This window comes from Neodiprion fabricii, chromosome 4 (genome assembly GCF_021155785.1).
Source record: "Neodiprion fabricii isolate iyNeoFabr1 chromosome 4, iyNeoFabr1.1, whole genome shotgun sequence".
NCBI lineage: Eukaryota > Metazoa > Arthropoda > Insecta > Hymenoptera > Diprionidae > Neodiprion > Neodiprion fabricii.
The window spans coordinates 7530041-7674219 of record NC_060242.1 but is presented as its reverse complement, the minus strand read 5'-3'; the positions used below and the strand labels follow the sequence as shown (position 1 = coordinate 7674219).

The following is a 144179-nucleotide window of genomic DNA, read 5'->3' as shown; positions in this document are numbered from 1 at the left end:
TACGCGATCGACTGACTGTTATTCTTTTCACAAACGTAAAATGCGATTTATGAATATATAGGGTATAAAAAAAAAAAAAAATAAATGTCGTTAATCGAGTGCAATGCTATTGAGAATAGATCCAGCGTAAAACTGAAAGAAAAAACGGACTCAATACAGGTTAAGCTGAATGGTGTTCTTGCAGAGGATGAAACAAGAGCGGCTAATCACCCGTACGAATATTTTGCTGGCATTGGGGAGAAAATGCGAAACAACGTACAGACAACGAATGAAGATAACAGAGAAGAACAGCAAGACAGTAATTCAGGCTCAATTTTTTTCAACTCCAATAGATTGGATAAAAATTAAAATACACCTCGCGCTCGTGATAGTGCAAACCTCACCAAGACCAGACGGCATTATAGCGGACGCAGTTGTACTAATGGCACAATATATCGCAGAAGCTGTGAAATTCATATTCGATCTTATCATCAGCCTGAAAACGGGAACACTCTCAAAGCTAATCAAACTTAGTATCGTCATTCCAATTCACTAAAGAGGAGAACAGACAGAGGTCAAAAACTAGGTATCGACCAATCTCGATATGCGAGAATATGTAACTGAAATACTTGGGAGATGGTTAAAAAAAAAGGCTACCAAACTTCCTGGATGATTAAAATATGATGTCTGATAATCAACATGAAGTTCGGAAGGGTAGGACTACACAAGATGCAAGGTATAAACTGATTGACCAAATAACGATTCAACTAGACAACGAAAATAAACCAATAACTGTACCGCACCAAAGGCTAGCTTAACAAGGTAGAGAAAACTGCTATCAGAGGGACGACATAAAAGTGGATTGAAAGTTACCTTACCGGAAGAGAGCAACAAGTAAGACTAGTCGACCACATCCGCGGAAGAAAAGAAACGAGGATAGGTGTACCATAAGGATCGGTCCTGTCAGCGCTCCTTTTCAAAGTTTGTGCAAATGACTTGTACAATATTAACATCAACTCCAAAATTTATGCATATCGAGACGACATCGCGATAGTAGCCGCAAAGGAACACTGGAAAGAGATCTGCAAAACAGCAAGTGCGGAACTAGGTAGAATAAGAAAATGGTTGGACAAAAATAAGCTGACATCGAACACGATAGAAAGAAAATACCTACATCCGATACAGGGACAACATGACAAGGGAAATAGAAGAAGCGATGTTCTTGAAACTGCGAATGCATACGGGTTCAAAGACGACAGACGAATCCCAGTGCAAAGAAGTATAAGACACGTAACACGTGAAATACTTTGGATTGGTCTTTGATGCAAGGATGAAATGGACACAAGAAATGAAAACACAACATAGAAGATGAGGAGGATGGTCACAGCGTTCGTGAATACAAATCCGATGACTGGAACGAATGCACTTCGTAATTGAACAATCAACGATCGAATACGGAATAACAGTATGGAGAAGTACGTATGAGAAAGCTGTGAATTCGATCCAAACGGTGTGGAACATCATCCTTGGGTTAGGAATGTGCAAGCCACGAGGCTATCCAAACGACCAGAAATATCGGACAGCAAACATGTCGGACAAACGTTGTGATACGAGTCAAAAAGAATACCTGAGAAGTTGCAGAAAGAACAACAAAGCATGGCATGAGTATGGAACACGAGCGAGAGAACGTGGAAACCTTGAACACCTGAAAGGCAACATAACTAGAGAGCATGGACGAGAAAGAAAAGTAGCGTCAAAAATTTCTAGTCAAATACCGAACAGTGTAGGTAACAAATCCATAAAATCACTTAAAAAACGTTAAGGGATGGATAATTCAACACGGAAGAAAAAAACTATTACTAAACAATTGCGAATAATTAGAGGTGACAAAGATGAAAAATGAAAATTAGCCACACAGCAAAGAGTGAGAAATGAAAGAGGAGGAGGCAAATATGACCACACCATACGAAAAAAGCAATAGTAACAAAAAATACCGGAAATTTAAAAGATACTAAACGAACACTATTTGTTAATGCCCTCACGTGGATTTAATGAACTACATCTATAAGACAACATGCATCGGTTATCTCTCTCTCTCTCTATCTAATAAAAAAGTTCTGAACAAATAAATAAGTAAAAAAGATTATCTCTCTATCTAATAAAAAAGTTTCAAACAAATGAACAGGTAGAAAAAGATTATAATAACAATAGTAAAAAAAAGACTATAATAAGGGCCTTCCCAATTTCTTTGTAGTTTCGGACACCGTCCTTTCTGTCTTCGAGGTTGAAAGAGCCAGACAGAATCTTCGGGATTAAATTTGATATACCTGGCTCGAATATCATAACGAGTTTTTAATTTGTCCGAAGCCATAGAAATTCTACTTATAGCAAAGCTATGAATTTCTTCTACTATGGGGAAAATAATAACTATAGCAAAATAAGTCGCCAAATGCAATTGGGGATGCATGGCATCGGGGGTTTTGTACATGTGAGTGGATTCGTTTACGAAAACAATCTGAGCAGACCTGCATAGGGAGCCAATAGCAATGTCGGGTTGATCGGAAACAACCGATCAACAGTTGCGGACCTGTCATCAAATCAGTACAAATAAATTCACCCGTCTAACAGACACTGTATAAGGAAATAGTGCGTAGCGCCGAGGTGGGGTTGGCGCGCGAAGCGCGCAGGGGCGAAGCCCCTAGTGAATCTAAAAGGTAAGACAATGATAATAACAAGGACGAACAAAGAAACAAAACACACGCACCAGACATACGAAACACCAAACAAATATGTCAACGAAAAAGATGTAACAACAAACTAAGCTAAACTAAACTAAACTAAACTAAACTAATAACTGCGTTTGGATAATTGGCTCTTACATAGGTTTGAGTTCAAACCTGCACTATATATCGCAAAGTCGTTGCTGCAAACCAGCGTGTCAAGTTCCATTCGGACAGTGCAGTGTAATTGCATCAACGAGTTATTCTACTTTTCGAAAGGTGGAGTGACCAACAATTAGGTATAACTGCGATTGATGAGCACTCCAATTCCCTTCGGATGTATGTGACAGTTGGCGCCAACTTTGAAGCCACACTGGAGCACATCGTCAGCCCGAAACGCCGAATGAGGATGAAGTTGGTAACGTTACTGTAACGATGGATTAAGAAAAATCACTACTTCGCATCTTTAGCAATATCCGAGATTTATTAAACCATTATAAACAAAGTATATCTTGATTTTGAAAAGCCAACTATTTGAAAGTCAGTTTTAAACTGTTCAATAATGTTGATTTTTTAGCATGAGGTTTCGTTACGTTAACGTTACCAACTGATAACACAGAAGGAATGGCTCGTTTCTTGTGGAAGCATACGGACGCCGTTGGCGAACAACAATGAAAATTTCACCCTGCAAAATAGCCGTAAAGTTGTCGAATCAGCCGGCACAAGGTCCGAGTACAATGAAGACAAAGACGCGGGGAGCAGATCCAGTAACGCCAAAGCTTACAGAGCGGAAAGCGACGCAACGCGAGGAGTGATATAATGCATGTCATCCGCTTCATGCACCAACAACTGATGCTGTTTAATATCAATTGTCTTTCCGCAAAATAAAAGAATTACGATAAAATTATGGTAGGAAATTAACGGTGAATTGAGTAGAACCGGGTAAATCGTAAGAGAAAAAAGGAATCATCCGAGTGTTCGTGAGATACGTAAAAACCTTTGGTGTATATTCCAATTATGTTTCAATATTCATCACAGAGAATTAGTGAAAGATGTCGTTCAGTCACGACAAAATCCAATCAGTTCATACAGACTCATTTTAAAACGTTAGATGTTTTGGTGACGTTTTGGTGAGCCAAGCGATGCACTTGAAACGAGAAATTCGGTTGGTGCAGATGTAGCTTGATAAATCTTATTGGTGCCGTATTTTTCTAAGCAGCTCGGATGTCCTATTAAGGACATTAATTTCACAACTCGGGGACGTTTTACGATCTTCCATTATAATTTTGTCACCCTAAGTACAAAGCGCGATACCATGAGGATATCGACTGGGTGGTATGTGAATTTAGGCAAATAAATAACCCTGCCGTGTTGCTGCGGAGTGAAAGTTATACGCGCATGATCCGTGTGTTGGTATCCACTGCAGCAGACGATAAAGAACGTGGCAGGGAAATTTATAATACGTCCTCCTCCGTGTGCGCCAATCTCTACATCTTCTGACATCTGTACAAATGATGACACGCAGCCTTTTAAAATCACAAAGAGGAAGGTGCGCGAGGCCTCTTATCCTGCGGTTGCGTATTCAAGGCTTTGCTACTCCGGAGGTCGGTAAGGAGTTACCTCTTTAGGTCCGTTTTGCAGCTACTTGAATTATGCGCATATTGATTGTATTAAACGGATGTGAATGCGGTTACATGATCAGTTGGAAAGGTCAGGAGGAAATTGATAACTTGAGGTAAGTGTAATAGTTATTGACCCTGTCCCAATTATTGACCTTTTTTGGTTGTTTCTGTTTGACCCTAGGTTCTAAATTTACCAAAAAATAAATTTGCAGTGTTTAACCCTCTAGCAATTGGTTTTAGAGGTCGAAAAATTCACAATTTGTGCCGTCAATTTATAATTTTGGACAATAAAAGGGTCAATGACTGGTACACTTACCTTACTACGAAAGTTCCTGATCTTTGTTTCTGTCTTCCTCTTTGTCCCGGATCTGTTCAAATAGGATGGTCACTTTGTAGCCGAAAACTGAATCGACTTTACTTTGTATTATTAACAGCTTCAAGTAAAGTGCTTTCAGCTTTTAAAGTGTGACATGAAAGCATCGATGCTGAAGATGCAGAAGAGGAAGCTCCACGTCGAAGAGCTTCGCCACTGCAGATGGCGGGTCGATGATAGGAAAGAAACGAGATAATAGAGTCAAAATGGCCGATAAAATACTGTTTGCGATTCGTCAGCAAGAAAGTAATCCCTTTATAATTACCTGCTTGAATAATTCAACCCCCAACAGTGTTCACTGACCACTGTCTGAGTAGAGTGAACAATACAGCATTATACCCAGAGAACTTGTGGAAATATCTGATTGGTAATTCAACCTAGGGTAAATCAGCCTAAATTTACATAATTCATGGTACATTTTACCAATCGATATTTCTTCATATTTCACAATCCGCCGAATTTCCCACTTTCGCCAATCTAACAATAAGAGGGGGAAACGTTAGAATGTCGATTTTTAAGCTTTTTGGGGATTTTTTTTAAGGTGGAAAGAATAATTAGAATTTATTTAAACTTTGAGGTCATTTTATCTATGTTTTCAACTACATCTCAGATTTTTTTCAAATCATTTTTGAAACAAATGTCGAGTTTATAAGCTGCCCCACATCGAAGGTCATCAGTAGAGTGTCATTTACGTGCAATGTCGAGGTCACAATTTTGAGATCAAAGCAAAACAAAGATTTTCATACATTATCAACATATTTTCTAACCAATTGAATCTACTTTCAGTTGAAAATATTGAAAATCGAATGTTTGACAGGAGTTTATAGAAAAAATCTCGTTCTTCATCATTTTTTGCCAGTTCTTCTTAAAACTTGCATATCCTCTTATCATGCTTCTCGAGCTTCCTTGGTCTCCAGAGCACTGCGTCCATTCTCTCATTTCACGCGTAGTTTGTCCATTTGTTCGATCAGAACTTGCAATTTTGTTTTCAAATTTTGGAAGCATAATCATGCAGAGTTTTACTAACGATTTATGCAAGAAAAGAAAAGATCGTTGTTTTGAACCTCCCAATGTGGCTTCTCTCCAACCACCTATCAAATGTCAATCGGCAATATGTACTGTGGGTTGCATAAATGTAGACGGATTCAACCCAAGTTGAATTTCCCGTCAGACATTTCCACAAATTTTCCTGACGAAGGTGGATCTATCCGTCAGACAATAATTATGTCCTACGGTACCGCATTTCTTCGTGACTAAATATTTTCCATTCGATCAACGAGGCCAACTCGTTACGTCGTTCCTAGAGTATCACGACACATGAGAAGTCTTCCACTAACAATAAGAACAAAGTTTGTGGTTTAACATCGTTGACTTGTAACGATCTACTGCAATTACAATTGGGAAGCATGGGAACGTAAGCTGATATGACGCGTTACTTGTTAAGCGGTGAACTCGTCACTTCGAACGTTATGGGAACGTAGTGCATTTGGAATTGAGCAGTGTCTAAATCTATTCACATGAAGTCAAGTTATACAGAGTCATTTAAAATCGGCCAAAGTCATGTAAGAACTCTATGCAGACTTCTCAAACTCTTTTAAAGCCATTCTAAAAGTGTGCTTCGATTCACATGAAATCACGTGATTTCACTCTCAACTTGCAGTTGAAACTACGTTTAAACACACTATATGAAACAAAAAAAAATCAGTTTACTTTTTCCACTCCTAAAAACTGCATAAGCATGATTTGTGGCTGATGGTGAAAGTATGTGTTGAACAAAATCTCAACGATACCGTGATAAAGCTGAATTTATACGTGAAGAAAAAATATCGTGAGACACAGAGGCGTGAGCCAGACGAATCGTACGTGCATTATTTAAAACGCCAGAACAATAAAGGCTTTACACATTGCAACGGCGTATACTTTTACGCTTTATCTCGGCGTGAACGCACGGCGATGCTCATAGTAGCGTAAATACATGACGTGCAGCTAATATAGATGCATCCCGGGACAATCAGGAAGCCAAGCGGCGACGCACGGCTCGCAGCTCCGACCTTCAAAGATTGCACTCGCGGCTAGGGAACGTTAATTATTATCATTGTGCAATGATTATGATCGCGAGATAATTGCTATTAGGTATACTATTTCCACGATTGTCGACGTATTTTTTCACCTGGCAATTCCGATGTAATCACCCAGACGCACTCGGTAAGCCATTTGAATGTTTTATTCATTTTCCTTCACCTTACCGTACTGCCGCCAATTGTAAATGCTTTGCTCGGACTGTAATTCATCTGAAAGCAATCAAAGCCTTCGATTTAAATCGACGAATCGATCACTTCCACGGCGCCAGATATCGAAAGATAAAACTCACGTCTATCCTGAAGTCAAGTCCAAGCTCGACTTAAGGCTTCAAGAATTCGCGTGACTTGATGTAGTCCAAAGACCTCAAGGGAATTAAGATTACTTTAATTCACTTCAAGTTGATCGATTAGGATTCGAATGACTGCAACTATGGCTTCGGGTATACCTTTTAACTTGAAGAGTGGTCAGCCCTTCGACCATGACGAATTGACAAGGTGTCGTCTGCGTTTTGGTATAATCAAACTAATCTCAAATCTTGGGTCGCATCGCGGCATGGTAGAGAAGGCATGTTAACAAACTCGTACAGTTATACGGACTGTGGAACTACTACATGGTACAAGAGAAAGATGATTCGGCGTTGGGAATGCACCCAAGCATTAACACCGTGGCGCTCGACTCACGATGCTACTTGCCTGTAGTTGTGCATGTAGTAGATACAGGTATAGAGCTTTCGACGTTACGATGGATAGGATTGTCTTACGATCCGTTGCGTCGTTTCCCGTGTATCCGTTATCGGAACGAGCAGATCTCAAGTTATCCTAATCAAATTAACTTGGAACGAATTTTTTCACAATTCAATCCTCTTGAATCGGACTCATCACTTTTATCGCATAACCGACCTTCTGGGCTTCTTTTTAGCGAGTATTATTCTAATAGTATCTTTAACCTTGAAACTTCCTGCGTGCAAAATTTCTTCATTGAATAGGTGTACAGTTAACACATTTGAACCAGAGTTCTTCCAAAGGATCTGAATATCGGTGGAAGACCTCCTAAGACTGCAGCGTCATTGCACCACTAAGGAAGTTTCAAGCTCACTGGATTCTCGTGGGCATTAATGACGTGTAGACAAATTCTTCTCACTATCCTATCGCAGGCACGTGTTTCGGACTGATTGGATGCCTGTAATTGAGGGTAAGTGGGATAGGAGACGATCGGAATGATCCTAGATCGAGATAAGAGCGTCGAGATAACTGATTGACAGCCGGTTTAGGGACTGTTCGGTTAACGGCGGTGAGCCCAGCCTCATTTGGGGCTCTTTATACTTCGTTGAAAGGTTCTGGATAGCCGGACAAAAGGATACACTGCTCAAGACAAGTCGGCCTTGGACTGATCAATCGATATTTCCGTAGAACCTCGATTCGTCTTGGAGGAAATATAAATTAATTCCAAGTAGAGAAGTACACGGATTGTTAACAGAACGCATCATCGTGTTGCGTCAGTATGGATCTATTCACTTCTCAATTTCAATACTCCGTCACTTACAAAGAGCTGCCGATTCCGACTACAAGCTACGTGAAAGTCGTCGATAACATGACTATTGATAGTACTACAAGCTTAGGCACGTCGATAAGATGTGCCACAAAAGGTAATACAACCATGGATGGAAACTTGACAGAGCGTTTTCTCTGCTGTCAACAGTTCTGACTGAGACAAAGATTTTTCTTCTGCATGTTTTCTGGATGAAAATGCGGATAGTCGCTGTATAAATTGAGCTAATCATCGTACTCAGCGATCATGAATGTGAAAAGAAAAAAATTAATTTACCGACTATGGTCTCAAGTCAAGGAACTGATATTTAGATGAGATAAGTTAAGTAGAAACCATAAACACTTCTATTGCAGATGGAATGAGTGCATTACATGTATGAAGAGTAGCAAAAAGAGTGAACCACAAATGTCGCTAACCAGATTCACGCCCTCGTTTATTTAGCTGCCTAAAAACAGGCGAAATCGAATCTAGCATACAGAATCCAGACTAGTTACTGATATAATATACTGAATGACGATACAACTGTTTTGCACATTGGTAAGTTGTTGGTGATCTTACTGTTTATATTTTCCGACGACTTAATTCGGCTATATGATTTTTGAAACTATGTGACAAATTGCTGAATGAGTTTTCAGTCTACATGGTCGTTCCGATAATTAACTTGTTTTAGCAACACTTATTGCCAAATTCATTTGTCTTTCGATGACAGAAACGCTGATTCTCTTAAAAGAAAAGAACAATGAAGATGAAATTAACATTAACATTAACAGAAGAATGAAATGAAAATTTTCAAGGATTCCGGTCTTGTTCAGAACACCTAAATTATTGTTAATGAAATACGATGCGAGAACTCTGAAAGTGAGGTTTGTACGACAGTGTATATATATTACACTGCACACCACTGCATATTATATGAGTATGGGTACCTTATATATCAATCTGCATCAACTACTTGGTGCAGATTGAGATGGAATTAAAGAAAATTCACCAATAATTACGTCCATTCGAACCCAAAAGGACTCTGTAGAAGCTTAGCCAGAACCCACAGTTGTATCAGATTAATCTGATATTCGTGATGAGTAATAATTGAAATAATATTCGGTGGCAGTCCAACTGGCTGAAAAATTCTACCAATTATGAGTACAAGTTATTGACCTGAAGAAAGAATTTCACCGTAACTCGGAGAGTCCGTTGTCCGTGACGAGTTGCACAGAGCGTTCCAATTACGAAAGTTTTCAACTCTGGCTTAAAAGGTATATTAAATGTTCCACACTAACTTAACAGATTCTAGAGTGCGTGACGCGTTGTACGTTTGATTTCTTATATACTGACCAATCTGATCTGAATTCTTACAGAATTGCAATGAATTATATACTTTATAAGGCGGCATTTTTTTTTTTTTTTCTTGGCAATAACTGTTTTCAAAATGTTCTGATGTAAAAAAGATGTGGCATTGGTGAAAGCGAAATATTTTGCCTACAGTAGAAACATCGATTTGAAAATTTGGACTGCGAAAAACCTCTGTCTCATTTTCGAAGTTTTTTATGCAAATTTGGATTGGTCTGAAAATGTTCAGCGTCAGAAATTTTTTAAAGATTTTCATAACAATTGCAGTAAACCATTTATGACCACGTAATAGCAGTAAACCAACACCTCAAACTTTCGACCCTTCCTACTTCTAAAAATAACTTCAAAACTTCGTATATATTTGAGTTTCAATTTTTGTAAAAAAAAAGGGCGGCCCATAGATTCGCCGACTTTTGGAAGATTTCCAAAATTGCTTCAGGTAATTGTTTTCGTCCACACATACCATTCGAATGAAACTCTCAAATATTAACCAACCGTCACGCTTAATCGCATAGCGTGAGCAACATCAGTGATTTCACTTCCTGCAGAATAAAATTTAATAAAACAGTGCGCCTTACCTCAGTATAGAGACACGTGTGAATGCTGAAAAAATTTAGTCATTGTCAAATACGAATTTCGGGATCAAAACCGATTTCGACGGCATCGGAAAAAATTGCGAACGAAGCATCTTTTACGCGATGCAATGGTGCCAAGAAACTTTTCAAATATAAACCACTTACGACTGCGGAATGCAAAGCATCTAAACTTGACCGTTGTTCATCCTTGCGATGATTCTTATGAATTCTTGCAGAGTTTCGTTACTGGTTATCAGTTTACGACTTTTCGGATTACATTACAAATTTATGAAACGACAGAACTCGTACCCATGAAATGACCGACTCTAAGACATTGTTTGGTAAGTAAGCGTTGCCGGACTGTAAGACACGACTCGATGGTTCTCGGGAGCTTAGGTTAGGGCACATTTGTTGAAAATCATCCGAAATAACTTGGCGGTATTGATCGGTCGAGAAAAAGAAGGAAAGCTTCGTTGGCAGGCTATGTACCGTGGGGGGCGGAAGGGTGGGTGGGCGGTAGATGGTGCAGGCAGGCCGGCAGGGAGCCGTGGCGTGTGGATGCAGCTCACGCTACGTCCAACCGGCAGGCGCACCGAGTGTTCACCAATATTCCACCCCCTATAACTTTTATTTTCTTTATCAGACGTAACATGCGATTCCTCCTATATAGAAGCTGCCCGCAACGTTGCCCGTCCCTGACGTATAATTTACTATGAACTATGAGAATACAAGCCCGGAGCGCCAGCCGCCTGCAACGCCGATGCCGCGAACCCGCCTCGAGGCTTTTCAGGAAGAGGAGAAGAGAACAAAAAAAAAAAGAACGGTATCATCGATTCAGGGCACATAAATCCGTCCGAGGCGTAACTCCTGTAACGTCTCAATATCGTGGATTGGCACCTTGACAGGAGATGCTTCGCGAGAATCGAACTCAAAATCGTCTATTAGTAAAGCTCTTCGCTCGGTCCGATTAAAAACCAACTTCAGTAGTGCCAATATCTGGGAATACTAGCTGGAAGGTTTTTACTCTATACTCTTGCATCTTGCCCTGCAGAAGTCGGAAATTTCGCGTTGATGAAAGTGGCTTGGAACAGCTTAGTAGGAGACAAATTGACGCGGTGTACTATTTTAGTGTAGTTTGAAACAATTGAATTAATAAAGCACCACGTGCATAACGTGTGAATATCGTGAATTGGCACCCTGACATGAGATGATTCGCGAGAATCAAACTCAAAATCGTCTATTAGTAAAGCTCTTCGCTCGGTCCGATTAAAAACGAACTTCAGAAGTGCCAATACCTGGGAATACTAGCTGGAAGTTTGTTAATCTACACTCCTGCCTCTTGCCCTGGAGAAGTCGGAAGTTCCGCATCGATGAAAATGGCTGAGAATAGGTGAGCAGGAGACAAATTGATGCGGTGTACTGTTTCAGTGTAGTTTAGGAAACTTGAATTGATAAAGCACCGCATGCGTAACTTATAGATATCGTGGATTGGTACCTTGACAAGAGTTGCTTAGGGAGAATATAACTTAAAATCACCAATTAGTGAAGCCCCTCGCTCGGTCCGATTAAAAACCAACTTCAGAAGTGCCAATACTTGGAAATACTAGCTGGAAGTTTGTTATTCTACACTCTTGCCTCTTGCCCTGGAGAAGTCGGAAGTTCCGCATCGATGAAAATGGCCGAGAATAGGTGAGTAGGAGACAAATTGATGCGGTGTACTGTTTCAGTGTAGTTTAGGAAACTTGAATTGATAAAGCACCGCATGCGTAACTTATAGATATCGTGGATTGGTACCTTGACAAGAGTTGCTTAGCGAGAATGTAACTTAAAATCATCAATTAGTGATGCTCCTCGCTCGGCCCGATTAAAAACCAACTTCAGAAGTGCCAATACTTGGAAATACTAGCTGGAAGTTTGTTATTCTACACTCTTGCCTCTTGCCCTGGAGAAGTCGGAAGTTCCGCATCGATGAAAATAGCCGAGAATAGGTGAGCAGGAGACAAATTGATGCGGTGTACTGTTTCAGTGTAGTTTAGGAAACTTGAATTGATAAAGCACCGCATGCGTAACTTATAGATATCGTGGATTGGTACCTTGACAAGAGTTGCTTAGCGAGAATGTAACCTAAAATCATCAATTAGTGAAGCTCCTCGCTCGGCCCGATTAAAAACCAACTTCAGAAGTGCCAATACCTGGGAATACTAGCTGGAAGTTTGTTAATCTACACTCCTGCCTCTTGCCCTGGAGAAGTCGGAAGTTCCGCATCGATGAAAATAGCCGAGAATAGGTGAGCAGGAGACAAATTGATGCGGTGTACTGTTTCAGCGCAGTATGAAGAACTTGAATTAATAAAGCACCGCGTGCATAGAGCCGTAATTATAGCTATAAAATCCATCGCGAAGGGCGTCGGAACGTGTCGAGACGTCGCTAGTGGGGCGAAGCGGTGGCGGCGTCGTTCAGCTTGAGGGAAACGCAACGGGGGCGGTGGGCGGGTCGATAATAAAATGGTGACCGAATTCCGCAGGACTCGACCTACCCCAACGGCAGTCCCCTTCCTCGATTCGTATCCACCCACCTCTTCCTCTCCAGGCCATTGTAACCTTGTCCGTCCCTCGACAGGTGCAGTTTGATAAATGAGGGGAAAAAAATTAAACAGATTATCCTTCGTTGGTACGTTTTTTGTACAGGTAAAAAATCAGCAACGCAATCGATCTCGATTATATTTTATCGTTGGAAAAATTAAAGCGATTCGATGCAAACATTCGACGCAGACTCCTTCAATCAGGATCTTTAACCTTTGTTTCAATGCACAAGATTCATTTTTCACCATGAACTCAAACTTCTTCGATTACTGTGAGAGATGATTTAGGAATTATCGATCTCCAGTGTAACTCGCGATTTGGTTTAGTTCAATGCAGTTGTCTGTTCTTTTCGCCAGTGGTTTTGTGCTTTGAGTATCCCCACAAGCCAGTATCTGACCTACATGATGACTTGAGCAAATCTTATAACGTACGGTTCGTTGACGTTGGCAGTGAATAGTATCGAGTATCGCGCCGGCATGAATAACGAGACGAAATCAGTATCACTTTCAACGTATGATGAAACATGGAGTATTACAGACTATTATAAAATGGGCAAACGGTCTATCGCCGAGATATATGAATTCTCTGATATCCTCCCTGTAATACATCGCATCGTTGAGCATTTCCCAAGTCCCGCGAGGATGCGGCTTGACTGTAAGGTGGGAGGATTGAAAATTAACGGCATCGGGAATATGAGTAGATAGATAAAAGACGAATGAACGACCCTCCGCAGGAGTCCGCTGATTTATTTATCAGCGTATGAAGAGAAGAAGACTAACAAAAAGGGTGGGTGGAAAAAAAAATATATGGAAACTGGCTCGCATCCGTAGCCATGCATCGTTTACACACCCTGGACAACCACCACGTGCGTCCGTGGGTAGAGAGACGTACATGTGAAGTTGCATATGAACGATCGGTGTATGAGCAGCACCGTGCGGTTTGTACGTTGATACATTAGAAAAGGGACCGACGGTGTGTGTTCGACATGTTGAACGGCTTGTAAGATCGCCCTGTTATCCACTCCCAGTCGTTCACAACATCGCGGAATTAATGTAACTCGCACAGATGCGCGAGCCACGATTCTCCTGCGTCGAGACTCGCATTACCTCGTACCTTTTTTCCTGAACACACCACAGACACACACCCATACACAGACGCATTTACATACATACAGGCAGGTGGAAAACCAGCGAATATCGACGGTTTTGCGTTATTAAGGAGTCCATCTCTGACTAGCATCGGCGCACTTGCCGCAAGCCGGCACTCCTCAAAGGATTCATGCTAAACTGAGGAGATCGGGAATTTCAAGATGAGCAGTACCTTGTCTTCAACAGCGAATGGTCTACGCTCTCCCCGTTGCAGCTAGTTATCGGTGCTGCGTCGTCGATGGGAATCGCTGCCCGCTTGGGGTCCTCTTTTTCTCATTTGCAGAAATTTTTTCACACCCATTTCACGGTCGAACAGATCATACCTTCGCTACTCCGGTGTGTGGATTTATGTAACAATCCGAATAAGAGACGGGAGACCAAAGTCCGACGCCTGCGTGTAAACATCTCGCGTTGTGGTAATAAGCCTCTTTCTCTCTGTCTCTATTTTTATTTATTTATTTGTTTATTTCGTTTCTTTTGCTTTTTTTTTCTTTTCTTTTTTTCTCTCTCTCTTTCTTTAATTATTTTTTTTTTTTGTCCCCCCCTCCCCCCCCCCCCCCCAACTTTTCTCTTTTCTTTGTCTACTGCGGCGAAACTGCGGGTGAACCGCGCGGACACGCAACCATGGACTGGCCAGCAACGCTGCAGCGTCGAGTTTTTGATGCAGCAATTAGCCTTCGAGAGCCAGCTTTTACGAGCCATTAAACCGACGGTTTATTCGTCGATACTTTACACGGATTTTTCCACGTTTTTTTTTTTTTTTTCTTTTCCAAACCGTCGATAAATCGATCCGTGCGTATCTAACGAAATTGTCCGATCTCTCCGAAGTATTATCGCCAATGATCGTTGTCTTTTCACTGCGTATTTACGTGCCTCGGATGTGTCTGTAACGCATGGAATTTTTCTTTACCGTAGATATAGTGAAGATGAAATATACACTTCGTCGGTATAAACGGTCAAATTTGTTTATTCAAATTAGCGGACAAAGCAAAAGTTCGGATCCTCCTCAGAAACAGCGAGAAATTTTTTTTTATCTTGTATACTTGCGATATTTTCTTATAATTTAAGGGGAACTTAATATTAATTATAACAGCAGTAAATCACAATGTTTTTTATTTTTAACCTGTTTCTCGATTAATATCGGTCAATTCAAGGTTAAACAATCATATTCTTGAGAAATTCAAATTCGTGAGATGGAACGAAGAAGAATTAGAGGTTATATATCACATAACGTAGTATAAAATTATATACACACAAGGAAAGTTGGATTAACGGAAAGAAAGGTGTTTAGACACAATCGTTGAGCGAAGTGACTGTTGGATTTGTCGTAGCGAAAAACTTCTCTTCAGAAATCACGTTTTGAGTGGAGATGATCCACGAAACTTTTGCTTTCCGTTACCGAATCGCCGAAGATTACAACTTTTCAATAAATATTTCGCGTGCCGTAAATCACAGAGGAATAGATCCAACAATTTGGACGCAATTTTAGTGATCACGAAACTTTTCATACTTCCATTACTTTCAGTCGCGTAATATCCGAAAAATCAAACAAACAGTTGAGTTTATTTTTTTTTTATATTGATCAGAAAATTAACTATTCGATGTCTCCAACACGATTTCATTTTTTTTTTCAATACCTCTGGACCAACTTGAAAAAGATTCCTAAATCTTCACACGTTTGTATCTATTTAAAAAAAAAATCAACATTTTTTTATCATCCGGCTAATCTATTCAATAATTTGTTCTGGGTATAAAAACAGCCGAACCATAGACGAACTTTTGAATGCAGATAAAGCTTAGAACACGATACAAGTTTGTAAAAATTATTTCCAAAATATTGTTGTGTTTGATCAACGTCTCGAAAAATATTTCATAACAATTTTGTTTTCTTTTGCGTTTATATCTTTTTCAGGCAAGGCATCTTCCTCGGTTAAAAGTTCATCGGGTCAAGATTTATTTTCACTTTGTACACTGGCACCGACTAACATGCGTACATGCATACTATATACTATACGTACGTTACATTTATATATATATATATATATATATATGTAACTGGTGAGCAACAATTACAAGTGGGTGTTTATCTAGAAGATCAACATTCGTGACTTATGGTTTCCCTCGATTACTTAGCGCGCATTTTACGTACACGTACTGCCTGAAAGGTGAACGCATGCCATGCCGATCCGAAAGCTGTAAGTCTACACGTACGTATGTTTTATGTGCTAGCGGTGTGTATACGTGTAAACCTTACGCCTTGAACCTTCGCGCGTAGGCTTTAGAAAAAATCAATTCACTTTAAGATTCGCCGCTGATATATACGAGCTGTCTCAACGTTCGCGTTCCCTCAGCTCCAGATTCAGATCCATACATTATTACCAGATTGCTGGGGGTTTTTTTAAAACTGTAAACGGCAAAGCAGTATCTACATGTTTCAAGTACGATTACCTTGTTTTCTGTATTACTTCTCATACGCCGTTTCGATAGCGACATTATTTATGAATCGATACTTTTTCGTTCGTTTTGTCGTCAGGTTACGTTAGCAAATTAACGTATCAGTAAGTTACGATGATTTTCCTAACAATGAGAGAGAGAGAGAGAGAGAGAGAGAGAGAGAGAGAAACAAGGAGATAATTATATATCATATTCGATCGATTTCACATCGCGATTACTCATCTCAACAATGGTAAAACACCATTTTCAGTCATGTTGGTGACATATAATGTTGAATTTTTCATTAAAATCGCACTAACGTTGGCTTTACAACATTATTTGTATAAAAATTTAATAAACACTGAACGCGAGACAATCTTGTAATAAAATTGACCGCTCAGAAAGTTCTTCCGAAACATTAAAACGCGTAGATTTTCACCTAATTTTCCCAAGTACAAATTTCTCGTATCCGTAAGACATTGGAAAGAAGTCAGGAACTCTCAACCGAGTGGAAAAATAACGAGATAGGTACAAGATTTACCGTTTCCGGGCTTCGACAGCGCTTCTTTTTTCCTGAAATCAACGGCCAGGGGTTAGTTCAAGTACATAAGGATGCGGAGATGCGAAGTGCAGGAGTGCGTCGAGTGGCCGAGGCAACGGAGAAAGGCTTAAACGAGGTAAATAATGTAATTACCGGGTGCCGAGACTCCGCCATGCGGCTTCGGTTAACGCAGCCTCAGATTTCAAACAGCGGCGGCAGCATCGTTCAAGAGGAATCACCTGGAATTGTATACGCGGAGCTTCTATTTCTCGGAATGAATCGCGTACCGGTTAATCTTTCGAAGTGCAGAACGGATGAGAGCCTCGGGAATATGATGACTTACTTAGACGCAAGAATTGCAACGCGGAAAGCGTAGCACCTTTGCCATATACCTACATGCTATCTGTTATATCACTCGGAGAAAAGATATTTCAATACTCTAAGTCGATGTACACTTTCAAGAACAAAGAATCGTGATTATGTCTCGGTAAACGTGATACGATATTATTCCCGACTCAACGATAATGTTGATCTTTTTTTTACCCGAAAAACGTGGCGGGACCAAAGTAACATATTATTTGTCGGGGGAAGGGGGATAGTGTTGAAAATTCAAAAACTTGGCAAGACCGACTATATGTATTTTTATAAACTTTCAATAATATTCTAGCTTTCAAACTGATAAAATGATCACACTTACGCATGAATGAAAGAATTATAAAGATTTATTATCCAAAATTTTCAAGACACTCAACAGACTTGTAACATTTTCACGAATAAGGTTAAAATCTGTGAAATCTTCTGAAATATTTTTTAGTCTGTCAAATCTCTTGAAATCTTATGAAATATTTTGTAATCTATGAAATCTCACGATGCCTTCTGAAGTCTCTTAAAATCCTCTGAAATATTTTGTAGTTTATGAAATCCCTTGAAATCTCCTGAAATATTTTGTAGTCCATGAAATCTCATGTAGCCTTCTGAAATCTCTTAGAATCTACTAAAATCCTCTGAAATCTTTCGAAATCACTGAAATCTTTTGAAATCCTTTGCGATCTTTTGTAACCTTTGAATTTTTTTGAAATCTCCTATAATCATTAAATATCTCTTGAAATCACTCGTAATTTTTTGCGATCCGTAAATATTTCGTGAAATCGTTTGAAATCGTTTGTAATCTTTTGAAATCTTTAAATTTTCGAAATATTTTCAAATCATCCAAGGTCGCTTGTAATTTCTTTAAATCGTTCCGCGCACATCTTTCTAAAACATGAAATAATTTGTAATGTTTCGAAATCTTTTGAAAGCTTCGTAACCTTGACATCAGTTGTACATTAAATCCATGAATGATTAACCCCTCGATTTTAAAAATAACAAAAGAATGTCGAACTATCGGTACGGAAATAAGAAAATCTTTTCTCGAACCGGTGTAATACCAGAGCGCCAACCGTCGATCTTTCTTCTTCTTTTCATTGCCGTTGGTAATGCCATTGCGATGTACCGGAGCCGCGAGTTCTTGCCCCGTGAGTCGGCCGTGATTTCCGATCGCTTGAAGGAGATTAGGGATCGTTGAAAACCCTCTGATCGGAGTAAAGTTATCGTAGCTAATGCTAGTCCTTTTTGAGAGGTGCCGGCATGAGAATTTTTACAACTTACCAAGCGCACGCAACGCGTTCCGCATCCGCGTATCAGCTGTGCACAAGTTTTACGGCCGTGCAAGGATATATGCGAAAATATATATCCGCCGCGCATGGTTTGGTAAAAGGTAGGTATGAAAAAGGCGGGTGTAAAGCTTCCTCGCGATTAAATACTACAGATGTATCCTTGGCAATTTTTATCTACAGAGGTGAACGCCGGTTTCTGCTTCTGCTGATCGCGTGACTCTAATCGTAATACTTACTGAATTATAAAATCCCCGAGGATGTATAATAGAAGAGTGGGTCGCTGCTTATATGAGCCAGTGTCGATTTGCGAACGCAGTCTGCTCATTCTCGTTTAGATATAATATGCAATAAATAGCATTCTTAGATAATTGTATACCGAGTATGTAAGATATATGTACATGAGACGAAGCGTGCGTGTTGGGTTCTTATGGATAATTTTCTAACCAGTCGGGTTTTAACTACCGGGAAGAAAAAATGAAACGGAAAAATTTAGGATTAATGGACGGAAAGAGTATCACCCTTGACCTCCACTTCTTACTACTTTTCGCGAGTTTAAATCGTATCCAATTTCGTTGCGGGTAAGGAGATGGAAATAAAATTCAACGTAATTGTAGCCTGAGGAATCAACGCTGCTGAAGAACTACGAAAATGAAGCGTAACGCAGTGTATGCTTGTTGATAATAACAATTGCATAATTATTTTATGCTCAATGTTATTTGTTAATTAGACGGTACATATTATAAGATTAGAAAGCGATAATAATGTTAACATTCAGTCAATTCTTTTGTTCTTCACATTGTCAATCTTACAGTAAACATAAAGAGAAGAAAAAATGACGATCACCAACTCACGCGTGTATTTCAAGGTTTTTTAAATAATAAATAGCTGTTTATCTCCGCGTCGGAATTTCTGGTTTTAAACAAGTTGAAATCGTTAATCGAACAAGTTAAAAATCACGCAGCGGGTCCCGTGAGATTATCAAAGATAAATTTCTAAACAGCCAAGGATTAATATTATTCTAATTGCGCATAAGAATAATAGATGTAGAATGCCAAACAACCAATAACGAGGAACGAGTAACAATGGCATATCAGACGAACTCGACGTTCGTGATAATGGCTGGCGACATTTGCGACGACGTGGAGGTGGGTGCAGAGCGTGACGTGAAATAAACTTGAAATATACATGTGCATATGGGGCATTCCATCCCAAGTCGATTAATTTTCAACCCTGACCGTCGCGGATTTGGTTCTACTTATGTATTGCTTTTCATGATGTTCTAACCCGAATGCAAAGTAGTTAGACTAAGGTCCGATTATAACAAGTTAGATACACACGTGTATGAAACGTCCTCTCTGAGTAACAAACCTTCTATGGCCGACGCCAAGTGGCGTCAGTTCGTAATGAGACGCTCAGTGTAACGAAATGCAAAAGTCTACCATTCGTTAATAAACATTATTAGTTATAATACGAACTTATGTGGGACTTTATTTAGACCAGACGGGCGAGTAACCTCTTAAATGATACCGCAATTTTATCATTATCCCAGTTCTAAAACAAACACACATTTATTGGTGAAATGGTTTATTTGGAATCGTCACTCTATGTGATTATACACATCTTAAGTTGAAAAGTTAACCCTGATTTGATTAAAACAGTCTGTTGAAAATTCCCTGCTAAATGAAGCTAATTATCTCCAGCCATTTTGGGTAGTGGAAATGACTTTTTTTATCCGTTTTTTGTGTTGAAAAGTAATTTTGAATAGCTTACTTTGTATCAATGATTTTCACCACCATTTCGATGAGTCCGAACGTGAGAATAAATACTATTTCCGGAAGAAATTGACTTGCGAAATCTAATCGTTACTCGAAGCATCCGTTCGAAGATTTTGACTTTGACTCACGTGTAACAGAAAAAATCACTGTCTTTGGTAAAATGACTTTTCAGCAAATTAGCTTGACGTTTGAAAATAAATTTTCAAATTGTCAACATTACATAGGTACGATGTTCTAAACTTTAACCAGACTTGGGTTTCTAAAAAATCTATATGAAGTGAAATTTTCTAATCTTCATATATCACGAACAAGAGGGAAAGATCGTACAATATGCGATATCCTGATTTTGGATAAAGAAAAAATGGTTCAAACTTGAAATGGCCGATGGAATTTCCCATACGAACTGTATACATCGCACCTTCATGTACAACCGGTGCGTGATCTTGCGTGCTTCTGCGTATCGGTGCGTGTCACTGGATAACGTTAAGAAAATTACGTTCCGTACCGAAGTGATTCTTTGTGTTTTCTGCTTGGTACCAGAAGCTTTATATTTCCAACCAACTAATGTGCTCGATTGTAATTTGGTAACAATTTTCCGCACAACGTACGGATAAGCCACCAAAAAATTATAAGGAATACAAACAAAATATTAATGGTTGCATGTCTCGCGTTAATTCTTCAAGCTCTGCCCACCAAACTGTGCGGGGAATTTCCTACACGGAATGATACATATTGCATAATCGCATGGCATCGCCTCCTAGATAACAAGAAAGAATATTTCAAATTACACGTCGAGAAAACAACCGAAAGATGTCTCAATTTCCGAAACGATACTTTCACTTTTTTCAACTCTTCTATAAGCAATTGCAGGTATTCTCGACTTGGCAAATGTTTGTGAAACGAAAATCAATGATAATCTGAAAAGAGTTATTTGTAGAATTTTTAGAGAAACGATATTATCGAATGGTTCTTTCAGCACCTTGAAAGCTTGACGTTCGTTTAATTTTCACTAACAATAATTAACTTCTTTCGTAAATCATATATCGAAACCAATTTTTGACAATGTACAATTTTTCTCCGCACAGATCCCGAAACCGACATCTTATCAACATTTCAGCCACTTCACAGCTCGGACACAAACCCGTTTCTTTCGGGTGAGGAGTTATCCCCACTTTCGTTCACTTTATCGAACATCGGTAATTGACAGCTCAGAAACAAACCCCTTTTATCGATCTTCGGTAAGGTCAACCAGAGTGGTGATAACTCCCCACCCGATAAAAAGGGTTTGTGTCTGAGCTGTGAAGCGGCTAAAATGTGGATAAAGTGTCGGTTTCGGGATCTGCACGCAGAAACAGCCACATATCACTGCTAACAGTAGATAAAAAATTCGACAAGCTGTGAATTCATTGGCAGTAAACTAGTAAAAATTAGCGAGTAACTAAAAAAAAAAATTATTATCACGATTTTTATGACAAATGCATCTGGTTTTATCAAACGACAGTGGCAATTGATTTCAATAGTGTCGTCTGGATTATTGTCGAAAGAAAAAGAAGCCCGAGAAATCGTCGAGGCATGGGCAACAAGAGTAAAGCGACACGATTAACTTCGGGATGCGTGCTAAACCGTGCGTGAGCAACTCGGCTGTCACGCACGTTTCTCGAAGAGATCCCTATCTCTCCTCGGAGTGGCCTCGCCATTATCGTTCCCGAGGTTGAAAAGTCGCAAGTGTTGAACCAGCAGAATGCAGAGAAACGCTGCAACGCATAACAACAACAATTCTGCTGTTAGTAATCATTATACGCCGAACAGAAATGGCTTTAATGAATTTTGCTCAAGTCATGTAAATCACAGAATCAGTCGGTCGACAAATTTCAAATTGTACATGTTCACGGAATACGAAGCTTAAAGTTACAGGAAAAGGCGCAACGGAAACATGTACAACGTTTTTAATTCATGCGATTCAATAGCTGATAGATAAATTGTGATTCCAAAATCGTGCAGAAAAAAATCATTCACACCGATTAAACGCAGACGACAATTCTAATAAATCATCGCAGTATTTTTGAAATAATTGAAGAAAAATTCTATACAATATAACCAATTTTCTTTAAATTAAGTTTCAAAAATTAAACGTGACAAGTTTTTTCTGTGAATTGTTATTGTTTCGCAATCAGATGAAAAGATTTTTTTTTTTTGCAAATTTGACAATTTCAAAATAGACCTCCTGCGATATTCGTTACACCTAGGACAGAAGGTTTCAAATAAAAGTATGATGCAGACCATAGAGTGAAATAAAATTGCCGGATTATGCAGTGCAGGATGTTATATATTCGTACCCTCGAGCAGTTCAACGACAAAAGCGTGAACCTCAAGTGATATTATTCAAAATTGCAAGCTGCGGGTAAAGTCGATGAATAATTTTGTCCCACTTAGTTATTTCAAGTTAAGGACTGACATAATTTGATTCGTGAAATGCGCGTGCATGGCGGGATATTTATTATTCTTTGCAGACACGGGCTGATCAATCACTGGCAATACCTACGCGTCTGCAGACTATGCATAGAGAACACGAAACAAACTCGTCTTACGACTTCGATTCACCTGGCAGCCGGTAGAAATCATCCGTAGACCGATCATTATATATCTAACAAGTTCGATCGGTCCCAGTCGCGTTTAGGCATTTACCTCGTGATATTCCTCTATATTAACTATGTACGACTTTGCAGCGTTCTTCTGTCAGCCGATCTCGTGCGGTATGAGATTTCAGACTATAAGGTATTGTTCTGATAATATTTATCAGATTTTCATATTCGAAGATTTTCCTATCGATATAAAGGACAAGCGGCTTTTTTCCATCATACTGGATAGCTATTTTGGATTTCATAATCCGACTTCAGATTCGTGACCAGCCGCGCAACAAACCGAAGAGTAACAATTTTCATCAAAATCCATTCATCTATTCTCAAGATATCATTTTTATTTGATTATTTGGAATTTTGTTATTTAAACAATTGAAAAAGCGCTGTACCGATCAAACCCAAAATCTATTTAGTTCTAAGTTTGGAAAATCCACGTTGAATGAGACCAAAATCATTGAAATCCGGTAAGTCGTTCTCGAGATATCATCGGACAAAAAAATTCATCACGTACATAAATACACACACTCAGACGTCCATCTGAAAATGATTGGAGGTGATTCTCTGATCTTCAAAACGGGGAGATTTGGTGAAAATAGGTATTCATTTTCAAGGTTATTACAATAACTTTCTATTTTCTCTGAAAACACAGAAACGTGAAGATAAATAAGGACACTAGAATCATCAACAAAAGCTCAGACTTTCATTTTTTAGGTCAAATGTCGTTTCGAAGTCGTTAATAATCAGGCATATGCGATTGATTATATCAGAACAACTGTATTATCGAACATCGCGATAGAATACTTGATGTTTTTTTTTTATCTCCTTGGTATCGTGAAATTTCACGGTCTCACTGATATTCGTTTCCGATCAACAAGTAACAATGTTCAATTAACTATCGTGAACGAAGAAAAAACTCTGTCTTTCGGCAAATTTATATTAAATAGTTTTCTCCTTAAATTAAGCAATCAATCGAAATCATCTACCAGATTTTTTGACATTGTAATATGATTTGAAATAAAAAATTGAGGCCTAAGTATTAGTTCGTGATTTTAGTATTCAGTTCTTGCAAATATTATCTCTCAGAAATGAATACATTAATTTGATAAATATCCAATGAGTGACTATTTCCTAATAGAATATACGCAAAAATAAAAAAAATAAAAAAAATAGATTTCCGGCCGCCCAACCTCCATGAGATTCCGTTTTTGCAAGGTTCACCGGTTTCTCAATGCATCAAAGCAACCCCATAAACAACCATCCGTGGTGAATGCGCCTTAATTTCAAAATTACAATATGCCTACGCGTGATATAATTTATCGGTCAGTTTCGATATAACATTTGTAAGCCTAGTGAAAAATTTACCTCGAGAAAAAACGGAAGAAATTAAGTAGGTGTACAAGCGAACGAACGAATGATTACAAAGATGTTGAAAAAAATAACCGTGCGTTGATTATTATCAAATTACAAAACGAGAATAAATAATCTCGTTCCGCCTGTATCGATGATCCCGTGATTTATTTCCATCCCATATAATACATATTTACTCCATAGCCCAATTTCGTGCGTCGTATATAAAGTCGGCTACTTTCTCAACTTGTTGGTTAAAATTACACGGCTGAAGAGCAATTAAATTCAGAGTATCCGTTAATTCCCCAATATATGTGTACGTACGTGACGTCTGATGTACGGCGGGTGATGTTTTTCTATTATTTTGTTTTATTTTGTAACGTATTAGCAGCAGGTAGGTATTAATACATCTTGAAACGTAAAAATACGAACTATAAACGGGTCGATATAGGATCAACGTTATATTAAATGGAAAAAAAAATGAGTTACGACTGGTTTTTGGAGTTGTGGTGTTTTTACTTTTTTTTATTATACTTGTAGAATTACGCGCGTGTACGGCCGCGGGCCGAAATGGCATCCGTCTGACTTTCCTAATACAGCTCAACTACAAATAATTACAAGGCACGAGATGTTATTAAATTGAAAATATCCATTTATTATTGGTCGTATACTCGGTCGCTCCGAAGTCGTTCTAAGAGAAATTAATAGCGCCCGCATCTGCACCGCAAAATAGCGGCTACCGGCTGCTTCCGGTTATGCCGATAAGATCGTAATCTGTCGGGAAATCTAGTAATTAGTTATCACGCATGTATTCCGTAACCGTAATTTTGCGCAACGTCACTTCCTAACAGTGAATTACGTATCGTAACCGTTCCCCGCTCCCCGTATCCTCAACGTCTCACAATCAAACGCGTTGCACTGCGGCTATCAAACATAGATTTCGTCTCGTCCGCATGAAAATACCCAATACAGGATTTATTACTTTGTACAATTTTCATCTTCCCTACACTGAGAGAAATTTTTAGTTCCGGTTACCACTCGGTCCTTAAATATTTTCATTTTTTACCACAATCGAAATATATGGTTCCAGGTAGAAAATGAAAATTACTTTTCTAGCTGTGAAATCTTTGGGCGACAAATTTCGAATACCTGATAACTTCAGGCTTTTGTTGAGTTTTTCATGTTAAAGTACAAGATTGAGATTGGTATTAACTGTCGTGACATGATGAAAACTTTGAAAAATCAATATTTTGCAATTTCAAAATGAATATAGGAAGTTCGAATTCTAAAATGAATGAAAAAAAACGCTTTTACCAGTTTGATAGATCTGGTTCTTTGACAAATTTTACCTGAGTTTCCAAATAATCTGCAGAACTTGTGAAAAACTGAAAAACGAAGTTTTGAGACTTCTAGAACAAATGTTGAGAGAAATGTGAGAGGTATAAAATTTGAGTGAAAAAAAATTGATTGCCCAAATATGCGTGCCTGTCAAAATCTGTTGCGAAAAAGGCTTGAAAGTTAGACAAGTACAAAATTGTCAAAAATTTGTTTCGATTTCGACCAAGTACTTTTACAATAAAGCAGTCATTCTACGATGGTAGAGAAGTCAACTTTTTCTGTAACTGTATATAACTTCTGTCCGGCAGCGTTTTGTAAAAAAAATAGAGGCATGCATCTGCAAAAATTTTGGGATCGAGGATACGAAAAAATTTCACAGCATGCAGTTTCTTCGTTGATTCAATAATCTGGTGAATTATAAGGAATACCAAAAATCATAATTATGAAATCTTGAGCCGATTTAACATAAAAATTATCGGTGACAATTACAGTATTCTTTATTTTTATTTTTTCATTTTCTTTATTTTTTTTCAAATATAAGCGGACGCATCTAAAATTAGGTAAAAAGAGAACCTAAGACCCAAAACCTGAAAGAATTTGTTAGATTGCAAACCTAAAACTGTTCTGGTGCTGATATACGTGCAAGATTGTTGAATATCCGTGATTTGATAAAATCTTTCGTATATGAAGAGAGGCCTTAATTAACAAGACGAATTAAATTAATCAGGAAACTTGATAATATTCTCTTCAACGTGAGGACGATCGGTGCGCGTTGTTTGTAAAATACAAAGAGTAAAATTTCGCGAAAGTGAGGGAGTAAGCGGAAATGAATTCCAGCGGCAAAAAAGCAACGACAATAACGAAATAGGCACGCGGCATATTGTGCTCTGCAGGTATAATTATATTAGGCATAGCTCTGTAGGTGTATCGTGCTCGAGTGTAACACCTTTATTATCCTCGATCATTGCGGAGAGGCTTTGCGCATGGCAAACAAGCAAGAACAGTAAAAGAGCGCACACTTTGACGTTTCCTGTAATGAGTGATCGAAATTCTTGCGGAGTCACGAAAAACGATAAGATCGCGATGAGATTAAATCGTTCTTCACGATTCTGGAGTTTTCGCGTAACACTGCAAAATACAAAAATCTTCCTAATCGTGACGTTGCTCAGCAAACGAAGTTTGAATACGGTAACCAATCATGGCCAGAAACACTTGCATACGATCGATTAATTGCGATTGCTAAAGACAAATGCGGAAAGCGTATAAAACAGTGAAAACAAATTTTCTCGATAAAAATTAATTTTTTATAATTACCAGTGCAAAAATCGTCCTACGTAAAATTGTCGATTGCTGCAGTACGTAGATTTTATCTACGCTGGTCTGACGTGTCTATTTTTCTCACTATAAATATGGATTGTTGCAATATTTACCCATTTTTCAATATTTTTTTTTTTCGATCTTCGATAATCGATACAACCTGCTGGGGATTGTTTGAAAACGATCAAATTATTTTCCTCTCAACTTTAGATATTTTTCAGTTGGATAATTTGAAGAACTTTATTGAAAAATCGGGGAGGACAGTTTTTTTTTTTGGAAAATCTCTAAAATTGACATAAAAACCTATATGAGATTTATTTTGTGAAACACGAAGGATGCTTTGTGCCGAAAAATGATTTTTAATTATTTGAACGAAAAGATTTTCATATTTTGATAACGAAGAAAAATTTGGAATGCTTAGGATTCACTTTAGACAAAGGATTAAGGATTTTCTTAGAAATCTAGGGACTTTTGATAAACTTAACAGCCTGTGAGTGACCGACTACACATACAGTGCAAAATAATTAGAATCTATTGGATATGTTGGCAGCAATATAACATTAAGCTAAATCTAATTTAGTATTCTTTATGTTCATGAGTTGGTACTGCTGTAGTTCAATAATGATAATAATAATAATAAAACAGTGACAAAAAGACTGTCGTCGAAAAGAGGTAGAAATTTAAGACGTGTGATTCAATTCGGTAACCAGAATATCCAGATCTCTACTACAAAAGGCTAAATGCACACCAAACAATAAGAATTTTAAAATAGAGCTTTGAAGTGGCCAGCCTGCCACTGAGAAAAAAAAAGTCATCGAACCAAAGAACTAATTTTCCTGATATCCAGTTTATTTGGTTCGAATAATTTTTCAGTCGAAACAACCACTTTTTAATGGAAACAAAAATATCGATGCATCGATTTGAATGCCATATGCTTTCGAGTTTAATGTATTTCAAACAAGTACGTATTTATTTCATAGTATTAAACTGGATATTTCGGAACGAAAGCTTCGCTTGAATCAACAAACCTCATTTAATTCGTGAAAGAATAGTACTTTAACCGCTGAACAGATCGGTTCAAAAGTACGGAGAGATTGGAAATAATAATCCCACGCTTGCTGAAATATTAACATTATTGCCAGATAGTATGTTTGGCTCGATGTGATGTTTGTCCGACATAATCAATGTTAACTCTGAACACAGAAATGTGTAATATGTTGAAGAAAGAATTTTTTTCACAAGACAGGTTTTGATATTCATTTAAAAAAATTATTTTGTTCGTCAGATTATATAAGCTACTTCGAACAAAAAAATAAAAAAATCCATGCAAATAAATGAGGATTTGTTTGAGCGGAACCAAAAAATAGTTGTCGAGCTGCTACATGTACCACATTTATTTCAAGTTATTGACTAATACAATGAAATATAACTTTCCTCACTTTTAAACAATCACGTGTAGTTGAGAATAGCAAACACACACTTTAAATTGATTTCAAGAACTCTCGATACCATTTCACACGCGCTTGCAATAAACGAATCATTGTTTTTACTGAAATGAAATTTTTGTTGATCCGATAATCTTCTGATTTTTTGACGTGCATGTTTCAAGGTTTTCCACCGAAATGACTATTCATCCGAAGTAGTACCAATTTCGGTCACTAGAGGGCAAGCTTTCCCATTTGAAAAGTAGTTTCAAAGATGTTTATATACTCGAATCGTTCGCATTTCTGTCAATCTGCCAACTACATGTGATGCGATATGTGGCGTTACGGTTTTGATCCATAAGTGTTTTTCAAAAATTGTGTTTGGAAGTGATGCTACTGCACTTGTTTGGTGGAAGTCAATAACAGTAGCATATCGTAGTGAACAAAATTGAAAAAAAAAAAAAAATTTATATGTAAACGAGTAATATTTACGCTACATTTATATATCCATAATGCTCAAATACCAAAGGAATCATTTAATTGTTTAAATACGTTTTTGATCCAAATACGGGTATAGTTGTTGTGTCATCAGTTTTTTCTGTACAATTCCGTATCTTCTTTGATCGGAACAATATCCCATTGGTCGTTGTGAACATTATTTGAGTGAAGGGACAATTTGTTTGACATGATGCAGGCAACGTTTGGATAAAATTATTAAGCCAGAAGAGCAGCTCGGTGAGTAATGTCGCTCAATATCTATTTAATTAATTTAAATTATTTTTCATCGGACCTTAATACGGATTTTTTAAATTGGAAACTACGTAAATTGTCGCTTCGAATAAGTGTACCGAGATCCACAAGGCTTTCGGTACACGACCTAGAAAAGTTACTTCCCATAATCGAGAATCTTCTGTTAAACAATGAAGTGAGGAAATTGAAATTGCTGTACCGAGAAAAACTTCATTTGTTAAGGTAACTAGAAAAATTCAGTAAAACAGGTATCGTTAGAAAAAATGTTTGAATATTGTTTTTCTCTCAGTGTGAGCATATATGGCGAAATTCAATTATTAAACCAACCGTACGTTCTTCGAAAACTTGAGCGTCCGTCAGTATATGAATAACTGAAATTTTCTAATTACACACAAAATCGAAACACATCGAATCAAATTTTCGTGCGGCTGCAGGCAGCGGATTCGGTCTTATTAGGAACGAGTTGCCGCCTGAGAATTCGGCTTATGGTTGATCCTGACTTAACAAACGGGCTCGTCCTTCGGCCACGCAGGACTCAAGGATCACGCGTAGTCCGGGGTTATACACCCGATATTCTGCACGTCGTGGAGCGAGACACGCGATGGCTTTTGCCGTCTAGGGCTCGAAGTCCTCTTTCTGACACGAGTCGTCTCCCCGCGACCGTTCTTTCGCTTTATTCCAGATACCCAAAACCCTCTTATCGTTGGCACGATTCCCACACAGGTGCAAGTTTCTCAGGAAGTATCGTGCCTAAATTGACGTTGAAAAGAAATCGGCCGCTTGGTTGCCTCTGCGGGAAATGAAAATGTGACCGAAGACTGCTTGAACGAAAATTTCTACCACACAGTTTCCATTTTATATTACTATCTTTTTTTTTCAATACGTCGTGTCATTTTTTTTTTTTTTTGCTTTTTTTTTCTATTTTTATTCACAATTTGCGCCTCAATTCTTTTTTACAAATTTCGAATTACGTTTTTGTTTACTCCTTTCAAATTAACAATAAAGGGAAAGCTTCCTCGCGATTTTTTTACCAACGAAAATTTCTCACAGCTTGCAATAATCTCCGCGTGGATTGAAAATTTTTGCCAGATTGAGAGAAATTACATTCGTACAGGTGATAGAAAATTCTAGTCGAATGAGAACCGTTACGAAAACGACAATGCCGTTGGCGTTACATGAAAATGTGGCACGAGTAACTATTTGTTGTAGTCACAGTTGTCGATACTAACTTGCATTTTGTTACTCGAATTTAAATCCTCCGGTTACAGTAAAAAAAAAATAAAAATGAGTATAAGGTTAATGATTGTACGGTAACCGCAATTAGGAACTACAAATTTATGTCAGTGCAATTATTTACGGTAAACAGGATAATCGAAAGAAAACCACATCACGAAAAAAAATTCTTGATCTTCCATCAGGTAGGTATGCACGCAAAATTTCGATGCTGAGATATTCGCGGGCAAAAAAAAAAAAAACAGCGAACAAATTTCATAAATGTTTTCACTCCTACATTATACACTGAGATAAATTTTTAGTTCCGGTTACCTTTCAGTCCTTGACTATTTTCATTTTTTACCACAATCGAAATATATAGTTCTGGGGAAAAAATGAAAATTAGTTTTGTAGCTGTTACCAGAAAGTCTGGTATCCGTTACTATTCTTTCTCGTTACGATCGCTGTTACCATATTTTCTTGCAACTTTTGCGAAAATTTAATGCTCGTGCAAGAATAAATTGACGTTAAAGCCTTGTTTAACTAAAAAAGTAGAGCGAACCTCACAAACTGATTTCGCGTTGCAGTAACCAAAAAAGGATCGACGATAGCGCAAAATTATTACGCGTACCTCGTTTTTCGTAATCCCAACAGTGTTTTTTTTTAACGACACCTGATTTACCCAATTTTTCTCAGTGTAAATATACAGAGAACGAAATTTTACCGAGTCAAGATTCCACGGTCTCCCGAGACTAAGAAGAATACACAGAGTAGGTTTTTCGCGTGTGCACCGGCATATGTGTAATATGCATGCATATGTGCGAAACGCGTTCTGCGTTCGTTCTTCGGACGGTGCGTGCGTGTTTCCGAGGTGGAAAGGGGCGAGGGGGCGGGGAGGGAAAGGTAAGCCAGGCGAACAGGTAGGTAGGTAGGCAAAATCTCTCCTCCTCCAGACGTCAGGCAAGTTTTTGCCAATTTTAGATCGCGAAAATAACATTACGTTGACCTGCACGCAGGATCGGGCTCGAGTCGCGGGCTTTTTGTCTGCGGGTAATAATTATAATCGTCTAGGCACAGCGGAGCCAGAATGATGTGGTGATGTGCAGCATTCGCACACCACGCGGTGCAGCGGACTCTCGTACGTTACACCGTTACACGCGTAAAAGCTTGTATACCTGTACACTACGTAAAACGCAGCCTGAACTCACACCAAAGTTACCGCAGCTCCTGCCGCACTTCAGACTTTGCCTTTGGCCTTTGACGCTGCTGCTTTTGCTGCCAAACGACAAAGCCCTCCAGCCCTCCGCCCTCTTCCTTGAACGTGACCAAATTTTTTTTACCTCCTTCCCGCCCGTTTTCTCGTTATGCATTGTTGAATTAAACCCCCCCCCCCCCCAGGACCGAGTGCTGCATCTTTAGATCTCATGCGCTGAATGAAAATTACGTACCGGTCTATGAATGTATCAGGGGATGTGTTGGTACACCTATACTTGTACAGTGCACGTACGATGTGTGAGCGACGTGAACCTACTTGCAGTTTGGGATGCATGTCGGATCGAGGGAAGGGTCAAAGAAATCTGTAAAGAAAAACTTTATTAATCAAAGGTTTGATAAATAATGTTCTTTCAGTCACAATGGGATGCTCAGCGTCTCATGTTTACAATTTCCATGTATTTTATTAACAGTTTTTTCGATTTCACATCCGCCATATCGGGTCCACACAGATTGGATTCAGAAATTATCTTATTTCGACTTCAGATTCGTGATCAGCGACCCCAAAAACCCCCGAGTAACAAGTTTCGGCCAGAATCATCGAATCTTGATAGTTTTTTCGATTTTACATTCGCCGTATTGGATCCAGAAATTATCAAATTCGGACTTCAGATTCGTGATCAGTGACTAAAAACCTCCGTGTAACAAAATTCGGACCAAAATGTTGAGCTGAAAAATGTGCGACTGGAAGGGTTAAAATGATTGGTTGGACAAAACTCGATACTTTTGGTTTTGTCATTGTATCGCGAGATAGTCTTGCATCGAGTATACGTAAAATTATTTTATTCGTAAGCTACGAAGATATCCTAGAAAAGACTGTAATTGTAAACAAAAATTTGAGTATTCATTACTCGTATCAAAATGGTTGAAAATTAATCATGATAATATTATGGAACGCACTTGAGTGATACTGCAAGGACTGATGGGACCGAATTAGTTTTGGGAATACAATCGAACCATTCGTCATGTATTTCAATGCGCATATAGCCGTAAATATTTATTACTCCAAGAAGCAATTAAGAGTGGGATGATCAGTAGGATCAATAATACAACTAGAGTTTTTTTTTCTGTCTATTTCCGCTGCCAACAGAGAATTTCGTACTTTCGAATGACCGAAGAAAATTCAAAAATTTTTTCAGATTTTTCGCGTCATTCAGCAACGAGTCGCGACGAATTAAACTTGACCTACGGTGACGGACTGTGAAAAACAAGTTTTTCAATCTATAGGTGAAGACAGAAGGCGTCAATATTTTATTTTCCGTAACGAACAATGAATCCTTGAAGGTAAAAGACTTAGCTTTCAAGCAATTTTTTTTAAATTTTGTGCTACTTTTTTTTCGACTAAGATAACGAGCTTCAAAGCCACGCAGCTAAGCCTTCCGCTGAAACGGACATTAGATTCGTTGGATTTCATGCTACAACGGCTCGTTTTATTCGGAAGACCATTTTTTAACAATTTACCGGCTCGGACAATTTTTAAAGAAACCGTTTGCAAAAAAAAAAAAAAAAAAACTAGCTATTTATCATTTTATGGATTTTTTGACCAATCAGATGCTGTTGCATAATTACAGCGTATTTAAAGACAAAATACAATGTTTTTCAACATTTGTTTTTGCATATTCATGTAGGTATTTTTTGAAAATACGCAAAACAAATTTTAAGCTGCGTAAAAATCACGAATTCATGCTTTAACATTGAAAAATTTTGCAATCGTAAACCATAATGTTTTGTTTTCTATTTTCTTTAACCTCTGAGAAGATTTCTTTATCTATAGATTTCCTCAAAATATTTCTGGCTGAATGTATAATTTTAAACGTCATGAAATCAGCATAATATTTGGCAGTTTTTCATTTATCATGGATTAGATTATATTACACTGCGAACACTGGTTACACAATAAAACTTACAAATCAAACGTACGATGATGTGGCAAATGTTTTTCAATTTGAGAATTGATCGACAAATATTAAAAAAAAAATCAAAAGCAGAATACAACCATAAGCTTGTCGTTTTTATAGCAAGAATTTTCACAAAATTTTGCAGACATGTCGAAATTAATTAGATTTAAAAAAACTGAATTCTTCCATCTCGCATCAAAATTTCTTGGTCACGAGATCGTTGAGGAAATTTTTGAAAGTTTTTTTTTTCATTTCTTCAAAATTCATGTATCAAGTGGGAGAGAATTTAGAATTTTCAGAGTTGAATATTCAATTTGACAATATCATGGATCTTATTACCGACAAAATGTGAATCATTATTGCATGCAGAGGTGGTCGACGTGTCGGTAATATCGCGTTGTAACTGACCTAGCTCATTTATGTAATTGCGTCACCGCCGAAAACCGGCATGAGCGCTTCCCAGTAATGACGTAATCTGTAATCAGGATTTAACCTGCGGGCTAATCAACGAATCGGATGTAAGTTTGCGCGGTGTTCGAATTAAATGAGACGTAGCCTGAACGAAAAAAAAAAAAACGAACCCTGACCGAATAATTAAGTGTACATGTATGTATGTTTAGCCGACGAATAGGATATAATCTGTGAGTTTTTGCTTCAGTTTTGTTCTCGCTTCGACTTATTACCTACGTTTTTTTAATTTCTCACACCATGGCATGCGGTTGAATTTGTAAGTCTGAAGCATTTTTGTTTTTTGTTCTTTTCTTTTTTTTTTTGAATATTATTCGAATTCCTACATTTTTTAATCATCCAGTTTCTTATTTGGGAAAATATTTCTCCTATCGCACTTGAGCATTCGCCTTAAGCTTACTAATGTAATTTTTTTCGAACATTCGAGGAAATCTTTACTGAAGAAGGAAACAAATTTATACCATTTTGTACATAAATCTGACAGTAAGCTTGTTTACCGTCAAATGTCTTTTCGTTCCAGTGGAAGGAAATCGTACTTAATTTACTAATTATCACATGGATAGTAAATTAAAATATCGTGTGACACGATAAATTTTCCAACACCTTCAAAATTCGGTGTAAAGTGAGTTGTTTTTTTTTTTTTTTCTTTTTTTTCTTTTTATTAACAGGTTGAAAATTGGAAATTTACATATTACGTTTGACTGTCTTCGTTGTTCAGAAAACTTCTGTTAAAACAATTACAGAAGACATGTTTTTTTAGAATCCTAAAATATTCGTTATCTTCTTTTTTTATATTGAATTCCCTTTTTTCTCTTCTTTCTCCATGATACAAAAATAATCGCAAGTCATTTCGGTGCCGTTTCCGGTTGGGTTGGAAAACTCAGCGGCAATAATACAGTTTTGAAACCTTGAAGGTTACCCCGAAGATACTAACAGTCCCTGCATCACGCGAGCTGCAGACAGCGTGACGATGGTCCGCCATTTCTTTGGCACTTATCTCTAGGATTGAGGCGATTAGCCAAAAAAGAGAAGATAAGCCGTAGGAAGAACAAGAATGACCACTTCTCCTCGTCTCCTTCTCTCGACACATCCTCATCCTGTTTCCGTTGCCATGCGAACGCGTTACACAGGAACGTATAAAAAGGATCCGCTGTGCCAACTATGCAGAATATATTTTTAATACCGAGAGCTAAATACGTTGATGAATTGCGTGGTGAAATTCAGTATGGAATGGCATCTTGATACGGTCGGATGATCGCGAAAAAATACAGCTTGATTGAAAAATAACGACAATCGCACAGTCGTTGTTTAGGTTTTGAAAAGCCTGGATTATCATTACTGTTTTTATTATTATATTGTTTATTTTTATACGTGATTATAAAAAAGGCCGTGATATACTGCAACTTTTTGATGATTCATTTTCTTTTTTTTTTTTTTTTTACCGTCTTATGATTTGTTGCGTGCAATCTTTGAGAGGTAAGAAAAGAGGGAATTATACTGAAAATTTTCAACTTTCGCGTTGAAAAATATTCTTGCTTGGGTATAATTCTTAATCTTGCCGTTTTTGAACAACGCTCGGTAATTCAGAATGTTGTTTCATCGGCAATGTTTAAAAAAAACGTCGAAAAATTCATTCGAAGGTTCTTCAATTCCAAATTTGTATAAAATCCACGAAATCTCTGATTCGGAATCACGATGGATTGCACCCTGTCAAATTGTTGATGAATTTATCTCATTGTCAGTACGGAATTCGAGAGCTTTGATGCATCAATTCCGAATAAGAAAAAGCTGCGGTAAGATGCGATCGATGGGCCGAGCTTTTAGTCGCGCTGCAAAGCCGATTTTGCCGGGTGAATTCGAAGAGGAACCAGAAATACGATTCCGATAATGAAAACGGAATAATAAATTTGACAAAAAATAAAAACAAACAAACAACCCTGAATTTTTATGTCTCATTCACGTACCCTGAGATGCATGCTTTATGCGCTATGTATATGTATAAATATATATATGATCTGGTCGGTGCGTTGCGTGCGAGGCGTAATTAATAGTTAATATTAAACTGTGATTAACGACTGGGAACGCCATGATGTCACTTGCGTGGATGAATATTCTCTCGCTTATTCGACGATCTCTGAAGGCATTACTTTCTGCGTACACATTTCTGTACGCCGAGATGGCCTGGAGCATGTCTCGCTAATATCTTACGCTTCTATTCGGTCAAAAGTTTAACGCAGGTGTCGGTACACGCACGACCAGGATGCGATGCGATTCGACCAGCGAAATAGACTTAAAGAGGTGGAAGAACAATAAAAAAAAAATAAATAAATAAAAAGACACGGAATGGAAGAATCCCAGGCTTCAGTGATCGCGGAAGGATCGGGCTTCAGGCAATATACATATAACTTGTTCCTCAGTTTTTGATTATTCGAATTATTTGATAATTGCATACTTTTTCCAATTAATCAATCATTTTCAACCTAAAATCCCCTCCGTTAGATTCTTTACACAATTTCAATATTTTTGGGCACGCCGTTTTTCGTTTGTAAAAAAAAATCTATTCATCTAAAGTGTCACGGTTTTTTTTTTTCTGTTATCGATACGAGATTGGAATGATGTGAGACGATACGATTTTGTTTTGAATGAAAAAATTTATTCGAAAATCCGACCGTCTTGAAATCCTTAAAAATGAAGGGTGAATTTTCATGATTCTATTTTTTTTTTTTTTTAGCTACGCAAACATCAATCTCATTCAAGTTCAATTCGAATAAGGAAATCTGTATTGAATTTTTTGCAGTTCGCAATTTATACTAATTGATATTCGTTGAAACATTTTTATTTGGTTGCTTTTTTATTCAGACTGTACGGCCCAAGCATTTTTAATGAGGCGTCGCGACGAGCTCCGGTAAACGACGCCGGTTCCGTATCAATTCCTGCAAAATATATTATTATATGCCTCGTGATAATAGGTGAAACGAAGTTTGCTCGCGATGCACTTTGCCGATAATGGATCAGATGCCTCTCTCCCTCGCCACCTTTTGGAGCTTGCCGGAAATGTCTCTCGCATCCTCAATGCCTGTGTTGAATATGATTTAACGGTCATGAAGTACGAACGCGAAACCTGGAACTCAAAGAACAGTGACAAGGAACGTTAAATCAAATGGCTGGAAACACTTTCTTTTAAATAGTTAGACTAAAATCAGATTTCACGGTAGTCAAACCTGTCAAAGAAAAGTTATTAAAAGTTAAGTTTAATTAATAAGTTCGATTGAATATAATCGGAGATATTATGACGAAACATCTGTAATTATTAGTCTGGTCATGAAATCCAATATGAGTATTCTTATCGCTAGACGAAGGTGAACAAGAACGATGAAATAATTACTAGTATCGACAAGACCCGATCAATTATATTTCTAAACTGCAATGTCTAACAATAAGATAATATCGGTCAATATTTATTACATCCTGTGCAGATATTAGAAATGTACATCGTGTTTGACGATCGCAAGCTGATCCAAAAACTACAGTCGACTCTTCCAATGAGCAATTTTTATCTCCACGAATTTTAGACGACCTGTCCTAATAAACCTGCACTCGACAGCTGCACTGAGAAGGCAGACAATAGCAGTGTCCTAAAGGTTAAGGGCTCGCAGCTTTATCGGGTTTAAGTACGGTTTTACTGCCTGCGTATACCGGAGGTAAATACATGTACTGCATACCCAGCCGCATGTAAAGAGATCCAGGTAGAGACGGTGCAGGGTATGGGTTGAAGACGAGTGAACGTGTATGAGCCGCCGGTTGATACACAACACGACCCTGAAAGCTCGCCAAGTTCAAGGTCGATGACGAGCAGAGTAGCGGAAGCCAGCATTGGATGCATTCGTCTGGTGATACGGAGACCAGAAATGATGCGATGTGGTTTTAGATCGTAGGAACGTTGCTTCTTTCATCTAATTGTGAAATTGACCAAAGTTTAATTTACTTTCAACATTAAAGATTTCTGGTCTAGTATCACGAGTTGGAGAGAGTAAACGAACCGTAAGAAAAAGGCAGGGATTATCCTTACCAAATGGTGAAGGAAGGACGGTAGTGGATGAACATGTGCCGCCGAAGTCGAAGAGTCCTCGGAAATGGTCATCCACTGGTTCCTTACCACCGTTATTTCAAAAACAGCCACTCTGTGCTACGCGTACTGAACCTCAAATTTGCGGCAAAAGGACAGCTAGATCAACGGTCACTTGAATCGAAGATAGACATGCTTCGCTTTTGAATCCTACGATTCAGGAATAGGCACTCACAACTGTGGTGAGTAGTGCTTCATTTCTTCGAGTTCCTTTTCAAACTTCTTACCTGCTAGAACGTGAAATGTAAGAGCCAGTCCCGATCCACGAAAATTGACAGCTCAAGTTCTTGCAGGTATGAAGAGTTCTGGGATCGATGGCTTAACTGCTAGAAGAGCTTTAGAGGAATGGTTCGGAGGTATGAACAAGTTTTGCAGGACGTGGGATGAACACAGCCAGTTGAGCATTAGATCAGAGTAAAACGTGAGTCGTTTTTATACTTGTAATACGTCGGAAATACGGGTATGCAGATTTCTTTTCGATTTAGTAAACAATCAAGAAAACTGCAGCTCTATTGTTCCTAGCCGTCAATTCAATTGTTTTACTCTATATCCTCATAATGTCGTCGTATAAAGTGCACACTTCTCCGTGTTAAGCTAACGTTGTGCTCAAGAGTTACCATACTTCAAACTCATAACGATTTGGGTTAGAAAATCTTGTTCGTTTATTTTTGAACGATTACAATATCTCACTGGTTTGAGCTATATGGGGATGCAAGATTTTTTGCTGTCAATTGACGCTATGAGAAAATTTGTCGAAAGTGCAATGGTTCATTGATGTAACCGAGTGTGGTTAATCCGTTCAGAAGGATTTCATCTCTGGTTCCTTGGTAATTATTCAAATTGGCGGAATGAATTTCTCGGAGAATTCTGCCTGAAAAGACTATAAAGAATCGATTGGATAGATTGACGTGTAGTTTGGGATATCTAAATACTTCGCGAACTATCCCAGAAATTGTGATATTCGATTAAAGTGGATAAGAATCAATTCAAAAGGTCACCGTGTGTAAGGTTACGGTACGAAACACGAGATGGCCTCGCACCTTCATTCGCGTCACACAATTAGGCTTGCTAGACGTGCTGTAAAAAGCTGCAGGAAGCGTTTCGCCATCACCGTTGAGATGAAAGAAGAGAGATGCGTCCGAGGACGTCTCAGGTCGGTCAGTTCCGGACTGGTTCGGGTCGTCGAGACTTTGGGAGTCTGACAAGAATTATTAGTGGGTGAAGGTAGCCAGTAGCTGAGCCAGAGGATCAATACCAAGCAGACGTCCGTGCACTGTGGCGGAGTGCACTTCTCCTTACAGCACGTAGATAGGTATATACATGTATACATATATATATGTATGTATGTATATATATACCTGTACATAAGACAGAGCTCTAGGCTAGGCTAGGTTGGGTCTAGGAAAGGCTGGCTAACCCGGGCGAGGAAAGTCTAGATCAGGCGAGAGGAGAAGAAGACGACGACCCCTTCTGAAGACTCTGAGTCCTTAGCTGAACTCGACGGCTCTGTGAACGCTGAGCTACTGCTCAACGCTTGTCTATAACCCGGGAATTCTTTATTACACACTGGGTGAAGAATTCCCATTTTCACTCGCACTTTAATGCCAGAAAACTGGGGCAATTCCGCACCGTTTGGATCAGAGTTATCGAATCACAACGCCCGGAGTATTTTGGGGTCACTGCAGTGTCGGATGGATAGTGGAATTCAAAACAGCGGATCCAATATCGGTTACGTAAAAATACATTGAAGAAACAATCCAGTAAAACCATTTGCGGGGAAACGATCCCGCTGCGTGTGGTTCCAAATATAATCCGTACGTTTCACCAGCCACTATCCACATATGTGAAACTTTGTCTTGATCTGTTCACTTGCGTACTGACGTACGGAACTCTTTTACAGGAGTCAAGAGAACAAGTTTCTACCACGGAGGGAAAAAAATATCACGCACGCATTCACGTAAAGTTGCATCTGAGTACGTCAGCAAGGATGAAATTCAGTCTGTGAAGCCTTGCGTCACAAAATATAGAGAGACATGTAAGGTTAAAAATGATTTTGAGCCTCACTTGCAATGCGACGTGTGGAGTAACCGTCGATGTCATTGGATCATCATCATCCGTGCTGACATACTTTAAATGTTTCAATATGACAGTATCGATTTCACTGCTTTTCCCCCGTTTTCGGATTGAACAACCAAATCAATCAAATCGTGAAATTCGAGGATAGACTATACAATTTTACAAAGGCAAGCGGTGATTACGCAAGATCGTAACGATAATGGGTTTGAATTTCGTTTAAATTGTTTTCTATGATATTCATTGCCTGGTTTGTCATAAAATTTTTGTACAATATACGTGAGAAAACTTGGGTATGGAAAATCGTTGGTTGGTATTTTGAACACGTTGAATACTTTCATCTCAGCTCGTTCTTTCTATGAATCAATTTGTGGAAACTGAACATATCGATGTATAATGGGGTAAGATTCACAGGAAATTGACGTGTCAGGATAATTTCCAATGAAGTCGGGAATTAATTAATAAACTGCAAAAGACGAAACGGTTAGGTATAATGGTTTAATATAATCGGTCATTGTACATAAAAAAAAAAAAAAAAAAAAAAAAAATTGAGGAACCTTCTCTGATTATAAAACTACGAGGAAATACCTGCAGTAATCTAACGATAAGTTGAATTGAACTTTATACATACGTATGAAGATATTGTAGACTGATGAAAAGTGAACGGAGTCGGAAAAATTGACTCTGACTGGAAAAGGATTTATTAACCAGATGACTTGATGTAATTTCAAGTCATCAGTCTTCAAATTAATTCAAATGACTTCACATGACTTACACTGACTTGAAGGGATTTGTCATGATTTCAAATTACATCAATTGACTTCATTATGACTTTACATGACATCAAGTGTCTTCATGTATTTACGGTAAACTGTCCTCAAGTGAATGCTAATGGATTTATAACAGTTAGAGAGACTCGACATGATTATCAATAACATAAAATGACTCCGATTGATCCCAATAGGAATTCACGCGACTCGAAGCGATTTGATGTACCTACTTTTAACTGTCTTCAAGCAAGTACCAATGACCTTGTGAGAGTTAGAGAGACTCGACTTGATTCCCAATCACTCCGGTTGATTTCACTATGAGTTCACGTGACTTCAAGCGATTTGATGTACCTAGTTTCAACTGTCTTCAAGCAAGTGCCAATGACTTTATGAGAGTTGGAACAGCACGACATGAGTCCCAATGACTTGAAACGATTCCAGTTGATTTCACTACGAATTCACGCGACTTCAGCTGCCTTCAAGCGAATGCCAATGACTTCAGACGACTTCGAGTGACTCACCATGATTCTCAACGACGTCAAAATGCTTCAGTCCATTACAATCTGCTAGAAATTCATAAGAAAAGACGACACGTCTCACCAATCCAGGTATAGCTACCCCCTCGAATGATCCGGATGTCGATGATCCCACTGACCCAGTCGTCCGTGGATGCACGGCGAATACAGGGGTGGCTGTACTTGAAAGGCTCTCGAATCAAAGGGTAGGCAGTCAGAAACGAAGAGTCAGCGTCTGTCGCAGCTCATCGCATGGTGAATGCGTGCGTCTGGGCGTGCGTGTCGGGGCGAGAGAGTGCAACGGATGGACCCCGGCTTCGGTGCAGCTAAAACGACGTCGGTGCAGGGGCGTCGGAGGACGAGGGACGCGAAAGGCTACCGATTGATCCGTGGTTGCTCTCCGCTCCTCTTCCCCGACGCCACCTATTCCATCCTCGTCCTCCCCCCTCCGGCCCTGGCAACCCTCCGTTTCTCATTCCTTTTACCTTCTCACTCTTACGACCCTCACGAATCCAGCGTAAGACCTACACGCGTATTATGGATAAATAACTGCAGGTACCCGTTCGATGTGTTTCTCGCTTCATACACTCCTACTTCCATTACGCTCGTGCATCTGGTCATCTATTATTAGCCTCGTTCCTGATTATATCATCCGACCAACTACCATCCGCAATCCAATTTAAATTCGGCATTGCTGTGCGTCACCCTCGAATTTTCACCCCGCGGATATGGATTTTTCAACATTCAAATATCGTCGGCGTGTGTAGCGATACACGTATCGTACTCAACGAGATGAGTTTACCGATTTGTTACGGTTCCTCGGTTCCTTCGAGTCTCGTGAATTCTCATTCTCATTCTCGATTTGACAGACGATTGATCGCTTGCGTCGATGCGACGAAATGAAGAAACTGGCAGGATCGGTGGATTTACAATTAGTGGGCAATTTACTGGGCAAAATTTCATTTGTTACAGTAACTAGAAAGAATAAAACAGGTATCGTTAAAAAAACTGTTTGAATATTGTTGGGATTACGAAAAACGAGGTTCACGTAACCATTTTGCGCTATTGTCGATCCTTTTTTGGTAATTTCAACGCAAAATCAGTTTCTTCGGTTTACTCTACTTTTTTTAGTTAAATAAGACTTTAACGTCAATTTATTCTTGCAAAAGCATTAAATTTTCGCAACAGTTGCAAGAAATTATAGTAACAGTGATCGTAATGAGAATGAATAGTAACGGATACTAGACTTTTTGGCAACAGCTAGAAAACTAACTTTCATTTTTTACCTAGAACTATATTTTTCAGTTGTGGTAAAAAATGAAAATAATTAAGGACTGCGCGGTAACCGGAACTAAAAATTTCTCTCAGTGTAGATGCCAGCAAACGCTGTACAAATCGTGCATACCAGTCTAATTCTACCAATGTTGGATCCTTACTGTTTTTAATTTTGTTGAAAAATTTCCTCCGAATTTTTCAAGTAAATCTGTATTACTTATAATTTTTTCGAACCAACATCTCTCATGTCGTAAATTAATTAGCTTAGAGAAAACTGAAAAACCTCTCAAAAATCCGGTGTTACATACGATAATGAGCAATTTGAGCAATCACTTACAGTAAACTGACTCTTCCTTGTATTTTTTTTCAACTTGTTTTTGCCTAAAAAGCTCAAAATAGAGTAGAGCAAGTAGATTTCTGAGATTTTTTTCAGATTCTTAAATTACGACATAAGAAATGTTGGTTTTAAAAAATTACAAGCCTTGGACGCTAACATAACTTGGAATATGACGTTAAAAAATTCAAGACGGTGGCCGCAAAGTAGATAATTCCAACAAGGATTAAAATTGCTTGAATTTTCGTCCAGACGTTTTCGTTTAGCATTATAAGCTGTGCAATTTGGAAGTAAATAAATAATTCTCGAAAGGATCTTTCGATTCTTTATATATGGGTAAACCTTCGCAAATTTGTTTGTTTTACTTTTGTTTTTACGTGCAACTTGAAGTCACAACTATTTCTACTTGTTTGTCGATCCAACTGTTTCCCAAAGATTCTTGGCCAAATTGTCAGCTCTACAGACATTTGCGTTACAAAAGTTTTGGAATTAAAGTTTAAGCTTATATTTAGACTTGTGTAATTCGAAACGAATATTGAATATTTGCTTGGACGAATATCCGCAATTGAAGCCTGAACAAATGCAAGCGTCTTTGTACGCGGTATACAACAATAACTGAAAATAATTCTGTCATCATAATTCGAATCATGGTACAAGCGCCGAGTGTTTTTAAAGGGTTCGTCTAGTCTGAAGGCTGTTTTTGGGTATTTTTTTAAGACCAACCAATGAAACAAAATTTCTCATCATTTACACATTACATTTATTGACGGTTACACAAAGTTTGCGAATTTTTTCGAGACCAAATATTGAATATAACCTAATTTATACTGCCCGATAAGAACGTATGTAAAAAAAAAAAAAAAATGCACACACGATACCTTCTCCTGTTTTGTACTTCCTTTTTTTTCAGATTTGAAACGAATGTTCCCCTTTAATTGCGGCATTTGCCTTTATTTATTCTCACCCGTATACACAAAAAATCGTTTGTTTAGAATGTTTTGTAAAAAATCGATGCACAAGCAAGTTTTCGTAACTCCATTTCTTTTTCAGGTGTTTTGAACTGATTTTTCTTCCGATTTGAACAAAAAAGCTACATCACGGAACCGCTGTTTTCGAATCTAAGAAACGATAAATCGTATATAAAACGAAGGTATTTCGAATGAAATAAAAAGGCAAATGAATTTTCTCACCAATTGAGTGCCGGTAAATGGCGAGCGAAAAATGTGAAATAAACAAAAATCAACCAAAGTAACAATTAAAAAGCCGTTCGAATGTGACCGGACACGGGAACTTGAAGTATAAAATTGTATAATTGGACAGGTACCTAAAGAAGGTTGCTGGGTCTGCCAATCGAGCTGTGCGTAAAAGGTGCACGTATAGAACTCGACTAGTGTCAATTTGCGAATCCATGTGAGTGTGTAATCCAAGAGGATCGACGTGTCCCAAAGCCGAGTAAAGAATCGTGTGCGTATTCTGCCAAAATGCCGCTACGCTGTAGTAATTTTAGCGTTGTGAGTCATCGTAATTTTGCTTCTTTTTATTTATTTACAGGCACTAAATACGCCAAATATATAAATACGCGAAAGTAAAACGAGTGAATAAGTAAAATTGAAATCGACAAAAAATTAAATTACGGGAAAAAATCTGTAGATATTCAAGCAGAAATGTAATCGGTAAGACATTGCGTATCGACACATTTGCAGATTCACGATCGTTGAGGCATTTGGCTTATAATCGAATATTGATCCGTTTCGTTAAATTTATTACAAACAAGTAATTGTACTTTGTGAAATTCACGATATAGTTCGGTAAAAACAGCGTCAAACCTAAAACATTGGAAACAAAATGGGATTTGCAACATACTGAAAATGTTATCCAATGAATTTTATGCACCGAAATCAAAAAAGTCCGCGTTATAAAAAATATTCGCCCAATCGAGTTTGTTGCACGGCGTACAAAGAATGACCCAAATTCTGCATCGACGGCCAAAAATCGTTACCGTCTTTCTCAGTTTAAGTATTATACACGATACGTCTACATACGTATACTCAAGGTAAAAACGTACTTCTTTTTGCACAACTCAACACACAATTAAAAAATACAGCTGTAAGAAGAAAAATAAATGTACGTGCTTTCCATTGATCACCGCAAACTCTCTCACACACACACACACAACGGTTCGTATCATGAATACCCAGAGCAGCAGCTCGCTGCACAACCTTCCACAAATATATAATGTATATATATATATATATATATATATATATATATATACACACGTGCTAAAATTGATTATTATAATATTAATAACGAAGCAAATAAAAAAGAAAAAAAAAAACAAAAATGGAAAATACCCGTGTAACGAAGTAAAGATCGGGCTTCGATCGCGACTGGGTCGAGGCTTCGATCACTTTAACGAATAAGTCACGCACCAGTTTTCTACCGTATTATATTTATTTCATCCGCGTCGGTGTGTATTCGCGTGTGTATATGTATACGTGCAAATATATTTGCGTACAACGATATCGCGGTCAGATTTGCTAAAATCTCAATTGTCAGCGTCGCTTGCAAACGCGCTATAACGAGACACCGAGTTTCGCGTGGCAATGCCGTGGTGACGGGGGGAAAAGAGGAGGGGAGGGGTTACGTAATCGCCAAAATCCGATCCATTTACGCACGCTCCTCCGCACCTCTGTGTGCCTACCTGCCTGTGGTGTACGGACATTATTGCTGTAAACTAGTTACCGACACATTTGAACAAAAAACACGTCACTGAGGAAAAATTGATTTTCTACAGTGACTGGGAAAATTTCTGGCGAATTGGGTATTGTTTAAGATAACTGTTCGAATATTGGTGGAATTATCGGAAAATTTTGCACAAGTAAGTCACTGCATTTGGGGTAATTGTTGCGTATATCTTCTGGTTAATCGTATAGAAACTTGGAACAAAAATATTTTACAGACTGAGAAAGATTTCATTTGTTACCGACTTTCCGGTAAGAGCTAGAAAACTAATTTTCATTTTGTACCTAGAACTGTGTTTTTCTATTGTGGTGAAAAATAAAAATAGTTAAGGACCGAGCGGTAACCGGAACTAAAAATTTCTCTAGGTGTAGATCTGTTAGTTTGGTTTAATGATTTTTTTATGTAAATCAAGCTTCGGCGTCACTTTAAGTGCTTATTGTCAGTCAAGATCAAATTATCGTTGGAGTTATTTGAGGACGATGAGTATGAGCGTGACTTTGTTCAAAGGGAACAGTGAAAGATACATGATTTTCCGGTTGCAGCTACAAAATTCATTTATATTTCATATCCGGAACTATTTTATCGAGCTTGGTGAAAAATAAAGCAAATATTCAAGGATTGGATAGTAACAGAAATGAGAAAATTTTATTGGCACAGGAATACTGATGGAAACTATCTCTGTAGTTACATGTAGGGAACTTCTACGAAAATCAGGATTGCTAATATTTTGACGTTTGAAAGAAATTTTCCTACTTTCATACGTGTTTTTTCACGAAAAGACCGTTTTGTTTTTTTTTTTTTTTTTTTTTTTTCCACCAATACTATTTTCCTACTTTTTCGATACTCGAAGTAGGGAGGGAGTTTATAATTATGGGGAGAAAATGTGATGTAATCAATGAAGAAATTTATTGTTTCAGCGTCCGTTTTTCTTCTAGCCATTGGAGTTTGCTTGATTTGTTTACGCTGTTGGTGTTTTGTTTTTGTCTCGCTGTTCGTCAAATATGAGACGATATTTTCAAGACTATCTGTAAATGAAAATTCACACGGATTAGGTTTGTTGAAGTTGGGTGAAGTTGGTTACGTTAATCAAGTGTACGTAATAACTATCAAATACGAAGTTATTTTTCTCGTTATCAACTAATTCTGACTATCCACCAAGAATATACCATCGTTTTTTCACTAGTTGATCCCGTTTTGACTCTGTATTTCAGAAATCGCGTGATGAAATTCTCAATCCAGAATTGAAACGAAATAACGGAGCATGTGGTCATTCAAATGCTTGCTCTCTGCAATGGATGTAACATAAAAATCTGATGACTTTCTTCACATTTTACACACGTGTCTTTAACAATTTGAAAAAAGAAAAAAAAAAAATTTACGCAACTTCAACAGGTTAAAAAAATGCAGGGAGGGGACGTCCAGTACATCCAGTGTTGGAAGTTTGTCTGAAATGTGCGTTATCAATGACAGTGTCATTAAATTGCACCTGAACATACGTTTTGCAATGGAGAAGAAAAGACATAATCCACAATTGTCATTGAATTGTTCAACCTTACGCGCATTGCGAGGAGCAGGAATTTGCTTCCAACGGAACTTAATCATTCCGCGTGCGGATATCGTGTACGCGACTAACACGATGACTGATAACATCGCGTGAAAAAGGGGAAAACTACGCAGACGCGTCGTTCCAGAGCGGCAAAAATAAATACCAAGCATATTTCTTTCCTATTCTTTTTTTGGTTTTGTCACTCGCTATCATTTTTCGAAAGATAAAGCTCCGCGGATAGCCGCTTGTTATACAATCGTTTCGTATGCATACGCGTGGGGTTGACGAGAGATGCGTTAATCGCGGAGCTCCGATAACGTGTTCGAAAAATTAACAATATCGCGCGTGTGCGCCAAGACATGCGTGTTCGCGGGTTTATACGTGTTAGGTGGGTGTACAATCAGGCATGTAAACGCTCGCAATGCGCTCGGTCGTCTCTATGCGCGCGTGTTGTACGTGAGTATTTTACAACGCACGTGTGTGCGTGCCAGGATAGGTGGACGTAGATTACATCTAAACGTGCACGACGCAAACATCGACGTATTATTGCGTGTCTACACACACCTAGACACACACTTACCGCGGTTGGATGCGTTACCTAACAATAAAGAAAGAATCGCACGGGTCTCGCGCCAGCTTATACACACATGTATCGGGCATTCCGGTTCGAATTTACGCTAACCATGCCCGCTGAGTTGAAAAATAATCGATCCATCGATTAATCCAGTCGTAAAAAATAATCGAACGCACTGAGAGAAATTTTTAGTTCCGGTCACCGCTCGGTCCTTAAATATTTTCATTTTTTACCACAATCGAAATGTATGGTTCCAGGTAGAAAATGAAAATTACTTTTCTAGTATCCGTTACTATTCTTTCTCATCACGATCACTGCTACCATATTTTTTTGCAACTGTTGCGAAAATTTAATGCTCGTGCAACGATAAATTGACGTTAAAGCCTTGTTTAACTAAAAGGGTAAAAATTATTTACAATTACTAAAAAAGGATCGACGATAGCGCAAAATCGTTGGGTGTACCTCGTTTTTCGTAATTCCAACAATATTTAAACAGTTTTCTTAACGATACCTGTTTTACTGAATTTTTCTAGGTACTGTAACAAATGAAATTTTTCTCAGTGCACGACTCGATTGAATCGGTAAAAATCAATCGGTTGATCGATTATTTTTTATTTTTTTCAAACGGTGCATATGAAACGAAAAAGCTGGAAGCTTTTTTGGTAATCTATAGTTTCGTTCAAAATGTTTTTCTACAATTTCAGGTGAAAATATTCATTCACCCTTCACTCGTTATTTCAAATAGGTACTTAGTAAGTGATACAACGATAATAATTGATACTGTAATCACATAAATTGATGTTGTATTGTATCGTCCAGGGTAGTAAAAAACATAAACCGATAGTGAGGAAAACTAGTCGAGTCTGTCGATTGATCGAGTTTGAAAAATAATCGATAATTTTTGGTTATTCTTAATTGATGCAACCCAAAATGTCTCAAGCAGACAGGACCGGGTACTTTTTACATTTTTCATTGATATCGTTTTGATTTTTCTTGAAGTTTAATTACTGCGCACAATCTTGAAGTGTACAAAAGTGTGTATAATATTCTATAACCATCCCGAAAATTTGAATATGGTCACATTTATCTCTCGTTTCCAAGAGACAGAGCATTCAATAGAATTGAGAGAAGCATTCGGAGAATCGAAGAATCAGATAACCCAATGAGACTTGTGGTGGAAACGTTTTTTTTTTATTTTTTTTTTCATCTTTTTTATTGCGTAAACACAATACTAGCGATATTCCTTTCCTTGTGGTAGCCATGCCAGAACCGTAAAAAACAAAAAAAAAAAAAAAACAAACGGAAATAACAAAAACGGAAACTTGTCGGAGGGTACAAATTGCGAAATATTTGTACTGACGGCCTCTCAAGTGATTTAGGAAATTCCAAAGGATGAAAATCGTCTTGAAAAGTATGCTGAAAATCTTTATAGTACTGATTGTTCTAAAATGAATTTCATGTTTCTTTCAGCTACTGGGAAATTGCAATAAAACACTTGAACACAGTCGGAATTATAAGAAAAATGTTACCGTCACTTTCCAGCTTAATTATACCGGCCAACGCTGTATTTTCTGATAAATCGTAGCTCCGAGCCGTTTCTTTAGTTTGGAATTCTTTTTTCATTTCAATACAGCCCGAGAGTCCCTTTATTATCTTGCGGGAAGTTAAAATCATCCTAACAGTGAGAGCAAAATATATATGTATAGTGAAATCAAACAGAACATTGACTGGTTATGCAGTTAATTTCCAAAATATACGAAGGAGAATGTTTTTTTTTCATTTTTTGACTATGGTGAAAAACGAAAACAGCTATCACAACTGGATATTATTTGAATTTTTTTTTTTTCCAAAATTTCAGACGCAGCCACGGATTCAGAGTTCGGCTTTGTTGCAAGTGGTCGCGGAATGGCTCATACAGACGATAGTATTAGCAACGCAGAGCGCGTGCACCCACACGAAAATATGTGTACAACACACGTCGGGAGGTTCGCGAACACGCGCGTGACGGAGGTTTGGCACATCGCGGATACACGCGCACGAACGCACGCATAGATACACGGATAAACACAGACGCAAAAACGCGCGGCGTCGTTCGTTCGGCATTACGCGCCACCTGGCCAACCACGTCTAGGCTTTTTCTACGCCGGAATAGTAGCGATCGACTAACGGCCGCAAGATATACCCCGGCGGTTGTTAGTTCGATCCCAATATACATCCATATCCAACCCGACTTACATCATCGGCCTAGTCGCGGGCTGCGTCAGCCTAATCTATAACACGTATGCCGGGTTAGAGATCGATTTGTCCAGGATGCGCTGGAACGATCCTATTTATTTGTTTGTTTATTTATGAATTCGTTTATACATTTATTTGTAGTGAAAAAAAACCCGAGAGACGAACCGAAGGGAGAGCGCATGCAGCGGACACTGTAAATAAAACTGTTCACTGAATTAAAAAAAAAAGAAAAGGAAAGAAAAAAATCAGGATATCGACGTGGGTGAGGCGTTTGTTTAAATTAGTTGAAAGGTAGGGCGGGGGAGAAACGTATATAAATATCGGAAAATATGAAAAAATATTTTAAATATAAAGGCCAATATTGCAATCATAAAAATAGTTAAAATAAATAGTTATGCTTGGGTTGTTTTCCAAAAAATGACTTCTATAAAAGTAATTTAAAATAACCCAATTTATTCTACATCGGAATAACCGTTTTTCAGGCATTCTATACAAAGAAAAAAAAAAAAACTGTAAAATTCTTTATCGCGAGGGCGGCAATCAAATCCTTCAAATTCCCCGATTCAAGATCGCGGATGACCATTGCGCGCCAACACAGCGCAGGTCGCTCGTTCGGAGATCGCGAGTATGCGAACACACACGTAACATACATATATGTAAATATATATATATACATGTATACGTGTGCATGCGGCGATTATCACGCGCCGCGGTGTATACACAACAGAGATAGGTTTAATACAGCGGAACGTTTTATGCAACTTTTTGCTACCGTGCGTACGTACGCACACGTAAGCGTACGAGTCCGCATGTGGAGGTAACTCAGAGTAGATAGATAGATAGATATACAAGTAGACGCAGGCTGCGCATGGTAAACACACCGAGCTCGAGGCGGGCTGCGCAGAGATATAGTTGCCGGTAAATCCGTACGGCGTGTCGGTGTGTTGGTGGGGAGCGTTTCACACCTGACTACTACGCGAGTCAAGCGAGACACGGAAATCGCGTTTTCGGTGTTATTTAGGAACGCGGCCGGCCAAAGTTGGGACGAAAAATCGAGGATCGTTCGTCGACGATTTTTCGCGGGCCTTTTAACTCGCCTATGTCCCGGCACCCTGTCGACCATCTTCGAAAGCGCAAAGTCTAGGGCGCACGGTTCGTAACTTGACTCTCGGGCCGAGCGAGCGCCGAGCTGACAGTAGGCCGGCGACGTCACAGTGGGCCGGTTGAGCCTTCCTTCGTTCGATTCAGGGCAGGCTCCATTCATTTTACATGTAGCAAGGTAAATATTTATAATGCAGTGGCTATTTCCGAGATCGTGCGGCTAAAGTGCGTGCAAATCTTTACACATCTGTACGTGCGTATACGTATACCACGGTATACGTGGATATTATTATGCGTATTGTACGCACCATCCGTTACACAACGCGACACGCGCATTTACGATAAAACGTATCCAACCGTAAAGAAGCGTGTATAATAATACAACGTATTTAAAAAATAAAAAATAAAATAAGGAAAGAAAGATTAAAGTTAAAAAACAAACAAAAAAAAACAAAAAAAGACAAACGTATTACAAGAACAGTACGCGTCTAATAACACATCTAACGCACCGAGTTGATTTATATACGTATAATTGAAAATCGTTTTTCTTTTTTTGTTTTTTGTTTTTTTTTTTTAACCTATCCGTCGTTGAGAATCTGTGAGTTTTTAAAAAGATATCATGTGAAACGAAGAAGAATATTATCCACGCCTTACGGAGGAACGGAAGAGAGGAGGAAAAGGAAAAATTTTAATAAAAAGTTTTAACCGTATTCTTACGCGCTAAATATGGCGCTTATAATATGATTGTTAATTGTTGTTCCACGAGGTTCGTTTCGCGATCGATTAGTTTGTTGTTTTCGCAAATCGTCGTTGCTTCAACACGGTTTCGTTTCCAATATTGTTCTTCTCCGGTGTTGCTGGCTGCACGCCTCGTGGGAGGAGAAGTTTTCTCAACGTCGTCATCGTCCTCCTCCTCCTCCTCCTTCTCATCCTCCTCTTTCTCCGCCTCCGCCTTATCCAGCTCGTCGTTTCTGACAGCAAAATCGGAGGATCGGAATCGGATTGAAAAACGCGACGCACCGTCCCGACGATATCAAAATAACGATCAGCCGGTTAAAAGTGCAGAAGAGGAAGTGCAGGACAACAACGGCGACAGAGCGCGCCTGGAATTCAAAATCGAATCGTCAACGGTTACGCGAGCGCACCGTTGAACCGATTCGAAAATTTGAATTTCGAACGCCGTTTGGCGCCCCTTTACTCCGGCTCTACCACTCACGGCGAACGACGAAATAACGACTTTCCGCCAGATCTCGTGCTGCGACCGAGGCCGGCGCTGCAATCCGCACAACTTTGACGTTTGAGAAAAGGTCGCGTGCATCGCGATGCCTTGCCTCGACGACGACGCGCCCCCACAACACATATGGCTGGATGATTAACCGTCGTTAAACGTCTCGGACGTCGGGACGAATCGTAACCTCAAAATTGATCGATATTTCTACGTTTCTCGATCGCATCCGAAACCGCAAACTTTTCCGACGGTCCCGGACTCCGCAACATTTTTATTTCTGATTCAGCCTACGATTCTTCTTCTTCTTCTTCTCCTTCTCCTCCTCCTACCTTCTCGGGTTTAACGACTCATGGCTGTATTTTTGTGGGAATCTCATCTGCACCGTGAGTATGTACACATATTTTTTAAACATTGAAACGACACCGTCGAAACGAGGCCAATTTTATTTCGCCATAGCTATACTTATTCGTCGGTCGATTCGCAGTTGAGATCATATTGAAGTTGGTAACTTAATCGTAACGATTTTGGAACTGTAAAACGTAATAAAACAAAACACACTCGTATTTCGAAATCATAGTTTCTTAAAAATGATTGTAAGCTTAAGAATATAGTGTTTTTATTCCACAATGTTTCGTTACGATAACGTTACTATCTTATAACTCGTTTGTTAAGTTCGTCACTGTATTCCTCGCGTCGTTTTATCCGCCGCGCCGTTAAGTTTTCGCTTATTTTCACGCGTCGAAAATTTACTGATATCGCTTTAATTCTGACCGGTACTACCAGTCGTGAAATTGATGGCATATACACGCGCCAAGTGAGCCACCCTCTCCGAGGTTGATTTTTATTGGGGTTCGCTTGACCCGACGTAACGGCAGGCCTTCCAACATCCCACTGCCAAAATCCCTGAAAGGAAATAAAAGAATGCCGAGAGAAACATTTTCGCAACTTGTCCGTTCTTCCTGCGAGCAACCGCAAAGTAAACATATCGTAGGCGAAAAAAATCGGGAAACGATTGGAGATGAGGAGTAAAGTGAATTGAATTAAGCGACACAACGCGTTTGCAGTGAAGGTGATTCTGGTGAGTGCTTAGTTTATTCCCAAAAATATTATCCTTGTCTCACGTTTTAGTGCGGAAAGTCTCGAATGGCCCGTGTAGTTAAAGCCGACGGAAAATGAGGCTGAAGCTAGTAACGTTGGTGTAACAAAACATCGAGGGGAAAAAATCACTAGTTTGTAATTTTTTAGTGACTTTGAAGTGGGCAAGTTTTGAAAATATGAATTACTTTCACTTTGCTACCATTTACTGCATTTCAGAGATTCCTAAAATTACGAAGTAAAGACTTTTCCAAAACACGAATCGTTACGATAACGTGACTAACTTCAGCCACGTGACGTAAAGCGTGTTCGTATCAAATTTTTACACTTTTTGACAATCTGTGGGAAAATTTTGGGTACTCGTAATGCTGGTTCAGAGTATCCCGCAATAATTTTGCAGAATTAATCCCCTCTCGCGAATTTGTGGTAACTTTCTTCAAACTGTGACTCGAACACGTGGCTGCTTTTGCGGACTGAAACTAATGGAAGGCCCACATCGGTTGATTACGTTCCTCCGTTTCCCGACCTAGTCGAAAACTTTTCGATACATGGGAGTCGTTCGAACCAGACTGATGTAAAAATAACAAATGTACATACCTATGTATTATCATAATCCTGACGTGAAGGTTATTGTTCTTTGGTGAGGAGAAATCGATTTCGGAAACATTCGAAAATTGTACACCTACATACATCTCGTTCGATATAATCCAGGGGCAATAACCTGGCTGAAGTTAGTAACGTTAACGCAACGAAACGTCAAGGGAATAACCATGACCGTGCAATTTTCTAGCGACTTTCAAGGAGTTTACTTTTCGAAATATGTGAGCATGTTTTGTTTATCACAGGCTTATTAAATTTCAAACAATCCTAAATGTGCAAAGTAACGATTTTCCCTTATCATTCGTTATCACTGTAACGTTGCTAGCTCAATCCATCGTACTAAACCAAGTGCATCGAAAAAATTCCACGAGGTTGAAGTTTAGTTTATTGATCTGTAACTGCGATCCTTGAAAACTATTTCGAAAGTTGGGAAACGTTTCGTTTGGCTGGCGTTACAAACTTCAATCTAGTGAATTTTCAACGTTTTACCTGTTCAATCGAACGATTGGAATATGAGGCGATTTGGGAACCGGCGGCTTCGCCTTAATTTCTTCTTCTCATCCTTTATTTTTCTTCGCAGTTCTCGTTGATATCCGCGTTCGTCTGTCCTTCTTTTTTTTTTTTCTTCTCCACCCGACGCCGTGCCACTCTGAAATTAACGATGAAGTGCGTAGGTAGGTAGGTTTGTTGGTTGGTTGGTTGGTTGGTTGATTTCTCCTTCGTGGAGTCCCGATTCTCCGAGTCTTATTGCAATTACACATAGCCCCCAATCCCCTGAGTGCTCGCAAGTAACTTTTTATGGCGTATAAACGTAGACACGTAGATACGCACGCGCACACACGTACATTAAACACAGACGGACGTGTGTTCAAGGTTATAAATAAATCTCAGTTTCATTGTCGGTACACAATTACACCGTTAATTGAAACTCTCCTGTGTAAGTGTAACAAATTTTTCTCTTTTCCCCGGCGATGATGTTACAGTCGCGCTTCACTTGCTCTCCTAATTCGATTCAACGCAATGTTTCTTCGATCTTTCTTTGTTGTATTTAAGAAATAGCTGACATAGTAGATCGTGCGTAAATGTCGGCGACCTAATAATGAAGATCGGTTGCGACAAATTTATTTCGGTTCGTTGACCGTTCCTCAGCGCAGATACCAAGTCTCGGATATTTTATACATCGCTGAGAGAAATTTTTAGTCACGTTTACCGCTCAGTCCTTAACTATTTTCATTTTTTCCCACAACTGAAAAATATAGTTCTAGGTACAAAATGAAAATTAGTTTTTTAGCTGTTACCGGAAAGTCTATTATCCGTTACTATTTCTCATTACGATCACTGTCGCTATATTTTCTTGTAACTATTGCGAAAATATAACGCTCGTGCAACAATAAATAGATGTTCAAGCCTTATTTAACTAAAAAAGTAGAGTAAACCTCACAAACTAATTTTGCGTTGCAATAACCAGAAAAGGATCGACGATAGCGCAAAATGGTTCGGCGTACCTCGTTGTTCGTAATCCCAAAAATATTCAAACAGTTTTTTTTAACGACACATGATTCGTGCATTTTTCTAGTTACTATAACAAATGAAATTCTTTTCAGTGCACCTCGTGCCTCCGATAATATAATTCGTAAGAATTATACACACTTGTTTTGATAAATAATCGCGTTGCATTGGTGGTGAAATTGCGGTTCCAAAAGTATTAGTTCCCGGTTCCTATTATAAATAAAAATATATCCCCAACCATAAAACTATCGAATTTATAATTTATGTAGCATATTAACCCGCGAGTTATCGATATTAGCTGTGTCATAATGTATATATATACATTGTGTATGGTTGTGTGTGCACATAATTTGACCACTTATAGGTATGCATGCGGAGCTAATAATTCGAGTATAGCCTGTGGGCGCGTAAATTACCCTTTAGGGCTATAATCATCTTTCGATTAATCTGCGGGGAGGCATGATGTATAACAGTAAATGAATGGATCCTTCTTATCTTCGCATCGAGTACATATATATATACACGTTTGACATGTTCGTTTTCACCGTGATCGTTATCGTCATCGTTTTCACTCCTTCGTTCATTTTGGTGTTCGTTTAAAGCGGCTACCGGAAGCTAGCGGAACATGAAGATAGGTACATACTTCAATGCCAATTTTCATCCGTAATGATTAATTGCAACGCAGGGAAATTATTGGTGACGCGAATCACGGACCAAGCGGTCTGAAACTTTGCTCACTTCGCTATTAGCTGATCAGGAATTGGTGCATGATCAAAAATCGGGACGTTGAGCTTACTCTAAATCGATTCTGGCCTATCAAATTCGTAGAATAACGAGTCGTGTTAATTAATATTTCAAAATGGAACGCCAAAGGTTTTGCACAATTAAGGGGTTATATACAGGTAGAATGTTCAAAAAATCGATTTTTTTTTTTTTTCATTTCATTTTCTTAATGTACCGGTGAATATTTTCGAAGTTACACGCAAATTTGAAAAGGCGTTTCGGAGTGCTTGAAAGTACAAGGCCGGAGCGGAAGCGTTTACCTGGAACGCTGTCCCTTTTATGCACCTGCCTATTGTAAATGTTCCCTTCTAATATATTCAGATGCGTAAAGCAACATTGTGTTATTGTTTTTTTTTTTTTTTTTTACCTGAAAGGTAAATTTTTATTTTTCTCTCCCCAAATTTTAAACGCCTTTTTTCTCAAAATGGTGTTTAAAAAGTCGGTGACCAACATTACTCTAAAACGGCTAAACCGATTAGTATTAAATTTTAACACGAGCTTCTTAAATATATTTTTTAGTAATCAATCGAAGATTTTTTCTCACCGATAAATATTTTTTTTTTTTTATAAGCAATTTAAGGCCGAAATTTTGGTCAAAAATCGATTTTTTTTTTTTTTTTTTTGAGAAGCCGTCATTTTGTCAAAAAAATTTATTTTGCTTATTCCTTCGATTAATTACTAGATTTAACATTACTTTAACGAAATCTGTTTGGTTATTTAATTTCTGAGGATCCAGTTCAAAGATATAGCGGTCACCGTAAAACGTCTTTTTTGAGAGGAGCTCCTTTCAAAATAAATATTTTCACTAATACCAAGTCTTAAAATACAATTAAAAGATACCATGATATGTGTACAAATTTTTAGATCAATTAATTTAAAAGTTTTCTCAGAAAAAATTCTGGAAAATTCGCTTTTTTCGGTCATCTAACTGTACATAACCCCTTAAGTGCGACTGTTTGCACCAGTCTTCATATATGCTCAAATATTTGGACGATTGATCAGTTTTTATACAAGGCTGAAGCTAGTAGCCAGAATTGGCAGCCAAACGTTCTAATTTTCATTTAAATAAGGCAATGAAGTTCGGAAATCAAAATTTTGCGAAATACCTTGAACCCCCGATACTACGAGGATGAAACTGAACTACATTTTTGTAATTTCCAAAAAGTTTAACACGTTTAGCTGCCAACTCTGGCTGCTAGCTTCAGCTTCATAATTTTTATAAGCCTCTGGTTAACTTTAACGTTATTTTATAATAACGTTGTCTTAAATAAAAGTCTGAGAACCGGTGAAAACGTACGTCTCGTCGGTAGTCGGGGAATAATTTAGCGAACGCGTTGTAACTGATATAAACGTTATACCCAGTTTCATTGATGTTCTCACATATAACAATTAGCGGCACGATAGTAACTAATTGAAGTGTTTTTAACGCTGCAAACATCAGTCAACTCCACTTTTCGAGACCGCGTGCCGCGAATGATTGAGAGGCTTGTTAATATGGCAGCCGCGGTAGGATTTTGGCGCGTATAATATTACGGGAGTGCAAGGATTACGCAAAAATTTCATGGTTACGCAATGTAAGGATAACGTTATCAAACTTTCGCTAAGAATTGAAAGGCTAGAAAAGCTCGTAGCAATTTTTTTTTCTTACTGCGTTTTCCTATATTTTCAACATTTCTTCTGACAACACTATTTTTTGTATGAAAGAATGCAGAAAGTTGAAAAGTGAATAAGTCAAAATATAGAATACTCAGAATTTATGTTTTATCGAACGCTCAGGTTGGTGCTAATAATAATTGTAAGAATCGATGCTGAATTTCTGAATAGTAAATGAAAACTGGGTGGTTAATTTAAAGCATGAAGTAATGAAATTGTCGATAAATGTCAGACTGATCAATTGATTTGTTGCCTTTGTACGTATCTGTATTTAAATTGTTTTATTTTTCAACGTTGTAAATTGGCTCAGCCAACTAATTATACAAAATCGTCAAATGACATGTAAAAAATTGCAAAAATTCCATATTTTGACTTTAGAGGCAGTAACCTTGACTTTCCGTTTCGGTTTCTAAGATTACTTTTTATTTTGGCTTCCCGAATTTTTGCATCCTTCTGTATTGAAATTGTTTCAATTTCTCAACCGTTACTCATTATCTCAACCAACTAACTGTAAAAAATCGTCAAATGAAATGTAAAAAATTGCAAAAAATTCTATACTTCGACGTTAGATAGAATAACCTTCAGTTTTCGATAAATTAAAGTGTAAAATCGTCGTAAGAAGTACCGAAAAATGATATCCAAAAAAAAAAAAAAAAAAACCTACAAATTTCGCCTAGTCTGTATACTTCCATCTATCCGCACTCCGATTTCACTTTCTTCTCAGGCATTGTACGTGCGACCCTTCTTTCACACGGTCATCCCACTTCTCGTCCCCTTCGACCCAGGTAGAAAAGTCAGGCAGATCCGACAACCCCGCTAATTGTGAGCCTATGCAAAAATCCCTGGTGAGGGAGGCTTTACCGAAAGGGGCTGAGGGTGCAACGAAGCTAGAAGTGCATGTGCATACGATGTAGCGACGTGGGTATAGGTTGACGTGCGTGTCCCTCGCTCTCCCCCCCCCCCCCCTCACTCTCTCTCTCTCTGTCTTGTTATAAATGGATTGACCCAAAGAAAACCTCTGAAATGACATAAATAACGCGGCAACGGATCCGTAGGCCGTAGGCCGCAGCGTTGTAAGAGCCTTACGTAACATCTTCTAGCTCGACTCCGATGCGTGTGGGGGAGAGAATTTGTCTCGCACACGATGCCAAGGCAGAGATATTCAGATACGGTGCCTGATCGATGCGGTCGTTCGATCGTTACTCCGAGAGTGCCCCGCACTTCTCCATACGTACCGATAACTAACGAAATCCTTCTGCATTCCACTCACTCACGTACAACACGCCCGAGTATTAAGCGTCCGCTTTTCGTGGCTGGGCCATTCGGATGTACGTAGACGTGCCCGTGCCGCGTCATGCACCTGAACGCTTCGATTCGCACATTGTGTACGAAAATTAATTGCATTTTATCGAACGAATACGAAACGCGGCTAAAGCTGTTGGACGAAGAATTTAGTTGGTTTTCAACGGATAACACCGCTCTGTAACGGTGGAAAAAAGGCCCAACATTTGACAACTTATTTTGGGAGTTGTGAGAAAAAAGAATGGGGTTTTTTTATTATTATTTTTTTTTTTCTCACTTAGGATTTATTTAACGCGTGTCGAAGTATGCGAACAGAACATTTTTTTATTTCATCATTTTGATCGGAAATGACAGTGACGGAGCCAATCTTTGAAATCGCCTTTCTTTTTTTTAAACTCCTTCACCGGAGGACGGATAAGACCTTGATTAAAGAAGCAACAAAATTTTATAATCTATATATTATCGCCTGTGGAACTGCTGAGGGTTTTTTTTTTTTTTTTTTTTTTATATCAAATTTTGTACAAATGATGCATTTTTGGAAAAATAAATCGATTTTTGGCAAAAAAATAAGCAGTCAACTCTTGATAGACAAAAAGAGAAGAATTTGCATTGAATAAAAAAAAAAAAGAAACGGCTAGAAGCTTTCGTAGAGAAGGTAGTTTTGAAGCTACTGTCAAAATTTCAAATCGATTCATCCAACGGTGTTGAAGTAATCTGTCCTCTCAGTTTGAAAAAAATTGTTTCGAGAAAAAATGAGTTCAAAGTTTCACGAACACTCGGCGCTCGTTTCGTGGCAAGGTGGCAAAATCGAGAATCGAATGCTTCAGAAATTTTCAATCACTACAGAACCAATTGAATATTGTTTTTGTGAAGATAAATATTGTTTGAGGCGCAAAAAAAAATCGTTTCTTTCAAAATCCTCGAGTTATTTTACCCCTCAACGTATTTCACAGACCCGAAGAAACTTTGGTTGGAATTTGTAATTTGTGGTCACTTCAATTTGTGCTTAGTCGTCCTGACGGCACTTCGAATTCATTTCAGAACACTGGTGTTAGGTACTTGAATTTCTATCAACTGACGCGAAGTCTGCAAATTTCAGACTTGGAATTGCTGTTTAATTAAGTTGAATTCGTGGGAAGTCACTGATCGATGTCAATTGATGACAGGTAAAAACATAGAAACTCAAGTCGATGCTGTTGAGTCACGTGATACGATTTAAACAATCCTGATTCGTTTGCTATCGTGATTGTGAAGTCATATTCAGCCGTTTGAAATCACGTAAAACGTCGAAAGAATTGACTTTTTTGAAATCATTCGAAGTTGTCTCGACACTTACTTCAAGTCGTACCTGAAGTCATTTACAACCGTCTGATTGTAAATTTACATCGAATAAAGTTACACCTCGAAGTCGTTATTGATAAATTAAGGTGGGCGATTCGAATGAAATTCATTTGCTTCAAGTCACGAAGCGATTTAGAATCATTCAGAGTCATATTAAGTTGCGCGAAGTAGCTTGAGTAGTTCATAATGTAAACTGCCTTGAATCCATTGTGTCACTTGAACTCTCGACGTGTCTCGAAGTCAGGTGAACGGTTCACGGCAGGCCGGTAAAAGAAAAGGAAAGAAACTAAAAAAATAAAAAAAATATAAAAAAACAAAGGGATGTCGGTAGCATTGTGCAGCCAAGATAAAAGATAGCGTCAATCACTCCTTGGTGTACTTGATCGCAGGCATGCTATTTCTGAACGTGCGTTTACATCGAGAAAACGGAACCTCATCGAGAACTTCTAGACTTTGGTGGACAGCGACGCTCTTGTACTGGCAAACTTGTCATTTCAACAAAACTGATTGATAACAGTTCTCAATGTAGGTACAGACAACTGAACTGTAGTCATGAATGAAATTTACATTGATTTGCATTTAAATCAAAAAAAGAAAGAAAAAAAAACCGTTTCGTACACCTTGGAGGCGGTTTGAAAGGATATTTAAAAATCTTGAACCCGCGAACGTTTCATCAATGTTGTTGTCATTTTTTGTTTATTGGTAGCAGAGAGTGCTGGGTCACATTTTTCGCGTTAGCAATGTTATCTGTTCCTATTTCACCGATCGATTCACGTGAGAAATTCCCTTTGATAAACCGAACTATGATTATCCATTTTGCCTGATCATAGGTTCAATAAGGTTCAGATTAGTCAGGTGTGCCGAACGTGACACTGATCAAGGCTACGTTCAGGCTACTTTCGTTACGAAGCTGATCAAGCCACTGTAAATATTACTCTATACTCGTCACCTTGTAATTGTATATCGCCACGTGTTTCCTGTCACTTTTATAACTGTTGCGAAGTATGCTGTTCGAAATAATGGAGACTCTCATTTTTTGACACGACTTTTGGAACTTTGAGGAATATCGGTACAAGTATGAAAGTTTTCGATGGTATACATACATATGTATATATATGAGTGTTTAAAAAAAAACGACTATTTTTTTTTTTTCGAAGAACATTGAAAAATCTTCCGAGTGTCCCTCAAAAATGACCTCGGTAAAATATGAGCTCTTAATATTGGTATTTAGAGGTGGCGATTCTCAATTTTCTATTTCCCATTTAAATATCATGGGGTAAAATTTTTTTTAAATTTAGAATTTCAGTGCTCGAAAACGAATCAGTGCGAAGATATAAGCAAAACATATTCTAGTAGGAAAATTTTACGCTCTACAAAAAAGAACTGAGTTAAGATTTGCGTAAGGTAAGTCGTTTCGGAGTTATCAGGCCTCAAACATCGAACCGTTTGAAATAATGATGTTATTAATTTATGAATGCTACAAAACTGACTCATATCGTAGATTAATGAAATTTATTAATTAACATTTGATTGGAAGTCTATAGTTTTGATTTTAAAATCAATAATATTGTGTATTTAAGTGATATGAGTCAGTTCTGTAAGATTAATGGACAGAGTCACGTGTTTTTGTTTTTTTTATAAATATCAGAGTAAACCTTGAGCATTCTTTTTTTTTCTTTTTTTTTCTGTTTAAGACTGAATTTTCCGGATCGAATTCTCCGTAGTTTCTAAGAATTGATTGAACGTGAAATCTTAGTTCAGCCGCTCTAGCTATAATTTTGTTCTACGCGAACCTGTAAGAGGAGAGTAACTGATCACCGGCAAGTGCTGAAAGTGGTTGATAAAACGTGGATGAAATTACAAGTGCGTCTAAGATCATCCACGTTGATTCATCATCGTCAGTTTTGTTTGAATCCAACCGCCGAAACGTTTTGCAAACAATGCTTTCCTCTTGACTTCAGCGTCAAGTCTGAATCATTGTGAAACTAAATGTTCCTTCACGCCGCATTATACACTAATTATCGTATAAAAAATGATTACCGTAATTAGAATCGGAAATATCTGTTAACAGGTTTATAATTATCCACTTATCGACAATTCGTTCGTATAAAATCAACAGTTATTCATTATGATTACGAACTTTCATTAAAGGTCTACTTTTTCTTGATACCTGAAAAATAGTCGAAAATATAACGATTCAAATACTACTGAACTGTAACGTCAGAATGGTACAACAATGTGAAATAATGCAAAAATAACAAAATATCACTGACAAACTTTACTGCAATTATCAGCTAGATGCAATTAATGACTAGCAGATATACATCTATACACATACATATATGTATGAGAATAGAAAAACCGATTTGAAAAATAGAAATAAACGACGCTTCACTTTGAATCTTGCGTGAAAATGTTTCATTTCAGAAAACGAATGTTCATTTTTTTTTTTTTTTCTCATTTCTTGTTTCATAAAAATCGATTTCGGCGTTGTCGAGATGGGTTGTAAGGAATCATGTGGCGGAGGCGTGTGATTGAAGGAAGAAAAAAAAAAAAAAAAAAAATAGAAAATTCTTCATTTCGGAAACATTTCAGGCGTCGTACTAAGGCGGGAAGAATCCTTGGTGGAATTCAAAAAAAAAAAAAATGTCAGGGTCAACCGTTCAACGAGTCGGCGTGGAATGACCCGTATATTAAGCCTAAAAATTCGACACGTGTCGCGTGCCTTGTAGGTGTGTACTTTTCGTCGTGACGTCACGTCCCGACGCCATAACCTTACCCAACTCTCTCTCTCATGCCTCTCATCCTCGATGCGGCGGATTTTATTCCTTCGCACGATGTTTCGACGAGAGGCGACGCGACCGTCATCGTTTGTTTTACGAGCGGAGTGGAACGGAACAGTTTATAACCTAACCTAACCTAACCTAACCTAACCTAACCTAACTTAACCTGACCAAACCTAACCTAACTTCGCACGATCTGAACCGACTAACCGAGGCAAACGCCGCGAGAGAATCGAGCTTGCCGGGGGGGGGGGGGGGAGAGGGGGGGGGGCGAAACGCCGCCGCCGCCGCCGCTCTCTTTGCATCAGCTGTTGGCGCGAAACTCGAGAGGAACACGTTGCGCGGTCGCATGACGAGAGGCCGCCAGACCTGCGGGGGAGTGGGGAGTGGGGGGGGGGAGGGGGGAGACACGCGTTTAGCACTTCGCATTGTGATCGCACTCTCGCTGTCAGCCTCTGGGCACACTCTCTCCCGCCTCACGTTTCCGCTCCTCCGATGATTGTTTTCCTTATTCTTTGACGGGTTTTTGCCTCCTTCTTTTATTTAGCTCTCTTTCGTACTTTCCAAAATTCATCAATTACTTGGCGGACGTACGTAAATTACGTCTTCGAATTTTGAGGGCTTTTGAGATTTTCTTCAAAAGAAAACATATATTTGATCGAGAGTAGAAACTTGTCTTCCTATTATTCATCCTCGGAATGAGTTTTTTTTACATTGGACCAAAAACAAAAAATTGCTTTCGCGTTTTGGATTTTTCACACGAAATTTTTTGGCTCGTAATTGAAGAAAATAGATTCGATATGGATGAATTATTTGATCTCACGAGTTCAAGATGGTGCGTGTAAAAGATTCCGAATAATTTCTGTATCGAATGCAAAAATAAAACATTTTTCCTAAGCATGGGACTCTCTGTTACAAATCTATATCGTATATCTAATAATAACAAATCGACTGGTATCTTTTGTGTATAAATAAATCACTGACAAATCGTCTGATCTTAAAATTTTAATATTCTTCTCAACTGTCCCAAAAAACAAGTTCAGTAGACCAAATTTCCAAGTAAAAAAAAAAAAAAAAAATGTTTCAAATGTTTTGCTCATACTTATATTTTATATTTTACGTCACAATTCATCGTCGATGCAACGTGCCTGTCATTGTAATTTTTTGATTTAGATAATTTACACTATTTTTGACGTATCGAAAATTGGAAAATATTTAGTAATTAAAGACAGACGCGTTGTACCAAAATAAGCAAACAAATTTAAAAAAATACGAAAATGGGCCCCCATCTCAAAAATTCACTCCACCGACTTTCCGAATTCTTACCATTTGCAAATATCTGCAACGCTTCTTCAATGCAATTCGTATTTTACGCTTCATTATACTGGAATAAGAGAAATTTAATTTTTAACAGGTGTTATCAATTCTAACGACACTTTGATTTTCTGTAAATATGATTCAGTGCGAGATTGGGATTAAAAATAATTTTCATTTCAACTAAAAACTTTTAACATTCGAAAAATTATGGAGCTGAAGAAATCGTTGTTTCGTAGTAAGAGGAATTTTTGAAATGCAGTAAATTATAACGGCACATAACATATTCATAATTTGAAAACTTGACCATTTCAAAATCACTATAAACTTGCAAAATTACGTTAACGCTACAAACTTTGGCCTCATAAAAAATTTCAAACGCAACAAAAATTATTCCCACCAACGATACAAGAAATAAAAAAATACCATGAAATTCCAAAATTCGCAAAAAAAAATGTTTTTCACTTAACATGTCAAACGCATAATTCTTTGACTTTCGTTTGTGCATCGATCTTACACCGTTAACTATCTCTTCAATTTTACATCTATATCCGTTGCGTGATCCACGAACAAATCAATCATTGCAACCACCCCGCTATTAAAATCCCTCTTAAATACACGCTCTGAATTATTTGTCCCATTATTTATATACTTATACGTGATTGATCCACGTTACTGATTTCATCGATGTATCACGAAACAAAATGTTTTGTATCAAAAGTTACAAAGTGAATAAGAACCAAGAAACTTATATCGGTAGAAATAGTGATCACAAACACCAAGGTGGCGACAGAACCAGGAAAACCGTGAATAATCTGGGAATTTCATCAATTGGGAAAAGTTGGGGAAAAATCAGTGAATTATTATAGAACGTAGGGCAAAACGTAGTTTATTTATTTTTTTTTATAAATCGTTTTCAAACTTCAGCAATTAACTTTTTCAAATTATTTGTGCAAGAAAGCAATACCACGCGTTTTTTACTTGCGTGCCCAATTTCTGGAGCTTTTGGTCACGAAAGCTTCCCAACTATCACCTAAGTTTCGTGAGAAAAAGTCCGTGAATTTTGATTTTTCTTTTTCTTACGGGAAAATTCAGGTAGTTGTTATTTGAGCAAAATTTTCGCCACCGAGGAAACGGTTATTGTATTTTCTAAAAATCGACGTCGCGTCTGTCGAATAGTCGAAAAATCGCCAATGGATTTCTGTCTGAAATTGCATCGTCTCACCATTATTTGAGAGGCGTTGTATTACTCAGTTATCGAGGCGAATAATATTTGCACACGCGTGTTTGGATAACCCAGTGTATGTATCGGCAAGGCTGTCGTAAAAGCTCATTGCGGTATTTTAAACACACAAGGTACACCGCTGTTTGGATCTGATTATTACTTCGCTCATACTTCTCTCGGCGTGTCTGGTAGCCCGAAACAGCTTAGCGTTTTATCGTTTCTCTTTGTTGCGGTACGATTTTTCACAACTCAACTCAAAAAAAAGTCTTGTTTTTGAAAAGTGGAATTGGGACGAATTCCGTGGGAACCCGATCAACGTCTAACCCTCACCGTTTCCAAATTGGTTTGAATTTGTTTTTTTTTTTTTACTTTTTTTACAATTGTCTCAACTCTGAAACAGTACCCTGAATTTTTTCAGATTTTTTATTCAACTGCTCAATCACTTATGAATGTTTAGAGTCATTTTGAAAAAAACCATCGTTAACATTCTCAAAAAATTTCACACAACTGTAATTTCTTTTTCTAACATTTCCAGACCGATGATGGTCAGATTTTTTTTGTCAACTGAAAAAACTTTCGAACGATACGAAAACTTTTCAAAACTTCTATTTTTCACTTGAAACATTTCTAGACCGGTTACACATTCAACTTTTTTTCATCAACTTCATCGTGAAAACCGGTCTAGAAATGTTACGGGTTAAAAATAGAAGTTATGAGAGTTTATCGTAAATTTTCAGACCCTTCAAACAATGTTACAGTTGATCAAAATAAAGTGTTGAAAAAAAAGTTGAAAAAAACCTGCCCATCATTGACTCGGTCTTGAAATATTTGGAAATGAAAATATAGTTTTTTGAAATTTTATTAACAATTTTAAAAGGGATTCTTTTCAAAGTCACTCCAAATATTTGTAAATAATTAACCAGTTGATCAAGTAATCTGAAAAAAATCAGAGCACTATTTTAGAATTGGAAAAGTCGCAGAGATTTTCTTTAACAAAATCAAAAATGATTTGAGTCCGACGTTGGTTGGGTTATATTCGATTTTGCGAATTGTGTCAGGTTCGCAAAAATTATCGTTTACTCAGGTCGATGGACGCATTGATAGCAGAATTTTTTCAAACACGAGTATCGATTATCACGCGTAAAATAAAACTGTCCAGCTCCCGAATGTCGGTCAGTTTCAATTCCAGAGAATAATAGGAATGAAAAGTTATAGAATTAATGTAACAGCTGTAACAATAAGATCGAGCACCTCTTCAGAATACTAAGTTAAACACGGAGCAGAAAGATGGAACGAAAATACGAGGTCTTTATTCTTGACCGATTAGTTGTCGTTATAATTGTATTATCTTTGATCAATCGTAGGGATCAAGAAGGATCGTATTGAAATTTCAGCAAAAATCATCGTCGAGCTTGAATGATAATTTTTTTCATTAAAATAAACCGAAGAATAAGATCTTTTTTGGTTGCATTCTGTCTGATCCTTGGTTATAAAATCACGAAAAAAATTAATTTGTAGTGTTCAATTTTATAGCAATTGGTTTCAGTTATCTAGAAATTTACAATTTATGCCGTTAATTTATAATTTTGAAACAACAAAGGGTCAATAATTGAGTCTAAACGTGTCAATAACTGGTACACTATACCTTGGATATCACGGATCTAGATTTTATCGTTTTTAATACATTCATTTATGGATAGAGAATAGTGTCAGTGGTGCGACTATCGTTACAAATTCACGATCTCCGTGCCTTAAACGAAGAATTTCACGCCTAGTTTTCGTTTCATTTCATTTCATAATTCCGAGGATACAATGGACTCGTTTTCAAGTAACGCGTAATATTTTGAGAGTATGTTCATTATGAGATACTCTTTATTTAGCGCTCGTTTTCAACAGTGACAAATGTAAATTGAAAATGATGTGAATATGTTGAACGATGAACTATGTTTATAAAACATGAAACAATTAATATCAAATTCAGTACATAATACAATATGAATATTAATAAAAAAAAAACACTTCAGATTTTTAAGACTATTTGCATCGTATGCCGGTGCAATAAGCTTTCAGTTTTTCGAATTAGTAGGCTCAATTTTGAGAAAGCATCCAAACACTCATCAGTGGTTATAACAAGAAATATTTGAATGCAATGTTACGTTCAGAGCAAAATCCTTGATACTTATCGGTGAATCTTTCAATCGTGAGAATACTTTTGCCCTGCGATATAAAAATGATCAGCGCAAAATAGGCGTTAATAGTCTTCACCTGAATAATTTTCAAACCAAATACTCGTGCGATTTAATTTTAGAAATCGATATGTTTCATCGTTTTAACTAAAAAATACAGTCACAAATTTAGTATTTATAAAATTATACCCGTCATCTACAAAGATCAGATAACGCTCATTTTCAAGACGGTTTGAAATTATTATCAATAATTACGATTACGAACCAGAGTTTCACTTGTTTTTCAGCAGTCCATTCGGTATTGCCATTTTTTGAATCAAGTATTCAACGATGCCAAAATAACGGAAGGTTTATCACCCAGGTTACTATTAATTTTGTCATTAGATTTGTGATCAGCGACCCCAACAACCCCCGAGTAACAAGTTTCGGCGAGAATCATCGAATTTTGATAATTTTTTCAATTTCACAACCGCCATATTGGACCCGCCATCTTGATTTTAGAAATCACCAAATTCTGACTCACTTCAGATTCGTAATTAGCGAGCCTAAAACCCCCCGAGTAAAAAAATTTTAATGATACCTGTTTTACTGAATTTTTCCAAGTGCAGGCCTACCAACGTCTCCAATTTGAATGAAATAAAATCCCTCGGATCAGACGCGTTCTCTCTTGCGACAGAAAACGGAGGGCTGCCCGCGCGTGTATATTCGGGTCTTCGATATCGTTACGTGGAAGTTATATCCTATTGACAAAGTCAATGGCATTTTATTAATTGCGTTATGGAGTTGGTATGAAGGTATATCAAGTCCGGAGGCCGCACGAAGGAGCGAGTCACGCACGCTTCTCATTTCGAATATTGAGGAGGCTCTGCCGTACACGCGTATTATACATATATTACGTATATATTATACGTATACACACACGCGCTTACACGTAAATGAATATTGCATGTATCGGCGTACCGGCAACCTGATATAACCTAATATAACTTCTTCCCCCAAGAAGTCAAACCACGATGACGACCGGCTTACCCGCAAATCTCTGTTCCGTTGGATTCGTATTTATTACGTGTCTATGCGTTCGCCTTAAATCCTCAAATCTAATTGTCTGCCAGACAGCGTATAATTTATCAGTTAGCGAAATTATTATCGACGTACAAGATCTACATGTTTCAGTCTATTCGGTAACTTCTTACTGTCCACCAGCGTAAGCGTAATATCTTCAATCGAGTATCATGACTTTTGTTACGCTTGTATCACTTTAAAAACGTTTCCCACGCACACTGAGAAAAATTTTCATTTGTCACAGTAACTGGGAAAGTTCAGTAAATTAGGTATCGTTAAAAAAATCTGTTCGACTAAAAAAGTAGAGTAAACCCGACAAACTGATTTTGCGTTGCAATAACCAAAGAAGGATCGACGATAACGAAAAATGGTTAGGCTTAGCTCGTTTTTCCTAATTCCAACAATATTCAAACAGTATTTTCAACGACACCTGTTTTACCGAATTCTTCCAGTTACTACACAAATGAAATTTTTCCCACTGTACATACATACACGTATATGAAACGTGTAACACGTATTACGTGATGGAAGGAACGAGTATAGAGTGACAGATAAGTTTATATCGTCAGCTGATATCTGTCATATCCTATGCCTCTGCCACGTGTCCGTACACCAGTCCGTACGTAGAAGGTATTCACACGTACGTACCTGACATATCAGGGACTCGGGTGGGAATCACTTTCACGGTGTTACACCGGTGCTTGCTCGTGCTGCAGAGTGCGTTAGATAAGTTGCCTCCCGCCCTCGCGCGTCTATTTGCTTTCACGATTGATAATACATTATGTAAAAGCAAAAGTGTGAGATAAGCGTTGCAATTTGTATGGTAATATTGATACGCTCGGTACGAAATTTAATCTCCCGATATCGACGGCTATGTGAGTTGGTACACCTAACGTGCGTATACTTGGGCATGTGTGCACCTACGTTCGCATATGTCGGAACATGTATTCACGTGTGTAGGGCATTCCCTGACAATTACACCGATTATTATTTTTCGCCATCAAGGATCCGAGCCTCGGGTTTTACTTCCAATAACTTGTTTTGCGTCGTTTTTTGTGTTTTTTTTTTTTTTTTTTAATCCGAGACTTACCACCTTTTACATCTTTCTTTTTTTGGTTTTTCATAGATTTCGTTTCAAATTTTTATTCGTTCGCGATTTACAAGCTGAAAGAATAACGGAACCACTCGAATATACCGATGAAAGAAAACGTACACGACGATTCTTCGATTTATTTTAATCACGTTTTTGACGAATCCTTGAACAATTTTTTTAATATTACCGAAATTCTTCATTAATCGTGTTCCTTGATGCAATTGATGTGAAAAATGATGTTCGTTTTTATATGTACAGTGACGCGAGCGTGTTGAATCATCGGTTCGTTTTTACTTTATCGTTATTCATTTTTAATAAATAACATATTTGGTATTTTCATGTTTTATCGTAGTCGCGAATTTTTACCCGTCTTACACGTAAACGTGGAAAAATTGGCATTTCGTGTTGTTTTTTTTATCAAGATACGAACCGACTCATGGAAAAAAAAGAAAGAAAAAAAAAACTTAGCCAAGTGACAGATTTTAGTCAATTTCTTTCTTGCTGTTTAACCAAAGCAAAAAAATTTTCACTATATTGTGGTTTTATCAAATATTTGAAAAGTGGATTTTTGGTAAAATAAAATGTCCATCGTTAAAACGTTTCCGTGCCGCGTTGAAATAAAATTCGTATACAAAAATCCCTAATGGTGAGAATATCACGGTTGGTGGATATTTTCCGAATTAAGAATTCAAAAGTTTATCGCACTTTTGCGCGTGCGGTAATTTTCATTCACGCTTCATTGTAATTCCGGTATTGAATAAATTGTGTTCATATTGAAATCTGACCTGACTCCTTAGAGGTTGTGTTAATACCAATTACTGTTTCTCTTGCCATTATATCATAATCTGTGCAAAGTGAAACTAAGTTTTAGTGCGAAACCAATGCCGGTAACAAGTGAAAGGCATTAATAAACAATACAGTACCTACTTGGATTTCGCAGAAAATTAGACAATTTTCAATTACTCAATGACTGCAGTGACAATTGCAGTGTGTATGCATCGATAGTTTCGTGAAAATCTACACGTTTTGATATCTTGATTATTTTCGTGTGTTTAGCAACGATCTTATGCAAACACACATTTTTTGCGGCTTGTCTAATGCTGCTACTTTCATGGAAGTAAACCGAAAGGTTATGGACGGACTTTGGGATAGTAATTTTTTAAAGTTCAAGGTGTTTCATCAATTCAGATACTAAAAAAGTTGGCCGTTTCGACTCTATTTTACATATCGAAGAATTTATACTTTGACGCGAATCGCAGATAAAACTATTCATTGCGAAAATAAAAGCAATAATAAATTTTGTAAGCAATCGATGAGTTCACTCATAGACTTGATTTGAAATGTGAAATGTCAATCAATTATGATTTTGAAAGAAAGTGATACTTGATGTAACGTTTTCTACGAATTTTTATCCTTCTTGAGACAATTTCCGATAATGATGAATTTTATACGACATTATTTTCATTTTAAAAACGACAAATGTTTTCAAAAAGTAATCTGACTGAAAATAATCGTGAATAAGACTAGGATTAAAACAGGGACCCGTTACAATACTGTATATTATTATCAGTTTACAATTAGAAATAATACAGTCAATACATGCCAATATACCATATTTGAATGTTGAATTGAAGTTCTAAACAGTGAGAATCGAGTTTTTAATATTCAGCTCGAATTCGTTGGAACAAAATGTTCAATACTGAAAATAAATCGAAGTCCGGGTGTTTTGAACCTTCTCACCGGGTCTTCGACGGTATTTTAAAGGGTTCACCCAATCCCAATAAAAAGAAACTTGGAAGAAAAATTTACGAAAAAGTCGAGTTATATTTCGGTAAATATCAAGTATCATGAGATCTCGCACAGGTAAGAAACACGAGTAAGGTTTCGTTGGCATAAATAAATGGTACAAGTTTGTTAAAATAGCCTCGGAATCTTGATGCTACTTGATCGATGATCCTTGAATCATGTATTATTTCGTCAACATAAACTTGGTTATACATCGTTTGAAGTAATTTGACGTATCGTTGAATCCTTGAGTTTCGGAAGTCGAGCGAACGCTCCAACCGAAAACAGTTTTTCCAACCGCCCTTCAACGACTCGAATCGCCAATCGCTGATAAAGGGGGAGAGTGTTCGACGTTGATCTAGGATCCCCCTGACGACGATCACGTTGCGTAAATGATGTATGGTTTTTGTAATTTTCAGCAGGGTTGCGGGCAGTTCAGACATGGGAAGTGAGCATTACTGCCTGAGGTGGAACAATCATCAGAGCAACTTGCTGGGTGTGTTCAGTCAGCTGCTGGAGTCCGAGTCGCTGGTGGACGTGACGCTGGCGTGCACGGAGGGCCCCTCGATCCGCGCTCACAAGGTTGTACTTTCGGCCTGCTCCAGCTACTTCCAGGCTTTGTTTCTCGACCACCCAAATCGCCACCCCATCGTCATCCTCAAGGACGTCCGCTTCTCCGAGCTACGAACCCTCGTCGACTTCATGTACAAGGGAGAAGTGAACGTTGAGTATTGCCAGCTCTCAGCGCTCCTAAAGACGGCCGAGAGTCTCAAAGTCAAGGGACTCGCTGACATGACAAACATCAATGCTGCGGCATCGTCGAGGTGTGAACTAGACCAGCAACAGCAGCAACAGCAGCAACAGCAGCAACAGCAACAACAGCAACAGCAACAACAGCAACAACAGCAACAGCAACAACAGCAACAGCAACAACAACATCTTGCCAATGAGAACCAGCGGGATCGAGAGCACCGGGAACGCGATAGGGACAAAGAACGGGAGAGGGAAAGAGACCGGGATAGGGAACGGGAACGGGAACGGGAACGGGAACGGGAACGGGAAAGAGAGAGGGAGAGGGAGAGGGAACGGGAGAGGGACAGGGAAACGGAAGTGGAATGCGAACAATCTCAACCTCAGCAGCTCAGCGACGTAATGGAAGCTGTTCATATGACCGAGTGTCCACCGTCACCCACGGGACCCGGGAGTCCGTGTCCCGGACCTCTGGCCCTTCATCGAACCAGAAGGAACTCGGACGACGCTGCGAGCCTCGAAGAAACGAGAGGCTCCCTGAGTCCCATATCCGTTCACAGTGGTCCCAGCGACATGAGTCTCAGTAATAACACCGCCGGTGCAACAGCCGGAGGCATTATACCCCTCCAACTGCCGCAAAGCAGGCTTCCGTCTCCTCACAGTACGGAACCACTCGCCGGACCCTCGGGACTTCCGCCTGTACAACAAGTTCCTCTCGTAAGTCGATCGGATTCTTGTTGCTTTTGGTTTCTTTTTTTCTTTATCTCTCCCAACACTTCCTCGTCGATTTTACCATATCGGTTTTAAAAACACGATCATCGAGACAACCGTCGGTCCGATGTGGATAGAAAGGTTACCGGGACGTGCTTTCAACGTTTTGTACTACGTGAGAAAAGTCGGTTTAGGAGAAACGAAATGGCGACGTGTGAATAAACTGTCGTAAAGAGGTCAAGGCGCCAAAAGGACACTTTCGATCACTACTTTGTCAAGTTTTTATACTTTCAAGTAAAATTTGGAGCCGATACTTCTTAGATGTGATAACTACTATCGAGAAATAAATAGCAGCGTGGCGCGTGGTCAATAAAAGCTTGTACTGCTTGATCGGGCTGTCAGCTCAGCACCGATCCTTGATTCAAACGACTAACGGTCCGTACTTAAAGTGTACTTAAGACAACTTAAAACCTAGGCATATGGCTATTGAAATCCCATTTCAAGCCAAAGACTGTTAGATATTTAGGCAGAAATTTTTTTGCCGTCAATTCGAAAGTTCCTAAATAGACGAATGGATGGAGGCAGGGTTTCGCATGAGGATGATTGCAAAAAAAAAAAAACCTCTCTTCATTTTTTCACATCTCTCTAACCTCACAATTTCTGAAATACAATATATTTTTGTTTTTGAATCGGTATAAAGAGGTTGCAAAAATCGTTGGTAGTCGAATAAAAGAGATCTTGAGTGAAAAATGATTTTAAATTCGGCAAAAATTGATTTCTTTTTTGTCTGAAATACTTAACAGTTTCAAACAAACCAAAAATTTGTTCGGTTAAACTTTGTTTTAGTGAGTAAACAATTTGTTCGGATTAAATAAGTATCCGGTTGGCCTTGTAGTGAACATGTAAAGAAAGTTTAGTACACTTGAATAGTTATAAATCGGAAGTCTGACAAATCTTTACTATAGAAATTAAAAAAAAAAAAAAAACTATACTATGCAGTTTTTTATTGTCTCGATGAATCGAAACTAGAAAAAGCGCTTAGTCGTATTCGTATGATATCGACTAGTTCGAGAAAATCAGTCAAATTAAAATCTACACACACAATGTACGAGATGAATTCTTCCATTTTATAAAATCATGCCTGTCAGCCAGTTTAGTAAAATTCACACGACTCACAGTTTGGTATGTTACGAAACGTTATTCCTGAGTGGATAACAAGTCACTTTTCTTTTTTTTTTTTTTCTTCACTCACTGTCACTTTTTTGCTTTGCAAATGTTCGATCATCGAGAGTCTTTCGAGAAACTGATTTGTAATTTCAATAAAAAAAATTTAACATTTCGTCATTATTTTACGTCGAAACGAATAGTTCACAGTAAAAAGACAAGTAAAAATCAATTCAGACTCGGAATTGTTAAAACTCGTTCAACTCTGAAATGGAACAAATTTCCCAGCTGAAAAATGCAGAAGATTCAACTTGTTTCGCCGCAAACTGATTTCTACGTAACAATCATCGCTTGCTTTCCGCATCGTGTATTTTATCGCCGATTCCGACCGTTGGTATGCAAAATTAAGTTATATCTCATTGAACAATATTAGATCGGTGAAATCTGTATTCCGAATCTGTGTAGTACGCCGAATGTATTTAATCAAAAGCCAGCATCAATCAAAGTTTTGATCACGCTCTATCAGCGATGACACCGATATTTTCGTCCTACATAATATAGTACAACAGTATTAGCATATGAATATACGACACGTATACAGGTTGTACAAACGTGATGAAACCTGAAACGGTTTGATAACGTGGTAACAAGAGTTAGGCCGATAGTTAAATTTGTTCTCACGTTTTATGCTATACTCGATTCGTAGTTTTTGATTTGCCTAAAGTTTCGAGCGATCTTGCTTGATCAAAAACTCCTAATTACGTTAATTAGCTTTTTCGAAATTACGTTTAAGCGTAAAATTTATCCGCAATCTCGTACGTTGCGGGAACACTCTTCGACCGGAACTTCGTCAAGACAGTCGTTTGCGTTCCCTTTTCGCGCAAAATCCTCGTCCTCCGTTCGTTCCGGTAAATGAATAAAATAAAAATAATAAAAATAAATAAATAAATCACCGAAATATTTCCGTTCTCTTTTTCCAGTCCCTAAAGAAGGAAGTAGATTGGGAGCGATCTACGGACGATCGAGTATCGAATATCGAGGCGACGACTGACTACAGACTCCCACCAGATCCGGTGAGTCTTGATTCAATTATAACTTACAACTTTATTATCAACTCGCTCTTGTTCGCCTATAACACATGTATACACATATTACGTATTCCTCTTAACTCTGCCTAGTTCGTTATACTCTCTTAAATAATAATAACAACAACAAAAACAACAGCAACAACAATTATCGTTATTATTGTTATTGTTATTATTGTCATCATCGATACATATGCATATATTATCCCGTTTAAATACATACCAAACGTAATGTACATGCACAAATATTCCGCGCGTACACGAAACGCTCATCTTGCAACGATTCACGATAAAGCAAGGTCATCAGGTTGCTGATTATTATAATACAAGATCGTAAAGTTTTTTTTTTTCTTTTATTTTATTTTTTTCTTCACATTTTTCTGGCCCTCCCCCCCCCCCCCCCGCCCATCTCCTCGCCGAAAAAATTAAACGAATCGAAATAAAAACACTCGAATACTCACCTTATCGTATAATTAAATACGCGTCACTTGCGACCTGTCAGATAATTTATATAGAAGCACCTTTAAAATATCCCAGAGTTATAGAAAAGCAATTCCGTGTTGGGATTTGGTATCGTCGCGTATGTAATTTTTATGTAAACGTTGTTACACTTAGATCTATGATAACGACGGTCGTTATTGATTTATCATCATTGATAATTATTGTTCGTTGTTTTACGGTACGGGCGAATTTGACAAACGCGGACGTAACGTATCATCGGTTCTGCTGTTAATGCGATTTATCGGTAAAAAGATAATGCTCTGGACGAACATGTGAAAGTTTGAAAAATCGCAGGGAATACTGTGTTACGTATGTGATCATGTGTTTCATTATTTATGCTGTAACTACTGCACGTGGGTCTGTTGCATGCATGTGTTGCCGAGAATGCTTTTGCTAACCGCTGCGGTTTTCTTTCTTAATGCCATTTCACCGCTGTACACTTGTTGGAAAAATATATTTTACCATCTTAAGCATGCGTGTGAAACTTGTGGTCAAGTCGAAAAAGTTATGCAGACGAAAATATGAAGGAACGAAACTTTCAACGGGGCGATCAAAGTCTTGCCGAGTTTAATGCGTATGGAAACAATGCTTGATTGATCAATTTATGGAAAGATATTGGGAGACGGTAATTTTTAATTGAAAAAACAAAATCATAAATAATTTCGAGGAGATCGAATTAACGTTACGTTTAAACAAAACGAATGAAATAAATATTAACATCGTTAGAAATTGCTAGAATCGAATTTGTCCTAAGGCTTCACGTTTGATCGAAAAGACGTGACGAGGGAAATGATTTTTAGTTTGGAATCGTAAATTGATACTCTATTAAAACACATCTCATTTTAGTCTCAGATCTGACTTTGCCTCTTTGTAAAGAATTCAATTGCAAAGTCGTCGAACACTCTTTTTCCGTTCGAGAAATAATTCAATAATAATTATACAATTTTTGTTCATATTTTTATTTCATATTCAGGAAATACTATTTCAATTGAACTCAAAACGACTAACTTCAACTGCATCAATTAATCCCTCGTTCCATTATACTTTTGCCTCGCCAGTTGTCTTGCTCGTCTGTAAATTTGACACGTAAATTCATTCTCTTTACGTAAGATATATTTGAAAACATCGATCCCGCACTTGAAATACGACACAGTTCAAAGTAAAATATCGAGTGAAACTTTAAAATCCCGAGTCACCAGAGGTCGTCACAGTTTTTTCGTAAATTGCTCTTGTATCGAGAACGCCTAGCGCTCAGCGACATCTAGCGGTGATAATTCGTATCTTTTCACGATTAGCTAAAAATATTACAAAAACTTGTCATTTTTCGATTATTCAACTAAATACAAAAGTTGACTATCAATATTTAAATTTTTCCAACTGTGTTCCGCAATTGATGACCGTGCGTTTATCCCGAAAAATTAATTCGACAATTTTTCTTATTAATTGTCCGTTAACATGACGAATTCCGTTTATCACGTGCATATGTACGTAATATACAGTAATATACATCTATGTGTTCCGCTGTACGGTTAGATCTACTATTTCATGTGTGTTTATTACCCTAATAATTTTTCGTCGTCGTCGTTTTATATATATATTATATTATTCAATACACACACAATTCATTAATCTCTCTATCATACCAACTTTACATACATCGTACTTTTTACTAATTCTCATATAATTATATACTCACGTCTGCTGCGCCTCGCCGCTCCCAATTTCTGTGTACTCACGCTTTTAGAGAGAAAAAGATGAAGAGAGAAAAAAAATCACTCAAAAATGAAATCACCCCTCCTAGAGAAGAAGCAAGTAAGATGCAAAAAAAAGAAAAGAAAGCAATAAAAAAAAAAAAAAAAAATAGAAAATTCAAAAAAAAAAAAAAAACGTCTTCTCACGTACTTTTCCACACTTCCACGCAAATAACTTTCCACTACACGTTACATCCTCCTTCTCATCATATTATATCCTGCCAGCCCGTCTTGCTAGCTCACTGTCAAGAAGTTGACCTTCGTTTTTGGCCATGGTTGTTTTTTTACTACATTTACATATTTATAAATCTCTATTTATATAATATATATATACATTGTATATGCGCATTACATGTTGCTACATATCGCATAATAATACACGTATGCTGTACATTTATATGTATGTATGCATATATATATATTATATATAATACATAATAAATATATATGTATATATTAGGGTGGTCCTCATTTAGAATTTTGACGAATTTATTCCGGATCACCCCACCAAATCAACTATAAATAATTGAAAAACTATTCACAATTTTTTTCAGATTTTTATATCAACTGTACTCGCAGGCACGGTGTGAGAGGAAGGATTTCCCAATTTAAAATACACGTGTTTCGGACACGTTCTTAGTATGTATTTTACTGTAAGAGTAACAATGTTCGAAAAAATCCATGAACGTGAGGTTCTAGTGAGCATTAGTGCTACTATCTGAGAAAAAATTCACACCATCATACCAGGTAATACAGACAATTGCATTTCTTATAAATAAAAAGAAAAGGTCAAATTTTTAGGGTGTGCAACTCGGCGAGATTGGTTGGTACGATGATGTGAATTTTTTCTTAGATAGCAGTACTAATACTCACTAAATCTTTGCAATTACAGATTGATTCGAACATCGTCACTCTTGCAATAAAATATATGCTGAGGATGTATCTAAAACAAGTGTATTTTAAACGGTGATATCCATCCATTTACAGGCACGGGTTAGAATTGATATAAAAATCTGAAAGACTTGGGAAATTGTTTTTGAATTATTTATAGTTGATTTGGGGGGAGGTCTGAAAAAAGATCATCAACACCCTGAGTAAGGATCACCCTAGTATATATACATACTGTATGCTTTTTGGCATAAAGTTATACTGGGTATGCAAATTTTTTACCACACAATTCGTTTATATTATGTATTACGTACACATATGTGCACATATATGTATGTATTATACGTCGTATATGCACACATTCATTTATCGTTGTTTTGGGGTTGAGTGCAATGCCATTGCTCCACGTACAATTAGCGCTGCGGTATTTCTTATATATTATACACATATATACATATCGTATTGTATATCACTGAATTTGATAAAACAGAAATGAAACATTTAAAAAAAAAGAAATGAAAAGCAACAAAAGAAACGAAAAATTGGGAGGACGAACGTACTAGCTTTTTTTTTTTTTTTTTTACTCATATATACATTTAATATTATACATATATAGTATACTGTATAAATAGCCCGCCAAACAAAAATGAGCGTCAACTTCTTGTGCTGTCGTTTAATTGAAAATAGAAAAGAAAGAAAGGGAAAAGGAGAAAAAGAGAGAGAGAGTGAGAGAGAGAGAGAGAGAAAGAGGGAGACAGAGCAAGAAAGTGAAAGAGAGATAGAGAGGGAGAGAGAAGAAAATCAGAAAAGCACAAATGTATGTATATACGCAAGTAAATACGTATACGTATACATATATGTGTGTTACAAAAAAAAAAAAAAAAACAATTCTTCGACCCAACATACATTATTATGTGAACAATATACGAATACATATACACGCGACATGGAGAATTTCCGTTTGTTACGAATAACTCGACTATAATAACGGATATTTACTTGTATACTGATCGGTACACGTGGAAAGAGAAAATAGTAGTCAAAAACGTAAAAAAAAATATATATAACTGTATATATATATATAATCAAATGAAATGAAATAATATTTAAAAAAAAGGGAAAATCAGCTTACCTTTATGCATCATACCTGACACGGTCGCGGTGTAAAAAAATCTTACCTACAATTTTTACAAAGTTTATTAGTATACATGTAATGGACAGTATATGTTATGAAACGATATTATCTCTACATATTATGAACATGTATATGTATACGTATACACACACACACACACTCACACACACGCACACGCACACACATACACACGCGATAATTAAATCACCAAAGTATACAGGTTGTACATTTGAAGTATTTCGTCTTGTATAATTGAAAGACAGGAATAAAAGTAGAAATTCGAATACAAATAATATACCGCGACGATACATAGATCGATCGAAAGAGACGTAGAGAGTGAGACAGAGAGAAGTTATAGACACAGAGAGAGCCTGTAGTTACGGTTTACGTGGAAAAAGAAAGGAAGTAAATTTAGAGAAAAAAAAAAAACAAGCAATGAAAAAAATTGAAAAAAAAAATTGAAAAATTAAAAAAAAAAAAAAAAAAAAAAAAAAGAAAAAACACCGAGAGAGGCAAGAAGTTGATGTTCTTGTTTGTTTGGTTGCAGGAGTTGATGGGTTTGGATGAACGGGTGTTTGCGTGCATGTACTGCGGTGCCTCGTTCCTCCATCAGAGCAAGCTGACGCGGCACATCCTATCGCACAGCCTCGAGTCGCTAAAGTACAGGGAGCAGGCGGCGCATCTCCAGCTCCAGGCGCAGCTCGGTCTCGATTCGGGTCTCCATCTGGCTTCCGAGGTTGTCCACTACGCGCCCGGAGGTCCGGTTGAGCCGATGGACCTGGAGCTAGCCGCCCATTCGGACCCATCGTCCGGTGTAGTGCTTTGCAAGTTTTGTGGTAAATCATTCCCCGACGTCGGTTCGCTGATCGCCCACCTCCCCGCCCACACCGGCGACCGACCTTTCAAGTGCGAATTTTGCGGCAAGGCTTTCAAGCTTCGCCATCATATGAAAGACCATTGCCGCGTTCACACCGGCGAACGGCCGTTCAGGTGCGCCCTTTGCGGCAAAACCTTTTCGAGATCCACGATCTTGAAGGCACACGAAAAGACACATTATCCAAAGTATGTGCGAAAGTTCCTTTCACCCAGCCCCGTTGATCCATCCGAGGAGGAAGCCCCGGCGGCACATCCACCGGCGCCTCCCCATCATTGAGTATAATGACAAATTTTTAACTCCGCCTCTTTACGTATAATTATCATTATAATTTTATTACTATTATTATTATTATTATTATTATTATTATTATTATTATTATATACTATTATTATTACAATTATATATTATTAATCTTACTGTTATTAGCGTAGAGGTACGTGTGCGTTGAAAAATCTCCAACGCGGTATTTTTTCCCACCATTCGTTCGTTCATTTGAAACAAAAAGAAATTTTTTAATTATTTTTTTCAATTTATTATACTCTTTTTTTTTTCGATCGCTTCTTCCCGCCTATTTTATGTACTCAGTAGAATATCAATTCCGATCCTGGATACAGATTCCTGCACCGACGTCTTACCGACGTTTCCAGAACGTTCGAGGATAAGGATATCCCCGCTCTGGGTGACCTTATCGACCGTCGGATAGTCCGATTGTCCAGCGTTATCGATCGAAGGTGAAAGATATGGTAAAGTAGAGCGCAAATCTGGCGGATTTTAACCCTCTGTCGATAAGGTTGAACAACCGAACGATCATATGATCGATAAGATCAGCCAAATTGGGGATATCCCCACCCTTGAACGTTCTAGAAGTATCGGTAAAATGTCGGTGCAAGAATCTGTGTCCAGAACCTGCCTCACTACTCTAATTTTTTCTCCGCGTTTTTCATTTTTCATTTTTCTTTTTTCTTTTTTTTTGTTGTTCCCTTTTTCACGCCAACGCTCCGCGTTTCATTTGCAAGAATAACGGTTACATATAGGTAGTATAACATAATACATATATAAATATATATATGTATTATATACAATATACATATTATAGGAACAATTGTAAACTACATAAAATAAGCAACTATATAATAATAGCATAATAATGATAATGATGTAGGATATATATATAAAAAAAAGAAGCGTATACGCGCGTCATGTAGCGATTATACAACATGACCCGGTTGCGTATACATGCATACTGTGCACCTAGCCTCGAGGCAATCCGACGGTATTTCTAGTTAGTCCTGTGATTTTGGTTAGGATGGTTGGTGTATATCCGTGTCTCATTCGAGGGGGAGAGGATAAGGGACACGTTAAAAAACCTAGTATAACAAAGAAACGAAAAAAAAAAAATGAAATGACATGAAATGAAATTAATATAAAATCATATGAAAATCTCCCTCGTTTAATCAGTGCTTTAAGATAAAACGTTCAGCTTATCCTTATACGTACACATATTTGTATATATCATAGGAAAATACACGCGTGCACGCATAAATTCTACACACATGCATGCGCGTTTCGATGAAACTTTGTTCGCACGCGCACACCCACGCATACCACAATATTACACTATACGCAACTTAATTACGCCGCGTGCATGTGTGTACACATTTACGCGCGAAGTACACGTATTTATACAATTATACATATATACACCTATGTGCATAGGTATGCATACATATGTTCGTGTGTAGGTAAATTATTGAGGTATTTAAGTTGCGAAAGAAGGGGAAGAAAAAAAAAAGGAAGAAAAAAAATAGAGGTGAAACGACGAGTGAAAACGAAGGGGGAAAAAATAACCTAGACGCCACGGTTGGTGCTTTTAAAAAGAGATTCTGACAAAATGCTGTGAATTATATATAAATTGATTATACATCTAATGATAAAACGGACGAGAAAGAGAAACGATGCTAAAAGTGAAGAGAATAAACTTGAATAAGAAAAGTACACACACACACACATACATACAACTACGTCGTGAAATGACGAAAAAAACAAAGAAACAAATAACAATATTGTATATCGTACGATTTCTACTATGTACAATGATTGACTGTTGTTGATACGATTGAGGATATTTTATACTCCAGTTGAACGGGGTGGGTTTACACTATATTAGTAATAATAATATAAAACACAGACGATAAACAAATGAAAATAGTAATGATAAAATAGTAATGATAATTCCATAATATATGTATATGTATATTTAATATACATCTAGAGATACACACGTGCAGGGTGGAGGCTAAAAAGAAATAGAGAGAGAAAGAGAGAGAGAGAGAGAGAGAGAGAGGAGAGAAAGATGAATAGCGAAAGTTGATGAATCCTGAAAGGTCTCTGTACATAAAATATATGCAAACGTACGTACGGATGCAAAAAATGAAATTGCATCCGCATGAATTGGAAACGTAAAGAGTGCGCTGGCATAATATAACGATAACGATACATATTCTCACTCCTTGTACTGTTCGGTCCTTTGACGTGTATGTCGCTGACAGAGTTCAACCCTTTTTCTTTTTTTTTTTTTTTTCTTCGCATTATTACTTTTTTGTACGGTGCAAAAGCTCGGTGATCCTGGAATTCGGCAAGTTCTTCGTTTATATTGAAATGCAATATCGATGTATGATGAATTTTCTAATTTCTTCTGATAAGATAATCGAAAATTTACTGGCTTTTCGTTGTAGACACAAACGAGCGGGTACCAACGATTGATTTGTCTAGTGCAGATTGTCGAGAATGAAAAAATTTTCTCATCATTCGAAATATAGTATTTGATGTGAGATAACTTCGGTTAGTGTTAAACTCGAATAAAATCGCGCAGAAAAAATATATATACAACTTCGTTTCGTGTTGGATTAGCAAATTCAAACCTCGGCACAGAATCAACATGGCCGCCGTGTTACCCCGCTTCGAGTTTTATTTCAGTGGCACAATCGCTCTCAGCAACCTTCATTTACCGCGTGACGTTTCACGTTCAACAGCAGTACGGCAAGAGCAGTTTAGTTGTCATTTTACTTTCGGCGAATGTATAAATAGCGAAATTTTCGATTGCAAAGTTTGCACGGATTGTACATGGTTTGCTTATAAAATGTATGTTTTTCGATAAACACAAAAAATATTACAAATGCCTCGCACATTGTGTCTGTTGAACGCAGACGCAATCACGATTTGTTGACGATGTTTGACGTTATTATTCTAAAAATTCGTTCGGCACAATTATTTCAGAAACGACGAGTCGAGATTATCCCGGAATTCTGAAAAGTTGTATCTCTTGAAGTTGTATCTCTTGAAGTTGTATCTCTTGACCGAAACCTGTATGGTACGTGGCTATAGAAAGAGATACATAATAGACATGATGCCGGTTAGCCATCGACGGTGCAATATACCTATATCTGTCTATCCACCATTCGTTATTTTTACTCTAATTCGTTGTATATTTATACAGAATAGAAGAACAAGTTATACATGTATACACAAATTAAACGTATATCGCAGTTTAGTTAGCTAGAAAAATCGGTTTTTACATACTATTTGCATACCATAAAATACGTGTACACTGTTGGAAAAAAGGTTAATTTTTTTTTTTTTTTTTCGACATCTCGAATAGTCTGGTCAAAAATTTATACACGTTTACCAGACAGACCTTTGGCTGATAATAGATACCCACGTTATAAATTTGAGACGAATTCGATGCCTTGTTTTCATAATCATCAAAGATTGTTGATGCTCTGTCAATATTTCTATAACGCATTATTGAACAAAATGAGAAAACTCTCTGCAATAATAATGTCGATTTATACTATTTACCAACGTAATAGAAATGAAACAAGATTTATTTGAAAACGAAGAAATTTTTATTTCCGAACAGTTTAATATTTACACAAACTATTCGGAACAGTGTGTATCCTGTACGTCGGTGATGATTGGTCTTCAGAAAAACCACCATAACTTCCTTTTTATTGATTTATTATTTTCAACTTTAATTTGTAAAGAGTGATAAAGCCAACTGGAAAAATAACCGAATATACGTACATACGTAAATATTTAGTCACACGGAAAAAAACGCGAAAAAAAATGTATGCACGTAAATCCTGAGCAAAAATCAGAGCGATTCGAATTGTTTCGAATGTTTGATAAAAAAAAAAAAAAAAAAAAAATTACCATCACGTATTTCGGTATGAAAAGTTCAAGATGGCCGCGCAGTTGGTTCGCCCGGTAATTAATATGTGCAAAAGAATCGTCAATCGAACGCGAATCGAGCTGAAAAAATCTGTGCTGGTTATAATTTTACAGGCACGAAAAGATTGGACTAATTGACAGCCACGATACGTACAATCTTTTCGTGTATAAATACGCAACATAACGTCCAGGATACAATTTGGTATTGGCGTGAGAAATTATTGGACAACCCAAACGTGAATTCGTATGCAAATATAATATGAATTTGATGTTTAAACACATCGCGATCAATCAATTAACGTTCAAGTATTGCAGAAATTGTCTATCATTTATACCGTAGTTAATCTTTACCTCATTTTCAATCTCTAAAAGATGTTTCCTACGAGATTTTCGATTATCCAAGAAATTATGCGATGTGAAGGATTTATTTTTCGCAGAAAATATACCGCAAGCGTGTTTTGCAAAAAACTCGATATTCGTCACTCTGTGTTATTACATTTTCTCGCATAGACAGTCGAACGATTTTTCTTGTTTTCCTTTTTATTTATTTATTTTTTTTTTTTTAAAGTCTCTCCCTTTAGAAAAAAAAAACTTCAACATGCACGCACGCGTATAACGATATGAAGACCAAAATCGAAAGAAATTGTATAAACTAAAAGACATCCGTATACATAAACGAACACACGTGAGAAAAAAAAATTAAAAAAAAATAAATAAAAAAACAAACACGAACACACGAACCAGAATAAGAACGTATCAATGTCGCGTTAGCAATAATTAATATCTAAATTTTATATACACACCTATACGATAGTTAAATTATTATGTCTAGGATGCGTAAAACTGTACTTTCTTCGTTGTTGATTAGTACCTATGCATATACTAAAAGATGGCGGTGACGATGACGTTAATGATACTGACGACGACGACGATGATGATGATGATGATGATGATGATGATGATGATAGTAGCGTTTCTTACGATTATTTTGGGTGATAAGTAAACCAGTATTTCAATGAACTTTTGTTTTCCTATTAGTTATGTAATTAATAACGCGCTGTTGTTGTTGTTGTTATTACTATTACTATTACTATTACTATTATTATTATTATTACTATTACTATTATTACTATTATTACTATTATTATTATCATCATTATCATCATTATTATCATCATCATCATCATCATCATCACGATTATGATTATTATTGCTGATATTGTACATAGTACATTATTATACTACATACCTGCCTGTATACGTATAGATACATGTTATACACACTTTCAGAGTGTACCTTGTACGTACAGCGAATGTGTAGATTTTCATTTTTATCGTAATTCTTTCATTTTCTTCTTTCTCCTACTATTTCTTCAATTTCTGCATCTTCATCGTTACCTACTTTTCGTTGATTATCTTTTTTTTTTTTCTTCTTATTTTCATTCTATTCATCTTTTACTCTCGACGGTGCGTTTCACGATGACGACGATAATAATGATGATGAATATAATTATTATTACTATTATTACTATTATTACTACTACTATTATTGTTATTATTATTATTATTATTCTTTCACCGCGAATATATGTATCATGAACGTGCAGAAAAGGGCATACGAACGGGGCGGCAAAGGGGGAATAGGGAAGGGAGGGGAAGAGGGTGATTATCGTTAATAAATTTTTAGAGAGCGGGTGGGGCGGGGGGGGGGGGGCAAGGGAGGGACGATTCGGAAACAGGAGTGATTCTTAGAGCTGTGATGACTATACATATATAATGAATAAAATTAATAATTGTATACACAATTTTATCGATTAGTGGTTATGTAGAGAAAAAACGAAATGGAAAAAAAAAAAACAATTATAATAATAATTTAAATGAAACGACGAATGAACCTCTGTGAAGTAAACACGGATATGAGGAATACGAACGATTAGGAACAAAAACAAAAATAAAAAATTTTATCCAAATTTTTAAAATTATAATTTCGATTTATATACATACATGTGTATATATACCTGTGTTGTGCATCGTTTATCGAGAGAAAAATTAACGAAGAAAATTGAAGCTGCAAACAACACGATGTACCGATGTATACATATAATACACACTTGCATCTCCTGTTATATAGTGAAAATTATATATATATATATATATATATATATATATATATGACGGAAAGGAAAGAAGCGAAATCTACTGCGGATGTTAACTGTGATTGTAATTTATACTGTGATTTGTCGATGAAAACGACGGCGTGGAAGGAACGTAAATAAAAAAAAAAAAAAACCAAAAAAAAACTTTATTCGCATATAAAAATAAAGTCGTTGGAACAAGATGATTTTGATTATTTTTTCTTCAAAAAATCAAGTTAATACTTATCCCTTCGAATCCAAATTATACATCAAACTATCAGTACACTGATCATTTCTTTTTTTTTTTTCTTTTTCGGTAAAAAATCTCATTTCAACATTAATCAACATTGTCATAAGTCATACATATTGAATAATATTTTTTCATTTCATAATATTTTCTCATTAATCATTGCGAGATAAAATAAACGGATAAATTCGGATCGATTACACGGCTTGATTAATCAATAATTAATTATTAAAACATTACGTTATTCGATTGAAACGAAGTAAGATCGCGTTAAACAATGATGTAATAATGTAATAACATCGAAGAAATCGAACTCATTCGATTTTTAACCAATGAAGATTCTCACGCTGATAAAAAATATTATTTCGCAGTTTAGAATTGGAATGGAATTTCGCCGGTTTATATTTCAAGAGAAGAGAAAAAGAGACAAAGAGAAAAAAAAATTCGGATCACGCTAATTTTATAACGCGGTGATTGTCGCATTCGATCACAGCTGACGCTGTATATAATACGTTCAGGAATGCCTTGTCCGAAATTAAAGAACAAACAGTTTACAGGTGGGTGATTGAAAAAAACATCAATGCAGAACAAAGTCTGTTAATGGAGATGTGAGTGTGTTATGCGTGTTTGCGTGCGTTCCCGTGTCTCCCTGTGTGTCGGAGTGGAAATGATTTTATATAACCCGAGCATGTTTTACGTGTTTTTCCATGCGTGTTTTCCGCACACCAAGTACTCGATTTTATAAAGTTCGTGCAGGTCTGCAAATGCGCATGCGCGGAGTACCGAAAAGATCACTTTTAAGTCCAAGGAGTGGAAAGTGGTGTTTTCTGTACTGCGCGCATGCGCCGTTGCGAATAAATCTGACATCACGCGATTCTAACCTCAATTTCGTGCTTCGTGAAAAAACGCAGTAATGAGAGACGACGGCCTTTTCCCCTCGCGTATTTGCAATATTCGTTTTCCCCCTTGTTACACAATATACAAATACAGGTTCGAAATGGCGAAGGAAAAGCAAAAAGAAAATCGGTACCTAACGAAGATTAGATAGGAGTTGGACGTGAAATGAAATCAATGAAAGTTACCCGACATAATCAAATCCGAAACTTAATCTTGATTCAGAAATTGCAAAGTCAGGTGATACTGTCTCAGAAAATCAATTTTACGTCACTCTGATAATATTCGACGTTTATTTTTCCTTGAAATGAATTTTCACCCCGTGTGTATCGAACGATTTTTTTTTCTTTTGTTTTTTTACAAAAACTAGCGAATAGTCAAGAATAGTCAAGTAAATTGAATCGAAAATTTGCTAAGAAATTTGTTTGTAATCACGCTAGAAGTGGCTAAAAGTCTTTTTTCATGAAAATAAAATTGAACGGTGATTGTATAAACATTGTACCCGGGCAATCGATCGAGACTTTTCTGTCCATGCCTTCAATCATGACGCGTTTGAATAAATAAATGAGCAGTAATTATGCTGTGCAATTTACTTGATTAAGTATGAATTCATTTCTCGTCATACGCGATATATTTATATCTATGTCTGTATATAAATATATTATATATACTACAAACAATTGACGTGACGATTTTGTTTATTTTTATTCGTCTTGCTTTCTTTGTCCGTTTTATTCTATGAAGCCTATTTTACAACACTCTGATTATACAGAGAATCCGGGAAAACACAGTAATTTATCATATAAAAACGTTCGTAAAAGCGGTGAATTTTATCGAAAATCTGCAACCCCTTGAGAATATTGATGTAGATACTGTTTCTTTAAGCTTAATTTGAATTCTCGACTCGACTACTACGATAAAATGTTGTTTTTTTAGTCACATTACGAATACGCTTGTAAAAATTTTACCGAGTAGGTTCAATGTTTGATATTGAAGATTTTTAACCGTCAAGAGAATTGTCGAAAACGAAACTTTGCAAAAACCGTGCTTAATCTTCTCAAAAGTTGAATAAACAAACAGTTTTACGCGATTCTGCATATCTTGTTTTGTTTAAATTTTTTTCTTTTTCATCTTTGTTTATCTTGAAATTCCAAAAATACATTACCGGCATGATTTTTTTTATCGCTCGAAACAGTATTACGTATTATTATTACGCATTAATTGATGTAATCAAAAATATTCGGAAAATTTAACGTAGACAACGGAGGTTTTGAGTAATCAAAATTATTTCTTCATAGTCACAATCAGACGACTAATTTCATAATTCTCAAAGCCTTGTAATTAGCAATCGAAGCTGTTGTCCTCTCAACTTTTGGCAAGATTTATTCTGCTATTGTTTTTTTCTTCAAATGTATTCTCCCCTCTTTTTCTTCCCCAAATAATTGTCGCTTGAACATATCAGTTTGACAATTAGATGCAACGTCTAATATCCGATGGTAAATCGTATTACGTACAATTGTTGTTCGATTTTCGTAGAGGTGAAAAAATGACAACTATCGCATCGCATTCTCGCCCTTGATTGTGATATAAAAATATAATTCCCGTATGTGTTAGTGAGAAATTTTACTGCTAGCAAGAGTACGTAGTAAAAAAAAAAAAAAAAAAGCGAAAGATTGATAGAGAGAGAGAGAGAGCGAGAGAGAAATAAATAGAAGTATTCGTTATATTCTGCACGTTTATAAGTGATGAAGTTGGGACGAAATTTGATAACGCGAGGAGAATTTGACAATTTTCATAGTACCTGCAAACTCAGGTGCATTTATTTTTCACGTCGACGGTTTTGAAAACCCATGTAGTAATAAACAATTGGAATCGAAATTTATCCTGTTGGCTCGGAAATCATCGGTGGAAATTAATGACAAATATTGATAGCTATCGCACTCAATGTGCCTGTTGCAATAAATTGAAAATATTAAGTAACAAATTTCACAATTTTCACCGCTCGAATACAATTATATGCAACAAGGAAAGCTGTCAAATGTATTCGGATATAAATTTCAATAAAAATTTGAATATTTTTTCAAAAAATTATTTGTTATTCGTTCAAAAACTGTCCTAAATTTATTACATGTAAATTCTCATTCCGACGCGTTACTCATCCGGTTTAATTTATAAATTCATTTTCCAGTATAGATTCATAAAAAAAAAGAACATATTTGAACGAATTGTGTTTCTTTTTTTCTTCCGTATGAAAATAATTTTTCCATCATTCCGTAAATTGTATAAAACTTGAAACAGTAAAAAAATACACACACGCACACAAACAAAAGAAACTATATTTGAGCATTTTTTTTTTTTTTATTTTCTATGTTTCGACCAAACATAATCCGATTATCTAAGTATCAAAAATATTACCGTAGCCCAGTTTTTTTTTGTTTTTTTTTTCTATGGTATGTAAGTCAAGTGAAAAATTGAGGCTACAAATAATAGAAGTGACAGAGTTGTAAGAAAAAAAATAAAAGTAAAAAAGTAAAAATGAAAAACGTCAGCGAATATGGCGATAAACGATAAATTCAAAGAGTCAATCATTGCAAAGATAATTCAGTTGGGTTGAAAAAAAAAACTAACCATATATAAAATGTTTTATTTTTATTTATTTGTTTCGTTTTTTTTTTTTTTGCTCAACAGTTACGTAATGGCAGCAGAATTTTCGAAGTGCAGTATTGTAAAACGGGATATAAGCATAAAGTCACGTTCAAGTTCCATTCAAATACGTGACTTGTAACATATTATTTACACGCACTATTTCCGTCTTGATTTTCCATCCGTCGTATCTCTCACTTCGTTACGAATACAATTGTCAAGTCATATTTGTTAAATTTCTCGAACTTATAAGAAAGGAGAAGAAAAAGAAAGATGATAGCGATTGAAAGTTTGGAAGAAGAATTTTTAAAAAACCGATTACTGAATTTTCATCCCATAAAACTTTGTCAATTTTTTACATACGTACTTATCGCATATGATTCATGTACTAGTTTATTCATTCTTTGTTGTAAAAAAATCAAGCCTATATTGTTATAAAATTTACGAAATTGCAGAAAAATTACCATTCTCTCTTACCAGAGACGAATAAAACTTTCACCAATAAATTATTCACTTACGTTGAAGGTATGCCTGCGTTTTGTTGAGACTTGATGAACTTTTTTTAATATGGTTAAACTTATTTCTCCGTGCCATCATTTTTCGATTTAAGACAACACTTTCATCTTTGTTTATGATTTTTTGTTCCTTATTTCGACGCTCGTTTTAGAAAAAAGAACGATACAAATTTTTGGTACATTGTTAAATCCTGACACAGCGTAATACGTAGAATAAATCTCGGAAGGACATTATTGCCAGAAGTATTAATAAATAATTTAAATCGATTTCTTTAGTCGCGCGTGGATATATAAAATTATATTATCACGTGACATGAATAAACATAAGATACATTGTATATTGTACACACACACGTATACATAACACGATTTCTTTTTTTTTTTTTTCGCTGCGATTAGGCGATGTGTTTTTATTATTTTGCGCTTCAAGTTGCGTAATAGTGCTAATTGAAAGAGAATGTTTGAAGGTGGAAAGATCGTATTATTGATGACGTCATCGATATTTTTAAGCGTAGAACTTTCATTGAGTGAAAATAAGATTCGGAAAATTTAAGTCTGGATTTTCATAATCATTCTCGTTACAAAAAAAAAAAAAAAAAAAAAAAACAGAGGGAAAATTCTATTTTTCGGAAACGGAATAGAAGGTGAAAATCTTCATCGTTAATTTTCGAGGAGGTATGAAAATTTTTGCAAAACATTGCGGTAATTTTGAGAAGTGGAAAAATTCGTGTAATGCAAAATCCAAGATTTTCACTCGCGACAATTTTGCGTATCATTCCTTACTACGTTTTTTACATACGTACTGCGGAACGTTGAATCGACAGCAAAGGAGCGTGAAAATCATTGTATTAAATATTCAAATACATTACAGTAAACGCATCATGCGCAAGAAACTGGAAAATGCAACAATCTAAATATTGCGCTATCGTCCAAGTGCAACCGCATATCATCCATGTCGCGATAGATAAACCCGTAAACTTGACAGTGATTCTCATATTGCAATTATTCGTACATGCACATCAGGGTGTTGAGGAAAAAAATTATTTGCAAATTTCCACCATGACACCCCCTAAAAACTTGTTACAGATAAAAAAAAAAAAAAAAAGGTTTTGAAAAAAGATGAGCGTTTCACGTTACGTGGAAGATCACGCTCAGTGTCAGTCGATTTGTCACTTTTGTACATTTTTTTCAAATTTACGAAGAATCGTGAATAAAATTTTTTTTTTTCTTATTGTTTACATCAATCGTAATATCGTTTCACGTCACAAAAAAGACCCACAGTTGTAATATTGAGTCTCAAGTTTATGTTTGAGAATTGTATCTGACTACTATTTCATTTTTAATTCAATTTCATAAAATGCAGGTTATAATTTAATACGAACTTTTAATTTAGGCGAATAAGATACTCGGTTGGTACATTGTTGTGTCATGGATTGTGATCTTTGGATTGAATATCAATTCAGAAAAAAAAAGAATTAGGATGGGAATAATAATTAAAGAACGCTCTTATTTTTACAGAATTTTTCTGTTGATCTGAATGAATTTTTTAGTCGGTGCCATGATGGAAAAATAAAAAAAATTCGGTTCTGTTTTTTAAAGTAAAGAATTCGTTCGTTCCTATCACGTCGATAATTACTGTGTAATCATATTATATTTGTCTCGCAGTATAGTCATCGAAAAAGACTTGGAAATAACTGTGTACAAATTTCTTTTTTCCCACAAAAGTCTACGTACAAACTGTTTTCAAATTATTATGATTCCAACATATGCGATCTCTTTATTCTGCAGCTTCTTCTTCGCTCAAACACTATTATTTTTGTTTAAGAAATCCTCCGTTATTTTTTTTTTACACATATAGCGTAGTCGTAAAAGCCGTGTCATGGCGTTCTGTAATTATTTTGCCGTTTATTCTTACCATTATTATTAATATTGTTTATCTGTCCGCAAGGAACGATTCGTCGAGATTATTCATTTTTCCTGAACGCGCGTTACAATTTTCACTCGCTGATATCTTAAAAAACAAATTTAATAAGTTAGTATTACTAAAAAATATGTGGGGCCTGAGCTTATGAAAAAAAAATGTGTCAATTTTCATTTGAAAACAAATTGCATTAAAATGCTCCGAGTTTTTCGAACTCTCAAAATCGGTTCGAAAAAATAATTTTATAAAAAAAAATATTTCCGCTTGTGATTTTTCTTTTTCTCCTTTTTCTGTTCTTCTTCTTCTTCTTCTTCTTCTAAATAAAAAAAAATTTGACAAAAATGCCCCACGCGTAAAAGAGGAGATCTAATTGTTAATTTTCCAAATAAATCATCCGGGTGATGAATATACGCATCTGACGTCATATCATTTCTAAGACATATCGCATATTACATATTAGTCGTATATAGATATATACACGATACAGGAACATGTAAGACTATTACCGTCGTTGAGATAGATGATACGTATCTAAATTACGGATAATGCATACTAGACGGGGATAGTAATAAATAATATAGTAAACATTAACAAACAACAGATAGATATAACGATAATAATAAAGCGCGCGAGAGCTCCACAGACGTCACAAAATGCACCTTCGACGTAGAGTACAATGAATTAGCTCCAATATTATATATGTATACACACATATACAGATACAGTTATGCAGATCGGGATACATATACATACACATGTATACGAACATTTACCGGGAGAATCTCTTGAAAGTTGAAAATCAACCGCGCATGCGCGAGTTTTATCGGCTGTCGCGCAGGCTGGCCATCCCGAGTTTTCAGCTGTCAAACTGTATCTGACGGCGAAGCAGTTGATACGAATTTTCGAGGTTAGAATCTCAAATAATCGAGGCAGTGACTCGGAAAGGTTTCGGAAGCATTTGTTGTCGGGTCGGAGAGTCTATTCTTCAAAGAACGGTCGGAATTTAACGTTTATGCTCTTTGAACATTCAAACGCACACATTTTGCGTAGGTTGGCTCGCCTGCGTCGCGGACAAGAATATCGCCGCGGGAAGATTTCGCCGACCAATGAGATTTAATTATTTGGCTCATGCGCGGTTTGTTTTCAATTTTCAAGAGATTCTCCCGGTATGGTTTTTACACCGCGTGTATAATAGAAATTGTAAACCGATGCGCAGACAAAACCGCGATACTGTAGAATATTTTTATTATTATCGAGTTACTATTATACTTTATTTCTATTTTATTACACCGTTTTAGATAATTATTGCCAATGAAATCGATGTCGTATTAAACGCACGGAGTTCGGTTAAGAAGAGGGAAAACAATTTTATTTTCACGCCTAGGCATTAACGCTAGATAATTATTTATTTACCATGTGATGTATTCATTTCGGCTGTATGATAATAATTAAATGGATTCGACTCGGTTTGTTGTACGTTCATATTTAATCAAGCAAGTTGATTACGATGATATTGAAGAAATCGCTTCTTCTTTGTCGGATCGCGTGAAATTTGTTTCTTGGCTAATTTCTTGGGTGAAAAATGATCGGGTATAATTGATGATTTTTTCTCACGCGACGATAAAATTGGACGAAAGTTTTCGAAAGAGTTTGGAAGAAAAAAAAAAAAGAAAAGAAAATCTCACAAAGTGTCGATATATTCGTCCGCTGTTCGTAAAATATTAACCAACTTTCACTCAACCGATGAAATATTTTACACACCTGTGTTACAATGTGATAAATTTTTCCATATAATTCGGACTTGTGAGACAATTTGAAACATTCGTTAATTATCTGGGGAGAAATGTTGATACCCAAGAAAAAACAATTTCAACAATCAATCGTTTAGTCGGTTAGGATGATAACAGAAAATTCCACGTACAGATTTATCAAAGTTTTTGAAAACGGTCCATCAAAAGTAATAACAACATTAACCACGCATTACACAGAGACTGGAAAAATTAATCAACATTAAAATCCCAATCTTACTTGTAAAAAAATCTTTAAATTTGAAATCTTAAATATTGCGACATAAATTGAACGAAGAATTGCGCTTATCGCGTTGAAATGGAAGGGGAATGTAAATTGTTTGAAATTTTTACCACTATAATATGAAACTCGCAGAGATGCACACTGTAGGCATAGAGAATTGATCGGTGAACTGGCGAATTAAGGCGAAGATTGTAAGGTTGCGAAATTGCGTTGCAGTTAACGATTATATGCAAAGGTTAATTGGCGCAGGTAACAGTTGGCTGGTTAAATTATATTATTATCGCGCGCCTGATGTGCATACGCGCAGACGCAAGGAAAAGAAAGAGAGAGAGAGAGAGAGAGAGAATAAGCTGAGCGAACGCAAGCGTGTCGCGAGTTTGCAATATTATAAATTATTTACGTTACAGCCGTCTAACGATTAAAGTTAGTACAATAGAAGTAATATATATATGCAAATATATATATATAAATATAAATATTTATATTTATATATATACGTATATATTACATGTAGGTATAGGTTATAGGTATGTATAGGTGTCTCAAATGGGGTGGGATTGAATTTCCGAATTTTAAAAGTTCCGAAAGCGCCTAATTTAACTTTGATGTTTGCTCAAGGTTTGATTTTTTTTTTGTTTTACTTCAAGTATCGCCAGCAAAAAATTCGGAATTCCGCGTTACCGGAACTTTTGAAATTCGGTTATTTCGAACCCGCCTCGTCTCAAGTAACTAAATGCACTTGCATATTTTCTGAGCTAAAGTTCCTTAAGGGTTAATCGCGTCTTCAGAGCTTTTATACATATATACATATATATATATATATTGGCGTATTGTGTGAAGCCAATAAATGACGCGTCCCTGATGTGATGACGGTGCTTTGTTTCTCTTTTAATTATTGTTTAGACGTAGGTAAATATTATATATATACACATATAGGTATCCGTTAAATAGGTGTACAATAGATAAATTTTTTATCATCATCATTTTTAGCAGATTACATTCAATATATAGTTTATAACACTAGGTCTATATATATATATACATACACACGTATTTATAGGTATATTAATTATCAACGATTTATTATTTAAATGTTGTTAGCATAATATATTATATTATCATACGTCATCCACTATAAGTTTATCCTTATACATATTACATTATACACACGATACATTTTATTGTCTCCCAACAATTCTTACCTTATAAGTTATCATTATTATTATCATTGTGTCGACACATAAGTTTACTTATATACACAAAAAAAAATATATATATATATATACATATACATACATATGTGTGTATATACGTACATGTATACATATATATATATATATATTATTAAAAATATATAATTTCTATTTTCAAAAATACATTTCTTGTGTTTTCTTATATTTCTTTTTCATACATATCATTATACATATTCATATTAGTTCTCAGGAGTAAAATTTCATATTTCGTTCTTCGAATCGCGAAAAAGGATGATTCTAATATAGTTACTAGATTGTATTTGCTTTTGCCGCTGTTTTTTTTTGTTTTCATTCAATCATCACGAAGCAAAAGTGCAAAGAGACTGCAAATTCGTGTTTGATTTTTTCAGCTTTATAGACTTTATTTGAGACCGTTGAGAATGTAATAAGAAACAGTAAAAAAAAAATCACGTTCTAGTCGCCGAAAAATGTACGTATATTTCGATTTTGATGAAAAATAGCTTTTTACTTATCAACGAATCAATGCCATAAAAAATCATCTTACAGACATATTTATTTCTCGAGCTCACCAGTTGATACAATTCGATGCGTACCGTCGATACACCTTCAAAATGATAAACTTATGGATTCAGCGAAAAGTGCAGGAGAATTTATTTGCGTATAGAATGAAACGAGTTTTATCAGAATCGAACAGGCAACACGGACTTTTATTTAAAAAAAAAACTATAAGATAGATTTAAAAAAATTGTGGACCGACCTGATTTCTCTAATATTCTTAACATCGTGACATGTTGACAGTAGAAATTCAGTGTTTTAAAATTTTTAAATCAGTCTTTTCTTAATTTTACGTCACTAAATTAGCTTCGATGACATTTTTCAAATTTCAGTTTCTCAACGTTTCTGGTTTAACACTTTTTGACCTAACTGTATATGTATACGTTTTATATATTATTATCATCATCATTCGTTTTCATGACAAGAAAGTCTAATTGAAACGGAATTGCGATCGATTCAAATTCTATCGGTGTGTGTCGGTGAATTCTGAACGTTTCTCCGTGCTCAAGATAAGCGTTGACACTTCACTGACTTTGTAAATCTTTCTATTTTACGAAGGAAAATTATTCCGAATAGACCAGCTGATCTGTAAATAGAATCAAAGTGAAGAAAATAATATTCGTGATTTTCTATCGGTTTTGACAAGTCATTTACACATTTTTCATTGACGGTCTCGCAACTAATGAATCGATTTCACAAACGCGGATACCGTTTGAAACGGCCAAATTGGCAAAAGATTTTGGTAGAAGAAGAAAATGAATTTTCATAAACTTACCATTCGAGAAGATATAACCGTCAAGAATTAAAAATTGTCAGAATTTTTGATCTTTCTTTCTTTACGAATTTATTATATTATTACACAAAGATTTTTATACCTAGAATATCGAACACGTGAATAAACTTTTCCAAATATTTTACACTCATACGAGATTGTTACAGATTTGCTCGATTCCAAAAATTAAAATTCCTTCCTTTTCTTCATTCACTCAAAACGGACATCAAAGATTTTCCCAAGTAAACGCCGTGTTGTAATTATTCTCACAATCATTCCAAAATCAATAAATCACACCATCGAATAATATTATTCTGAAAAACCCGGATCGAAGTATAAAACTTTGAGTCGTCCGCAACATTTTTGTACACTTCTACAAACGGAATCTGAAACAAAAAAAAAACCGCACCCCTCAAAATCGTTGATACCTTAATTATTTGCTACGTAAAATTTCTGGAGATCGAGAAAGTAACTTTATTGCAAAAAATGCGCTATATTTTCTACGGCTAAAATTAACGCTTAGACTTTGTTCGAGAGAGGTTAAAAACGGTGAAACAACGTTTTCATCCGCAGTTTTCTGAAAATGTCGCCGAATTCGATATTCTCGACGTGGCGGCGTAAAAATGAGGGGTAAAAAAAAAAAAAAAAAAAAATGACAAGAAAAGTAAAACGGTACTTTTAGTCCAATTTTAATGATTATTTATTTTCAAACCTTGCAACAACCGACCTGACTCGTTCTTCACTTTCACGCTGGTGTATGTTATACATTATTATAGCCTCATTAACCGTTTTATGCACACTTCTGCGGCAAGGTGACCGGACGTCACGCAGCTTCGAGCACGCATTGCGTGCGTTGGCTACTTCACTCCGTTGCCAATTTGCCCGGTTGGCGCGTGCGTTTATTTCTGTAAGTTTCTCTAGGCAACGCACGGCCTGGTTATACGATGTGTATAATATTCGCGAATGATTCTTTTTTTTTTTTTTTTTTTTTTTTCTCCACCGAGATATAAATATTCCGCTTCCATTAAATGGCTTCAAAAACAAATTTTTCATTCCCTGCCGAGTACAGAATCGTGCAAATTCTTGAGAGAAGGTTATCCATGCACCTACCGTTCCTACATTTTGTTTTACAATTATTCGAATCTCACCGTCCGTTGCTTCCAAAATTAATCTGATAAAATTGAAATTCTATTCGGATGAAACAATGTTGCTTACGGTTAGGAATATTTGAATGAAGATTGATAAGATTTCACCTAGCCTGACCTAACCTAACTTAACTTAACCTACCCTAACTTAACCTGACCTTACTTACCAAATTAGGTTAGGAATATTTCAATGAAAATTTACAGAATTTGACCTGACCTAACCTAATTCAACCCAATCTAACTTAAATAATTGTGTTAGGAATATTTGAATGAAAATTCACAGAATTTGACCTAACCTAAACCAACCTATCATGACTTAATTTATTGCGTTAGGAATATTTGAATGAAAATTGTTGGAATTTGACCTAACCTCACTTAATCTAACCTTTGCCTAACCTAACTTAATTTAACCTAACTCAACCTTCATTTGTAGGAGTGGTATCTGATTCCGTTCCAACTTGGCTTACAAATATCGTTGTATCTCTAAAACTATTGATCTGGTTGTAAAGATGTACAGTTTAAAACCTGGCCGAACGTTGTAGCTGTCCGCAGAAAAAAATAGAGTCAAAATCGGTTCGATAGTTCTCCAGTTGTGAGGAAACATACGTCAGAAACACTTTGAGTCTTACAAGTGTAGAGATGAAGCTAAGTTTTTGTATTCAAACTTTTAGTAATTCGAACGGTTTTTATTTCTACCCTAAAGCCAGAAAAACAACGGTCGATAATCATGGTGGGTATATGATCGGAAAATTTTGTAATCCGATAATGACACACAGAAATTTCGCCAAATTTTGTTACCTACGAGGTTAGGAAATATTTCGATAAAACTATGAGACACGGAAATCAAACTCGAATAGTCGAATAGTTGAAACTTGAACCATCGGAATACCGATACGTCTCATTCCACAATCGGTGCATGTACGATCTAGAAAAAAAGTGAGTTGAAAATACGATCATTTAACTGCAAGCGAAAGAAATTCAGAAAATCTGTGTTCCAATTTTCACATTAATTCTGATTACTTCACGTGGAGCAATGATAATTTAGCATGATTTTTTTACTCTACAGCTATATTGGTCTTTTTCGCATGAAATGGGAATGTTATTTTTTTTTTTTTACAATCCGATACTCGGCATTCATCGGGCCATCAAATCTTGTTACAGGTATCCAAATTTTTTTGCTGCGATTGTGAATCGAAAAAGGATTTCTTTGTATCTGTGACCGAAGCTAAGATACTGAATATTGATTGTTGGCGTTTGATAAGTGCGCGATATCAGCGATAGAATATTGCACGCGCGGCTCTTATCAATGAAATCACGAAACGCACGTGGACACGATTTGTTTTTTATTTTTTTTTTCTTCTTCTTTTTTCACCTACAGCTGCGGTCAAAAGCGTATATCGAACTTTCGGTCTCGTTTCTGAATTAATAACAACTCACGAAGGTTGTGCAAATCGTTTTTAATTTTTTTTTTTTCTGTAAAAAACTCATCAAATTTCCGCATATTGAATCTAAATCTATTGGTTCACTTTAATTTTGTACCACGTCACATTTTCTCAAATTTTGATTCACTCGACTAGGTATAGTATGAAAAATTATTGAAAATATAAATTTTCACTTGTCAGGTCTACGACAGCTGATTCAATTTGTTGAAAGAATTGTCGCATTTTTATTTGCTTGATAATTTTCAAATTTGACTGTGCATTCGTGCGTACCAGTAACCGCAAAACCCAGACGAACCTTATTTCGCGGAAATAAAGCCACTTTCCAAGGGCTTACTTGCTCTGCAGATATGCAAGATTTCTAAATATCAATTTTAATTGGAAATTTCATTTGTTACAGTATCTAGAAAAATTGAGTAAAACAGGTATCGTTGAGAAAACTGTTTGAATATTGTTGGAATTACAAAAAACCAGGTACGCCTAACCATTTTGCGCTATTTTCGATCCTTTTTTGGTAATTTTTGGTAATACCAGACTTTCCGGTAACAGCTACAAAACTAATTTTCATTTTGTACCTAGAATTATATTTTTCGATTTTGGTAAAAAATGAAAAGCGGTAAACGGAACTAAAAATTTCTCTCGGTGTATAAACCGTCGACTAGAATAGCGGTCAGATTTAATTAACTTTCTGCATTAAACCGTCAGCACTGATTCGACAAATGTTTTGCGATGCGTTTGGGATTATTGACGAGAAAAAAATAAAAAAAAAAAAGAAACTTAGATTTCTACAATGTGTACGATTAGATATAAATTTCACACATCATTTGTTGCAATCTAGATACCGGTTCAAATATTTACACTTCATAAATTACACTCGCGAAGCGAGACACGTGTGGCTCGGGTTTATTGGCACCGTCATCGTGCTCAAACCTGTGCTATAAGTTGAATTGCTTCTACCTAGAGTCGGTTGAAAGCTGGACCGAGGTGTTAACTGGAATTCACTTTCGTTTATTTTATTTCGTTTCTTCATCCACCCTGAAACATTTACGTTACTCTAATTGTAAGAATTTACACAACGTTGCAGCTGAACGTTAGAATCGTCATCGTCACTTTGAGTTAATTATCGTAAATTGAACGGAATAGGTTGGATATTTTTTTTTATTACCCTCTATTTCTCTCTCTCTCTCTCTCTCTCTCTCTATCTTTCTCAATATTGTAACTGCGTATATGCATATAAGTAAACTAATTTCTCAATTCAGCGAGAAGCATGTCCTTTGTGATTTTTCACACAACTCGTGAAGATTTAAGATAACAAAAACAGAACTCATCGTATACGATACAACGCAAATTTAATGAATATTCTGTAAAACTTTCCGAGCTTTTGCGATTTAAAATCCCACCAAAAATAAAAACTAAATTCAATTTAAGCTTAATCGGATATTGAAAAAAAAAATCGCGTGTCAAAGTTTAAACAAAGAGATCACGCGTTGATTTCATTTTTTTTATTCTTCAATATTATTATTATACATAAACATATGCATGCGGTATGATCTGTAGAAAATTGATTCATCTGTACAAAAAGCGTGTGAAATATGGTGAGAAAATTATACTCTGAAACTGATTTTGAGTCTAAACAACGGCTTCAGTATCGTCTAATTAATTGCAATTGAAATATCCGACGGTGTGTAAGTTGAATTTAAACGGTTGAAAAATTTTAAGTCGAAACCCGCAAGCTTTGAATATCATCAATAATCTGTTCTGAAATAATCAGCAGACGTTCGAATCACAATCTGAGAGAATACTGCAACGTAGCATTTTTGGTAACAATAATATAACGTGCCACGTGTTATCAGAGTCTCGTATGATTGCATAATTACTTTCTTCCATTTCTTTACGTGTTCTTTTTTACTTCGGTCATTAATTTTTCCCTCGCGTTTCTCTTTCGATTCCCCTTCCAACGCGATATTTGATTTACCGCAAGACACGTAACGCGTCAAGTTATCGTCACACGAAATTCAAGTTAATTAACGAATGTTCAGCGATACGGTTAATTTTTTTATTTCGTTTTATTTATTTGTTTGTTTATTCGTGTTTACTTTTTTTTGCCTCGTTTGCGATTGAACATTTTTATAAGCGAGACGAAGAGAACGAAGGAGAAAAAGAAAGAGAAGCTGTAATCGTTTGATTGAGTTATTAACGTCCGTATGTTTAATAATAATTTAATATCTGTCGTCTGACTCGAGACGAGCAAATCAGATGCAACGTATTATTAATACCTTCGCTTTGGTAAAAATTGATTAATTAGGACCGAATAATGTATCGCTTTAGCTGTGACATCAAAAAATGCGATTATGCGTTTTTTCGATTTATTTTTTTTTTTTCAACATTGAATAAGATTCACGAAAAATTAAGGAGCGAAAGAGATAGGGAAAATATTAGCTGGCGCACTCGATTCAAACGATGATTCCAAATACTTACATGCGTAAAAAACACACACACACAAGCATCTGCATAAAAAATAAAATAGCGAATGAAAAACCGCGCATACAATGTACGTTCACCCGTCAATACTAATTCATCAGTGGTTCACGTATTTGTAATATATGGTCTGTTCCATCAATTAATCATCAGTCAACGATCAGCTGTGAAAAATTGATTTTTCTACAGTTTTGATACGTTATTGTGTGATAATGTGGATCCGTGCGGAAAAACTCTCAGGTTTTTAAACGGGATCATCACGATAACTTTGTTTGGGAAACTTTGACATTCTATAAATTTTTTGTACAAAAAAAGAAACACCCGTTTCCTTATTTTTTATGGTGCGTCTAATAATGGATCTGATATTTCTCAAGATCAAGATTTTTTTGCACTGAAAACACATTTAGTTATATTTTTTCTCCGAGTACAAAAATATCGTAAAATTTTAAGGAAAAGGTTAAGCTGGAAAAAGTATGAAATCGATCACTGTTTTTATCGTGAACGTTGAGGTTCAAAGGTCTGAAAATTGGAGGGCTTTTTTATTTCAGTGTACACGATACTTTAGCAAAGATGCAGTGAAATCAAATTTTTTGCAACAGATCATTGGCCGCTAATTGACCGAATGGACCATACATGCATATTGCGTAAATAAATTCAATGTATAGTTGTGAAGTACATGCATATGGGTGGAGCATAATAGTGCACAAAAATACCGCCTGTTAGCTCGAATTACGAAGTAATACGCAAAGAACGAAAATAAAATAGTACAATCGTAAATAAATTTTGAAAAATAAAAATAAATCAGAGCAAAGATTTAGAGCAACTTTAAATTCATACAGGCGGATTATAAAATCGTGTATTATTCTACCGATGTATCCGTAATGTTTCGATTCTTGAATCTTATTATACCCTAATTATATACATAATAGGTATTTGGACTGATTGTAATGAAAATATCACTCTTTATTTTTTTATAACGATAGCGATATTCAATATCAGCTGTAATTTTGGATCCTTGGTTTACGAACCAGATCGCTTCACCTAACCGGTGGTATGAGATTGAATAATATATGAGGCATTCTGAATCAAATGACGGAGTTATGGGCCTGATGCCACATATATCAGATCTTGGTGTCCAATAGATTTTGATTTTTTTTTTCGGCCCAAAATGACCTTCAATTTTGAAAAAATTTCACTCAATTTTTTAGGAGTTGCGTGAGCTCAAAAATTATAAAATCGAGGGAAAACGTGAGAAGCGCAATTTTACAAGGTTATGATTTTTTTTCAGAGAAAACGGGATAAGAACAATTATTTTTTTTGTTTTACCTTCCTTTGTTTTCGTATAAAAAAAAACTTTTTCACAAATACTAGTTATTTCTCTAAAGTCATAGGTCGAGAGTGTTATAAGGACAATTGATATTTTTTTTTTTTTTAATTTCTAGAATCAAAAATTGAGATAAAAAACTTTTCAGCTCAAGCATAAAAAATAAAAACAAGATTCGGAGGTCAAAACAAATATTTTCATCGTAGTTTAAAAATGGGCTGAGGATTGTTATTTTTTTTTATTTTTTTTTTTTTTAATTTCTATAGAAGATAAAAAAAAAGTCTAATAAAATACCAATTCGAAGTATAACGAAAATATTTGATTTGACCTCGAGAATAATTGTGTAAAAAAAAAAAAAATGGATCAATTTAAAATCTGTCGCTCTTTACGTCTTCCCTCAATTTTATAATTTTTAAGGTACGCGCGACCTCTAACAAATGAAATAAAAATTTCGAACAATCTGAGCTGATATTTTCGGCGAAAAGCAAACCGATGACTCCGTGATTCTATTCAGAATGCCCCATGCGCGTATAATCTAAACGAGTACGTGAGTGAGGACGTGCAAATGGATTTTAAATAATTAAACGTTATCTCCAGCATTTGTCTTTTTTTTTTTTCCTTAAACTCATTATGAATGCGTCTAAAAATTTCAATCACCGAATCGAATACTTCGAGCCAAAAGTGTGCAGCCAGAAAAAAAAAGATCATGAATTTCACCCCAGTATGAAAAATGTAATCATCTCGATGAAAACAAATTTGTATTATACGATCGAGATGGAAAAGGTAACCGATTGTGTTTTTTTTTTTTTTTTTTCTCACATAGAATTACTTTTATGAGGGTCATAGAAATTATTATCGGTCGTCACAAATCCTGTATAGATGAAAAAAATTAATTAACAACACTAACATAAATTACAACATGTTGAATTAAATTAAAAACGCGCACTCCTTGCCCCCTCGCTTTTGGCTGAACGTACATATATTTAATATACTATATATATATAATATGTAATTTATACATAGCTGCTGTTACAATGGGGAGAGAATCGCGAGAGACAGAAAAATGTAGATAATAACAATATTAATAATAATAATAATAATAATAATAACAACAACAACAATAACAGTAATAACGATTATAATAATGAAATAGAACAATATATAACGCGATATATTATTACTAAAATGCGAATAATATATAACTCGGCATTTAATAATTACATACTTATAATAATACGCGGATAATCAGACGCGGGGGAGAGGATATAACAAAAATCTGTATTACGTACCTACATCTATAATACATAGTATTTAGCTACGATAACCATTATACATAAATCTTATATTTTACACGTATGTACATTGTACGTACATACATTGTATAACTAACTGCGTCAGTCCGCACAGTTGGCGCGTCTATACATATACATATATTTGATTACGATGCATATATGTATGTAGAACATGTGTGCATATAGTTTTTTAACATCAGAAATCGATCGCGAAGTGAAACAATTTTATTGACATTTTTATTCCCCCCCCCCCCTTCACCCCTCGTAGTTTTTCTTTTCGTTTCAAATTTGTTCATTTCTCTGTCGTCGTACGGATTAAATGTGCCGCAGACGACAAGCGTAAATGAACGTTGAACTTGACGTGCAGAGTGAGTATAGTTATAACGGTCTAACGGCTTAACGCGCATGCGCTAATATTCTAGAGCGCAAGCAGTTGTTTTGTCAGGCTGACCAACCGTTATAAGTTCAGATGTCAGGCCGCCGCGATCTATGTAACCTGAAAAAATGTTGGTCATCCTGAGGAAACAACCGTTTCTGTTCTAGAATCTTAGCGCATGCGCGTTAAACCGTTCACTCGTTGTGATAATTCACTCTGTACGTGGTATATGTAATATTATAACATTCGTGATCGATACATATTCGTTTCTGAACAACACATGTTACATGAACGCGAGCGTTTCAATTGGTTTACACCGACGTGCCACCTCAAACTCGAATTATTTGTATACAAAAGTTTTTAAGCAAGATACAACAAAGGTAAAAGAAAAAAAAAACAACTGAAATCTTCTCTCCCATCGCGGTCTCGTGTAATATAGCAACAATAATAACAATAATAACGTAATAAATAATATTACAAAACCAACAATACTAACCACAGATAACGATAATTATAACAACAATAACGATAACGCATTAATAATTATTGTTAAAACAATATCACCATTATAGTTACGCAGTAGGAGGGTACAGAAATAATATCAGTTCACATGAAAGCGAATCTACTCTTATATGTGTGTATATAGGTACTATATGCAATGAATTCAATAGCAATAATGTATGATAAAAAAAACAAAAAAAAAAACAAAAAAAAAACAAGACAACAGATATTAACAGAAAAAACTATCAGTCACAATCAGAGGAAAAAGAAGAGAAATGAATCTAGCATGTGAAGAGAAATCGGAACTCGTTATTATATAGAATTTGCGTTATAGATGTACAGGGTGTAACAATATTGCCAATTGCGGGAAATATTAATGTTTTCGTCTCAATTAGCGAAACCGGACGAACGTGAAAAGAGATGAAAAAAAACAAAGGTCCGTTTTTGCAAAAACAAAAAAAGTATGTAAGTTAGTCGTGTGCGAAATTTGTGCGAATCCGCGGTAATGCGTTGGAAATATGATCCAATTGTAAAGCTAACTAACCAGCTGCCTATGAATTGTATGCGTTTTTTGAGAAAACGGACATTCCAATAAATTTTTTCTTGTTTTTGTTAGTTTTGCATTTTTCCAGTTTTGCTTATCCAGACGAACTCGGCACCGTATCCCAGAATTGGTAATTTTTTTAACACCCTGTATATACATATACATACAGCTTTATATAAGCGTAGGTTATGTATTGTACGTATAAATAGACAATTGCTGTAATTCAATTTCACGGCTCTGTTAACAATAATCCTGTAATTGAGACTACACACAATATAGTTATATGTATATTATACTGAATTGAATATATAATAATGAAATATAGGGTATAATGTGTACAGTGCTCAGATGTCTGACGAAAATGTCGCGAGAGATATTTATACTAGTATTTTAATAGTTTATTAGGATAGGGTATATAATGATGCATTATATACATATACATATATCGCAAGTCGCAAAACTATAAATTATACAATAATTAAATATATTCATATACATAGTAGAGCTATAAATAAATGAAAAGTGTATTATATACATATATAGGTGAAGAGTGAGAAAAGCAATTATATATAAATATTTAATCACGACGACGTTTTGTAAATAATAATAATAATAATATTAATAGTAATAACACTAATACGGCAAGTACGTATATTTGATACATGTATATATATATATATATATATACATAGGTATATTAACATATTACACCGAAACGTAGAAATAAATTATTACAATACAATATACCATGATAAACGCGCATGAATACCATACACGTATAATGCCGAATACAAATATTATATATTACAATATTGTCACACCATGCTGCGTGCATGATTAACAAATAAGTGAATAACGAGGAGACAAATAATTGATCTATGATATATATGATATAAATATATATATTATATACTGTAAAGGATGACGAATATTATAATGAGAGAAAAAGATGACGAGAAGTGGAAAGAAATTAATCAGGCATCACTGCAGAACGGGCATTCGTGGTCAATTGTGTAAGATCGTAAAAATGATCGTCCCCAAGGCAATGATTCTTTACAACAGTTTACTTTCGTTGTAACGTTGTTTGCTGGGTGGTAGGTAATAGAACTCTAAGAAATCTGGTAGCGTAATTGTGGCGAGAGTAAACAGCAAAATTTAACAGGCTGAATGATCGACTGCGCACGCGCAAAACAATTGAACTCTATTGGTCGGCGAGATCGTACCGCGGCAATATTATTGGCCGCATGACAAGTGAGTAAACTCGCTCGAAACGTGACACGAAGTGCGAAACTCGACCGCACTGAGAGAAATTTTTAGTTCCGGTTAACGCTCAGTCCTTGATTATTTTAATTTTTTACCACAATCGAAAAATAGAATTCTGGGTAGAAAATGAAAATTAGTTTTCTAGATGTTGCCGGAAAGTCTAGTGTCCGTTACTATTCTTTGTCATTACGATCACTGTTACTATATTTTATTGCAACTGTTGCGAAAATTTAATGCTTGTGCAATGATAAATTGATGTTAAAGCCTTATTTAATTAACAAACTACAGTAAACCGAACAAACTGATTTTGTTTTACAATTATCAAAAAAGGATCGACAACAGCGCAAAATGTTTACATGTATCTCGTTTTTCGTAACTCCAACAATATCCAAACATTTTTTTTAACGATACCTGTTTTACTGAATTTTTCTATTTAATACATCAAACGAAATCTTTCTCAGTGTGCGTCAAGTGGCGAACTGATTGTGAAGTAACGTAGTTACGATGACTCGTAGCTAGCATCGGTCATTGCTTGGTTGGTAATAAAAGTTTTCCAATCCTTCCCACATTACTACAACAACTGTTTCAGATTTGCTTGTTCCAAAAAAAAAAGAAAAAGAAAAGCTTCTCATCACTTACATAACCTCTATACATATAAAGCTGCATCTTACAGCTGAATCTCAGGGTGGTCAGCCTGCGTAAAAAGACGACAAGGCTTGCGCATGCGCAGTCGGATATTCAATCTCCCATGTTACACTATTTCTTGTCGGTATAGTAGGACAAGCTTTTGATTGGCCCGAGGATTCAGGGGAATCGGACTTATAACGAGCATGAATTACGATGTATCGTGAGATTCGTCTCATCGTTAAGGCACGTTCACAGAATCGTGAAAATTATTAGAACAATAATAGATAAACAACCGTGATCGGTATTTTATACAATTTTTATCATCACCACGCGGATAGTTATCGCATATTCATGACATACCTAGGCGCATAGCGAAATTTCATCAAGGATCTGTTAATCCTTCAAGCAATTTTTCACCCAACGCATTCACAAAACTACGTCCGCGTGTTACGTAAACTCCTCGTAGGGTAATATCGAGGTGAAGGACGAATAGATTCGCACTAAATGAACGAGATTTTTCACACTTGATTTGACGGTTTTTTGTTTCTCTCTTTTTTCGTCTCGTTCGCGTATGCGTTTTTATGAAGGCAGTGGTGGGAGTTTCCGTCAAGAGATTCAAGCTTGTCAGATTTCTGAGAAAATAATTGTAACCTAACTTAAACCCAATCCAACCTTATAACTTTATTTGGTCACGGTAAATCAGACGAAACTAATTGTAAACAACCATCGCGTTAAATTAAGCGAAATTTCGGTGATGACATAACGATGCTGTAATGAAATTTGTCCCAAGTATTGGAGACCTGTAAAAATTTCCTAAAAGGAAAGATAAAATTAAGAAATAAAGAATGACGATAAATTGAAGAAGCTTTGAAATCGCGTGACCAAATTTCATAATACTCAGATGACATAATCGAACAAAGTTGAACGATAAAATAGTCCTGAAAATTTTTTTGTCGACTTATCAGAGTTTTGAGATAAAAATATACACGTGTGTGAGAATGTTATTTTTATACATCTCCGTAACGTAAATTCTCTACATCTGTCTGACTCAAATCGCTGCGTACTATGTACGTATATATATATACATACATACATACATACATACATATACGTGTAAATTATATACAAGTGAAAAATTTATTTCTGCTGCAGTAAAGTATGTATACCGGCAATCTCTGGCATGACTTCACGCATGCCTCTGGATATGTTATACATACCTACGTTGTATATAAGTATATTATGTATAATGTACGTGCATACCTGTCGTACACGCGTGTGTTATATCTGCGAATCCGCAACGCCGCCTGGGCCAATTCGCTTCACTTTGCTACACCCAAGGTTAATGGTATAGCGACCGTAGTCAAAGACGCCAAAACGTATCTTACACGGAACGTGAACGTCTTGGTTAAACTCTTATACAAAATTTAACAATTGAACGGCATGCGATCTGGTTTTTAGACCTTTGGAATTTCGCGTCAGAAACTGAAACTTGTAAAAATCTCCGCCGCCTTTGCAGCAGAGTTGTTCAAATATTGTTTATTGCACAGGGTATGAGACGTGTTTTTAGATCGTAATTAGGTTGTAAAAATCTATTGATCAAGAGTCAATTAATATTAATTGACCGTTCAAGATAATCAGATACCGAAAATTTTCCAAAATTACTGTATATAGAAATTGTTTCTTTTTTTTTTTTTTATACATTTTTTAGATAAACTAACATGTACAAAGCAATTAATTTCTCGGGAGTATCCGAGTGGAGAATTTTTTAATAATCATCTCTCACAAATCTCTCGAAAGAGCTACGAGTGTAATATGGATTAAAGGAAATAACAAAAACTGTGAGACCTTTTCCGATCTACTTGTGGCATTGGCATGCACAGCAATAACGAAATAATTAAGGGGCCATTCAACATACGCGCTCGCTTTTTTGAATGATTTGAGAGACTCCCCAACGCCCGAAAATGATACTTCACAAATCTTGACCCTCTCCCCTCCCCCTTTGCTCTTTTTTTTTTTTTTTGGTCTATTGATTCATATTTCGATCTATTCTTATGATTGTTTATGATGAGACATATATTCTAGATATTCAAAATGCAAAATTTGAATAATACAGACCTCTGAAAACGAACGTATTTGTTGAATGAATTCTAACCGAATCATAATACTAAAACAAGTAGTTATCATTTGGCTGACCTCGATGACTAGCCTGAAAACTTCCCTCTGAAATGCGTTTGAAGATCAAAAAGCATTGAATCAGATATGTTTTTCGTTTCAATTTTGTTATTCTGTATAATAACTTGAAAAATATTGGTTGGATCGAATCCAAAATCTAAACAGTTTTAAGTTCAAAACAAGTTCATCGATTGAGATAAAAAGCATTAAACAAAAATTTGATGAGTTTAAATACGAAAGAAAAACCGTTGATCAAAAACAAATTGACAAAAATCCGTTTATTTTCGAGTTGTGGACGGACATAAAATTAATTACACGCAAAACAAACCTCGTCCAGCTGAAAATAGTTGGGGGCGATTCTCTCAACTTCAAATCATGGTCATCTAATATAAAATTAAATTTCCAGTTATAGGATAATAACAATTCTTAATAAATAATAAATAACTTCCCTCGTTCTCTTTTTTTCTTTTCAAACAACATTGATAAACAGGAAGTAAAACACTTGGACACTCGAAGATTGTCAAAGTTGTTCAGTTTTTGTATAAAGTCGATGAAACCCTTTTTGACTACCTAATTGATTCTTCGATAAAACAATATTTCATGGTTTCTCAAAAAACATTGAATACGTTTTTTTTCGATTTTTTCGTACGGTATGACGGGCCGTTAAAAACGTTCCCCCAAAAATAAATTTCTCAGGATTTCTCGACGATGCCGTAAAATTTCCTGACAAAATTTTATTCCTGACAAAATTTCTTTCTACACCGACGTGATTATGTTTCTTTGTTTTCTTATTTCCAAGGGTTGAACGTTGGGGACGGTTTTCACCCCTTAAATGGCCGAATTGGCGGATAAAAAGAAAAAAAAATACGTGTCCAAAGTTTTTCGGAGCACCGGAACATGTTACAGAATCAAGGAAATCTGTGAGGTACACCCCGGGTACTTTTCTTGTAACTATGTCGTCTTTCACCCGGATAAGGGTCCTCAGCTCTCGAGTAGCTGCGGCGACCAATTGCGTCCGGAATATCTCACGAGAATCTCCTCGGAGTAAAAACGGCGGTCTCCATCCTCCCTCGGCAAGTCGAAACCCTTGACCTGCGCGCTTAGGGATCAGAGGGTGCGTAACGCCCTGCAGGGTTTTAAGACACGCCCACCTGCGCCGTACGTCGGGAATAATAGGCAACCCTCGGTCCTCCGATCCACCCTTAGCGACCAGGCCCTCTTCCGGTAACCAGGGCTGCGCCGAGTTACTCTACTACCCCATTTCTCGCCCCAGGTTCCTCATCGGGTCACCGGGTAACGCCATGCCACTATTACAAAGCCCAGCTTTCGATCTTGGTCTAAACGCGGCGCGCGGCCAATGAGCTTTCGCTTTTTCAAGCGCGATTTGCCAAACAGGGTGCAGTCTCGTTTGCCTTTTTTTTTTTTTTTTTGTTGCGGGAGATCAATGATGCAATTTTTATTTGGAACTAAAAATTTCTCTCACTGTGGAAATCCATTCGCTTCAGTCTAGTTCCCTTCTTTGTTCCAAATACTATGACTTCAATTCAGCAATTACGATTTAGTTAGTTTGTCAAAATGATTTTGTCAAGCGAATTCCTTGATTCAATAAAATGTCTTAAACGCGCCTTTCCTATCGCGATCGAGTGCAGTATTGATTCAAGTGAACCATTTCATGTGTTTCCAAAATTTAGTCAATTAAATATCATTTCGTTTCAAGTTTATATGTTGCACCTTGAAGTCGCATGTTTGTTGACAGAAACAATTAGGTACTTCCAATCAAATAAGTACATGAATCTATTCAACACAATATTTACATCGATCGAATGCCATGCTTTGTTGATTTAAGTCGAGCTTGTTCGGCGTGACTGGTTGAATCAGTTGCCCTGATTTGTTCAGGATTTAAAAGAAACACGACATGCTTTGAAACAAGTGGAGAATATATTCGTCGTAAGCATTACTATGATAGTACCATAAACGGCCGCTAGGCGGCGAACTTTCTCGCTAGAAAAGTAGCTTAAGCGATAGTTATAAAACCGGATAGCCGGCTAAGGAGTCAGTTACGGATGGCTTGAGACAAAGTTGGCAACAGACACATGTAACCATCAAAGAAAGTATAATATCTAGGTTCGAGTGATGGAAATTGACATTAACTACAAATAAGCAGAGACTTTTAACACATGTTAAATTTATATTAGAACACATACAACAATAATTTTTTCCGGATTTTAACCATGAAATATCGAGTAAATCACACAAAATTTTTGAGTCAACAGAATTATGAATGATAACATTCGAAGAATACGTTTCGTGCGCTCGAATAACTATAATTTTCAGTCAATGCAAAGAATCTTTGAAGCAACAAATTTCATTACCTCTTTCAACCATTCAACTTTTGACTGAACTAAACATGAATCAGACTATGCTCAATTTGTTGTGATACAATAATTTCATATTTTTGTAACAAAACGATTACGGCGCGTTCAATCAAATTTTCAGTCATTCCAATCTCACAGCTACTTGATGCAATATTCACATTATCTTCGTTGTCAACTTGTTCTTATTGAAACTAGTCAACGAGAATTTTGGCATCACTTTTATCAAAAGTGTGAAACGATGTCCTTGGAAGAGATTTCTTGAGAAAATATCGATACCACTTATAAATTTTTAAGCTAGAAGAATCTTCATAAAAATACAACGGTATAAAACATTGAAATTACAAACAAAAGCTTAGATTCGAATGCCTCGTTACAAATCGCTTAAAAATCTTTAAAAACAACGTCAACTCGTTCGATTTCACTTCACGACGGCTCATTTTATTCACTAGACTATCGGCTGCATTTGCGCAACAAAGAAACCGATCGTTATCTTTCAAGAGGACAAATTGTCCGTATATCTCTCTAAAATTTCTAAGCCGCAAAAATACGCGTGAATCCGCATTAAATAACCTTCAGGCCTGTCGAATTCCTGGATTATTATGTAATACGTTATACTTTTTCCCCTTATCTTTATACTTTTCCGCAGTAGAATGAACAGACCTAATTAATCCCGCAGTCAAGTACGTTGCACTCGTTTGAAGCGTCGTTAAAAACATGTGCAAAGTAAAAAATTGACCGGTTGTAAAATATGGCAAATCGTGATCACCGATCGGTCGTGTCATCAGAATTCAATATGCACAGACGGGCGTTATACATAGTCGCTGCATATATCATGCACGATGTATAGACGATGTTCCTGCAAAATAACTGACCGTTATTCGCCCCTCCCGATCGTGATGTACCTGCTACTGCGACACTCTATATTATTTCGTTTTCAACGCAAATGATAGTATTATGAAAATTCCATGTACATAAGATTCGACGCTGGCTGCACAGTCGTGACAATGCCAATGCACTGTGCATTCGTTGCATGTATACATGTATACCGTATTATATCTCGGTGATATTTACGCGATTGATTCTAAATTTAGATTTTCTCCAAGTAATATCTGCAGGAATATCGTCTCTCTACCCGCGTTATTCGCATTCCTGTTAAACCGTACGTATAACGCTACGAGAATTACGAACGAATCGTCGTCTACGATGCTTTTTATCTCCTAAAATACATGATTACACTGAGAAAAAATGTCATTCGTTACGGTAACTAGAAAAATTGAGTAAAACAGGTATCGTTAAAAAAACTGTTTGATTATTGTTGGAATTACGAAAAACGAGATACGCGTAATCATTTTGCGCTATCGTCGATCCTTTTTTGCTTATTGCAACGCGAAATCAGTTTGTGAGGTTTACTCTGCTTTTTTAGTCAAACAAGGCTTTAACGTCAATTTATCGTTGCACGAGCATTAAATTTTCGCAACAGTTGCAAGAAAATATGGTAGCAGTGATCGTGATGAGAAAGAATAGTAAGGGATACTAGAAAAGTAATTTTCATTTTCTACCTAGAACTATATTTTTCGATTCTGGTAAAAAATGAAAATAGTTAAAGACTGAGCGGTAACCGGAACTAAAAATTTCTCTCAGTGTATAAAATACCGTAAAGACAATTATCCAAGATCGCGACAATTTGAACTGAAAATGTATTTTCTTTTCTACACATTGCGTTGCATTTTGTCCAAACCAAATTGCAGCGCCTCTATTCTGTATTTTTCAGTCAAACGTTTTTCAATTTTGGTGGAATCTATTCGTCCGAATCTGGCGAGCTGATTTTAATTTCTACGATAATATGTAGATCGAATTAGAATTTTAGAAAAGAAACAAAACAATCGGAATAAATATAAAAATAGAGATTCAAATTTGACGTGTTTTGATACAAATATTTTACATCATCGTTTACATTGCCTACAATACATTTAAATAAAATACCATACAACAAACACCAAGCAGAAAAAAAAAAAAAAAAAAACACGAACACAGCCATGTTTAATATTACATGACGTAATCAATATGAAATATCTAAGTACTTGCCCACGTATATAATATACCTAATATTATACGGAAACGCAATAATAATAATAAAAACAACATCTTTTGCAATTGCTGGTGACAGATATCAGACCTCATATCGTACACACAACAATATCTTATATAGTACGTACGTAGGATAATAGTATAATTTTCATGTACAGGTATAACGAGGGATTGATTGATGGTTCGATTACTCTCTACTCATTCATTTCACGTTCACGCCTCACGTCATCATTATATTATAGCCGTTATTATAAACCTATATGCAATATAATACAGCGCGGTTTTAATAGCGAGCTGACATAAACTTGACGGGAATTTTTTTGCACGAGGTATTTAATCACCGCGTTAATCCCTGAACTCCCCCACGTATTACAAACGATGTATTGCCACTGTCGTTTTGTGAAAGAATTAAAAAGGAGTAAGCAATTATAACGCACTAGACTGAACGTTGCAGTTAGAGTTGATGGTGCTTAATTCTACCAGACAACACATCTCACGGACGTTCGGAAGACTTGAGAGTTGCTGATTTTCTTCAATTAACTGATCGATTCGGATTGTGAAAAACTTCAACTGTGATCCGCGCAACAGTTTTTTTTTTTTTTTTAATTCTTTTTTACAACGCAGCTTAAGTTTATCGTTAATGACCTGTTACACTGCAATACGTCTACCTATATCACAGGCTTTTTCATTAACCGATCAGCTGAAGAAAAAAAAAAAACAGCAATAGACAATTCAAAGAGAATATTTACGAGAAAATGAATTGCTCTTGATATGAAAATTGGACAGCTTTTACATTGCGTGCTGCTTTAGAGAGATCAGATAAAGTTTTTGCGTTATAAATTGAACACTGACTTTTTAATGATGAAGAAGTTTTACCATTGTCTGTAAAAAACGGTGTGCTTATCAACTCTATCATTCGTAACCACTGACTTTGAACCTTGGTTTAGCGATTTTCTGACGGAAAAATAGCAGCGCTGCATTCTAAAAATCCAAGGCACGATCGTAAAAATATATGTTGCACGAGTGGCTATAAATGCGATCTGCAAGTGTCGTCTAAACGATCGTGCAAAATCAGCATCACTTGAAAAAATTCATCGGAACGAATCGCAATAACGCTTTGCAGGGTAAAAAAAATAAGTATAAAATAAACATAACGTATGTTATACGTTACAATTAGTATAAGAATGCGTGATAAAGTTTAGCTTATCGCTTTGTGTTATCGCTAACGACGAAACAAATAAGGAAAAGAGAGACAGAGAGAGAGAGAATTAAAAAAAAAATCAACAAGTTTCATCGGTAACGCGGAAAGACCGAAAGTATACCAGGTCAAATTCACTGTAAATTGTACGAGGATTAGAACGCGTGCTGTAACAGCTGATGATATAACCGAAAGAAAGAAAGTTTTAAGAGAGAGTTGTGGAAAAAAAAATTAACGAACAAATAAATTTAACATAGAGGAAAACCACGTGGTTTCCAAGGTCGACGCACCTACGCAGCCGGGAGTCGCGATGACATAAGGTATTAAGTGACCGGAGCAGGAGCGATCGCTAAACGCGAAAGGCGAGGCGCGAGGCTTTGAATTCTTCTGCAGTTCGAACGCGACCTTGCGGGTCCTAGATATTCCGGATCGCTGGCAGTGTAGAGGAGTGTAGGACATACGCATAAAATCGCGCGTCACGTGACACTTGGTGAACTAAAAATAGCAAAGGCCCGCCGAACGAGATGTGACTATTACGACCGTCGCGTTTGATCTGTCGTGTCGCCAGAGAGAGAGAGAGGGAGAGAGAGAGAGAGAGAGAGAGAGAGAGCGAGAGGGGGGGAGGGGGAGAGAGTGGGGGGGGGGGGGGGGGAGTAAATACCCGATTTCGCACACGTATAACGCCGTGTCACCTGTACACAAACACCTTGTGACGTGAATGAAAATTCGTCGAGAGGACCGGCTTCAGTTCCATTCGACAAATCGGGCGTATTCCCCTCGAATTCCGTCATTCTAGATAAGAAATTAATTTTTTTTTTTTTTTTCAAATTTATTTATTTAACAATAATTGACAGCCTGTCGCGGCTTCACCCGCTAATATTTTCAAATGACTCTTGCGGCAGAACTACCAGACTTATGCTCTGGCGGTATTTATTGTAGAGATCGTCGAGACCTTGAAAACTCTTGAACACATAACTTGCCTCTATCTGTAAGAGTTTGGTCAGCGTTCGCATAAGTGCCTGATCCCGTTTCGACTTGTCTTATGAATATCGTTATATCTCCAAAACTGTTGATCTCGTTGTAACGAAGTACAGCCTAAGTACTGCCCGAATGTTTTACCTGTTCATAGAAAAAAGAATAATCAAAATCGGTTCGGTAGTTTTCGAGTTATAAGCGAATATACGGACTGAGAGAGAGATTTTCAGTTGTTACGTATACCTAGAGATTTTAGTGAAAGGACTTTTACTCCTGGCGCGAGTGATTCAACTTGCTTGTTTTTCATTGGCCGACAACTTTTCTCCGAACCTGAAACAAACCTTTCACGATCACAACAAGTTCCCTAGAATCGGTTAACAAGTGACAGTCAACCCTAACCTCTTGAATGTTAACAATGCTAGTAACTTTTTTTTATAAAGTTGGTTACGCCTATAAACTAGACGAGTTGCAATTGTCGAGCAAAATCCTTTCAATAGAAACTCGTGGTGTATAATATGTAGAGGAGATGCCGAACGGGGCTCGCAGTTTGAATTGAAAGTTAGAAGATGAGGAAAAACTGTGGGAAAAATCTTTAGTGATGTCATTTGCGTCAGTGATGATGTGATCGGTGATTTTAAAACGACATACCTCCACGCTCAGAATTCCTGAACTCTGGGGTGTTTTTCAAACAGCTGTTTGTAAGTACCGTACAACGGATTTTCATCCATCATTATTCCGCACGTCACAACTGTACCATAACGTAAGATTTGTTTAATGCAAGCAAAATAAGTCCATAAACATCAATCGTTATAAAATTTCTCATTGTAAAATCTTCATCAAATTATTAATATCTTTGCCTGTGTTACTCGAATTAATCCAGATTCGTTTTTGTTACACAGTAAGGTCGTTGTTTTATTTATCTTTACCATAATTGGCGCTAATGAGATTGCCGTAGATTTTTTGAACGGCTTTTTAAACGATTGGACCGTGGATGGAATTGGTCCTCAACGATCTACTGACTTTCGCAAACTTATTTCTTTCTTTTTCGAAACTTTAGCCAATTTCTGCAACCTTAGACCTAATGAATTGTGTTATTATCATTGCACGGTTTTTTTCCTCTAACGTTGTCGAAGAATTAAAATTCTCTGACCGCAGTTTTGACTTGGAATACCAATTTGTTTTTCCCTATTTCTCAAGATTCGTACCCTCGTGCTGCGAATTATCTAGAAACCAAAACAGCAAGTTTGAGAGGCGTGCAAAAATTTCAAGTCAATTGATATTGAATTTGTATCATATACGTTGTACGTAACGTAAAAGAAGTATCTATTTCTCAACAATACTTCAACAGAGAGAGAGAGACACTCGCTATACAAGGGTATAGATACACTTACCTATATAATAGTGTAATGTATCATAGAGACGCACTTGCACAGAATTTAATCATTGAATTGCGGCCAATATTCGGCAGCCTGTTTAAACACGTTGGGTGAGGAAGCGATTTTCATGCACTTCATTGATACACGTAATAATTGGGGGGGGGGGGGGGGGGGGGAAGGAAACGGCAGAAATAAAATTAACCGGCTACAGACTATAAGGATCATATTCATGCGGTTATATTTTCGAAATATGCGAAATATGCGAGTCGTCTTGCCACGTGTGATATGTTATTATACCTATATATGTAGACAAATATATACACATGTATCGAGATATGTATGCAAAGAATGAAAATAGGGAAAGAGTTGATTTTGAACTTGCGAAAAGTTGAGGGGAGATTTTCCGAGGGTGGCATAAAATCGAGATCGAGATGATTCTCTAAATTGATATCGTTTCACAATCATTTCATATAAAATTGTATACGTAAGGATGGAAGATTAACTCCCCGAAACTTGTCGACCGATGGTTTGGTTTCATCTGCGAGGTTTCAGTTTATTTGTTACTATAACTTTAAGTTGTATAATTCATATTGTGTTTCGGTTCTTAGAAGAACGATTGCATATCATAGTTGTAATATAACAATTTGTCGAATAAAAAATGCAAACTGTTTGTGTTAACTCCGTTTGTGTGTCTCTTCATCAGTCATTCAACCGATCACCCATCTGTATTTAATTACATCGAGAATGTATCGCTATTATACGGTTTGGTCAGAGGAGAATGGAAGTAGAGGATTAAAAAATGCAACTAACTTAGCTTACAGTCGTGCTGAATACTGTCGAAAAACATTCCTGAACATGTTCCCTTAAAAAAAAAAACGAGCAATTTTCATTTATAACGACCATTTATTTATATCATTGAAGTGACAATATTATTCGCCAATTGATTTAAAGCCAAAAGTGTAAAATTTGTCCAACATTTATGAACCATAGTATAAAATTTCATTCGTGAATAAATTCTCGATAAATGATCTGAAATGAATTTTTGATACCAATTAAGAGCGGTTTTCTGTCTCATCGATATACCAAATGTTTTATTTTACTCATATTTCAACGCGCTAGTAAATATTAGGCAAACGTCTCCAACTGTTTTGCACTCCTTCTGTTGATAAAAAACAAAAAAAATATATAGTCAAGCTTAGTGGAAAAATAAGTGTAAACTAAAATCAATTGGTTCGATATTACCTTATGAAAACAGCAAGACACGTACAACAGAATGAATTTTGGATTTTTCTTCAGTAGATAATTGACTGGAAATTTAACATAAAAATTTGAACTTTTTCTACAACTCCCAGTGTAGGCATAATTCGTGAAAACTATATTTCGGAATCATACGATGGAACCCTGTGAGGATTTGATTTATTGATATTCACGTTGACGACGATAGGAAAAAATGTGTACAAAGTCAAGACGCAACATGAAAATGAAATGAGAACTTTTGTAACTTACATACATCCTCTGAATGACGTTTAGAATGTTATTTTATTCAAGATAGGTACACATGTATCGACTCTATCCGATGCAGGATCTTATCGCGATCATGATCAGATAAGTGCAAAAGTGCTCAAGTCGAGTGTGGCGGATTGCTCAAAGAAATACAGAGCCACACATGCTGGAATACTATCGCGTCTTTTTCGTTTTCCAATATGAATTTCACAGGTTTCATCTTTAGCCCAAATAACGTCTAATTAATAATTCGCCGCCACCATGAAAGCAATTATTCGATACAACAGTGAGAAAAATTTACTCGATTCAAGGTTTTCGTCATCGAACTTTATTCACAAGTTCTTCTTGCGGATTTTTTTCACTATCGTATCGCAATCACGATATTATCCGCAGACCAATTTCTCAGTGGCACATTTATCTTTCACGCGCTGGTAAATCTTGGATACAACGATATTATGATCAGTGTTGACGAAGAACTTTCAATCGGGGAAAGTTTGTGTCAGCTGAGCGTAAAGTGAGTCCTGAATTATCGGTACAAGAATTTTGTTTAAACGTTTCGAGTCGCTATATAGATACTGGAATAAAAACTCACTAAATTCTTACAAGAGAAAACGAAGCTTGAAAAGTTGATAGACTATCAAAGGCACGGGAGTTTATTTTTAGAGTTAACGACGTATGCTCGGTACATTTTACAAATCAAAATGGGGCACTGTTGTCTCAGGTTCAAAAGTGGATGAGAAAATATAAGTTTTTTTTTTGCAATTCGTCGATAAATAGGAATAGACAAACAGCATTTGAATAACCATGTGGTCATACTCTTTTTCTAAATGTCCCTGTGCAATTTTCCTCAGTTTTTTATAACATGATAATAATTGACGATTTAAACGGAAAAGAAGATTAAAAGGAATTACAATTATTGAAGGTGTGCTAGATAAATCCGAAAAAAAGACATTTTTTTCACGTTAGCTGAAAAGGTGAAATACTTTCGAAAATTACGAGTATACGAACAGCAGTAAAATAAGACAAACACATACATTTCAATAACTATGTAATCATATTTTTTCCTTCACTGCCCCATTTTGAACCGGTCTTCCCAAAATTCTTCTGACTGACAATCGATATGACAGAATTCATTGGACAACAGAAATTTTTATCATCCAGAATTTCGATCAGCACACGAATAATAACGAAAAGCCATGTATCTACAGAGAGTATCAGAATAATTCTGTAAAACGACCGCAGTTTCGATCTTTTCAGAAATACCCTAATGATATTGAGTCTGTACTGAGTAAAAGGATCGGTTAGGTCAACTAAATCCACCAGCACAGACCGCTAAGTGAGAAATTCAATCACAGCAATTGAACACCCTTTGATTCAATCATTGACTCAATTGAGTCAAGCGATATTCAACTTCAGTGAGTAAATTTCTTTATTTCTGACTCAAACATGTTCACTTTTTTGACCTGAAGATCGGGACGAAATATTATGGCATATTGTTCCCTCTTTACTTTTTTTCCTCGTCTGTGAGAAAAAAGTAGGACTTTACTCCCGCATTCACGGAAAATAAAGGAAATTAATTTTTCAGTTTTTCTGGTTTTCTCTCCGTTTCCATTTTGTCCTACATCTCTCTGTATTATTATACACTTTCGATGATATTTTAGTTTTCAGACTGGTAGATCACACTTATACATAAAAGGAAATCACTTTTAAATCAATAATGCGACCAGAATTGAGTCCGGAATAAAGTCCTATATGTAACACAGGAATAAAAGTCGATCATTCCCTTGTTACATAATGTACTGTATTTACAACAGGTTTTTTCTCCCACCGTAGACTCGAGATCATTACCATATTTTCGAATTTCTACTTGAAAGAATCGCACTTGTGTTACAGTATACGATTGATTAAATGATAAACTGACGATAACTAGATGAACAAATAATTATCTTCAGTGATTGAATTTCTTATGTAGCGTCCGGCGTTGGCAAATTCAGTTGACAATAGGGTCGTCCTTGAAAAGGGCATTTTTGAATTTTGACTAGTTGGCCCCAAAATCAGCTCCAAACAATTCAAAAATAATTCCCTAATTTTTTCAGATTCTTATCTCAAATCTATTCCGTGCCCCGAAGAACGTAGATTTCCCCACTCGACCCTTTCAGGGGCACATCAAATCTACCCAACGGATTCAGATGAAATATGGTACCGACAGAAAGGTTTTTTTGGTCGCTATTTACGAATCTAAAGGTAAAAATTTGAAAATTCGAAGTGGTGGATCCAATATGATAGACCAAAACTCCAAAAGTCACTCGATATTGCCATGTTGGTCCCACCATTTAAAATTTTGTAATTTCGAGTTCAGATTCGTAATCAGCGACGTAAGAAACCCCTCTATATCAAATTTCATCCAAATTCGTGGAGTAGATTTGATGTGCTTCTAAAAGGGTTGAATAAAATCAACCCTCTTGGGGGCACGGGTTAGAATTGAGATGAAAATCCGTAAAAATGATGGAATTATTTTTGAATCATCTGGCATCGATTTGGAGGGCGAACGGGTCGAAATTCAAAAATGACCTTTCGAGGAACCACCCTGCTCGACACTATAGATTTTTTTCTCCAATTGTGGTTCCACGTCGCGCCGCAACGTCCAACCTGACCGTTGTCTTTTTCCAACAGGTATCACTGGCCCTGGGTTTGGAGGTCGGAGGATGGGGTGCGTTGATGGAGAGGTCGTCGAGCGCCGCCCACGGCTCGCTGTTTCCGTCCGGTGGGTTGGCAAGCCTGGCGCGTCGGTGCGGCGTCTGCCTGGCGGCGTTTCCATCCGCGTGGCTATTGGAGCGTCACGCGTTGCTGCAGCACGCGGGCCACCCTTCCGACGACAAACCGTTCACCTGCGAGCAGTGCGGCCAACGTTACCGATACAGATCGGCGTACGTGAAGCACCGTGAGCAGAACCACCGCGCGCGCCTCCCAGCGGACAAACTCTTCACCTGCGACGTATGCGGCATGCAATTCCGGTACCTCAAGTCCTTCAAGAAGCACCGACTGAACCACGCCTTGGAACGCCTCCACCGGGTCCCCGAGTCCCTGCAGCCGGGGCCCGCGGAGCGTAGTGACCAAGTTTCGAGCACCGGAGAGCCGTCCCAGATGGAGACGACCAGCGAACCGAGCCTCCCGGACGCCGAGGATCGCGTTCAGGTTGCCTCACCCGAGGCTCCCAGGGAGGAAACGACCTCCGAGACCACCAGCGTCCAGGAGAGCCTCCAGGAGCCCGGGGCTCCGGTCGACGTCGACGTCGCCGTCGGTCCCAGGGGTGGCGGGGGCAGCGAAGTTGGAGAGACCGAGGACGCCGGGCTGCAGGACGAAGAACGCGGTGAGCCCGCGGACACGATGCTGGGCCTCCTCAGAGGCCACGATTCCGAGAGACGGGAGCGCCGGTTCGCGTGTCCGTTTTGCGGCAAGTGCGTAAGGTCGAAGGAGAACCTTAAGCTCCACGTCCGCAAGCACACGGGCGAAAGGCCCTTCGTTTGTCTATTTTGCGGGCGAGCCTTCGGCGGGAAGAGCGACCTCACAAGACACCTTCGCATCCACACCGGCGAACGACCCTACCACTGTGAAATGTGCGGCAAGTGCTTCGCAAGGGCTGATTACCTATCGAAGCACCTCACCACCCACATCCATCAGCGTTAAACGCTTCGAGGGTGTCTTTTCAATCTGCGAATCGCATGGTCCGCTCCTTTTTTTCATCCACACCGCGCGGTAGTTGATCGATTTTTCATTTACGATCCTCAGGACGGAAGTTGTTTTACTTTTCTTTTTTTTTTTTTCTTTTTTTTTTTACAATCGGAGGCTTTCCTCTGGAATAAGAGGGATGGTGTGGCATCGCGTTCGCGAACTGCTGTTGGTACGCGTTGATCGGATTTCGCATTGTGATTATATTTATAGGAAGGATTGAAAAATTAGTCGACGTTGATGTTCTCTTCTCCGAGTATGCCAATAGTCAATGAATGTTATATTGACGAGTGTGTCTCTGGAGGTGGTAAATAAGCGTACGACGAAGAAGAAAGAGAATGAAGATTTTTACAATATGCTAGTGAGAATAATTTGTGATAAGGTTTTACCAAAGAACGTATAAAGAATGCGTCGAGCGAAACAATGGCCAACATTTGTTTTCGGTTTTTTTTTTTTAAGTTATTTTTTTCTTCAATCCATTAATATCGATATTTTTTTCCTCGATGGAAGAAAAAGAAAAAAAAAAACGTTCCGAATCTCTGTAGTAATCATAAAACAGCCAATTTATGTGTGTGACTTAAATTCCATAAATATTCTTCCAAATCGGACCGGATATATAAAGAGGAAAGATTCAATGCATTACATTCGGTACTTTCGGTATTGCTATAAATGGAAATATTTATCCAAAAACTGTACCGTATAGTGAGATTGCAAATCACCGTGCAAACCTTTTATTTCGAGTGTATTTCGCAATTTCATATCCGTATTCTGCCGCAAATCTCATGCGATTCAGTTACCATGGAAACCCAAATTGACTGAAACTATTCGAAATTTGTACCTAACTGTAACAAATTTCAATATCACTATTCTTCTTCTAAACCTGTTCAAATCATCGACAATATACAACGAATTATCGCGTACCTATCACGTAAATGTGAAACAAAAAACAACGTGCGGCTTGAATGATTATCTCGATCGGAAACAAGCTTTGGAATGAAATTTATACGGTAAAAAAATAAGTGGGAGTTAAGAACAAAAAAAAAAAAAAAAAAAACTGAATTCAATTTTTCAATTACTTTGAGAATCGTGTAGATTTTCACAAAACTTTAACGATCGGCCAATGGTCACGACTTTCAATCGTCTTTAGAACCATTTCAACTCGTCTCAGTATAATGCTGTAATAAACTTCACATACTGGGAAAACGGAGTGAGCATTGATCTTTTCTTCTTATATCTCTCGATTAAATTACACTCACACACACACGCACACGCACAGAAAAGTTTTAATTATACTCAGAGTAAAAAAAATCGTTCTACAGTTACGTACGGGATCCTTTTCCGTGATAATGCACGACTCCCAGACGGTGTGTGCCGGTGCCTTTGAGACTCGAGTCCCCTTTTAATATCTTAGCAATAATCCGATCTTCGAATCACTTCCGAAGGGGTAAGTTTGTTTTTCATTATTTTCAACAAATATTTCGAACACTTTGCGTTAAGTAGCGTCAATTAAACCGTACGTCGAACTGGCGGAATTCTTTCATCCATATATTTAATCTATTTCCTTAATTTCAATCGTCATTAATTGCAGCAGGTATATTGATTGCAGACGATATCCTTTCGTTCGTTGATGTGTAAAGCGCGTAATCACACAGGTACAATAATAAAAGTAGTTATAGATTCAATTTTCGCGCCGTAATCCTGGGAGTCGTGTTCCACCTTGTTGTATCCTCTTTTTTTCTTGATCAATTTCTCCTTTTTTCTTGACGTTGAGAATAATAATGAAACGAAAAGTAAGTAAGAAAAATAAAAAAAAAAAAAAAAAAAACGTTCTGTAACGATGAATATAAATTTGAGTAAATTTTCAAAGCGTCATAATAACGATAACAATAATGAATAATGAATAATAATATTACCAATAATTTTAATAACAATTAATCATTATAATAATCATAATGACAAGTTGAATATGGGTGCTATTCTACTGGTGAGATTGTCCGGCTCATGAAGCATCCAGGCAGCCAACCCTCCAAATCGAAAGCATCTGCGTGCCAAATATTGAAAATCTCGTCGATTGTATTTTCAGGTTCCCTCCAGATACATAAACATAAAGGCTAGCCTGGTGCTCCGGTGTAACAATTTAGATTTAATCTAGAAGTTGCAAAGGTAAGCAAATAATAATAATAATAACACTAATAATAATAATAATGATAATAGTAATTGGTCCGTTGTCGTTTAAACGTATAAACATATGAAACTACTATAAAATACATTAAACATCATATACACACAATATACCTATACGTATATACATATTGCAGTAAATAAACATAGGTATATGATGAATCTTACGTCGTAATATGATTCATGATTGGTTCACTGATTGATGGTGCGATGCAACGAATACATAATACTGGAAAAGTATATGTATATATGTATATATGTATATATTATATATGATATACATGTATATTTACACATAAGGAATGACGAACGATGAATAGAAAAATTATAAAATAATTTTTTGTTTCGTTTCGTTTTGTTATAGCTGTACCGGGACAATCTCTTGAAAATTGAAAATCGACCGCGCATGCGCAAGTGTTATCGGCTGTTCGCGCAGGCTGGCCATCTCGAGTTTTCAGCTGTCAAACTGTTTCTGACGGCGATGCAGTTGATACGAATTTTCGAGGTTAGAATCTCAAATAATCGAGGCAGTGACTCGGAAAGGTTTGGGCAGCATTTGTTATCGGGTCGGAAAGTCGATTATTCAACGAACGGTCGGAATTCAACGCTTATGCTCTTTGAAAATTCAAACGTACAAATTTTTTGTACGTTGGCCCGCCTGCATCGCAGACAAGAATATCGCTGCGGGAAGATTTCGCCAACCAATGAGATTGAATTATTTGACGCATGCGCGGTTGATTTTCAAGTTTCAAGAGATTCTCTCGGTATATATATATCAGTATATACAATATACAATATTTAAATTTAAAAAAAAAAATATGATTTTTGACATCAGATTAGTATGACTTATCTCGGTGACCTCTCTTCCTATTCGTTTGGTGCTTTATAATGGCATCGATTGTTTTTTTACTTTACTACTATACGTCCGGATCGAACGTGTCTAACTGTTCCTCTATACCTATGTGTATGATCTGTCTGTCTTACCGTCCGGCAAATACGTTGGTTGTGAATGGACGGAGATTTTATTCCCTGACGGCTGGGCTACTGATACGAAATTTAAAACGGTGAACCCAATATGGCGGATATTTATCCGAGAAATAAAATTAATCATATTTCGTGATAATATGTTTACAGAAAAATTTTATTTTTTCTTATTTTTGGAATTCCCACTTCACATTCAACGTTTAAATCCAAAAATTTAAGATAGCGAAGCTCCGTGAAACATTTTTTACCCAAACTTTGTTTATTTCGGTTCAATATTTAAATTAAATTAAAAGGTGTCATTTTCGACATCAGATTAGAATGATTTATCTTTGTTTTCTCTGCATGTATCTCTTTGGTTGTTTGTGGCCATTTTGATTGGTTTTTTTTTTAAAGATTCAGCAATCGATTTAATTCCACAACGTCAATTTCATCAAGTGATGAATTTGACCGATATTCAGCAAGCCTCATTGCTGAGTCTATGTAACGAAGAAACGAAATAAGTATCTGACTAGAGTAATGAAAAGCCTCAAAACCAGACGTCAGGGAAGACACGGGCATTCGAAATGACGGTTAAAACTATATGGGGAATTTTACGAGTTTTCATCCAGCTTTGGACGATCGCTATTTCCAATTTTGTCAGAACTTTAGCATATGACTGTGCTTTCGAATTGTACAACCGCATGTATTTTCCTTTTCCGATGCCACGCATCATTCCGAAGATGAAAGCCTTGAATATTAAACCTTAAATTTTCAAGCCACTTTTAGAAAACTGAACAAAATTGCAGTTGGCTCTATGCAAAATTTCAAAAACTTCAAGAGGTTGAAAAAAGTAAGCTTGGAAGTCACGAATTATTTACTCGTTACGACTCCATTTATCGTTGTAAATTTTTCTAAAAAAAATTACAGAACCTTTTGGTCAAAATGTCAAAGATTTTATCTTGAATTATCTGTAGTAGCTTTGAATTTTCAAAACTGGTCTTAAAAACCTAAAAAAAAGTAAATGAAGTTGTAATGGTATAAACAACTTTCTGCACTATCTTAAGAATTTTATAATTTTGCATAGAATTGAGCGCACTTCTTTCAGATTTTTCGAAGTAGCTGAAAGATATAAAATTTACGCGTGAATGATATGAACGAAAAAGAGAAATATTTGTGATATTCTCAATTAAATTACCACAAGTTTGGGAACGCAGGCGAAGGTTCGAAGCTAGGTGAAAACGCTTGGAATTTCCAAAATACTCATACTCACACGCACATACGCATATATATGATAATGTTTATATATATATGTATATATGCGTGTGCGATATATGTATGATAATATAAATCTACATCTTACATAATATACAACACCAAGTAATATAAAAATATATAAATAATGATTTATCCAACAATATATTTACACACATACACACACATTATATGTATATATCTATTTAATGAATGTTCCTATATTTATACCGTAAGTAATATATAATTAGATGTACTATATGAATATTTGATGGTGATTTAAGGTTTTTACCAAAAAAACAAAAAAAAAAAAAAATTGTGTCTCTTTAGAGCATATGTATAAGAACGAACTGCGGCTGTAAGAGTTTAAAAGCAAAAAAACAAAAAAAAAACAAACGAAAAGAACAAAAAAAAAAAAAAAAAATACGAAACAAATCGAAGGTAAAAAAAAAAAATACAACCCTAAAAATCACGATTATTAACCGTAAAAGTAAAGAGATAGAGGGACGAAAATTTGCGAATCGTAGATAATTATACTCGAAGTAAAATTCGATTCAGGTGCTGAAATATAAGTGAAAAAAAAAAAAAAAAAAACAAAGAAATTAGTGAAATTTAAAGAGAAATTAAATTAGAAAGAAAGAAAAAAAATAAAATAAATAAAAATTCAAATAGAGAAGACAATTGGTATAAAGATGTATAGGGAAAATAGCGCAAGAGATAATTAAGATAAAATGATCTACCTTGTTGAGGTTGGCGCAGGGCTGCAGAGCGAGAGGGTCTTCCTACATTGACTGAATGATCAGATGTGATATACGCGTAAGAAATAATTAACTGATGTAATTATTCAATGTAATCGTAATTATGTGTTATTCAATATTTACTATATATAATAATAATATATATATATATATAGTACGATTATGATACGTATATACAAAAAGATTATTATAAACGAAGAAGAAGGCGCTGGAGAAGATGGAGAAGAAAAAATGTAATATCTGTAATATATGCAATATGCGCGCGCAGATACAACACAGGGTGATTATTTTCAACGCCAAGAATAACGAATTTCAAGTTGGAAAAATTTGTTTTCCCATAACAGGTTTTCAACAATGTCTTGAAGTGTTTAATATAACGTAAATTCTGACGGTGAGACGTGCCTGTAGTTTTGTTGTGTTTCAAATAATCTTGATTGCAATGATCACCGTGTGTCCATATATGATAATTATCAACGTCTGCGCGTATCTGATACTTTATGGATAATCGAAGATAAGATCATACGTGGTATAGTCTGTTTAAAAAACGTGTCAAGATTTATTTCATTCTAATGTTTTGTGAGGACAGTTTGCCGAAGATTTATGATCTTCCGTTAGGAACGATTTACTCGACTCAGGTCGAATATACCTGTTATAGTATATAAAAATTACGTCTGCGAGGTAAATTGTTATTAAACGTATAGTCTTACGCTTTTTCCCGTATAACATACGCTAGGTATTACAGTATGGGTATGATAACAAGCGACAAGTAGGAGCGGCTCTGTGATTACAGCTTGGATTCATGCGGTTTTCTGTTCCAGCCAATTATAGGGACGAAGCGACCAGATTTCACACGTCGACTTTTTATTGGATAATATATTGCATACGCGACACTTACCGTGCATTAATATTAAACTCGTCACGATCGATTCGATATTTTATTTCACAAGGAGTAAGTTCGAATATAAAGCGTCGAGTACATCGAGGATCGTCGGAGAACGATCAAAACCTAGATTATAGGATAATTGACGCGCGATTATCGACATCGAAAATATGGCCGCGTCGTATTTAATTTTAAAAGTCATTATTCACCGGATTTCTTTCCCCGTATAGATTTCGGGTGGCAAAATGAAAGTCCGGAAGCTTGCACAAGGTTTCATTTACCTCAGTTTTCGTACAATTTACCGTAAACGATCAGCTGATCACTCTTCTCAGCGCCATATTGCTTAGTCACGCTTCTTTTTCCGTTCTCAGATATACGTTGATAGAATCTCACATGTTTCGTATTGCAACGCTGAAATACAATGACTGTAATACGAAGGTTCGAGAACGTGTATGGATTGAAATCTCGACTTGTAAAATCATCTCAACTCCGATAAATCTTCCGAATTAATCTAAATACGCACATTGTCAACGCCATATGACAAAGTGCAAATGAGGCCTAAAATGTGATTTGAAAATAATGGTCAAGATTGTTCAAGAAACTTGAAGAAATATTGAAAAAAAAATAAGTTTACTTTTTCCAACTATGAACTAATTGAATGATCGAAACCAGCTGAACAGAACCTCGCGGTCCAACGTGATTGCCTTTTTTTTTTTCTTTTTCTTTTTTTATTTTTTTTGCGCATCCCAGGTAAAAAATTTGCAGACCGATTGATCCACGGTTGATTAACTTCCCTCATCTTCCGTGAACTTAAAGTTTCGCCAATTCTCTGGATCACGATTAAACTATCGTACGTGAAAATAACAACATCCTACTGCCGCAGTAGTAAAAGAATATCGAAAGACAAGCTCGCTGTGCACGTTGCAGCCTAAAGCAACGTCCGTCCCCGGCAAAATACCACAATAACGTTTGTATATCGAAGACGTATTTGTCGATATATATATATATATATATATATATGTAATACGTTAATAGAGTAGATGATAGGGCCGTTTACGCGTTTCATGCAATAAATACGTTACATAGCTGTTTGCTCAATCCTCGGATATCCGTCGGTCCGTCCGTGCGGAACGTTGTTAATTTTAAGGTACGTAATACGTAGGGTAGAAACATTATTATTATTATTATTATTAATAATACTACTACTACCACTACTGCTATATAATTGTAGCTAACGAAATATTAGAGACAACGTGCTTGGAAGGTAGCGAGCCTTGTAAAAATTATTCTCAACCTGAAGAACCCCTAATATATGTAGCTTGATTATTGTATAGGTAGACCGCAGGTAAACTATATGTTTTACATATAATTGTAACGTTTATTGTGTAATAGTCTATACGAACAACAGGTATATACGTATATACATACATATATATATATATACCATGTAGTATACACTATTCTTACTAGATCGATGGAATTTCTCCCCCTTTTCTCTAATCTCGATTTCGTCTCGATGTCTTCTTCGGTGTCTATTCAATTGTTATACATTATGTAGGATTTAATACGCAACACGAATATATATTACACTATACATATATATACAATACATATGTCAGATACGTTAATACAGATTTAATAACTAAACTTTACCTATCTGTGAATAATAATAATAATGATAATAATAATTTATTATTACAATTATTATTCGATCGATCTATCGATATTACGTACGTACATCAAAACAGTGTGATTGCAGGAAAACGATATATTATATGTATACATAATTACATATGCATATATATTCAACTATTATGTAAAGTATAAATATAACTGCGTATAAATATAATGAAAGCACATCTTAAACCTGTGTTTATATACCGAATATAACAATGCGCGAAAGTGATTTAATTTAATGAAAGAAGACTAAGTAAAAGAAGAAAAAAAAAAAAAAAAAAAGAGAGAGAGAAAAAGTAAAACGTGCAGACTTTTCGTACCTGATCACGTGCAGTTTGCAGTTGGTAATAATACGGTATAACAGACGCATGTAATACATACATTATACATATATATACAATATATAGTTCCTTGCGGGAAAAATTTATATTTATATCGATGTAGTGATATTTACCCACTGCATAGAAACAACGCCAAATATTGTTACCGTGAAACTTTTAATTTTATGTAATATATACATAATGTAAACAAACACATACAACGACTCGTCAGATTGTTAGGTATATATATATATATATGTATATATATATACGTTAACGATGAATACTGCAATCACTCTGTCGACAAAAATCTCTATGGCTGTACTATCATTGTTTACTACTAATTGTGATTATAACCATGTTTATTTTTAACAATATTACCATCATATGATTATACCCACACATTGTATAAATTATACACATGTATGATAACACGCGTCAACGAATAAGTCGAGAAATATATATATATATATATATATATATATATATATATATATATGTGTGTATAATTAGACTGGTTGAAAAAATCGAAGGTGTTTTTTTTTTCTTTTTAATTTCACATGTTTAATAGTTGTAGGAATAGCAAATAAGACGCTTGTTGTAATTTATGCTCTTAATATTAATATTTAATGTTTCCATGAACGCAATTTTCCAATTTCCATTCAATTAAAATGGGAAAATAATTCTAGTTATTTTTGAATTTTGTAGCTCAGTAACGAGGCAATGTACATAAATGACCGATACTCATTTTTGCGGGGAATTTAATGTTCTAAAAAAAAAAAGTCTCTTATAACTTTTTGACAACTAAACTGTTTCAAACTGTTATTCAGGATTCAAGTTGAAATCGCGTGAAAAGAGATTAACAGCGAAAATATATATTTAAACTAATCGATACGGTGAAAGAAAATGTATTAATAATTTTTGGTACTCCGAGTATTTTTGCTAATTATTGACATTACGAACGTGACAATTAATTTCATTTTAAATGTACGTTTTTTTTAAGCAAAAAATAAATTCGCTTAAACTGAAAATTAATCGAATGACATGATTTTGTAGCGGCTGGAATGCTTCACAAAAAAGAAACTCACAATATTTTGTGACAACTTTGGTATTTTCGCTGTTAATCGCGAAAAAATTGAATTTTCATACGATTTCAACTTTATCCTTGAATAACTTTTCAAAGACTTCAGTTATCAAAAAATTGTAAGAGAACTTTTTTGCGGAGCATTAAATTCCCTGCAAAAATGTATATCGCATATTTTTGTACGTTGTCTCGTTGCTCGGCGACAAAATTCATGAATAACTAAAATTATTTTGTCACGTTAATCGAATGGAAAATGGAAAATCACTATCTAATCAGGAAACACTAAATATTAATATTAAGATAATAAGCATAAATTATAACAAGCGTCTTATTTCCTCTTCCCGCAACTGTTGAACATGTAACATTGAAAAAACAGTCGTTTTGTTTTTAACCAGTCTAGCGTATATGTTTGCATACATGTATAATCGAATCACATATAAGTAATACGAGTATAAAGCAAATGACATTACGTCGTAATACAATATTATTAAACTACTCATCGTACATGTATATAAATTTATTTACATTATATATATTATATTATGTATACATATATCTGAATATGGATGTTAGAAATATTTTTCAACGTGTACTAAATGTGATAATTGAATAATTGACAATGAGCAATGTAACTGTAACATAAATATTATTATATACATATATATATATATATATATATATATATATATATATGTATATATATATATATAAATTATATTATATTATATAACATTATATTATATTATTATCAATGTCTATTGTGCAACCTTAGACGTTATAGATTTTGCAATAGATTATACATGTTAGCTGTTAATTAATTAACTGTAACGCGGTGAGGGGAATAATTTCACCTAATTGAAATTGAACAACAATGCTATCTCAGATCTGTCCACAATATTATATACATACCGACACACGAATCCGTACATTAAATAGTACATACACTCAACTATTGCTCCAAGTTACTCTGTGCGGTAATATGCTGCGTAAAATGAATGATTTATTTCCATGTAATGTAACAATCACGCGATATTATCACACCGAATCCGTTTCTGTACCTCTGATATTACAATCCGCGATGCTTGAGTCGCGTACGATTCAAAATCTATCAAAGTGAGCGCAGAAATACAAAACGAGAAAAAAAAATAAATGAATAAATAAATAAAAAATACCCAAAAATTACACAGAGAAGTGTGAAAAATTTAGCATCACTTTCAGAGGAAAGATTGCTATAAAAGAATTTGAAAGGTGAAAGAAAAAAGCACATTTACCACAAAAACATGGAAACGATGATTTAATGAAGAATTATTCGTGAGCTTGTTTAAAAAAGATTGCGCCTGCAATTTGTTTCAAACGGTATGTTTCAACGCAGCATTTTACCGCAATACGTTAATCTGTAATTAGCGCTATCAAAAATGAAAAAGAATTGAAAAAACGAAAAATAAAAAATAAAAATAAAAATAAAAATAAAAATAAAAAAAAAAAAAAATCCAATCTTAACGAGAGTAAATATGATATAATATTAAACGAATTATCGCACCAGTAAGTCATATACATTATACATTACTTACAACAATATACAATTATACATAACCGATTGTTGTCTACGATAAATATATATATATATATATAATAATGTGTTATTTTTCTAATTCAAATTTAATTGTTAATTGTTGATAACAAACACACATCGAATTTTAAAACGAACAATGCTATTTAGTTGCTGCTATTCAGTGTTGTATACATGAGATTATTGGTAATTCGAGCATTACGTACATATATACAGTGTAAATCGAACGAACATCTACAATCTATATTATGAATGTATATAGACATACATGTACGGATGGTACGTATCTTAAGCAGTTGGTCATTGGCACTGACGTGCGGTATAATTCAAATTGGACAGTTAATAAACGATCTTGTTATAACTCAAATTACCAAATTATCGTCGCTGCATTAAAATATTGTGCATTGAGCCATAAATAGTCGTATATATAACTAACGATATTTATAATATACTTGGATAATACGGCACAACGATTAACTCAATAATGCCCCCACGGATTGATACAGTGTGTTTCGATTATTTTTCCACACAATGTGTGAAATTAACGTCTATTATCATTATCATCCTCAGTGGAATAATTTGTGGATTTTCCTTTGATACGATGGATTTTTGAAAAGAAATAACGAAAATTACGTCATCGACGAATTCTTTATAATTGTGTATTTTTCATTATATTAGGCATAATGTGATACAGGCGAGGATGCATACTTACAACTTTGTTATATTAAATTATACGAGCAATGTGCCGAAGAATTTGCATTGTAGGCAGAGGCTGCAGTTAATAACTCGGCTTATTGTGATAGCTGGATTCGCAGCGTGTTGATAGAAATTGTAGAAGGAAATTGAAGACTAATCGGGAAAGATAATTCAACGAAACGAAGGTGAAAGACTTTTACGATCGTCTAATCGTTGGTATCGTGGGTTGCATCAATTTGAATAAGACGAAAGAAACCGAAACGTCTGGAGCCGTAATTATTGGTTTTGAACGACATTACCTACGATTTTTGTTTTCAAAATTTTTATGCTCGTACAAACGAAACTCGGCAAATATTTCTATTGCCTTGGCTTGCATTGTGTTATAAAATTCATAGAGCGTAAAAATATCTTCAGCGAATTAACATGACTTCCGATAGTGATTACCGATTGCAATACATTTAGATGTTGATTTGATAACCGCAGGCAAGATCTCTTGCCCAAAATTCACCCTACATATTATATGGTGTGTACAATTATGTATATGGTTATTTATAGGCGTATAAAAGGCGTGTGATTTTTCTGTAAACTTGTTAAATGTAACACTGTATATTAGAAATACGATATTTTACCCCCGTGAAAATTGATTGTAACCGTGTATGTAAAGGCATGTATCGCACAAGGAAATGCATGCGATCATCGCGATGCTGTCACGGTACACATATTCAATGCTGTATTTGAGATTTCCTCAATTGTTGTTATAGTTATACAGTTATTCAACGTCAATATATTAGTGAAATCTGATTGTGTATTTGTTGTATTATGAATTACGTAAGAGCGAGTATTATATTGTTTTTTTTTTTTAAATTTTTTTCTAGTTTTTTTCGCTTCACCAAACGCAACGTCTTATAATATGAATATTCCTCTCTCACGCTCAAAGGTATTGTTACGATACAATTATGATTAATCTCCGATCGGTGATAAATTTACACAAACTAAAGAGTATAAAAAAAAAAAAAAGAAACAGAATAAAATCAAGGAAAACGAAGAAGCGAAATAACAGCAAAAAAAGAAAAAAAAATCAAGGCTAATTTCTTAATTTTGAATTGAAGTTCAATTATAATTATACAATAATATTATACATCATATACCGTATGTTTAATTTTGATAATAAACTATTTTTCTACACGTTTTAAAAAGATATTTAAAAGGTAAAAAAAAAAAAAAGAAAAAAAAAGAAAAAAAAAACCCAACAAACGAACGCCGCGACGCTTTAATCGATAGTATAAATTGTAATATCATTTTCATTTAATTCAATCGATAAGTAGCCGATACAATTTTTGATAGTAATTCGAATCGTGATCGTACGCGCACGCACACACACACACATATATATATATATACATATATATACATTATAATTACTAAGTGTGTCGTTATTATCTCTTACATCTATATATCGTATGTAAATTTATTCGTCTAGTAATGCAGATTATACAGCATTGAAATAACTGCCTTGGTAGTTGAAGCGTATATTGCACGTTAAATTATAGTGCAGGACTGTGATGTGATAAGAGTTTAGACTGCGTTCTATGTACCGTGCAAGGCTGAGGAGGGAATTTTCGTGAGATTTATACTACACGTGTAATACTATAATAATGTAATGGTTCGAGTATACAATGAAGTCTGCGGATACCTAAGCATAAACCACGTATTAAGTAATATCTAAGGATAATTGATTGTTTACTATTATCATCTCGTAACGTTTTAAACATGTGAGTCAGTGTCGTGTTTGCGAGCAAACGCAGTTTGCTCCTTGGTGTTGTGGGTATATTCGTTCCTAGCAACTGATTGTATATGGTGATTACTATCTCACTCATAACATTGCATTGATCTACTTTTACTCTACCTACTCATCTCCTACGATAAATGAATAAATACATAAATAAATAAATAAATAAATACATTCTGTCCAACTACGCAAGTTCTCGTATCGTCCTAATTACTCTCAACCCGAACTGTACATTTTTAAACGATAAAATTCGCTTTTTGTGTAGTAAATTTGTGCAACAAAATGGACTGCTGGCGGCTTGCACAATACCGAAGAAACCATCGGTCTGGGCACAGTATTGACTGCAGATATTCAAAGGTATTTGAGCATCCTTACGTTATCGTTTAAAACTATGCCATAGTACGAAAATGTGAAACCGGTTCAGGAGATCGTCGATTTTTTCTTCTACCGTATACCGACGGTTGCGATAATGTGATTGTTGAATAACAACTGAAAAAAATTTGGGTCTCACATTGAAACGTCATAGATGAGTGGCAAATGCATTACTTTATTACACTTCTTTTCAACTTATATAGACGTACAATATTGTCCGTGATATAATTATATTACAATTTATTGATATTTTTATTAATGCCAATTACGTTTGTCTATATATAGTACTGAAACGTAATTCGTTAAAAGAAAGTCATGGTACCGTGTTAAATATACACTATTTAACTATTTTGTCATGAAATGTAAAGAAATTTAATACTACTAGCCAATAATTAATGTTAGCCGAAAATTAGGAGGAAAGAAATGGTATAGATATCATTGTACAAAATTGGGCTAGTTAGATCAAGGAAATATTTTTACTCAAATTTAAATCAAAGCTACACAATCACAATCACAATCAAATGCACGCACACCCATACTCTAGATCACAATTTGAGAAAATTTCAGAAGAAGTTGGTCTATACAGAAAAATTCTTATAAAAATTAGGTATCATACGTATAACTATATGTTGTGTAAATTCTCGCAATTTTTGCTCAAAATATATGTTTGCATATCGTGAGGACATAAAACGAATATCTAGGGAAAAAACTGCATTGTCGCGACATTTTGAAGTGCCACAATGAGTCATCGCTAAATGCTACAAGATTTATAGATAACGAGCAATCAGAATGTCTTCTGGCAAAGTTTTTAAGCAAGCAGCTTCGCGAGTAATTTGTCTCGTTGCACAAGATTCAAGACTGTAGTCAAACAATCGTCAGGCAACTCATTATTGTAACACTGTATTTGCAAGAAAGTCTTAATAACGGTTTAATTTCAACCATTTCTCGGTTGCAAGCCGAAGAATGTAGGCAGGAAAAGCACCAAATGACGAAAGGCATTCATTCACACCATGTCCAGAATGTTCATATAATTGAGATTACGTACAGTCTACAGGGTTTCGAATAATGTAAGTATAATTATCCACAATCGATCACAGCTAATTTAGAACAAACGCATCAGGTTCCAATTCAAATTATTAAGATTCGGTTGGATAAGGAATTCTCTAGAATTTTGTAAATGTTTTCCCACATGCATATAAACAAACTCTGTATATAAAATTTAGAGTAATTGTCTGCGCCTTAAAAGACTGTTATCAAATTTTAACAGGAATTATTCGAATCTTAAAATGAAAATTAAATACGACATTCGGCTCTTGGCAACTTCATATAACAGCTGTCGTTTTTTGTTCCATGTTTTTTTTTTTTTTGTCATTTTCTTATCTTAATATACATATTCTTAATTCAATAGAGCTACCTAATGTTCAATTGATTTTTTACGATCATTTTCATGAGTAGCGTGTAAAAAATCAAATAAACAAAAATTATTATTAAATAAGTCCGCTACAGGGGTGGAATTGAGAAAATCCATTAAAATTAGTTTAAAAATCTACGCACCAACCTAACAACGGAAGCGTAAAGTGTATCAGCTATTGATCGGTTCACTGGTATATAGTGATGCAAATCTCATATAACGGACAAATAAAGAATACGAGTAAAAAATTAAAACAGACAATATTATCTATGAACTAAATACTGTTCAATAGTTTAGATATATAAAGTATCCAATTGCATGGAACGTTTTCGAAATTTACAAGTCGACGAAACTGGCAATAGTAACAATAATATTAAGAATAATATTAGTGGGTATGTATTAAAAAGATTGAATAATTGTCGAAACATGAGCACAAGGTAACCAACATGGCTTATGCCCAAGGTATAATCCTTGATGAAATTAAAAAACCTACAAACTATTTATATAAATTTCTCTTCAATTGAGTTATTTGATCATTACAATACTTATCATGTTTCAGATCCCATTACAGTCGAACTTTTAGCTCGTCCATTCGTTGCATTATTCTCCGTCTCATTTCTTTGTATCTGAAAAAGATAAGCAAGTGAACAATATGAACTATTTCTGATTTCTTAATTTTCAAATACAACGACATTGTACTCGGTACTCATCCTTGATTTAAATATTAGGCGAAAAGAGTTTGATTTTCGGGGCAACGCAAATATGCTCACTTTTCTTTCAGGAGAGCTATTTGGCGGTCCTCTTCATAATGATACCGTTGTAAAATGCCTGAACACTCAGCGGCGGAGAGATTCAAAAACTGCGCGACGTCGGAACTGATTTCCGGAGTTGAGAAACGATCGACAAGAAAGAGCCGAGCAACGGTCTCATGGGGTCCCAGTACCACCCTCGTTTCCAGCGGATATTCGTCGTCCCTCAATCTTCGCTGTTCTGAAATTTTGTATTTCACGATATGGGTTTGCCAAATGTGTAATAATTCGTGAACAGGTATTTTTTATCCCTTACCGCCGTTGTCACGAACGACGAATAGTGCAAAATTGCCCGGTTTAGCGTCCACTTTGTACTTGTCGAGCATCAAATTTATAACCTCTTGAGTGCTAACCAGACTTGTCACCCAAACAGACATTTGTGATCCATGCGGTGGCGTAAAAAAACTCGTTTCTCGATTGTAGAAGTGACCATTAATTGAACATCGCCTCCTTAACCGACTACGTGACTGACGTCTTCCACCTGGTCGACGTCTTATGGCAGTCGATCCCGGCTTACGCCGCAAAACAACTCCGTCCAGCTGAAAAATACTCAAGAATTCATTGGCTCTGTTGACCGGTCGATCGTATCTCATCTCCATCTATATTCCTATCAATTAGTTGCTCGCAAGTAGGAGTAAGCCTTTTGAAAGATACTCACTTCCAACCCACTGTCGGTCGACATTGTCATATTATCGTCGTCACGAAAATGAAGAGAATTCACTGAATCAGTGTCACTGTCCGTGCGATGTCTCTGCAAGCAATCAGGACCGGACATCGAACGATTCAAACCCTTTTCGATCCAGCTATCATCATTGCTCAAAGTTCTGTTACTGGCACCCATATTCTTCTCTAAACTATCAAAGTACTCGACACGACGAAGGGTCCCATTTCTATTCGGTGTTCCTTGATAGTTTGGCGTGTCTGTACTAGATGAACTATCCATACTATGCGTCGGTGTGCTGGTTATACTGCTGTCATTGTCGACGATATGTTTCACAGCTTGTTGAGACAGATTACTCGATTCAACATTTTCTACATGTCCTTCAACGGTAGAGTGAACTTTCACATCAGACGAATCTGCACCGGGCTGAGAGCTAATTGATGGCAAGCCAACTGGCATAGTTTGATACAGCTTGTTGCCCTCCTCTACCTTCCTCTCCACCTGAAAATCGAGTGAGTACATGCGTTTAGTCGGTAAACACATTTTTGTATCACGTATATTACACATTTCATGGGTCAAAAGCATTCTTTTTACGGTCAAGATTTATCTCTAATTCACGCTTATAATTACGAGATATTTAATACCTGAAGAAGTTCATCTAATTCATCCCACTCCATATTTTTGACGTCGAGTTTCATCGGAAGTGTAAGACTTTTCGGGTGATCGGGAGATACTGGAACTGAGTTTGGTTCACTTTCAGTTTCAGTCTCAGGTGGGGAGCTATCCTTCGACGTGGCATCTACTTGGTCGTCATCTCCTCCATCCTGAAAAAGAACTCAAACATTAATTTTTGATTTAGTTTTGATTATTCTGGATTATTTTTATACATTTTTCAGACCTCTGAAACACTCTGTCTACAAGAATTTCGATTTCTTGCAGTGACAACTGTGCGCTGATCATCATCTTCTTTAAGGTGGATAACGCCTCGGACTCCCCAATGAATTCTCAGTGCACCTTCCAGTATTAATCTGCCATTTACCTGAGTTGAAAAAGAATCAATCATCTGTTTTGGCACACTTACGAAGGTAGGAAAAAAAAAATGTGTATTCAAAGAATTTTCACAAACCTCACGACTTCTGATCCCACCACTTTTACCCTCATAATACTGATTGAACAACTTCAACTTTGATTCTAAATGAGACCTAAATGTGAAAATGAACTATTTAGATACAAGGAAAAATCATAATACAATTTATCGATTAATGTGGATTGCGGTTTCCCACATTCAGAAAAAAAAAACATACAGAACTCAGCTTATCACATGACAATCTACAAAACAAAAAGGACAAGTAATGGTATGAGTAAAAAGTCCATGAAACTTTAATTTCTCAAGAAACAAGTACGATCTACATCATCTATAATCTCTAGCCGCTTTCAGAGGAATACTACTATAGAATTATTTTTATTCACAGACTGTATTTTTGTTTCGTTTTTTCTAAAATGTGTCTTTCACAATTGCGTTAAGCCGTTACAGGAAAACGTATTCTATGATGTGAAATTTATCGTACAATTGGCATAAGATAAAAATTCTTCGAGTCAGTCACACAGTGTGAATTAATGGTAAGTTTACTCAAATTATACATCTGCGAACATCTAAATACTTTGTTTCAATTGTTTTACCCAAATATTCCATGAGCAGACACACAACTCATAATATCAATGAAATTGAAATTAATAATGTTATTATTGGAATAAAACATAGAAAAAAAATGATCTATTTTGCAATTTTGCAATAACTTTAAAGGAGTTAAGTTTTCAAAACACCAGCATATCTTGCTCAGTAGTACAGTGAATTACAGACAATTTAAAATTTGCGAAATAATGGTTCTCCTAAGCAGGCCAAATTGTTACCATAATGTTACTAACTTCAAAATGATTAATACTGTCATTCTTAAGATTTTTTATCATACACTTATGTTCTTTGCTGACTTGTTTCATATCAAATTCCCTTTTAACACATGAAAAAAGTTTTCATCTCAAAACACTTGGAGTTTCTTCGTGAATTCTAAAACTTTCTGCTCTTAATTAACTCCATCTCAACAAAGTTTTTTATTCAAATAAAAATGTAATAATTTTATAATTTGAGACTCTAATCTAGAATCGCTTAACAGAGTATATCTTACCTGGGCAACGTTGATCGAGATTCTTTCTTCCCAAAGCTTGTATGAGATTCCACTCTTGTGCCGTGTCCGAATAACTGGGGCCCAAAGAGAGCCCCGTAACAGGGTACATGACAGTAAGGAACTCCTTTATGCTGAAATGCAGAAAGAACGGGAACGTAATGAGGATATTTTTTTGTTCAACTGCAAATATTCCAGCATGAAAAACTTATTGTCACCTCAGCATGCTGTCCAGGATTTAATCGTTTGCCACATTCTTCGCACCGTAAACATTCTGGATGCCAGTCGTAACCCAAAGATTGTTTCCGCTCGGCTGGAAGATCATACAATATGAAAAGAAAAGAGAAGAAAAAACTAGGGAAAAAAACAATCCTCATCACTATATGGAATAGACATAACCTAAAACAAAGTGCAATGACCTGCCACTTACTACCTTGAATTGTAAATGAGACCCTGCTGTGCATCAGAAGAATATTTACAAACTACCAGGAAAATGTGTGAAATCAGGTTTTTTATATTTCTTTTCTTCATACATTATGACTTATAGATGTGGAAAGAGTGAGGAAACGAAACTCTGGAGTTTCTCACTCAAGTGACAGAGTGTAAGAAATAAAAAAAAAAATAAAAAAAACTGGTGAATATTCGCGTTTGCATTTTTTATGTGTATATTTACCGAAGTAGACAGGTTTTCCACATTTGTGACACTTCCACATGTTGATAATCGCAGTTAACAACGGTAAAAATTGTTCATCAAGATATACCACTGATATTTTACTGCATTTTGTTTACAAAATTACATACAGACCAGAGTCGAGCCTGCATCTGAAATGACACGCGGTACGTCACTGCACTGTT

The 144179-nt window shown here is 36.3% G+C and overlaps 2 protein-coding genes across 4 annotated transcripts in view; one reads left to right on the top strand and one right to left on the bottom strand.

Moving 5' to 3' along the window:
• Positions 1-51445: 51445 nt before the first annotated feature.
• On the top strand, positions 51446-124780 carry LOC124181069 (protein bric-a-brac 1-like). Of its 2 annotated transcripts, none has more exons than XM_046567245.1 (4): positions 51446-51517; positions 72718-73765; positions 75904-75996; positions 123667-124780. In XM_046567245.1, exons 2-4 carry the CDS (start codon positions 72740-72742, stop codon positions 124678-124680), a joined length of 2133 nt encoding a protein of 710 aa, XP_046423201.1. In that variant the 5' UTR covers positions 51446-51517; positions 72718-72739; the 3' UTR covers positions 124681-124780. The 2 variants fall into 2 exon arrangements, with proteins under 2 accessions (XP_046423201.1, XP_046423203.1); XM_046567247.1 differs by lacking the exon at positions 123667-124780 and adding an exon at positions 80831-86144.
• A 13638-nt stretch (positions 124781-138418) lies between these two features.
• The window catches only part of LOC124181070 (ras association domain-containing protein 4), a 5793-nt gene continuing 32 nt past the window's right edge, over positions 138419-144179 (bottom strand). The window contains exons 1-10 of one of the 2 annotated variants that reach the window (XM_046567248.1): positions 143998-144179; positions 143543-143637; positions 143328-143458; positions 142271-142346; positions 142043-142183; positions 141789-141968; positions 141142-141645; positions 140740-141022; positions 140445-140664; positions 138419-140300 (exon numbers count right to left, since the gene is read on the bottom strand). The exon at positions 143998-144179 is cut by the window's right edge and continues 32 nt beyond it. In XM_046567248.1, coding sequence (XP_046423204.1) covers positions 140240-140300; positions 140445-140664; positions 140740-141022; positions 141142-141645; positions 141789-141968; positions 142043-142183; positions 142271-142346; positions 143328-143458; positions 143543-143637; positions 143998-144037 — 1731 coding nt within the window. In that variant the 5' untranslated portion in view covers positions 144038-144179 and the 3' untranslated portion in view covers positions 138419-140239. Of the gene's footprint in view, positions 140301-140444; positions 140665-140739; positions 141023-141141; positions 141646-141788; positions 141969-142042; positions 142184-142270; positions 142347-143327; positions 143459-143542; positions 143638-143757; positions 143911-143997 lie in introns of those variants that run through there. The other variant, XM_046567249.1, reaches the window with a different exon arrangement.

Excerpts from the sequence above, each read along its gene's own strand:
- LOC124181069 (XM_046567245.1), top strand. The coding sequence starts at position 72,740 with ATGGGAAGTGAGCATTACTGCCTGAGGTGGAACAATCATCAGAGCAAC. Across the intron at positions 73,766-75,903 it reads CTGTACAACAAGTTCCTCTC|TCCCTAAAGAAGGAAGTAGA; the intron begins GTAAGTCGATCG and ends CTCTTTTTCCAG. Across the intron at positions 75,997-123,666 it reads ACAGACTCCCACCAGATCCG|GTATCACTGGCCCTGGGTTT; the intron begins GTGAGTCTTGAT and ends TTTTTCCAACAG.